The sequence below is a fragment of the Ipomoea triloba genome, chromosome 8, assembly GCF_003576645.1.
Source record: "Ipomoea triloba cultivar NCNSP0323 chromosome 8, ASM357664v1".
In the NCBI taxonomy this organism is placed as follows: domain Eukaryota; kingdom Viridiplantae; phylum Streptophyta; class Magnoliopsida; order Solanales; family Convolvulaceae; genus Ipomoea; species Ipomoea triloba.
Window position 1 is genome coordinate 2667016 of NC_044923.1, and position 107493 is coordinate 2774508.

A 107493-nucleotide genomic window follows, 5' to 3' on the forward strand; every position below is an offset into this window, starting at 1 on the left:
ACAATAGTGGGGTTTGACATGGAAAATAATAAATCTTGCATGACAAAGACCATATATAGGATCTTTCAAAAAAAAAAGACCATATATAGGAATTATATTACATTATTTATTTTTATATACACAATATATATATAATTAAAATTAAAATCTAAAAATATTAATTCAAATTTAAAAATTAGATTACCAATAAAATAGAGTGATATCTCTTTTTTTTTAATTAAGAAATAAAATTTTAATTAAATGGATAATCAAATCTCATTCCTAGTCTGTATTCCTAGTCTGTATCAAAAATGTATCTCAAGACTCTTATTAAAGAAACTTCATTTTCATCCCTAGATTATATACATATCTCAAAACTCTAAAACAAACTTCGTTGCCACAGATTTAATGTTATTTTTGTGTTGTCAACACATGACATGTTGACATGTTCACATGTTAAGTTAATGGGAGTTAGTGAAGTGCAGGCATCACCATCCACCCCCTTTGACACATATTTTTTTTTTTGTTTACATTATCCAAATGATTAACATCATCATCATCTCAATTATTATTATTATTAAAATTAAAATTAAATTATTTTTAGCGATTCCCCTTTGTCCATCAAATATTTTTTATTTCTCCCCAAGTGGCTTATTTGTTCATGGCAACAAATGAAATTGAGAAAGACACATGAGAATACAGACAAATTTAAAAGAGATAATAATAATAATTCTTTCATTATTAGAATGATATCATAATTTACACAGCATGTTCTAAACCTACCAAATGAATATCCCCTCTAAATCCCAATCTTAATAATACAATATTTAAAAATAAAAAATAATACCAAACTAAATAATCTCTCTCTTTCTATCCTAAGCCTGATTTGGTTTGGGTGTGCCTAATCTGGTTAGGGGTTCAACATTAATAATAATAATAATAATAATAATAATAATAATAATAATAATAATAATAATAGCTCGAGATTTCACTAACAATAAATAATATATTGTATGAATATCGCTCGAGATTTTCTAATAATAAATCGGTGGGTGTAGGTGACGCGTCAAGCTTTTAGTGACTCAGTTCCGAGTCACATGGGCCGGGTGACGAGGCCCATGGAAAAGGCATGTGGTCCACACGTGACATAACACCAAAAGTCCGACAAGTTATATGGGCCGGATCTTGACGGTAGTGGGCCGCGGGGGTTAAAAAAGGTTAAAAGAGACGTTAGCATAGCTGACACAACTGCCACATTGCCGTTACGATAGCGACGGCACCGGCAACGGCATGAGACCCCAACACGTGGGCGCACGTGACTGAATATGCGCTGCTCACGTCCAATGCTCCGTCGTACACCATCGTGCTGTCGATTCCCGGCGGCGTTCCGCTCCCGCCGCCGTTGTCGCCGGCCCCGGAATTCGACGATTTTTGGCTGCAATATATTTATGATCGTCAGTAACGTCGAAAACGATATTTTTTTTACCAAAATAAAATTGTTTTCTCGAAAACGACGAAAATAGGTATGGACAGAAAATGCAGATTTCACGCAGTTTTAGACGGTCTCGAAATCATCGCCGACCGTTTTGCCTAACGGAATAGAGGCGCCGTTAAGCTTTAATTAATGCAGTTTTGGCAGGGAAAAGCGTAGCCCGCAATTCCATGGTGGGCGGTGGAACGGCCTACAATATAGCATTGCTATTTTCATTGCCCACACCATGCAAAATCAAACTCTTATATCTACTCGAATTATAGAGGAGTAAATTATATTGATTTACACCAAATTTCATAATACTTAATCTTTTGATTTTACAATTATATTATTACTGGTTAATTGTTCTAAACGGTTAGATTATTTCTCTATATTTTTTAATCAGACCATAAAATGTCCTCATCAGACTCTAACTGTAAGAGATATCTTTAAATTTGTACCATACTCACACTATTAGTCGGTGGAGAATGGGCAATTTAACACGCTAAAATGGAGGGGCTAAATATGGAAGAGTGGGGACTATATTTGGATTGGTGTTGAAAAGAGAGAGATGCCAACTAGAAACAGGTTGGTTGCGAGTTGATGAAGGAATATAGGTGGTGGTGCACTCATGGTGGATGGCCAAGATTCCCATACTATCTGACTTTCACTCCATGACCTTCCAACAACCATAGAGATTTTTTTTCTTTTTCTATTCTCACAATTATTTTAACACGGACTCCGGCCTCACCTCATATTTAAACGACTTAAATTACTATTCACTTGGTAATCACAAGTATTCCGTTCAGAACAGATTTCGATCTCATACTTAAACAACTTAAATCGCAAGGATTCCATTCTGAACATAGCTTGACCTCATACTTAAACGACTTAAATTACTATCCACATAGTAATCATAAGTATTTTATTTTGAGCAGAACTAATCAGCTATGAGCAACTGAGACTGTCTTACTAGAAGCGGGATTATAAAATATTGTTTGGTTTGTAGTTATAAAATATGGATGGACGAAACTGCCCTTGTTGATGAGAAGAGAAATATAGAAGAAAGGGTTAAGATAAGGGAATTGGAGAAAGGATTGTACCTGGTGTTGGGTGATGGGCAGAAGGTGATAGTATAGTCGGCGCCGGCGCAGGTGAAGGTGCTGGTCTGATCATCATAGGCGTAGCTATAGGCGCTGGGGCAGGCGGATTTGAACATCTGCGAGTAAGACGAGGGCTTGCAGGTGTCGGGTGTGCCGTACGCGCCGCTGCAGCAGTACTGCGGGTCACCAAATGCCTCGCACGCGCTCTTGCAGGCGACGCTCTCCCCGGCGGAGCTCGTCACCTTCAACGCCGACGGGCAGAGCCCGTTCACGTCCACCCTGCACCCCGTGCTGGTGCAGTTATCTCCCGTCCCGCCCTGCGGCACCACCAGCATTGGGAGGTTATAACCGTCCACCAAGCTCACGTCGTAGAAATCCAGCCCGCCGTGCCCGTCCAGCGTGAACTCCGCCAGCGTTGCCGGCGGCGCCGCGTTCCCGCCGGCGCATTCCACCTGGCCGGAGCCGCAATCGCCGGTTACGCACGTGAATTTCCCCGTGGAGTCCTGTGAACAGTGCGTCCTCCCCCAGAATCGTCCTCCCCAACTCGATGGCACATTAATCGTCCTCGACTCCCCCGCCTGTAAAGCAAACCCGGTCGTATCTAACGGCGCAACTCCGGCGTTCGACAAAATGCCCGGCCAAATCGTTTGCTCACACTTGTTTATCATCGTGAAAGTCGCCGACGAATTCACCCCTACAATCAATCAAAAACACCAAACAACATTCAGCAAACACATAAATTCACCTACTAGGCCAATTCAAGTCAAATTACTCATGCTTTTAACTCAGAAACCACAAAATTGCAAATCCAATTCTCAACTAAAACGGTTTATTAGCTTCCATAGTTTGAATAAATCATATTAAGATCACAAGATCGATTTGCGCAATGTCGCTAATTCTCGTTGCCGGAATTCAACAATCAATATCAACATTAAGGCTAATTTCAAGCAAAATGTCGCTTAATTCTCGATTCGGGTTCAAATCCTCACCTGAAATCAACAGATCTCCGGACGCTAGAAACAGAGCAAGAATCCAGAACCGCATCTGTGCCATTTTCAGAGAAGAAGAAGAAGAAATGAGCAGAGAAACACGAAATTGATCTTCTTCTCCTCAATGCCGAAAATGTGAATTGAGAGAGAGGTAAGGTTTTTTGGGGTATAAGGAAGTGGGAATTGTTTATATAGGCGGAAAGTTGATCGCAGTAACGTTCATACTTGCGTAGGATGGGGGGCCCAATCGCCCAGAGAACAAAGCTCTGTAAAAGGCTAGCCGGCGCTTTTGCCTTTTTTTTTTTAATTTTTATTTTTTTACAGTATCTTGTAGAGGGAGAGAAAGTGCAAGTGGGAGAGTTGCATCTCTCTCTCTATATGCATCTTTCATTGCAGTAATGGCGGTCGGGTCAGATTCGGCAACGCTAAAATTAAAAAAATCTGTTTTGTTGTAGAAACAATGCATTCACTTCCCTTGATTCTTCAATGATTGATTGAAGATTTTTTCAGACACCTGATTGATATTATATATATAATAATTTATTAATTACCAAAAAAAAAAAACAAGAACAATTTTATAGATAATACAAAAAATTTATAATAATTATTAAAATAAGACCATTTTTTCTCAGTCTTTCATATTTTTCAATTATTGATCAATGCAATGATATTTTTGTAATTATTGTGATTTTAATCGGACAAACTTGTGAAAATACTAAAGTTATCCTTAACCAAAGTTATATTTGTTATAGGATTGTTTTTTTAATTCCGTGCATGGTCACTTCATATTCCATTAGTGTGCACTTAATTTCGTATAGATTCGTGAGCATTTGTAAATGTGTGCATATAGAGGGCTAAGGTATGTGGTATGTGCGCACTGAATTATAGTGTTATGTGCATTCTATGGTTGTGTTTGCGATTCTATTTCAGTGTACACATTTAATCCAACTATGTTGGTTGTAGTGTATACTAATTATTTGTTAGTGTGCATGTTGTCATCTACGCCAAGTCGTTATATATTGTTCTTTTCTTTGGGTTTATATGTGCACAAATATGCTATTGTGTATGCACTTACGTATTGTGTGGGGTTCTAAAAGTGTGAATTCGTGTTGATTTTGTTTGTGCAACATTGTTGGGTGGTTGTAATTGGATTCTGAGTATGGTGTTAGTGCATCCTATTAGTAAGTTGTACATGCAAATCTAATATTGTGCAACTGGTGTGAGTGTATTCCGACTAACAAGTAACAACTCCAAATCTTTTCAAATGTGATAAATGCTCTTTTGAAATATTGCAGTAATTAATTTAGGCACCGCAAATTATTTGGCTCTTTGCGGTGACATGTTAGTTATGTTTAATACTTTGTATGTCAAATTCATTGACTTATATGTTCCAAAAGATTTTTTGGATTTACTATTTATTGCTTTGTAGATTTTGCTAGATTAACAAAAAATAAATCAAATGGTGTGTTTGGTTCATGAGTGGAAATTGAAATCATAGTCTCTGTTACAATGTAGTTGATTACCCCGTTCTTTTTGTTACATACGATATAGTATATAAGGGTCAATGCTCGAACTCATGACCTCTCATTTGAGAAAGACACTTCGTGTCATTAGACTACAAGGCCATTGACACCTTTAATTTTTAGTACAATTTATTTCTCATGATATATGATTTATAAGCTATTAAATAGGTGTAGGGTTTACTTAGTAGATATTTTTGAACAACGTCAAAATAAATAGATGAATAAATAAATATGCAAACCACTTGACTAATATAGACAAGATCAAGAGAAAACATTGATTATTATGAAAAGTTCACGTGACAATACTAATTGTGATGCTCTAACACATCTACTAAGGGGGGTGCAACAAGAAAGTTCGAGATAGTTAAAATTTGGATTTTTAAAAATTGTTCTCTTTTCAAATGTACCAAACATAAAAAGCATTATTGTATTTTCAAAAAAATAAAATAAAATAAAAAGCATTATTGTTAATATATTATACAATTGAGTACGTACATTCATAAATTAATCTAACTACATTGTCCTTTAAGACTTACATCCTAATATTTACTTATGAACGTGAAATTATTATATACATTTTTTTTGTATTTAACTATTATATGTTTATCTTTTCATGACAATAAACACGTTATGAAATTCTTCATTTTACAAAAGTGAAAAACTAATGAACATTTATTTAAGTATTATGAACGCATACTATTTGACATAGTAATTGTCACATCGATTAGAAAAGAAATACCCAGGAATAATTTATTGCAAAAATTAGCATCTTTTCCCTAATTTATTACGAGTAGGTAGTTGTTTTGTAATTATTAGTTGTTAGAAGTCTCAAATGCAAATTGCAACCCTATCTAGCTAGACCAACTCTATAATTGATTGAATAATACATTCCTAATTCTTTTTTATTTTTTAATAACAGTATATCTCAATTTCACCAGACTAATTCCTAAACTGAACGAACTTGCCTCTAATGTTCATGAGAAGGAAAATCAAACATGTCCAGCCTCAAGACCCAACATTAAATTGTACACTTTTATATATTATAGATATATTAGAAATGTCCAATGGGCCTTGGAGCCTCGAGATCTAGCCCAATGCTCGACCCCCGCTGCCAAAGGCCAAGCTCAGCACTCGGCCTTGGCCATCAAAGACGAGCTCAATGCTCGCCCTGGGTTGGCTACAACTCTTTCACAAGGCCGGGTGGGGCACAGAGGTAACTACTCGCCCTTTTCTCGTGAAATGATTATATCTTTCCTATTTGGGGAGCAAATTAGTATAAATTTGACCACAATTGTCTGTTTGAGAGATGATATTCACCTTGTAATCTCATGTCATTACACAAGTCCTAATACAAATCTTTATCTTTTCTATTCAACATTTTGTCTTTATTATTTATTCCTTTAACTACTAGTTCTATTAATTCCAGTCACCCGCATTAATTTATTCCATCAATATATAAAGAGCCCAATCCAACTCCAATCCAATTTTATGAATCCCAATTCTACCTTACCGCTAGAAACGAGTTTTAAATGAAACTTTTTAGTTGCTGAACCATTGCCGTGGCTAGTCATAGTACTAGGTTAGTGTCATCCCTCATGCAAAACCTTTTTCATCAGCATTCCAAATTGCAACTATCATCAAAGATTGATACCTTTCAACTCCAACATGACTACACTTCGCTTTATCCACGGTTTTGGCGATAAGAGATAACACCCAGATTCACATAACCTTTTGGGCTAGCTGTCTTTGCTTCAACATGAATCCTACGGTACATGAATCCTACGGTTCATAGTACATCCTAATGTCACACTAGCTAGCTTGCTTTTTATAAAGACAAAAGAAAGAAATAAATCTGTCTCAAAACATTGAAACTAGACAAGGAAATATCTCGAAGAGAAAATTTTATTTAAAATTGAGTTATATCTGTATTTGGTAAAATTTAGGTATTTAAGATCGAATCCAGCTAATTGCATTTTTAGTTACTTAATTATTTTGTAAATTTAAATTTGACCTCTATAATTTTATTTTTTTTATAACTCAAAATTTTCAGCTTTATTGGATTATACATCTATACTCTGGAACCCATGAACCTGCCCCGGGTTTTAATCCGTGAGACAGGTCGGGTCAACATAGTTTTGGCTATAATTAGTATTACGAGTTAGTCTTTAATTGATTTTTATAATCCAAATTATGATGATTCGATCTGTCTCATGGATATAGACCCGTGAGACCGTCTCACACAAATGTGACCCAAAGTATATTGAGTAAACTCACTATTATGTAATAATGCAGGTAAATTATAATATAAAGACCTTATTAATATCTTAAAAGAATAGTAGTGTGATTTTTCAAACATTTAATACTCTTGGTCGTAGGATGTTACTTTTTTAGTAGCAAGCGATATTGACGCAAATGATTTTGATATTAGAAAAAAAGCGAAATAAATATCTTACACTTTAGCGTGTTGATGTTGGGTTTCTTGTTCTTAAGGTTCCAATGTTTGGTTAGATATTTGTTTCATTATCTTCACAATTCCTGAAATTGATAATGATCGAATGAATTTTTGCCGAAGTTATACGGCATTCCTGTCTTCACTTATAATTGGCTGTTGAACTAATCCAGCGTTGTCCAATTCTGACGAGTGCAAAGAGCTAACAAACCTAACATGAAACAACGTTTTTACTTGTCCGTCGTTTAAAAAAATGGGGCAAGAAAGAGTGACGAAGGTTGCAACGGAGGAGACAGTCTTTTCTCGTAATCTTTATATTAAATGTAGGCACAGGACATATTAACTGAAGGTGAAGAATTTTGATACCGAAATTCAAAATGCAATATGAACTATAGTCCATAGTATAACACTATAACAATTGCTTTTCGATGGGCCAGGCTCTCCGGTGGCCGTCGGGTCGGTGTAGAATTTTGATATCGAAATTCACAATACAATATGTACTATAGTCCATACTATAACAATTGCTTTTCGATGGGCCAGGCTCTCCGGTGGCAGTGCAAAATTTTGATATCGAAATTCACAATGCAATATGAACCATAGTCCATACTATAACAATTGCTTTCCGATGGGCCAGGCTTTCCAGTTGCTGCCGGGTTGGTGCAGAATTTTGATATCGAAATTTACAATGCAATATGAACCATAGTCCTTACGATAACAATTGCTTTCCGATGGGTTAGGCTCTCCAGTTGCTGTCGGGTTGGTGCAGAATTTTGATATCGAAATTCACAATGCAATATGAACCATAGTCCTTACTATAACAATTGCTTTCCGATGAGCCAGGCTCTCCAGTTGGTGCAGAAATCGAAATTCTCAATGCAATATGAACCATAGTCCATACTATAACAATTGCTTTTCCGATAGGTCAGGCTCTCCAATTGCTACCGAGTTGGTGCAGAATTTTGATATCGAAATTTTCAATGCAATATGAACCATAGTCCATACTATAACAGTTGTTTTTCAGTGGGCCAGGCTCTCTAGTGACTATCGGGTTAGTGCAAAATTTTGATATCAAAATTCACAATATAATATAAACCTATTCCTAGTATAACAATTGCTTTCTGATTTGCCTGGCTCTCCGGTGGCCGCCGGGTCGGTGGAGCCCCCGACATAGTTGAGTAAAACACGTTAAAATTAATACAAACGCCACACGAAAACCAAGTTGTAGTTTTGGACCTCAGTCAATATAATGTATTTTTTTTAGTTTAATTTTGCTATATAATAATATGGTGTAGACTACATTATCCATATAGTTTTGACCCAGCAGCCACTTGGTAAATTAAAGTTGATCATTCTTCCACTTGCGTTGAGCTTCTGGAAACTGTGTTTCACCTGGCTGGATGGGCTGGTCAACACCTTATCTTATACGAAGATCATACGAAGGTACGATGTTGTAATATATTTATGTTTTGAATCACATTCAAAACGTGGTTAATTGACTTCAATGGATAAACAGATCGACATAGGTATACTATAAAGTATAAATTCAGTTGGTCGAGTCCCATAGTATATATTGGACAACGTATATAGTAACATATGGTGATATGGCGTTGAGTTTCATTGGATATTTGTATCTTATTAGGTCTAGTTCAATTCAAGAAGTTTTGACTCAATTATTAATTGTTAGATTTTGTTGCTAGGGATCAGATGAATAATTGAATATCTCTGATATTAAAAAGGATTCCCATTTTAATACATTTGAGTTCATCATTATTAATTTCATGCAATTACGTCATAGTTTTAATTAGAACATCACAACAATGATAGAAATGAGATTTTTCTTTGATTTTTGAAAGAAGTGGAAGAGAGAGAAGATATAAGAGAGGACATATGATATCTTGCAAATAGTGTCCATTGGACACATACATTATAGCGGTAGCGGGACACGTTAAGGTGGCTGCGCTTTGACTTTTGTTTGCTTCTTTTTTTTTTTTCTTTTTTAATTATTCTTATTATTGGAAAGAGGAAAAAAAAATCAAAATGGGTTTAAAGTGTTGGTGATGCTCTTTCAATTTTTGATTTGTGTTCTTATTATCTAATTGTTGGTGGTAGAACTACTTGACATATAAACAATAAATATATAACATTTGCTATAGCCTTAAAAGTAGTGGCCTAGTGAGTATATGGAGCATAATTCTGGTACATAAAAGTCACAAATTTAAAACTATTACATAGAAATGGATTTATCTAGTACATACTCTCGAACAATCGTTGCAGGTTTCCCTCCTCACCCAATATATATATACACAATTCATAACCCAGTGGGTAGCTCAAGTGGCAAGTGAGCTCTCTTTGTGGGCGGCCAGCTCCTGTGTCTCCCGGAGCGAACGTGGGTGGACCCGCACCGTTAAATTTATCAAAAAAAAAAATATATACACAATTCATGCATGCTATTGTGGCAAGAATACATTTGAGATTCCTGGCAAGACCAATCTCCTTTCATGATTCCAATCTTTCTGGGTCCGAGCTGTTTCATCGGTCTTTATTCTTTCTCCACAATGGTGGATCAAAGTGGTTCAAGATTGCAGCAATAGCCACCTAATGTACAGTAAGCTGAAAGCTAGAAGTGTCAAAAGTTTAATTTGGTTCTGTCAAATCTTTATCGGTCCATATTTGACCAACTAACAACGATTTCCCTGCGCAAAAGACACTGAACAACGCCACATCTCTATGTCTGTTCTTCCCCCTTTGGCCCTTTTCATCACCTGCCCATACCCTTATCCCTTTGTCCCGGCCCTCTCCAAACCCCAACTACCATCATGTCTCTCCAGTTTTCAGTATGGGTCTTCATTTAGCCCGTGTGGCTCGCTCAAATGGTCGACCATCAGAACTAAACTCAGTATTTTATGAGGTGTTTAGTAGGATGGAATTGTAATTCTATTCCTATCAAACTCCATGGAATTGCAATTTCATGATTTGGTTGGAGGGAATTACAATTCCATGGACAATTTGTCGAAGATGGAATTGCAATTCGACTTGTAATTTCATGATTAATTACCAATTTATCCTTCTTATGATTATTATATTATTATTATACAAAGATATTTTAGTCTTTATTCACTTCTTACCTTTCAATTTCCCACTATTCTATTTCCCCTCATGTAATTTAAAATTCTCACTTTACTCTTTTCCCACGAAATTACAATTCCCTCGCCCCTAATTCCCTCCTTCCAACCAAAGTTACTAAAAGCCCGTAGAGTGAGGTTCAAGTCTCAGCAATAATATCTTAGAGCTAGGACTTCTCATGTTAGATCAGAGTTTGAGTCCTTGGGTTCCTAAATTGGTGGAAGTGAAGAAATGGATCTCTTGGGCATAGATTCAACAATAATGACTGGTCTGGAGGCCGATTGGATAACTCATAATTTATCTCCTCAAAAAAATTTAAATTTAATCTGACTTAAGTTATGAAATTTAATGTATGGTGATGATCTTCATTCTCCCATTTTCCAGCATCAACAGTGGCAACTCACAATTTATCTCATTCAAGGAACTTAAGATTAATTAGTCTGACTTAAGTTATGAAAGATTTGTATGGTGTTGATCTTCATTCTCCCATTTTCCAGCATGAACAGTGCAATCTCCCTCCCAACTGCATCATATCCACAGATCACAGAAAAACAAACTGGGAAATTAAAAGGAATTCATCAATTCAACCTTGCTGACACAGCAGATAAGAAATTCTGCATTTATTTAATTTAATGCCCAGAAAAGTTGCTTGTCCAGATAATGGTCGCACTTATACAGCTGGCCTAACTATTCTCCAGAGTTTTCAAAAAAAAAAAAAAACTATTCTCCAGATAATGACATCTGACAAGACTCCATTGATCCATTTAGCCAACACTAACTCTCTGGGTTTTTGTTTTTTTTTTTCACAGGAAAAAACTAACAAAAGTTTACATTATCCAACGTAAACGTGAAAACAACCTCTGATCTTAGTCAGGAACGTGGTAATAAGTTGATTCCGTCGCAGAATACGACGCGGCCGATGAAGAGATCGAAAAAAGTCCAACATTATATTTTTAAAAGTAAAATCCAGCATGGTTGTTTAGCCGTTAATGTTGAAACCCGACCAAGAAAATGGCACCATCGTGCTAATGCTGACTCATATGACTGTGAAAAAGATGCATGGCTGTGGGTTTTTTTGTCGATTACAGAAAATTTTCTTGACGGTAAGCATCAGCAAAACTGGAAACGTATGAAACGCATGCCATGGCTCCTTTTTGCTTTTTCACATTCACCTATTTCATTCGGTGCATGAATGAGTGTTTTGGTGTTTATGTAACATTTTCCTATGTATCATTATCATAGGTTAAGTTATGGTAATATTAGGAGTTTGATAAGTGGTGTAACAATATCTACCTGATAGACTTTTGGAGTCAGGATTTAGGAGATCTATTGTTATACGAGAATTACAATGATAGCCGGTGGTTATATGAGGTCATAGTCCTCTCACCGCTCACACTTCATACCCCATACACCATCTAGAGAGAGTTGAACATTGTGAGAAACAAAACACTCACGTGAACTCTGCAGTAGTCCAGGACATACATTCAACCACCTTCGTCAACTCAGAGCTATGGCTGGAGGTGAATACGATCCTAATCAACTATCCTAATCAACTAAGAGCTATAGCGGGAGGTGATAAATTAAGTCTAACAGTTTATTCATAACCATAACAAATTAACTAACATGGTTGGCGTAGTGGTTCAGTACCTCGTCCCCTAAGCATGAAGTTGGGGGTTTCATCCCCACCCATGTGAATGGAGCAACAAACTATTTTGCCATAAGTCCTCTACCACGTATTTAGTGTGCTAAATTCAGGTGTTGTTGTAAATCTCACTCAAAGAAATCACTTATGTTAGGATCTTGAGTTTAATAACATCACTAGTAGTGTCCTACACTGCAAGCAACAATAATGTATTTGCATGATTCTTATTAAAACACATTGACATTGAATTTCAAGCAATTTCTATTGTTAGTTTTCGGCCAAGACAAAAGAGTTCATGTCCCATGGGCCATGCCTTTCATCAGCTCTCTGTTGCAAAGAATTGAGTCCAATGGCCAATGCACACACATACAAAAAAACTAATGGAGAGAACCAAATGTCACCCCACAATCCTTGTCTCTTAGAGAACAAACACTTGAAAATAAATGACAAGAGGAAGAGAACAACACTCTATAATCAACATAGAGATTCAAAATTTGATACGGTTTTAGTAGGAGCGAGATTAAAAGTGATACGTCACATACCTAGAATTTTCAAAGCCACCGCCTTAGCTTTACAATTCAACCCTAAACAAAAATAAATAAATAAAATGAATAAATTGATAAATGTCAATTGTGTCTACATCTGGTTCTAAGATGTGGTATGAGACTGGCCAAATGGTTTTCTCTATTTGGGAATCAAACCCCCAACCTTTGTTGATGTTTGGAATGTAATTGGACCACCAAAACCAATTTGGCAAATTATTAAGCTGCAATATACAAAAAATGAATTTTTATACCATGAATTAATTTTTCATTTACTCATTCTCCGTTTTGAGTGTATAATATATTAAATTAAACATTTTACTTATGAGAACCCGAATATGTTCTAACTTGATCCAAATTGAAATGAATCCTACCCAAAACATTACCTCAAAATGATCACTTAAATGTTATTATTAACTAATTTTTCCAAGACCAACTAAGAGCTTTTCGAATAGCAAGTGCTTTAGGTCCCCTCAAAGAGGGCAAATTATGCTGTGGACCCAGGTCCACCTTGCAAGGTGGACCTGGGTCCAAAACTATGTCGTTTTTGTCTCTTTTTTTTTTTTTAGTAAACATATTGCTAAATATAGAGTTGTCCAAAAATGTGAGAATGTAGAGGTTTCAAAGTGTGAATGTAGAGTATAGGAATCGTGAATGTACATTTATGATTGTGTGAATGTAGAGTTGCCCAGAAATGTGTGAATGTGGACGTTTCAAATTGTGAATATAGAGTATAGAAATCGTGAATGTAGAGTTATGCATGTGTGAATCTGTAATAGAGTTCTAGCAACTTGTAGCCCTGTAATGTGTGAATGTGAAGTTATCAAGTTGTGAATATAGAGTATAGGACTTGTGAATATAGAGTTTTGAATGTGTGAATGCATAACAGTGGTAATATAGTTACTAAACATATAATCTTGTAATGTGTGAATGTGGAGTTTACAAAGTGTGAATGTAGAGTATCATATAATCCTATAATGTGTGAATGTGGAGTTTACAAAGTGTGAATATGGAGTATAGTGTATGTGAATGTGGAGTTTACAAAGTGTGAATGTAGAATATGATGCATGTGAATGTAAAGTATAGTGTATGTGAATATAGACCCAGGTCCACCTTGCAAGGTGGACCTGGGTCCACGGCATAACAATTGCTCAAAGAGTCAAAGGGATCACTGACAACACAACCAAAGCCCATTTTACCAATCTCGTTTTTCTTATGCTTATATGGTAATTATTACAGAGTTTATCTGGGCTGGAGAGATGACGTTGGGCTTCACATTTGGGTTATTGCTTGGCTTGAGGCCCAGTTTGTTTAGATATCACGTAGCAACCCAATAAGGGTGGGTCTCAAAATTGGGTGTATAGCATGATTGGAGCCCCAATTTGATTATATCATAGCTTAGCAACTTATTACTAATGGACCAAGATTCACAATGCACTATATCCTGGTGTATGTGTATGTGCATTTTTTGTGTCTTTATGTTATGAAATTATGTATCGAGTATGAATTTAGTACCTAAAATATATCAATAAGTATTTTGTGTCTTGTGTTATGAAATTCTATACCATAAGAGTATGAATTTTGTACTTGAAACAAATTAGTAATTGTATTTTATGTTATGAATTTCTTGGTAACTTTGAAAAATAAGTAAATATGTAACATATGCATGTGCTTTGTGTTGTAATTTTTTATATTTGTATTGTGATTTTTTGTCTTACGAATATAAATCATCTACTTTTGTCTTGATTTGATCAACTTAAGATAGCACACGCAATGAATGGTCATACATAGTGAACATGGGCTTGGGATCGATTAGAGTGAAGCTTTGTCACTCATTCAAACAAAGTTTGTCAACTGCAATGAAAATTGTCACTCTTATAGCGTGCAAAGAATGTTATCGCTGTTTTTCATGACCAGTCTCAATTCTGACTATTAACTGAAGAAATCTCAACTTTGGTATGCTCATTTTAAAAGAGTTATAAAACTTTAAATCAAAAAAATGCAGCGTGACCCGGAAGAGGTGCCAAACGTTACAGAAGTCTGATTTTGTTGATTATCCAATTAGTTCTAGACAAGTGTTTGAATTTCTGTGAAGTCAAATATTGTTGTGCCGTTTCAGATTATTACGCAGTTTAAAAGTCAAAACAATCCGCAGAAATTAGAAACTTCTTTTCTTTCATTCATGATATGGATTCAGACTTCAAAAATAGGCGTCTGAATAAATCACAATGAACTTTAGCATCAACCTAGCTATAAACTCGAATCTCAAATTCGAGTCGATTCTGTACAAAGTATTGAGATCTATCACTAAGATCTGCACCTAATCAAAGAATAACATGATTTTCTGCGATCTGCGGAGTCGCCGGAGCTACCAGCATTGATCTGTCTCCCATTTCCTAAGCGCAGATCTGCGGACGGAATATCCTCTCACCGAGGCAGCAACAGGATGCCGAGATCGGAGTAGCGAGCGGTCGTAATTGGCGCGCTTTTCCGGATCAGAGAGAGTCGAGTACGCCGCGTGAACTCTGATGAAATCCTCCGCCGGCGACGACGACGACTCCTGAATCACGCTGCCGGACGCAACGTCCGGATGCAAAACCCTAGCCAATCTCCGGTACGCCGCTTTGATTTCCTGGCCGGACGCGCCCGTCCGAATCCCTAGAACGTCGTAAAGCGAACTCTGCGGAGTCTGGACAGTCGTCCTCTCCGCCGTTGCGCAGGAGGCGGAGACGGAAACCGGCCGTCGGAAACTGACGCACCTTGGCCGAGCAACCTCCGCCGCGGAAATCGCGGAGCCGACGAACGGAGAAGAGAGAAGAAACGAAGCAGACGTGGAAGCCATTGATTGAATGATTGAGGAATTGGATCGTTGAAATTTCGCTTTGTGGATAAAAGTGTAATCTGGATAGGGGACGGATCAACTAATGGGGAGTATTTATAGTTGCGGAGAGACAGTTGGATGTGATGCGGTGTACGCGTGGAATTGGATCTAGAAGGCTATTTCCAATGGGCCTAGTTTGGACTTATCCGTTTGAGTGGGCCCACGTGTCCCAAACTTATGGATAAGGGATGCTTGCTGAGTCACATTCTTAATTTACTCTTCTCATCCACTGCCAGCTGGACAGCTGGAATCATTTTGTCGCTGTCTCTTAGTTATTAGACTAGGACTACTATAATTGCATGTCTAGTACAAATTTTTTTATTTAATTGCAAAAATTTATGTGAGACCGTAAATCGTGAGACAGTTCAGGTCTTTGATTAATGAGGTCAAAAATTTGACTCATTAATCAAAGATTAAACACGTCTCACGGACTGAAACTCGTGAAGCAGTCTCACACAATTGTTATCCTTACTTAATTATTTAATTAGGACATCTCCAATAGTTTAAAATTTTTGTGTTTTTTAGGTGACACTAGAAGAGAGAAGAGGGAATAAAAATTGAAAGAAAATTAAAAGGAAAAAAAACTGACATGGGAAGGGGAAAAAAAAAAGAAAAAAAAAGTAACCATTGGTCTTCGGAGTGGCACCAGCTGGCGGCCACTCCGAAACACCCCATTGAGGGCGTGTAACACACGCGCCTACTAGTTGGTCAATGAGATGCAACTGCGTCTCACTATTTTTTTTAATTCTGATAAAAACCTCCAAAAATCATTGCTCCACATTCTTTAAAACCCCAACTTTGTAATTTTTAATATACCAAAAACCACAAACAATCTCCTATTGGGGATGCCCTTACTATATTTGTAGTTTATAGACATTTTCACAAAAAAAAAAAATAATAACTTTGATTGATAGAAAAGTTTATTTTTACACAATTATTGATATGTTAGAGAGTTGACTAAAAATGAATATAGGTTATGTTATAAAAATAGGGTCAAGGTTAACTAGTGGAGGAGGCCTAGTATAGAATCGTTAAGGGAAATGAATTATTGATTTCCCAATTAAAATCGAACTGAGAGATCAAATGGCATCACGGCATAACTTTACGGCCTAAGGGGGCTCATTTAACCAAGAATCCAGGTTTCATGAATATGTGAAACTAAAACTAAATTCAGCATGTGTGGTAAATGCGGTCTGGAGAGATCAATTCTAGAGAAGAAGTCAAAACTCTATTACTAAATTGAAAAAATATTTTATCACATATTAGTATTTCATATGTTACCCAAAATTTGAAGAATATAACAAATGTATTGATCTGATGACAAACTTGGGATAGACTATTGATATATCGGTGACCGGAGAAATATAATGTTGGATCAACCTCCAGATGACTTATAATTAGATGCAGCAATTGTTCAATCCAAAAGGCGAAGATGTAACGGAATTATGGGGACTCATTTCTCACTAAAATAAAACAAAAATACTATGATATAATTCAATTTGACTTCAGAAAACATAACAAATCACTACATAAATTATAACCAACTATCATTCTTAAACTAATTTTTATTATAAAATTAAAGTCTCCACTTAAAAAGTGTATGGCCTACACAACTAAGCTTTGGGGTCTACGCCCACGGTTTTCATTAATGAAGTAGAAGGGCGAATAGGGGTTTGCATTATGATAATAGTAAAGTATATAGAAGAATGATAGGTGCAACGTACCTTAGCCCATGGAAACCGTTGGTCCAACTGCAAGCAATCAGTGCACATGGGCGTCGGCGGTTTGGTTGCCTTATCAAGGAAAAAAGATGCCGCTGATTGTCAGAAAGCCGGTGATTCCCTACATTAATGTTGGTACCAGGTTTGTTAATGTTAACGTAAACATGATTAAGTGATTAATTAATGTCAAATGTTCCTTTATGCGTGTACACTCGACCTAAAAGATTCTTAAGTAAATTTTCACAATAACTCAAAGTGTTGAACTCAAATTAAATATTTATATTTAACCAGCTTTGTTGGCGTGAGCGGCTGTGCACTCTTATCAAAGTGTTCGAAGTCCCTCTCGTGCGGACGTGGATTAGTATGAGTATGGTACGGACTTAAAGTACCTCCTACCGTTACAGCTCAGGATACCCGTGGTCTGACAAAAAAAATTAAATATTTATATGTGGGGATTAGTTTGAGTATGATACCGGCTTAAAGGTGTCTCGTTAGTGTATGCTAATTCTGCTCATTCATAATAGCTCGTAAATTACACATGATAGATAAATCACATTAAGAAGGCTATGACATTACTACAAAAATAATAAGTTTTTTCTTTTCTAATTTTACTTTCTAGCATGATAATAAAATTTTTTATATTTATTAGATACTTATGACTTAATTGTTTCTATTATGAATTATATAAAAAAAATAAAAATTTTATTTTAAAATTTAAACTAGGTATTGTTGCCTTGTTGGATAAATGTCAAAGAATATAATGAGTGAAAGTCAACATAGCTAGCTTTTCTTTATCTACCACTTGTCCTCTTGTGTTATTTGTGCCACACACTTCTCTTACGTTATTCTCAACCAGACAATGGTAATATGGTTGAGATTGGTTCTTACCTTTTACTACCTCCGTCCCATTTTGGATGTCTAGTTCGTTTAACGAGACTTGACTGAAGTTATTTTTAATCCAATTTTTCATAATATTAAATTTAGCATTAATATATAAAATTTATACATTTAGAAACTACATTAAAAATACTATTAAACACAAAAAATTAAAATTAAAAATTAAAAAAAAAATTACTAAAGAAAATAAGTAATGAAGAATGTGTTGGTTTGACCAATGAATAGTAAATAGGACAGGTAAAATGGAACAGAGGGAGTAATTTTTTATTATCGATTTGACAAAATTTAATCATTTAAACATCCAAACGGAACTTCAGCCTTGTAAATTAATGACTTGAAGTAGTATGATAAAAATCCACTCCCACAACATTAATTTCACACAAATCATGTATAGATAGGTAAGTATAAACCCCACAAGATATACAATTAGGGATGTCAAGATGGCCAAAACGCGTGAGCCAGTCCTGAGCCACGGAGTAGCCAAAACCCGTGAACCAGTCCTAAACTACAACCGCGACGGGGTACATACAATTGATCTGTGCAACCTAAACACAATACACCTTCTGTATGAGGCTGATCAAAACTGCTATGGTTCTAAGTAAACACCAAAATCATCCTAAAGCACAGAATTCAATGAAAAAATCAATGCTTGATTTCTCTATGTCATCAAAGAACTCAATACCTTGAATGTATCCCATCAAGAATATCCAATGCATTTGCATTTGCATTAGCATTCGCGTTTGGGCATTCCATCTTTGCGCGAGGAGAGCTGCCAGCGCTTCTGCTCAGCGCCCGAGCCTGTTGATTCCTTCCCTTCTCGGGGACCGAGAATTCTTGGCTCTTGCTTCTCCCGGGAGCCAGCATTCTCCTTCTCGTGACTTCTTCCAGCAGGTTTATATCGTCCAGAGAAAGCTGAGCCGCATTGGGCGTTTCAATGTGCAGGGCGAGGCCTTTGTGTGTAGGTGATCTCGCTGGCAGAGCCCTCGACTCGTTGTGTTTCACGAGGGTGATGAGACGATGAAGAAATGCCACGAGTTCGAGGATTAGAGAGTCCATTTTGGTTTTGTCTGCATGGTAAAGCGTCTGCAAATTGATGAAGCTGTTCTTGATTCCTCCCTTCTTCCCGAGAAGCTCGTTTCTGCAATAAAGAACGAAAACACTGTTAAGTTCCTCTAAGAAGTTGTAAAACGCGAAAGGAGAAGAAGGAAGTCGTTTCGTCTACTAACCCGTTGTTTGCCCACTCTCCAACCCATCCAAATCCTTGATGTGCTCTGTGTTGGCCAGCAAAAGAAGCAAAATTTGTTTAAATAAGCAAAATTTGAATTTGCAGAACAGAAAGAATGAATTTTTAGCTGTTTGGGTACAAAGAAACACGCGTTTTACATACTTTGTTGTATCAGTAGCTACTGGAACAAGCCACTCGAGCGTCCTCTCCATTTCAGCTTTGATTTGAGCGACTGTGAGCTGCAAAAGGAAGATTGTACAGCACAGATTCGATGTTACATTGTTACATATCGTTTATTGATGAAGAAAATCGTGTCTCAAAGTCTCAAACAGCTCCCAATGATTCGATTTTGTTGTGTGTGTAGCAAAACGGACCAAATCTGAAAGACAAACCTTCTTCTTCATATCTGGTGCTTGTAGCCGAGAACGAAGGGCTGTTTTCACAGCGGGTGGTAAAGCGTTATACAACGCATCCCTCGTGCCCGGAGGAAGAGAAGTAGGGCGTAAGGCCTGACAATAATATATTTAGTTGCATTAAGCAAAACGCGTTTAGACTAAGAGGCGCCCTAGTACCAAACCAATAAAGTCGTTTTCATACTCACAATATTATCTATTTTAGTGATTAGGTTAGCGTAATGTAAAGCAAGACCAGCCATGCCTAATCTTTCTCGTTTCTTTGCAGGCTCCTTGCCCATACGCATCAATCCTGGTCAAAAAAAGGAATTTTACTTCGAGGATTATCGCAATCTGAAGCTGAAAAGCGTGGCATCACAAGAAAGGGAACTTTATACTCGCGGGAAAATAACAGACTATGCAATGTTCTTAAAGAGAATATAGATGAGAGAAAGTGTTAGTTAAGCTATTATACCGCCATCTCCAAATGCTTCCAAGATCTCTTGATGAATGAAGATCACGATATCAACAAGCTTCTCAACAACCTATATAAGTATTGGAGAAGAACAAGAATGAGCAATTTATGCTTTCCTATTTCCACGAATAGAACATTAGGTTTCAAGACGAGCAAAATATTTTCGACAAGTACCTCTTCCAGACTTTTCGACCAAAGGGATTTCTTCTTCAATCCCCTCACGAGTTTTCTTTGATGTTTTACGTCACTGTGAAACATCATGAGACTCTCCCCTATAACGAGAAGGAAAAGGTTTGGCCAATCAAGAAATGACAATCTGCCATATAGTATTAATAGTTCTCAATTATCTGCAACAAACCTTTTCGAGGTAGGCTTAAAGAGTCTAATTCCACAATTTTCTTCCGATACTCTTGTTCAAATCGGTCCAAAGAATGGAACTCGTGATACAATTCCTGCAGATTCAGCACGATTAGTCATACCCCATATAAAAAGAATGCAAAATATCGAGCAGAAAGACAATCTTACAGAAGTATGCTGAGCGAGAGTCACCAATTCTTGCATTGTCATATCAGCCTCCTCTCTGAATTGTTCATGACTTACAGGGTTAGAATCCAACCTGAAATACGCAAAAACATAAGCAAATGACCAGACTGCCTCGGCTAATTCATGGTATGAACTATGAAGTATCTGCCTTACGTTGAGAAATACCGATCAAGGTTGTGCCATTGCGGGTCTTTACACATATTTCCAAATCTTACTACTTCTTGGGAGAAAACTTTAAATTCCGTCCTACAAATATTACCCCAAAAAATGGTCAATGCATTTCTAATAACATCATTTTTTGCAGAAAAGTTCTTCATTTTCCCCTTCGGGGCTAACCTTTTGTCAGCAGCAGCTATACTGAGCAGCTCCTCCTTATCGGTAGAGACCAACTCTCGTACAGATTTGGAACATAAGATTTCATCTTTCAAGTACTCGACGTTTTCTTTAGATAGAGACTGCAATAAGTTTACGGCTTTGGTGATGGTATTAGCAACCTCAAATGCCAGTATAGATATTCCATTCCCTTTTGATCCCATAACGAAAATAAACCCACTGTTGTTCAAATTCGCCACGCTGCAGCCTAATGTGTCTATAACTTCTACCGCCTTCTCTAGGCCAACTATGCTCGCTTTCCCAAGAAACGAGCTTGCTTGAGAAGCCTGTCACAACAAGAATAGGTTACCCCAGTAACGAGAAATGCAAAAAATAAACTTCTTCATGTTTTCCCTTCTAATTAATCGTTCATTATTGTCAGAGCCGGATAAAATCAGACGAGATATGTCAGATAAAGGTCTATGGACACAATTGAACTGCATCCTGGCACTATGCCCAGCCCAAAACCTCAACTCACACAAAAACTTATTCAAGAATCGACCAAATGGAAAGCCTTCACCCTGCCAGCTTTCGATTTTCATATGATCATCCAATCAATGATTTACATGATCAAGCACCAGGATTATACATACATACAAAATGATAGACTATAGTGTAACCACATTGAACAGACAATGACTAAGAAACCAGATTATACATACATACAAAATGATAGACTATAGAGAGTAATCACATTGAACAAACAATGACTAAGAAACCAGCACTCTACAGTCTACAACAAACTTAAATTGTGTATGCATACAGGGACAACCCAGCCAAGTTGGTCAACTATAGGCTAGGAAAACACAAGATACCAAATTCGACTCCCAGGGTGAGCAAACTAATTAGCCTTCTTGGTTTGAACAAATGGACAATCTAAATTGTTTTCCCTCATTGTGGTCATTTGACATATAAGGGCATAATGTGGGGCTTATCCAATATGCCTATTAGGCTTCTTGATTTGAGGCGATCATCTATGAATCGCCTAGGTTTTTTTACCTATGTGATCATTTGTCGAATCATAAGAGAGAGTATACCTGTGCACACTTTCGAGTAATGGATGCAGTTTCCCTCGTCATAAAAAAAGTAAAAAAATAAAAATAAAAAAAATGTGTGTGCATACCATGTTAGCAGCCCCAAACCTTGCAGGAGTGGAGGGCTTCAACTCCCCAGAGAAGCTCAATTCACCAGAATCATAAAGATTCTGCATTTTCCCAGAGCCATCCATATCATAAGAAGAACCTTTAGTCTCTTCCTCATAATTCTTCATCCCCTTACTCTTCCTCGGCCGCCCTGAGCTTCTCTCATGATGAACCACGGATCTACTCCGCGCCGTTCCTCCTGGACACACTGCCCCCATGCTTCTACCAATCCAATCTAAAATTTTACAACAAAAAAAAGAAGCAAACCCAAGGCCCCAAAACTTCTGCAACTTCTCCACCTATCAATCACAAAACAATTTCTAAACAATCAAAAAAACGAACCCGTCAAAGCTTACACGTAAAGATCAAAACTTTGAAGAAAAATGTGATGACTGATTGGAAAGATGGAAAGGGTGAGGGGATTTATGGGTTTGATGGATGGGCATGCATTTAATACCTTCACAATCCGAGGAGGGGAATTTATAAATCTCTTCTGGATTTCAGGATACGTTTAGAATTGAATTCTCAGATTGCCTCAACAAAGACTTGACCCAGACTCTACTCTTTGTTCTTCTTCTTTTCTTTTGGGTTTGTTTGACTGATCAGAAAAAAGAGAGAATTGAAGAAAATAAGTGAAAAAATAAGTGGGAAAAAACAGTGTGAGACTGAAAGGAAAGGAAAGCAGGCGGGAACGCCCGAAAGGATGTGTGAACTGGGAAATCAGTCAACGCCCATTGTTCCGCGGGTTCGATTTTATATCACTTGACGCCTTCAGATGGTTGATTTTCCAGTCTTACCCTTTGGGTTCCCATCACCCAAAAAAAAAAACAAAAAAAAAAAACAAAAACAAAAAAAAAAAAAAAAAAAAAAAAAAAAAAAAAAAAAAAAAAAAAAAAAAAAAAAAACAAACGAAAAAAAAAAAACAAAAATTTGTGTAAAACCATGAGGATTCTTATCCGTGTGATAAGTCGATTCAAATGAAAATGTAATATTTATATTATAAAATGTAATATTAATCAAGAATAAAGTGTTATACTTTTTTTTAAAAAAAAATGTATTCTCTCGATCTCATTTTATGTGTCGGATGACTTTACTAAAGTTATTTATAATTTAAATTTTCATAATATTAAGTTTAGAATTAGAAAATAATTTATATATTTAGGAACTACATTAAAAGTATTATTAAACACAACAAATTAAATTTATAAATTATTATAAGAAAAATGATAATAGAAATAAGCAAAGAATAAAAAATTTATTTAATCAATGAGTAGTAAGTATAGCAGATAAAATATGACAAAGGGAGTAGTACATTTACATAAACACATTCTTCTTTATTAATATTGTATTTTTTTTTTACATGTCTCATGGATACATTTACATAAACACATTATTCTTTATTAACATTGTATTTTTTTCATGTCTCATGGATAAGGATTCGTGAAACGATCTTACAGCACATTCAGTCAAAAACATTGTGTAATTTGATTCTTAGTTACAAGTTGAATTAACAATCAAATCTTTATCCTATTAGGATATTTATTAAATGGTATGAGAATAATTTTAAAGGGCAGTAAGGTCAATTTGTCCAAGGAAGCATTAACAACAGTCCGACTAATGGGACCCACTGGCTGTGCTACTTTTTTGGTGCAATTTGAATTGAAATGGTCATACCCTACTTTATTACGGAGTATTTATTTATTTAATATAAAAGAAATGATGTATTTGTCCAAGTCAGCAGTCACCGGCTTACTTGGAAAATTTAGCATGCCGTGAAGACTGAAGAAGATTTGTTGTCTACGTGGGAGGTTGCCATTGGCTAGTTTCTATACAAAGACAGTGTCACAAGTTCAGGTATCTTAACATTCACACCTATTGCAAGCTGCTCCTTGAATTTTTTGTTTTTTACACATTTTGTCAAACTAACTCATAAATAAATCTAGCAAATAGTGCGATTGAAGACCGCTCAAGCTACCACATGACATTACCACATGTTAGGCTATTTTTATCTATGAAATACTCAGCTCTAGCACTTTTAATCGGACCAAACACAAATAACCAAACACAAATAAAACTTGATCACAGAACTTTCTTCAGATTTTTAATCGGACCAAACACAAATAACTTACCTTGTGTGCGTGAGGCAAACCAGAAGCGCCCAACCAAACCTACACGTGACACACTCACAAAAATTTGGATCCTAAAAATTGTGACACACTCACAAAAATTTGGATCTGTTATAAATAATATTTGTGGCCATTATTGTTTGCATTGTAACGGTTGTAACCTATAATGGTCACTATTTATGTTGGTTTTATTACTAGCATTATATATGTATTCCTATGATGTAATGGCTACAATGAGTGAATGAGAATGCTCTCCTTCTTCTTGTCTCTATTCTTTCTATGTTAGTTTAGCTTGTTCATAAGTTTGCAACTCACCATTCACGGTTAGGAGCTAAAGACCAACGGGCACAACAAAATCTCAACACGTTATCAGCACGCTCAAATACATCGTGGTGAACGGTAATTTTATAAAGTTTTTATGTAAAAATGCATATGTTTGCATTTCTGTATATGTGAATTTGATAATATGCTTATATGCTTTCTGGTAATATACATATTTGAACTAGCATATTTTTTTTCCTATGCATTTTGTTTATCTACATGAATTCAATGTATATGAATATATTTTACAGTATGTTATACATGTAATATGTACATTCTGTATATATCTTGCAAAATCAACAGTATCCAGGCATTTCCAGAATATGGATATTCAGGAACATTCAAAAAAATTTACTGCATATTTATATACCAACGATATATGTTTTTTTTTTTTTTTAAATTCCGAATACAGAGATGTATTTAGAAAAGCAAACTCTAATTTTGATATATATGCTATTGTATTCGAAAAATAATTATTCGAATGTATATACATTCATACATACCGTAATATATGTATATTCTTCCTCAAAGAAAAACAATTCCAAACCTGTTATTGAGAGCTTTTTCCGATTTGTTTTCATTCTGATGGTCATTTACTGGTGTTGACACTGATTGCCTTTACTCGGAGTCTGATCAGGATCCCGGAAGTTCGCAGTCCCCCGACCCTCCGGAAGAGGGTTGCGGTTCTCGACTGCCCGGCGCTCCGAATAAGTGAGCGGCGGTAGCGGCGCCTGTGCGACCGCCGTTTTGGCTGCCGCGTCCGATGGAGATGGCGGCGGACGGTGGGGTCTGCCTCCGATCAGCAGCATCGATCGGCGGTGCTGGGTAACGATCGGCGTGACAATCTCTCTGCCTTGAGAGTGGCGGCGGCGGAGTCCACGCTTCTCTTCCTCTCCGCCCGATCGTCGCTACTGCCCATTTTTTTCAGATCGTTTTTGTATCTCTCTCACCGTTGTCTTTGTTTTTGGTTGATTACACTCCGGCGGTACCTTGGCGCTCTGGAGGAGGTGACGGTGGCTGGTTGTCGCTGGTTGTCGCTGGCTGTACTGTGCCCTAGTGGTGGTCGACATTCCGGCGCAAATAATTAGTATGGCAGCTAGGTTTAATTTGATTCAGAGATGTAGATGACGGAATTGGTCATTGGGTTTTGGGCTTAAAATATGACATTATTTCTTGATATTATGGGCTTCTTTTAAAATTTTAAATAAGCTTACTTGGTATATTGTGGCATTTGCATATAAGTATGTTTTTTTTTGGGTCATCATAGACTGCGAGACCCAATGTCACACAATGATCCAGTTAGAACATCTGGAGTCTAATATACTTCAAATGCGCCCAATTTTTTTTACAAGGTGGAGAATTGAAAAATATAATCCTATTTGTTTATATTTGATATTTGGAGTAGCCTTTTCCATCTAGGCCTGCTCATATATTAAACTATTAAATCTACCATTATTTTGGTATATCAATTACGGAGCACGGCTGGAATTGATTATGAAGAATTATCGGAGATTTTGACCATACTCCGATGAGGTTAGTCCATTCATATTTTAATATGATAAAATATTATTTCATGCCATGTACATTCATGTGATAATTATTATGTGCAAACTAATTATTTATGCACTAATTATTCATCATATTTTCCTTAAATTGCTATTACTGTGCAATTTAATATGTTTTTATATACATATTATGTCCTATTCAGCATGAATAGCTTTTCATTAAGCAGACTATATGTTATGTTTTAGAAGTGGACCATCATAGTATTTCTCGTTGGTAATACTTATTTGCTATAGGCCATGAAGTGAGCTTCTAGAATATATTAACAAAAGTTGGTATCTTATTCTTAGGTTTGCATACCACAAAACGTGACATGGTTTTGCTTGGTTGCTCTTGTTGTTGCTAAACCTTAATTTATCCCTTGTGATAACAATTATAGAAATCCCTGAATGATCCCTTTTCTAAAGACACAATTTGACTGACTTCAAGCTTTAAAGATTTTAAGTCAGTGACTAAATCTAAATCTGCTATTCACACAATTGTGTCGCAATCTTAAGTTATCCAACTAGTCGAGAGCCACCTCATTCATATATAACTTTGGCCCAGCAGCAAAGATGCTTCATGTGTGGTATCAAAGGCACTGATCACGTGCGTGCCACACTCCGAAGTATTTTGTTGAAACATAACAGAATATCACAATGTTGAATCCAACCAAATAACTTGCATGAAGCAAATGCTCTTGTTGGTAATATTGATAAACCTACCTTTTCATTCAACATCGTTTTAGTGATATTCCCTATTGGTATAATTTTTATATACAAACCTCTACAATTCTTTTTACCATTATCGATAAGGTTCCTTTTGTGAGCTCCGGTCGAGCCTCACTTTTACTCTACCAGTTTAAAGTGACATTATGTCAAATAACAAATGCGTGAAAACACCTTATCATAACCCCAAATTTATATCTATCCCAGAAGTAATAGGTTCTTCCTCTATAAATTACAACAGTAATTCTGTTGCAAATATTTTGAACGGGTTCATAATCTATGAAAATCACTATCCCTCAATGGTGATAGTTCATCCCGATATGACTGATCATTAGTAAGATCATTCTAGTAATAAGAAGAGGAATAAGAAATTAAAATACATTTTCTCTCGATGTTGTATGCATCTACGTCAAACCAAATTATCCACGTCAACTTATACGACACTCATTGCTTTAATTTTCTTAAAGCTATTTTGGCACTTTTGAGAGATCATACCATACTTATGAGTATCATTTGGTTTGCCAAAATGTCGTGATAAGACCCAACCAGGTATTGATGATTTTGGGACATCATACTTGATATATTTTCAAATCTAGCTCACTGCATATCAGTATCAATCCCCCATCAACCTAGTACGTGTAAACATTTCCCACTCTGCGTTCCTATTCTTAGTGTGTAGTCCAATTGCTATATCACCACCATTTGCGTATCTTTATGGGCTATACAACTCCATCTATTTACATAAAGCTCATGATAAGGAATCGAAGATCAGTTTCACGGCATTAGGGGGAGATATACCCAAATTTAAATGCCGAGAAATCCATGAAATGGAATGATCTTCATTATAATCCACGTACTAGTAAAACTGAACTAGAAGTTTAGAAGATAATCTATTTGCAATATTAGCAAATAATCTGCCAAATATATATACAAATAACGTATATATACACTGATTATGTTGATCAAAAAAGAGTGACAAGGTCCCATATATAATCCCCAAATTGGACCAAATAATATATATCTCGATACTCCTTAGCTTGACGCTAGTAGTGTAAGGAGATCTATTGTTTTAAGAGATATAGAACATAATACTAGATCTAGTATAGAAACATTGTCACTCTTGTCCTAAAAAGAATTATGTCCTGAAGACATGTGTCCAGAAGACGAAAATCCTAGTAAAGTGCACCAAACAAACTTAATACTAGGGATGCGGAACAATCAGATCTTAATATTTGGGAAATGTCAACGATCTGATTAAAAATTGTCAAGATATTGGGAGAAAATTTTAAGCTGTCGACAACATAATCACCTATATAGTTGCTCATTTAAATAAACTGGATCCAGGTGAGGTGCCAGAAGCATCCTCATTATTTAATATTTAAAGGAGCAATTAAAGGCATATCTCAACTCGCTAAAACAGATTCTCTTGATAAAGCGTACACCATTGAATGTTAACCCTGTTGGTTACAAATGGGTGTTTGTACGAAAGAGAAATGAAAACAATAAGGTGGTATAATAGCGAGTGTTTGTAACACATGGGTTCACGCAGATACCCTTGATTAATTTTAACCAAATCTCCCATGTACAATGACATTAAGTTCCACTATACAAGATAATTGGCATAATAAACTTAGATATGCAGCTAATAAACGTCATGACCATATGACAATAAGGTCTTTGGACGATATGATCTTTATTATATGATCTTAGCACAGATCATAATTGACTGAGTAATTCTCCTTTTGAAGAATGAATTATGTGTCATTATGAATTCGTTAAAGGATTACGAATGGAGTTATTACCCTCATTTAGTAAAGCAATTAACTAAGTAATTTCCTCTTGAAGTAGGAAAATGTAAAAATCAAAATATATCGTAGTACTTATTGAATCATAAAGAGCTTAATGGTATTAGTTCCAAAAACGAATTTTAGAAATTAAAGGACTTGGAAAACCAAGTATTATCTCGACCTGCAGATCGAGTATTCCCTTGAAAGTTATATACATCAATCAGTCTATTTTTGTTTAGAAAGATGTCTTTAACGCATTTCATATTGACTCATCACACTAACTTTTATATCTCTTGAATAAGATAACGAACTGTTTAGACTCAAAAATGATACTGAGGACACTTTAGGACCTGAAGTCCATTTCTTCATTATTATTGGAACACTTCGGAAGAACAAGAAGTTCTATGATCATATTTTAACATTCCAATTTAAAATTTATGCGATAAACCAACGTGTGTTTTTCTCATAAATCACTTGGTAATAACTGCCTTTGATCTCCATTCCAAGTTAGTTATGTGTGTTCTACCTCCACTGACTTATGGGAGGACAATAAAAGTGTGTTTTCAAGTAGGTATGGTTAAGGAATATTTGCTATATTCAACGTACATAGGCTCCAGAAGAGTCACGAGATCATTGTATAAAATGTTAACTTATAGTGACAATCATGAAGATTGCCATATCATCTCCTCTATGCTCCTTTTGAAACAATTATTCTACTTTCAGCAATGTAGAAATCGAAGATTATTATCTTCAGGGGGAGATGTTGGACTACATTTACTTAAATCAATCCTGAAAATTGGGTGGTTCCTAAAAGGACCAACAATTGTACTCTTTTGCAACCTATATACCATGTACTCTTTTCCTCACTAGATTTTTCCTATTGGGTTTTTCTAGTGTGGTTTTTAACGAGGCATGAGTATGATACGATATGATATACGGGGAGAAAGTTGCAAATAAATACTTAAATAGACGAACCCCGAAATCATGAAGATTATGCCCTGAAGGCTTATGATTGTACTCTTTTTCCCTTAACTAAGTTTTTCCCACCGGGTTTTCTTAGTGTAAGGTTTTTAACGAGGCAATCAGGAAAGTTGTTGTCTTCAGGGGGAGCAACAACATACACATAAATTATTGGTCCAGAAGACCAACTCTTGCAAATCCTGAAGATTAAACACAAAACGTTAAACACAAAACGTTATGGTTGTACTCTTTGGATATACTCTTTTCCTTTAACTAAGTTTTTTCCCCACGGGGTTTTCTTAAGGTTTTTAATGAGGCAACCAGGAATATATATGAGTTTATAAATATCATGTACTCTTTTCTTCAACTAGGTTTTTCCCACGTGGTTTTCCTAGTGAAGTTTTTAACGAGGCATGAAAGTATTTGAATATACCATTCATATACCTTGTACTCTTTTTGTCTAGGTTTTTCCCACATGGTTTTCCTAGTAAGTTTTAATGAGACAAGATCGTTGTCAAATAATGTCCAAGGGGGAGTATTATAAATAATATTTGTGGCCATTATTGTTAGCATTGTAACGGTTGTAACCTATAACGGTCACTATTTATGTTGGTTTTATTACTAGCATTATATATGTATTCCTATGATGTAATGGCTACAATGAGTGAATGAGAATGCTCTCCTTCTTCTTGTCTCTATTCTTTCTATGTTAGTTTAGCTTGTTCATAAGTTTGCAACTCACCATTCACGGTTAGGAGCTAAAGACCAACGGGCACAACAAAATCTCAACAAGATCCTAAAAATTTGTGCAAATTTTACCAATCTTTTTTAATATTACTGACTATTATATTTCTCAGTCTATTGAAGCAAGTACTCCACTAGCAAGCACTCCATTGAATTTCGAACGTGAGTAACTTAATGTCACTAAATCACAAGGTCAAGCAACTTGATGTCACTGAATCACAAGGTCTTTAGCATATATAGCGCTTTGTCTTTTTTAAATCCTAGCTCCTGCATTGTTTTGTTTTTGGGTTCCCCCTCCTCCAGTTCACACAAAAAAACAAAAAAAAAGACGTATGATCCCTCCATCACCAAAAAAATGAAAGGGTTAGCTTCATAGTTCTTAGTATCTCTCTTTTCTTTTTCTATTTTTTCAATTAGATTATCAAATTGCACTATTTATTACAGATAAGAAATTAATTTAACACATTCTTGTCAACAATATAACTAACACTAACAGTGATTAACTATAAAATAATATGCACAATTATACTCTTTATTTTTCTGCTTGTTTTCTTAAGATTAACTTGAGAGTTAAGAGTATGGTGATTTTTCATTAATTCGTTTTTGAATTGAGAAAGTTATTATATTTATTCTTTAAAGTAACATAATCTAAAGTTTAAAAAAAGTTATGCATTAGTTAAAAAAGTTCCTCCTGGAGTGATGCAAAATTTCCTCACCATCCAAAAAAATTATTTTCTATTTCAAAAATTAAGGTGGTTTTTAAATTTAAGTAATTCTACAAATTAATTATTATCAGCAACGCCATGAAGAGAGAAAAATACTTATTTTTAGATGCAAAAAAAAAAAAAAAACACCGCCATTAACATAATTCTGGAAATTATTATCCATGCATCATTAGCATGTCCCATTAGGCTTTGGTGCAATTACTAATTAAAGAAAATAAAAATGAAGATTGGAAGCAAGCATTCAGAATGAGTAGGAGGTTTGGTATTCCATTCATGCCAGTAATCGGAATAACTTGTGTTCTTCATCACCATGCTCGCCTCCCAAACAACCAAAATCATAATAATAATTCATACATTAAACATAACACGCAAGCAAAACAACAATTTCCGATCAAACAACCGTCAGGTATTTTGGATCATTGCATCACAGCACCCGGAGGTGTATCGGACGACCGTCGTGAGTAATTGAATCCAAATTCATCACACGGGACGGAGAATCGGGTTCTCCGTCGGATCGGATCGTTGGTAAATGCTATAATTAATTCTATCTAAACCAAACCAACAAAGAAGATGAAGAATAAGAAGAAGATATGAAATAGGAACAGGACTACAGGATCGACTCCGTGGAGATATGAGGGATGGATTTTTCTCATTTTCAGATTAAATAGGGGAATGAAGGAGGAGCTTTAGCTAGGGTTTATCTGACAATGATCTACTGTTTTGAGCTCCACGGGCCTTGCCTCATTTCTTCTTCGGCCCAATGCCCCGTTACGAAGCCCAACTTTGAAATGTTTAAGGCAATAGTGGAGGCAAATTATGCTATATACCAAGACTCAACTTACAAGGTGGACCCAAGTTCATTTTCACAATTTAAAAAATTTTGTTCATAATTTTAGAACTTTATGTTCACAATTTTAGAATTCTATATTCATAATTTTGAATCTCAATATACAAAATTAAATTACTCTATATTCACAATTTTGTTATATAGATTCAAAAATTGGGTTATATTATTGAATATATAGTTATGAAATTGTGAATATAGAGTTACACTGAACACACAAAAAATATTAATCAAATTATTGAAGTATTATAGACTCTGTTACATTGAATACTCAAAAAAGAATTGTAGTATCTGTTTATATTTAAAACAAAATAACTATTGAGTTTCTTTATAACTTTGTATTGTCCCATATTAATTATGGCTCGTGAACTCTAAAAATATTAATCAAATTTAATCTTCTATAAGAAATTGAAGAGTAATTATTCAAAATTACATCAATATCATTAACCAAATATACAAAATATAATTGTTCCGAAATAAGTACCTGAGTAGATGGATCGTGATTTTTATACTAAAATGCGATAAGTATTATGACTAAAAACATTTGCAATTGACCTGCCATCTAACCCCGCAACTATATTCGGCTCCAACGGGGAACACATAACCACCAACTCATCCTCCACAACAATCATAGGGGCCATCCTTGCTGGCAGCAGTCATGCAAACTTGCATGCACTCCTAACTTAAACTTTGAGTAATTTGTTTGCAAATTACACCTTTTTAAATTAAAGATGATATATAGACACTAAATCTCAATTATTGCTACACTACTTCACAATTTAATTAATTAATATTTTAAACTTTATGTCACAACTTTTGAAATAAATAATGTATAATATATATAATATAATTCAAATTATATAAATCAAACTCAATTGTGAATTAATTAGTAATCCAATTATGATATTTATGTGTAGATTATAAAGATACTTTTTTTTAGTGATGATACTGCCACTCTGAATTTGATTTTCAATACGAATACAAATCGTGGAAGCGTAATGTATTGACTGTGCACGTCATAAGGTGTATAATGTGCCACAGTTATCTTTAAAAATCTAGAAGACCAAGTGTCGAGAAGTAGATAAAATGGATTCGTAACTTTAAAAAAGATTAACTTTGAGGAAAAGGCACGACAGTTCTGGTCTTGAACTCATTAAGATTTGATTCTGTGACTTTCTCTCAAGGAGAGACACAAATATGTTATCCGAGTCCAATGTGTTTGGCTAATTGTTAATTAATTATATGGCAATGCATTAAGATTTTGATAGTTAATAATATCTATCATTTTTATTAGTGTATGCAATGTAATAATGTGCATAGATTGATACCCCACGTGGGGGCCACATCCGCTTTCCACTCTCGATCGGTTATGCTGTCTGTTTTCCCGCTTGTCTTTCGAACGCTGAAATCGTTGGTATATAAATATTCTCTTCTCTTCATCCAATTTCCTTCATCGCCCTTCCAAGTTTCCATTTCATTTCAATTCGAGAAAGACATACAGAGGGGATTAATCATGAGAGAGATCTTACACATTCAGGGAGGCCAATGCGGCAATCAAATTGGCTCCAAATTCTGGGAGGTTATCTGCGACGAGCACGGCATTGACTCCACCGGCCGTTACAAGGGCGGCGACGGCAGCGGTGCCGGCGATCTGCAGCTCGAGCGCATCAATGTGTATTTCAATGAGGCTTCCGGTGGCCGGTACGTGCCGCGTGCCGTCCTTATGGATCTCGAGCCTGGTACGATGGATAGCATTCGATCGGGACCGTTTGGCCAGATCTTCAGACCGGATAACTTTGTGTTCGGACAGAACGGTGCGGGGAATAACTGGGCCAAGGGACATTACACCGAAGGCGCTGAGCTGATCGATTCCGTTCTCGACGTTGTGCGTAAGGAGGCTGAGAATTGTGACTGTTTGCAAGGTTATTTTCCATAATTTCTTCTTAATTTGTTTTCACTCTCAATGCTCATGTAATGCGCATGGTTATACATGATGCATATATTCATACTCGTGATGCTTGCGGTCATGCCTGTTTTTGATGTTTAGATTATTTTGTGGTTAAATTTTTGTTAAGAGTTTTCAATTTTAATTTGCAATTGAATTGGCTTCTGTTTGAATTTTCAGCATTTGTTTGTGATTTGTCTAAACTAACATTTCCACTTCTGAATTGATTTGGTTCTGTAGATTCTGATGAGCTTTAATGATTCGTCCAATGAGATTCATGATATTAATGATCAATTAGCTGGATAAACTGTCACTATTAATTTCTCATATACTGGCTACTTCTTGCACTTCTAATTTAGAGTCAGTTGAAGATTAATGGACATGTTTAATGCTTTCCTTTTGTAGAGCATAAACAATATTGAATATTCAAAGAAGCAGACTATTGTTTGCTTTATTTATCAGGAATATGGAAAAACTTCAATTCACAATCACTGTAAATGTGATTATGCACTGAAACTGAGAAAACAGGTAGATGGAAAAGAAGCAGAGTGTTGTTTGTTTTTGTATGATGTTCCTCCTTTTGATTTTATCTGCAGGTTTCCAGGTTTGTCACTCACTTGGAGGAGGCACTGGTTCTGGGATGGGAACTCTATTGATTTCAAAGATAAGGGAGGATTATCCTGATAGAATGATGCTCACCTTCTCTGTTTTCCCATCACCCAAAGTCTCTGACACTGTTGTTGAGCCATACAATGCCACACTCTCAGTTCATCAGTTGGTGGAGAATGCAGATGAGTGCATGGTCCTTGATAATGAAGCTCTCTATGATATCTGTTTCAGAACTTTGAAGCTCAGCACTCCAAGCTGTGAGTAACAATAACTACTACATCATCTTATTTTATGTCGTATACCTACTTTAATCAAACCAGACAAATAAAGATGTCAATTGGACCAATCCATTTAATTCCGCACTAGCCCTATCGAGCTATCAAGAAATCTCTAGCCAACCTTCCTGCAAGAGATCTTTTCTTAACATCAAACCTGTTGAGATTAGATAGAAATGATAAGAAAACCTCAACAATTTCTTTGTTTTCAACGCCTCCTAATTTCCGGGAATTAGTCACTTCAACAGCCTTCGATGGTTATACAGGTATCCACAGTACGAACGAGATGGATGNCAAGAAATCTCTAGCCAACCTTCCTGCAAGAGATCTTTTCTTAACATCAAACCTGTTGAGATTAGATAGAAATGATAAGAAAACCTCAACAATTTCTTTGTTTTCATCGCCTCCTAATTTCCGGGAATTAGTCACTTCAACAGCCTTCGATGGTTATACAGGCATCCACAGTAGGAACGAGATGGATGAGTTTAATGGTTCTGCCTTATCGAGTTTAATATTCATGGCCCTAACTCTAAAATCTCGAGTTTTTGAATTTTGATTTGCAGTTGGTGACCTGAACCATTTGATTTCTGCAACAATGAGCGGAGTAACCTGCTGCTTGAGGTTCCCAGGACAATTAAACTCAGACCTCCGGAAGCTGGCAGTGAATTTGATCCCATTCCCACGCCTCCATTTCTTCATGGTTGGATTTGCCCCACTGACCTCCCGCGGATCCCAGCAATACATCTCTCTCACGGTCCCGGAACTGACCCAGCAAATGTGGGACGCCAAGAACATGATGTGCGCCGCCGACCCTCGCCACGGCCGCTACCTCACCGCCTCCGCCATGTTCCGAGGGAAAATGAGCACCAAAGAGGTGGACGAACAGATGATCAATGTGCAGAACAAGAACTCGTCCTACTTCGTGGAATGGATCCCCAATAATGTGAAGTCCAGCGTGTGTGACATTCCCCCCACTGGGCTCAAACTCGCGTCCACTTTCGTCGGCAACTCCACCTCCATCCAGGAGATGTTTAGAAGGGTTAGCGAGCAGTTCACCGCCATGTTTAGGCGCAAGGCTTTCTTGCATTGGTATACTGGGGAAGGAATGGATGAGATGGAGTTTACAGAGGCTGAGAGTAATATGAATGATTTGGTTGCGGAGTATCAGCAGTACCAAGACGCCACCGTGGATGACGAAGACTATGACGACGGCGCCGATGACCATGACGACCTCTGAGGCTCTCAACATCCATCCATTATTATTATTACTATTATTGTTGTTGTTTTTATCATATCCTTGTTTTCTGTAATGTCAACTCTGTTTCTTCATTCTCCTTTTATTTTCATTAACGTGCATGTGAACTCGTTTTAATTTGTTATTGTCTCATCAAATTGCAATTTATTTCATCCCTTTATTTCTGTTTTGTTCTAAACTTGATGGAAATTGTCTAATTGGTTAATGTTGCAATCAGTGTTGCAAAAATCTCAGGCACAGATTGTGTTAGGCATTGGCCAGCCGCCTAGATCAGGTATTTGTGATAGATCAAGTATTTGTTGTCTTGTCGGCTGATTAGCTTTGTCGACATCAATTGTTCAAATTTTAGATTTTAGATGTTTTTTAAGTTAACATTCAAAAAATTACACATGTTCCTGATTAATCGCAGTCTAAACACTAGACACTCAAGGAGCACCTAGCGAAGATTACACAATTAAACTGAACTGGACACAAAATTTATAGTCTCCTCAATATAATAATGAATGATTTTCATTTCTAAGTCCAATGATACAACATTGTAGCATCAACTTCTGCAAAAATTTTGAACAAAAAATCTCGTAAAATCCTCCAAAAACCTCATATGATTTACACTTAGATAAGGCAAACTACCCTATGAAAAAGATAAATTGAAAAAAAAAAATGCAATTATCATGTTCGGCATGGAAATGATGGAAGGGTTGTGGAACGGGGCCCACCCTTAATCTTCGACTTATTCCTAACCATTCTGTATCTCCGAGCCTCCGCGTATCTGGTCTTCTTATCACCACCCTCCATTCTCTGAACATCAAACGGCTGCGAAGAACCCATCACCAGAGTCTCCTCCACAGAAACGTTCAGATCCGGAATCCCAATTGGGCCTAAAAGGTAGCCCATCCCATTTTGGGCTGAGACCAAACCCTGATATTGATATCTTTGGCCCAATTGATCGATAATGATTGGGCTTTCATATTGCGGATACCCTTGTCCTGCCCTTGTATCAGGCCCACTAGGCTCTTCAACTTTTTGCGATGTACTCAGTATCTGTAAGCCATAAGTAAACAAAAAAAATTAAAAAAAAAATAAATAAATAAAATACAGCTCAATAGCTCATCCCAATAAATACCCAAAAAATATTTTTTAAAAATATATTAAAGAAAAAAACAGAGACAACAGAAATCATTATTATCATAAAAAAAAAGCCATACCTCTTGTCTCATTGCTTTCAGCTTGAGATTGTAAGCCAGTTGGTTGTTGTAATATGCCCTCACATTCTCCAATTGCTATTCAATTCAATCACCCAAAAAAAAAAAATTAATAAATAAATAACTAAATAATAGATTTGTATCACCAAAATTCAAAAAATTAAAAAAAAAAAATTGTTGTGATGAGGAAATTACAACTCACCCCAATAAGCACCTCTTTGCACTGGGTTAATTCATCAACATTCTTCATCCATTCCTCTCTAGTCTGCAAGTCCAAAACCAAACAGAGAAAACATCGCATTAATTATAATTTCTCCGACGAAATCGTAAAAGAAAGAGAAAACAGAGCTAAGGATTTGTCAGTCAATGGTTTCAAATTTAAAGAATTTTTTTTTTTCTAAAAATGTATAATTTCATGGAGGAGAAAAGAGAAAAGAGAAAAGAGAAGTGTTAGTGATATATATAAACAGAGATCACGAAATTCACCCTTTTCTTGGAGTGTTTGCGGGAAGAGATGACAGGTTTCTCGTCGGATTCACTTGGCGAAAAGGAGAGCGGCGTGGCGGGGCTTAAGACCTCAGTTTTAAATCTGAGACCCGCCGGAATTTCCGGTTCGGAGCGAGAATCCTTCGGCGGCGGCGGCGGCGAAGGGGACCGTGACTTGACGGCGGCCGTGGTAGGCGGAGGAGATACGGCGGCGCTCCGGTTAATCTTAGATCTCCGCCGCTTACACCCCCAACTTAACGATAAACCGCGCAATTTCACGCGAAAATCGGACTGTCGGATTAGTTTCCGGAGATCGAGCAAGATGTTTGCAACTTCAATCTCCTCATCATCGTACAACAACGTAGGCGAAACATTACTTCCTTTCATCTTCATTCTCTCTCTCTCTCTCTCTCTCTCTCTATCTCTATATCTCTATATCTCTCTCGCTATCTCTATCTCGCTGTGTATTTCTCTCGAAAGGGGAATTGCTGAGGAAAGAGATTTGGTTAGGAGGGGGAGAGGGAGGGATGTTTGGGTATAAGAGGGAAATCCATAGACGGGGCGGGGCGATTGACACGTGGCGCTCTATTAGAGATAGAGCACTGCCTAGGGTTTATGCCACACTTTTCGATCATAAAAACATAGGTTTATTGGGTCTTTACGTTTTCTTTTTTTTTTCTTTTTGTTTTTTTTTTTTAAAGGCTCCCGCCTCGCCGCGGCGGTGATGATTGGTGTTGGGCTGAGAAGGTCACGTGCGCACACAACGACTTGCAGTTATTGTATCAGTTGTATGATTCCTTGTTTCAGTAGGAAAATTTCCTAATTTGAATCATTATAGGAATAATACCATTTTTTTTTATCGTGTAGCCTAAAGTTTTTACCGTCGAACACAGTGATTAATATCCTTGTTGTGTTATAGGCACCTCTATTGAGTGGGATAGTGGACCTGAAGATTTAAGACTACTTCATTCTCAAAGTTAAGGATCAAACCATTAACTTTTGGTTAAGGATGAGAGAGTCATTTCTACTCAGTTACACCCAGGTTATAGGAATCATACTTATGTGGCCTGAAGTAATTACATAGTCACAAATTTGTATATAAAGTAATGGAAGTATCATTTGAGAACAGAGATCGAGAGAATTTAGGGAAGGATGAACTATAATTTAACATCTTGTCTCTCATTTTTAACTGATTTTTTGTAGGGGTGGGCACTTCGGTTCCGAACCAAACCGAACCGTACTGAAGTAGTTCGGTTCGGTTCGGTATAAACCGAAAGAACCGAACGGTACTTAATATAGAGAAATCGAACGGTTCGGTTTGGGTTTTTACCGAACCAAACCGAAAACCGTTCGGTTTTTTAAATATATATAATAAATAATAATAATGAATATTGATCCGTGATGAGGGGATGATGGATGTACAAGATATTACTTTACAATTTGGATTGCTATGTTAATTTTGTGTTTGAATTGTTTTGTTTTTATGTAATATTTATATTTTAGACTTTGGATTATGCGAATATGTATTGTTTGGCAGTGTGTTATTTGAAAAATTAGTAAATGTTAAAAATTGAACATCCTAAACCGAACCAAATCCCGATCCGAAATAATTCCGAACCGAAACCGAACCGTTTCACACCGAACCGAACTTTATTGTAAAATCGAATGGTATCATTTTTTGTAATACCGAAATACCGATACCGAAATCGAAACCGAAAAAACCGTACCGAATCCCGAAGTGCCCACCCCTAATTTTTTGAACTAAACTATCTTAAATTAAATTTGAGGAAAAAAAATTTTATCGTTAAAAATTTTTAAATGAAAATAGGCGCGAAACTTAAGTTATTTTCACATTTTGTCCTACAAGTATAGAATCATTTCAACATTTATCCCCGCCCCCTCCTCCCCCCCCTCACTATTAAAATTTTCAAATTTGGTCATACGACTTTTAAATTTTCTTACCACATTTAAATAAGAACCATTTCAACATTTATCCCCGCCCCCTCCTCCCCCCCTCACTATTAAAATTTTCAAATTTGGTCATACGACTTTTAAATTTTCTTACCACATTTAAATAAGAACTAAAAAATGTCTGTTTAATTATTTGATGGAATTTTGATTTTAGCATTTTTTTAAAATGTTTTCTACTTTATCCTCTATTTTATTTTTTTCCTTAAATAACCATGCATTACATTAGTATAAACTTTAGCCTATTTATTATTGGTTGTTGAGTAATAATTTTTTGCCTAAATTTAGTTGTTTGTCTTTGAGAAATTTTACATATGTGGCCCTGAAGTAATTACAAGTTCACATATTTTTATAAAGTATTGGAACTATCATTGTATGCATTTGAGAATTGAGAAAAGAGATCCAGGGAATTTAGGGAAGGATGAACTATAATTTTAACATGGGATAATATTCAAATTAGCCATTGAACGTAACTTCAAAGTGCAATTAGACCATTAAACGAAAAAAAAAGTGCAATTAGACCACTCAACACTCCAAATGCATGCAATTTTACCTGATAGCAGGTTACCTTCTGTTTCATCAGGTTGCCTACCTACATGGATGGTAAGTTGACATTTTAAAATATTTTTTTAATACTAAACTTTAAAAATAAAAATAAAATAAAATAAATAAAAAATTTAAAAATTTAATTTAAAAAAAAAAACAAACAAGAAGGCATTTTATTTTTAATTTTTTAATTATTTTTTTTTAAAAAAACAAGGAAGCAGGCATTTAGGTTTTATTTTTAATGTTATTATTTTTTAAAAATTATTTTAAAATGCCAATTCACCATCCACATAAAGCAGGCAACCTGATGAAATGAAAGATAACCTGCTATCGGGTGAAATTGCATGTATTTGGAATGTTCATTGACCTAATTGCACCTTTTTTTCGTTCAGTGACCTAATTGCACTTTCAGGTTACGTTCAGTGGCCAATTTGAACCTTATTCCTTTTAACATCCCTACTCCTTATATGCAATCATTTTTAGCTGATTTTTTGAACTAGAATATCTTAAATTAAATTATATATATCTGTGTGTGTGTAAAAATACAATGATGCAACATTTAAATCATTTTTAACTTTATCTTTACATATAAAAACAAGTCAAAACATTGAAGTGTTTTTTTTTTTTTTTGCAAGTTTGAATGATATAATTACATTTTTTTTTTCAAATAATTCAAGGGTCTATTTGACCTTTATTCTAATTTTAACAACAAATGAGCAAATGATCATACACAAATATATAGGTGAGAGACTAAGAAAAAAATTTTGTTTTTTTTTTCTCTTGAAATTACTAATCATTAAAAAAAATGTACTCCGTAATTAGCTATTAGATTTTCTTTTTTTTGGTGTTGAGAGAAATTAAACTAAGGAAGACCCGTGCGAATGACTCAACGTAAAATGTGTTGACAGAAATTAAATTTATGACATTTGAATACAAGAATTATGTTTCATTCATTCTGTCTCGAACCCGACAGAAAATTTGGGAGGATGTAAATTATGGTAACTCAGTTGAACACAGAGGCTAGACCCCATGTGACCAACCGAGTTGTCCATGCTGAGAAATGTTTATTTATTTGTTGAGCCAATATAGCGTAGCTAAACGCCCAATTAAATGTTTGAGCAAGTAATTACAGCAACAATAATGATTCATGAAACGGTAATTGATCTAGTAAGTACATTGCAGGGTGTTACATTGAACAACCTTTTTTTATAACTAAAATCTAACCTTTTTTTTTTTTTGAGTACTAAAAAAAAAAAAAAAAAAGAAGTTAAATTTTCTTATTTGTAGTATTTGACTATTTGCTTAACATTATTCTGCCAACATCTTTAATTGGGATGAAACTCGAACCTGTAACATTTCATTTGGAATAGCTACAGTGATGCCATCAAATCCATAAGGTCCTTTTGGGGTCATAATATAATCTCATACAAAAATCACGACAGTGATGCCATCAAATCCATAAGGTCCTTTTGGGGTCATAATATAATCTCTTACAAAAATCACGATTGACGTGTTATTATTTTGTTGAATGTATATATTTTTTTCTTTTTTAAAAATTAATGTCACATCAAGTAGTGATTTTAATTAATAAAAAAAATTACTGATGATTTTTAATTGACTAGACTCACAATAGATTAGGTATTTATGAAAAACAAGGGCAGGATATTAATAAGGCTTTGGGTCTTGGCAAATTTTTGTGGTCTATATAGTTACGTGGATCAAAAATACAAAGTACATTTTTAATATACTAAAAGTACTTAAGTCATAGTCATGGTGCATGATGATTCATTTTCAATGGAGAAAAAGAAGTTTAGCTAGTGACATTAATCAAACTAGGTTTAGAGATTGCACAAGCATATATAATTGCAGTATTGGTTGAAGAAACAGGGGAATACTGTTAACATTTTAATATTTAAAAGAATCCAGTTTTAACAAAATTAGTTAGAAAATGGTGCCCAGAAGTAGCTGCAGAAGCAGAAATGAGCATCCCGCTCTCTCTCTCTCTCTCTCTCTCTCTCTCTCTAAATTAGATTAGGAAAACCAAGATTCACTAATGAAAAAGAATCTAGGATGTCTTCTGTTTCTTTGGGTTTCTTGGAGCCAGAACAAAGTCATCATCTGATCCATCATCAGAGTCATCATCCTCCTTCTTGCGCTTGTTTGACTGTTTTGGTTTGGCTTCAGACCCTGCAGCTTTCTTTCTCTGTGTAGACACAGCCGGAGAAGGCGTCTGCGTCTTCTTAGCGGGCACAGGAGAAGCAGCGGTGGTTTTCTTGACAGATTTCTTTGGCGAAATGTGCTTCTGCTGCTGTGCCTTTTTCTTAATCGTCTCGAAAACTTCCTTCGCCTTGTCCTTGGATAGCAAACCAGACTCCATCATCCTGCCAGAAACATACATATGAAGTGTATATATTGAGTCGGGATTGGCTACAACACGTGTAAATGAAACATATATATTCTGAATCCATCGAGCAAGCAAAGCTTTTGAAATCCATAACAGCAATGATTAGCCTTAAGCCGTTCAACTCATTTGCAGATATATATCCTAAAAAAAAGAAGCTGGGGTATAGCAACTATGAAGAGAATGGATGCAATGAATCAAATAAAATATAGCTGTGCATTAAATGATCAACAATAATTTATTATCATTTCCCTTTTCCTTTCTCGTATAGCCAAATTATAAGTCTTGGTTGACTTAGATGATGGAATTCATGTGGCGGTGAGAGGAATTTACCCAAGGAAACAATCACAGTGGTTAAGTAGCTTGTATTTCAACGCAAAATGATTTTATTATAACTTATAAGCATCAAGTAAACAGAGGAAAAACAGATAAAAGAAGGTGGCATCCATCAGAAGTCAAAGTGCCACCAGTACCATAAAAAATTGGCAGCTAGGGAAAGCACTTCTCAAATGTAGTTGCCCAGAAGACATTTTCGAGTTATTTGGGGTTTAAATCTGACATTTTGGAAAACCCACAAAGCTCTAATAGCATTGCAATGGAAAGCATAGATGAAAAAAATGTCAAAATGGCATACAAACACAGCAATGGGCAACACATTTTTAACCCATTCACTAATATGCCCTTGACAATCATTCGTGTATGATTATATTCCTGGGCTAAGTTTCAAATTTGATTTTAAGTTATGAGAATCTAAAACAAGTTCCATGCTGATAAAAAAAACGTCTTAACTTTTACTCTAACGCAATTATTCTTTGATCTTAGACCAAACATTCACCAACATCCCTTTTCCCGTGAATCCTATATTGTAAACCAAGTTAGAGAATACCATCATTGAAGTAGCTTGAGAACCATATAAATCAAAGATGATGGCAAGGCATAGCAAACTAGACAGATAATGAGCTCCAAAGCATAATCACTAGATACTTACCAGATTGCAGCCATGTTACTTTCTGGCAATTGGTTGTACAAAGATTCATAAAAAAGCCTCGATGGGTCTCTCTGCAACCAAAAACAAAACAAAAGAATACTCCATTAGCTGCAAACATTCCCAGAGAACACAGTGCAATTGGGTGAAGTATGCAATCAAAACATCAAACAAGCAATTGAAACATTTTTTTTATTTCTTTTAATGCAATTTAAGTTGAAAACATTTCAATCTTTCCTCCCAACTAGTAAGGAAGAGGATAGTGTGAGTCTTAGTAGCAAGCAAATTGATCAGTTCCAATTGCACATATTTTGCTTGTTTTCACTCAATTGCACGAAAACGATAAGTTTATTGCTCGATTTGACATTTTTTCCTATTTGCAAAAGCATACCTCCTCTGGAGGGTCTCTCTTCTGGCCAGGCAAATCATAAACCTTCTTCTCACGCTTCTTCCCATTCTGCTCTGCTTCTTTAGTTGCCTTCTTCGCCTTTTTCTGCACCTTAAACCAAAAACACAAGCACAAATCATACAATCAATTCCGAAACCTAATTGAATAAAACATTTACGACATAAAACAAACCTTTTCAGTTTTATTAGCCGCATTTTTGGATTTAGGTTCTTCAAAATCGTCATCGTCCTCTTCTTTCTTCGCTTTAGCTTTACTATCAGGAGCCTTGCTCGAGCTTTTTCTCGGAGCGGGCTTTTCAGCACCGTCTTCCTCCTTCACTTTAGCGGGCGGTTTCTTGGCCTTGGACTGTTTCGGGGCGGCATTGCCGCCGGAACCTTCTTTCTTCCGGTTCTTCAGCATTGAGCCAAGGCATTCCTCCTCATCCTCTTCCTCATCTTCGACGGATTCCTTCTTCAACGCCTTTGAATCTTCAGAAGGCATTTCAATTGCGAAATGGACCCAAATTTGGGGAGTTGAAGAGAGGAAAACAAGGGTTTCTCCGGTTCTCAGTTCTGATTTGCTGAAAACATCGTCTTCAAGATTTGGGCCTCAGACATACAATAAATGGTAAGGCGACGCGATGTAAAAGTTTAAGCCCGCATTGTAATTTGTAAGGAGCGTTATTGCCCAGGATTGAAAATACACTGTGAATTTTGTGTCTTTTTTTGAAGGTGTGAATTTTGTGTCTTATTTTGTGAAATTTTGTATATATGATTATATGAACACAAATTATGTACCTAAATTATATTTAAAAATATATATAATATGTATATGTGTTTTATGTTATGATTTTTTTGTGTCTTGTATTATTAAATTATGTATCTTTACGATTATGAATTATATACCTTATCGGTTCGATTCATGGTTCATAATACTATGTGGACTCTGGTATATGATATAAAATTTCATTGCACGGACCGTGGTCCAAAACTACGTCGTCCCCTGAGATGACGTCGTTATTATTATTATTTTTTTCACGCAACCTGCGTTTTCTTCTCTATTGCATCTTCCTTAACTACACATTGGTCGCCTTCTCCAACTCCATGCCTCTTTGATGGTGACGAGTGACCAGTCACTGATCACTTTTTGCCTGAAATTTTATCCAAATCTCGCTGGTGGGTTACCAGAATTTTAATTACATGTAATAGCATGTCATTAATTCATTTTTGAGCTTTATTACATCAAAATCAATTGTTTTTTTTTTTTTGAATACTATTGACTCTGTTACAATGTAATATCTGTTCATACATACTTTCTCAACCTACTGAAGTACAAAGAGGCAACGCCCCCCATTGAGGATCGAACTTGTGACCTCATCAATTGTTAAAGACTGTAATTGCACTTTTAAAAAGTGTAGAGAGTAATTGACTTTTCAACTAAAATTTGAAGGTCTATTTTACCATATTGTTGTTTAATAGCTAGTAAATAGTAAATACACATGTGAGATAGTATTCTTTATTTTTTTTCTAAAGAAATTAAGACTAGAAATTTCTTATTGGAATGGACATGATTGGGGCTTCAAGCCTTCAATGACACACGCACACAGAACCAAGATTCCTTAGCATCAACTATATATCAACGTTTTCCAAAAAAAAAAAAAAAAAAAAAAAAAAAAAAAAANAAATCATAAACCTTCTTCTCACGCTTCTTCCCATTCTGCTCTGCTTCTTTAGTTGCCTTCTTCGCCTTTTTCTGCACCTTAAACCAAAAACACAAGCACAAATCATACAATCAATTCCGAAACCTAATTGAATAAAACATTTACGACATAAAACAAACCTTTTCAGTTTTATTAGCCGCATTTTTGGATTTAGGTTCTTCAAAATCGTCATCGTCCTCTTCTTTCTTCGCTTTAGCTTTACTATCAGGAGCCTTGCTCGAGCTTTTTCTCGGAGCGGGCTTTTCAGCACCGTCTTCCTCCTTCACTTTAGCGGGCGGTTTCTTGGCCTTGGACTGTTTCGGGGCGGCATTGCCGCCGGAACCTTCTTTCTTCCGGTTCTTCAGCATTGAGCCAAGGCATTCCTCCTCATCCTCTTCCTCATCTTCGACGGATTCCTTCTTCAACGCCTTTGAATCTTCAGAAGGCATTTCAATTGCGAAATGGACCCAAATTTGGGGAGTTGAAGAGAGGAAAACAAGGGTTTCTCCGGTTCTCAGTTCTGATTTGCTGAAAACATCGTCTTCAAGATTTGGGCCTCAGACATACAATAAATGGTAAGGCGACGCGATGTAAAAGTTTAAGCCCGCATTGTAATTTGTAAGGAGCGTTATTGCCCAGGATTGAAAATACACTGTGAATTTTGTGTCTTTTTTTGAAGGTGTGAATTTTGTGTCTTATTTTGTGAAATTTTGTATATATGATTATATGAACACAAATTATGTACCTAAATTATATTTAAAAATATATATAATATGTATATGTGTTTTATGTTATGATTTTTTTGTGTCTTGTATTATTAAATTATGTATCTTTACGATTATGAATTATATACCTTATCGGTTCGATTCATGGTTCATAATACTATGTGGACTCTGGTATATGATATAAAATTTCATTGCACGGACCGTGGTCCAAAACTACGTCGTCCCCTGAGATGACGTCGTTATTATTATTATTTTTTTCACGCAACCTGCGTTTTCTTCTCTATTGCATCTTCCTTAACTACACATTGGTCGCCTTCTCCAACTCCATGCCTCTTTGATGGTGACGAGTGACCAGTCACTGATCACTTTTTGCCTGAAATTTTATCCAAATCTCGCTGGTGGGTTACCAGAATTTTAATTACATGTAATAGCATGTCATTAATTCATTTTTGAGCTTTATTACATCAAAATCAATTGTTTTTTTTTTTTTGAATACTATTGACTCTGTTACAATGTAATATCTGTTCATACATACTTTCTCAACCTACTGAAGTACAAAGAGGCAACGCCCCCCATTGAGGATCGAACTTGTGACCTCATCAATTGTTAAAGACTGTAATTGCACTTTTAAAAAGTGTAGAGAGTAATTGACTTTTCAACTAAAATTTGAAGGTCTATTTTACCATATTGTTGTTTAATAGCTAGTAAATAGTAAATACACATGTGAGATAGTATTCTTTATTTTTTTTCTAAAGAAATTAAGACTAGAAATTTCTTATTGGAATGGACATGATTGGGGCTTCAAGCCTTCAATGACACACGCACACAGAACCAAGATTCCTTAGCATCAACTATATATCAACGTTTTCCAAAAAAAAAAAAAAAAAAAAAAAAAAAAAAAAGAACTATATATCAACGAAGAATAAGAAAGGATATGACAGAACAAAACCCCCACTAAGCAACGAATATATCCTCCCTTTCTTTAAATATCCTACCTGCAATTTGGGTATCCACAAAAGTTAACCAAAATGCCCAAACTTTCCAGTTTCCACCCAAAAAGCCAACCCATATATATATTACACTCCCCAAACCAACTCCACAGACACCCAAAAACACCAAAGAAAACCCCAAAAAAAAAATTAAAAAAATGGGGTGGTTATGGGGAGGCAGAAGAGGGGTGAGCTGGAGAGATCAGACGGTGGACTCAATCACAGCGCCGCCGCTGCCATTAATGGTGCTTTTCGGGCTGGTGGCGTTTTTCATGTGTTTATCTACGTATTTGGACTTTAAGGCGCAGGTGGCGAGGACGAAGAGCAGTTTAAGGATGTTTCTGTTTTTGGTGCCTTTGTTGGTGGTCTTGTTGGTGTATATCAGGCTGGTTAGCTACCGGTTTTTCTATCCGTATGGGCGGCCGGTGTACCGGTCCGGCGGGGGCGGTGACGGCGGGATTGCGCCGTGGGGGTTGGCGGTGCTGGTGGTTTTGCTTCTTGTCATGGTTCATTACCAGGTTTCTATTCAGTCTAGCTGGTTTCCACTCATGTAACTTTTGGTTAAGGCTTTTGCATGCATATATGAAGTGCTTCTATATGGAAAATGATATATATATATATATATACACTCTAATGGAGTATGACTTATGTTACGTGTACAAATTTTATTGGATAAAAAAAGTGAAATAATAAAAACAGTGATCCACTACTTTTTGGATTAATCAGAACGTGACACCTTAACAAGAGTGCGTTGTACTATATAATAGAGTGCGTTGTATGTACTAATTAAAAGTGAAATAATAAAAACAGTGATCCACTACTTTAAAATGCTAGCTAAGAGTGCGTTGTACTATATAATAGAAAAAAATGTTTCAATAAAGAATATGTATGTACTAATTAACATGTCACTTTATTCGAGTATCCGTCTAGATGTTTAGTCGATTTAAGCGGTCCGCTGTCTTTTTATATATGTTGTCGATCTAATCAAGGAGAGGTTTTCATTGCAAGGGTCAAGGAGTTAACCAGTTAGATTCTAAATAACTTGACTATTAAATGACTAACCAAATTAAAGACAGACTAGTTAATTTTTTTTTTCTTTGAGTACTATACATAATGGAGAAGCCATCAGAGAACTCGTTCAAAGACAATATAAACAATGCAATTAAACATTTTTTCAAGGAGACACATTTTTGTGGGAACGTGCTGATTAGCAATTCAAATCAACCCAAATTTTCTCACCCTAAACTTACAATCATTGAGTATCCATTGAAGGCATGAAGTAGTCGATCGTTTGTAAAAATTGATATTGTTGGTGTTGCTAATAAGCATAAATTTGATTTTCAAAAAAAAAAAGGAAAAAAAAAACATAGGTTTGTGTAATCTTATTCTACTTTTTTGTTTGTTCTTACTTAATTTAAAATGTATTCACAAAACAAATGGTGCGAAGATCACACAACTCATGAAAACGAGTTAAACGACTCTTTATTTTATTCTTTCATTCAATTTAATTTAATTCGTGAGTGTAATATAATGGAAAATGGATCTTAAAATGTAATATTTATATTGAAAAATGTAATACTAATTAGAAATAAAGTTTTTGTTATTTATAAGGGGAAGTGTAATATTTTTGAAAAAGAAAATGTAATATTTTTACATGTTGATTTAAAAATACCATTTTTTTTTCAAATGAATTCCATTATAAGTAAAAATAAATAAATTATAGTATTACATTTTCATCTTGACTCGATCCGTATCATGAATAAAGATCAATGGGGCAGTCTTACAGGAGAGCCACTCATTATAGCAATTTGTATCATGAACCATGGTTCAAAACGACGTCGATTTGATATTTAAGCTTTAACAAATTTTGTAGTTTCATGTTTATCATGTTTCAACATAAATTTTATAATTTATTATAGGTACAAAATCAATATTCTAAAGGTACATAATTTCATAACACGAGACACAAAAACTCACAACACAAGACACATACACATGTTATATATTTATTTATTCTCAAATATGATTTCTGTAGATAATTTATGTCCTATAATCACACAATTTCATAATACAATACATCAATTCGTAAAATAAGACACACAATATGTTGCGTGTTGCACATAAATGCATATCACAAGACACAAAAACGTATGTTATATTTACTTTATTTCAGATACAGAGTCCATATGCTTAAACTACAGAATTACATAACATGAGATACAGAAACACATAACACAAGGCACGTACACATATTTTACAGTTATTAAAAAAAAAAAAACTATACAACGTGAACTGAACAACAAACGATCGTCGTTAAAATTAAAATTCAAAACAATGTCGTATAGGACCAGAATTCACAATCCAGTGCGAATCCTAGTCGATGATATAAAAATGGACTCATTAGTGTGTTATAGAGATTTTCAATATTTGTTATAAGAAATGGATCTTTGATTATTTAAACCGCACCTTACATAGTATCAAAAAAAAATAAAAAATGAAGTACTTGTGGTAGTCCTAGTACTCCGTACTTGGCACGAGAACTACGTGAAATGGACGATCGGATGCGGGCTAAAGCTTTGGACAACGAATCCTGACAGTCCACGTAAGCAACATGCATGGACCGTGACGCTTGCCGCGTTTTCATTTCATTTGCTCGCGGCTACCAAAAGCCCAGTCCTACGTGGCAACCTCCCTGACACGTGAGATTCCTTCATCACCGATCCAACGGCTGACATTCCCAACCGATCCTGAGCTGTCAGATCGCGCGACGTCTTCAGAATATATTTCTGAACAAAAGATATGGAGAGAGAGAGAGAGAGAGTGACGGTTTTGCAGAAGGCGAACGAAAGCTTCGTTTTTTCCGTCTGTCTGTTGAGTAATTATTATCAGTTTTCTTCTGGAGAGAGTGAAGGAGAGGAAAAAAGTTAGCTCAGAGTCGGTTATCACTCCGTTAAAACAAATTCTGTGTTGATTTCTTCTTCTTTCTTATATTCTTCTTTGTTGTTGTTGTTGTTGAAGATTGCAATCAGTTTCCAAGCTGAATATATTCTTCTGGAGACTCTGTAGTGTTCATGTTTTGATGATCATCGCCTGATCGGGAATAGGTCGGTATTTGTGTGAACACTTCTTTTAAAACTGAAATTTTCTCAAGAAATCCAACGAAGAAGCTCAAAGAAATGCTTTTTCCGTTGATCGAATGTTGCTTCGCATTTTCTCGAGCAACTTGTGTGATGGCTCTACAATGATATCTGGATTTTAGCCTCTTTTTTCGTTGGAAAATGCGTGAATTTTATGTACGAAATGGAGATTTGAATGTTTGTAGATCACTACTCTGTAATTATATGCAGAATCATAATGAGTTTTATGGTCATTAATTCGCTTGAAGATCATTCTTAATTTCTCATTCTGTCAAATTCCTGGTTTGTAGATATTTGTATTTTACTCTTTTTTTTTTAAATTAATAATTTGAGCTCCCTTCCCATTTCTCAGTGGTTTTGTTAGGTGAAGAATCAGATTCTCTTTTCATAAAGGACTTCATATTTCACTTTTCTTTCTCCAAGCTTTAAGTTTTAACCTTATGTCAATTCTTTACCCAATCAATTATTTTCTATTTAATGTTTATTAACAGTAAATTCTTTTCTTTTCTTTTTTTTTTAATACTGTAATTTTTTTAAATTATTAGTTTATTAATCAGTATTTTGCTTTTTTAGTTAGATAAGGCTAAAGGGAGCGACTAAAGAAAGATCTGGGGATGGGTTGGTGTTTGGGTGCATTGATTGAGGTTTGGGTTGGGATCAAATTTGGGCCTTGAAAGAAGCTGTCAGTTGATGTCATTATGATATTTTTCCTTTGCAAGTGGACAAATGGGTGCACAGTAGCGATGGAGTTTCTAGGCGGTTGTTTTTTTTTTGAAAAAAGAAAATAATTTATGATAATTATCATTGTTCAAGTTGCTCTCTTTGTTTCTTTCATCGAAATAACGGTTGCTAAACAACAAAAGATCATCATCATCCTGTTGTTGTGTGTTCTGTGTTGTGTTGTCCTTATCTGAAAATATTCTTATTCAAATTGCTTGTTTGGATCTTCCTGGTTGTGAGTAATGCATGTCTTTATTGTACATTAAGTAACTTCTGGGTTTTTTGTTGTTTTTTTTTTGTTGAAGAAAGTACTTCTGGAGTGGTTTTCTTAGATTAGGTGGATTCTTTATTTTGCTATTGTGTTCTCTTCCTACATATCCAGTCTGGAATTGATTAGTGTTCTGGTGAAGAGGTCTTACTTTTGGATAAATTGCAGAAAAATGGAAGAATGAAGAGTGACTGTTGTTGAGGAGTTGAGTTTGAGTGAGCAAAATGGGCTGCTTTGAGTCTGGAGGTGAAGATGAGCTTCAGAATGGAGATGGTAATCATAGTAAGAGATTAAAGCTTCCCAGAAAGGTACTATGAGACATCTGCACAAGTTAACAGTGAAGTATTGGGAAAACCCCAACCAAGTTGGTCGTTGGCTTGATAACTACAAAGTTACAAGTTTGACTCCCAGTTGGAATTGCCTATTGGCTTTCTTGGTTTGAGCCGGTCAGGGCAACCTAGGCTGATTTTACCTCCTTGTGGTCCCTTGCCGGTTAGGGTCACAAGGTGAGTTTAACCAATGCTCACTCTTGGATAGTGACTGCGGATTTTCCTCGTCGCCCAAAAAACAGTGAAGTATTTATATTATGCTTTATAATTGCTGATTTGGTATGAACTAATCCAGTTTCAGTTTGAAATTTGGCAGTTTTCTGGTGGATGTAATACAGTAAACCATGCCCCTGTTCCTCGAAAATTGCGTTCAGGTGTGACATTTTAGATTTTTCATTACTGGAATGGTTGATTGTTAATTTGTTGTTGGCCTGGAGATTTGTTTTTTAAGATAGATTTGTTTGGAGCCCACAGTTTTAGATGTATTGCTTATATGGAAACTTCCTCATGCCCAAGGCTTTGTTACTAATTATATGATCTTTCCTATCTGCTTTTTCTTTCTCTAAAGCGACAGAGCAAGGAAAAAAGATTCTATGTAAAACTTTCCTTTCTTCTGCTGAAAATTTTAGTCTCATTGACCTTTGCAAACATTTGTATTTCCTTTGCAAAATGAACCTTCAGCTTGCAGTTTATAAGTAGATTTGCTCTACTTCAAAGTTTTGATATGATAAAAATATGTTTTTGTTGGACATATTTGAAAAGTTGAACTATGCTTCAAGTTGTTGAGAAACTAAAGCAAGGTTTTTCTTTGGAATAGCAGCCATCAAGAAGAGAAATCACGAATCCATTTCATCGCCTTTTCTTGGGAACCCGAAGTTGAACCAAGTGTCTAATGGAGTTGGAAGGCTTAAGAAAGATGAGAAGAGATCCAAAATGAATTTGGTACACTCTTAGATTCAAAATATTATATTTCCACCCTGCTTCCAATCCCATTTACCTCCTTATTTATTTCTTGAAATTGGGAGAACCCCAAAAAAATTATTAAAAAAAAAAAGTTAGTGAAACTAATGTAGTTTCCACATTTGAAATTCCTGTAGGATACAACTCAGGATGTCCTAGATAGGTGTATAAACAAGGAGGTTTTGGGATCAATCACCGAAGATGAGCAAGAAGTGGCTGAAACTTTGTATGCTCTGGCTGCTATGCTTCCAGACACAAGTGTATGTAAAACTGAATGCAATAATGAACTTCCAGAAGGAAAATCATCACCATCACCTGAAGTGGAGAGTTCTGTGCCTTCAATTAATGGTGTGTTTCTCAATTCATAGCTTCCTTCTATGTTATCGGGCTATTGTTTCCTCATTTAACCTGAATTTATTGCATTGACAATGTAGTTTTGGAAATGGGAACAGAGATTAGGACAACAAGCCCCCAATTAACTGATGAGGCTTCAAAACAGCCATCAAATGCTGAAGAAACAATCAAGTCCCAATCATCATCAGGCAATCAGCTCGATAGACCTGTCAGCATGGAGTTACCAATTGATTTAAATACAGATATTTGTGAAGTGAACTTGACCCCAGCTGCTTTCTGTAAACATGAACAAACAACTGAACGAATATCAGAAAACAATGGCATTTCCACTGCTTGGTCTAATTTACATCTGCCACACCGGTATAAACCTCTTTCTGTTTTCCCTATAAAAGTCTTTCTATTATTTTATCCTCTTAATGTGTATTTGATCTTTTTTTAGGATATCACAATGGTCTGAACTTGAGAGAAGTCCAGCTGGTAGAGAGAAACTGGAGATTGGACTGAATCCAGTATGCTTTAATCTCAATGTTTGTATAGAACTACTGTATGTTTTAGTAATAAATGGGACCGATATGATTCTTTTTTCTTTTCATACTTTGTAGGCTGCAACCTTTGGAATACAAACCGAGGTTGAGAACAAATCCAAGGAGAAAGAAACCAATGCTACTAGCGGTACTTCAATGGAACTTTTTTCTAAGGATTGCTTCTTAACATGTCAAACACGGTGCAATTTATACTTAAAGACCCTGCTTCTAACATTATGAGTGATGTGACTAATGTGTTTTCTTTGTTAGGTTCATTATGGCCAGGCTTGACTCTAGCAAGCTCGTGTTCTTCTGATATGCTTAGTCCTGCATTGGAGTAATTCTCTTTTCGCCTCACTCTTGTTTTGTTGTAAACTACTATTCTTTGGTTTCTAATATATTGAGGTAATTTAGGTTATATGATGTCAAATGCCCTGAATGGTTTGGAAACAATTCTTTCATTGCTCGAACTCAAACCCCAGAGCCTTTTGCTGAAAAGGTGCCATAGCAAAGATTTAGATCATTTGACATTCTCTGATAAATTTATTCTGCTGTGTGCCCCTACAGTATGATGTGTTCTCAGTTCAGTTTAACTAATGCAGAATGGTCGAGTTCCTGCTGTTTTGAAGAACTCGTGGAAGAGATGTTGTACTCATGTTTATGTATGCCACCTCATTAAAGTCTTGCAGATATCTGAGAGGGCTGACAAATTGCTCTTGCAGTCTGCTCAATCGACTCAAACTAATAGATCAAAGCAAGGGATTCGCGTAACTGATGACAGCTTAATTGGCACGATAAATGATTCACACAAAGTTTTCTCTAGTGGTAGTGCTGCCTGTTCTGTGGTGGAGAAAACTACCAATGAGGTGAGGAATGCCATCTTTTTACACAAGAAGCTTCTTCAAGACCAGAGACAAGGTTTATCAAAGCAGGTTGGTTTCATACTCAACACGATTGCTGTATCGTTCATTTAGTCATATTGTCTGCTGTGATAGTGTGATGGACTCTTTTCGTGTATACCTGCAGAACCCAGATTTCGTGTCGTTTCCACCTCAAGGAATGATTAATGGAAGTAGTAATGCTACTAGAGCTGGAGAAACCATTGAAGCCTCAAAACAACTACATGTTCCTCACATAGCATCAGAGAACCCGCAACTATCTTTCCTGCTTCCCCAGAATCGTTATTCATCTGCTTCTTTTGGCCCGCTTTCTTCGACAGGTGCAGCTCAGCAGGTGACTTGCTTGTTCCCACTTTCCCCATGTTATTAAAATACCATCTGTGTTGAAAACTTCAATTTCATTGTTCTGTTATGATGGCTTTCATGAACTTGTCAACTAGGTAAATGAGTTTGGTTTCTGATATCACACCCTGCCCTGCATTAGGCAAGATATAATAGTCTCTGTTTTAGGGAAACTGGCACTCACTATTTAATAGTGTGCATTGAGTAAACCTCGCCTTGTGAGTTGTGATCCTAACTTGCAAAGGACCACAAGGAGGTAAACCAGCCTAGATTGCCCATAGCTGACCGGCTCAAACCAAGAAAGCCGATAGGTTGTCCCTACTGGAATTCGAACTTGTAACCTTATGGTTACCAAACCAACAGTCTGACCAACTTGGTTAGAGTTGCCCCAAACACATAATTACTACTAATACCTAGCCTGATTTAGAAGTGTTCTTGAAGCTGAAAGGAGTGTTCTTATGGTGACTATAGGTTCTATTGCCACCACAGTTTGGGAGTGCAGTAGCAGACGCCACAGTTCCACCAAGACTACAACTCCACAGGCAAGAAATACAAATTTGGCCTACCCAGCTCACACCTGCATACAAGCATGGTGAAGTTGTCAGTGCCTCCCATATACCGGAGTGGCAAAATGGAGGACAAAACGCGCATTCCCTTCTCCAATCTGCTCAAACCATGTTCCCGGGCTCTCGTTCTTCCTTGGACACGCTTGCCTCCAAGAACGCTCCCATCTCACTTGAACAGCAGCAGCGGCTTATGCCCATTTCCTCATCACTATAAGGCTCAAGGGTAAGAGGACAGTACTATCATTTACCTGATGGCTTCGAAGGGAATGCCCGGGGACTCTACCCGAACAGCATGCCAGCGTTGCAAATGCTCTGCAATAGTCGCCATTAGAACGAACAACAACGCCACATCACATCAGAAGCCATGCCCGATCACCATTGATTTATTCTTTTCTTTTTGTACATGCATATTGAGCAAGAACTAATGCTAGTAGCCAGTTGAGCGCGCGCACACATATATATATTGAAAAATTCTGATGGTATCTGTTTTTTGCAATTGAATGATCAGAAAAAAAAACCCTTTGGGGCATGTATGTTGTAGAGGCAAATAGTAAATGTTAATCCTGGAACATGGGTGAGCTTCTTTACATGTGAACAAACTGCATTATTCATCACAGAGGAACCAATTGTTCATTATTTTCAGACTGCATTATACAATAAGAAAAACTGAGTCTTTCATGGCAGAAGTGTAGCTATTTCAAGAATCACAACTTTTCTTGCAGTAAAATTATGGTTTAACTGTCATGTTCATACTTACAGTTTGCAGCAGCTATGAGAGCAGCCCCAATCCCAGAACCATCTTTTGAGTGCTGTATGACTAAATTTCTCGAAATTTCTGAACCCAGAAGCTCGACGATAGCTTCTTGGAGGTAGCTTCTGTACTGTGGATAATGCTCATACAAGCCTCCATCTACCGCTACTACTCTCCTCTTCCCGAATATAAGACCTCGAGAATCCTCCTCCATCTTCTGCAGAATCCCGACAATTCCTGCGCCAGCCAGTTGTCCACCGCGTTTTGCAATAGCCTCACAAACATCCACAGTTACCCTTCTCGCGCACAAATCAGAATTCACCTGAGATCAGCAGAAGAGATAATGTGCATAAAAATCGAAGTAATAAAAGGAAAACTAGTTTGCAAGTTCACCGAAATGAATCAAAATTTTCTAACGAGGACAAGAACTTAAGCTGATCATGAAGACTGGAAATCGGAAAGCTTTATACATTTGAATTATCAATTCATACCCCAAGAACATCATAGAGGATTGACCCAACACCTTCAAGATCCCGGGAAGTATCCCGCTGCATTGCACACATATCTGGTGTACTGTTTATCACAGAGATTGACATCAGCGATTATACCATTTATGAATTACAACATCCTAGTTAAAACAGTCAACACGTTAAATTAGCCTCGACATTCAAGTCAGATGTTTTTTTTTTTTCCCCCACACATTTGTTATCAACATGTTACGATGAAAATACCTGAGAGCAAAGGGCATGAATAATTTCTCTCGATGAAAATACCTGAGAGCAAAGGGCATGAATAATTTCTCTGGGAGAGAGCCTCCGAATAAGCCAACCTCGCTCATTTTGACCAGTACCCTTCTAACAATTTCTCCAAGGTACATGCCTGAAATTGTCTTCTCGAATATCTATGTGATGAAACATGCACGTTTGGAAGTCCAAGAACTCTATAGTTAGAGCGTTTCAACTTTCAAGGTCTATTGGTTAAACGGAGGACAGTAATTTACAATGAAAATACTCGCCTGCTCACAAGGATTAATGCTCTCTGCATCCATTTCTCTATCAAACTCGGTCAAAGGAAGGCAACTCGTAAATGCTCCCCACTCGGTGCTCACAATCTGAAAGTATACTCATTTATCAATAGAACCTTAGCTTGTAACCTAATCACAATCCATATACACTGTGAAGTAAGTATTTTTCTTATATGGACTTAAAAGATTTTATCAACCATTATCCCAGATGTTGACGTCAGTTCTGACAGTTTAGGAATAGCATCCACGCGTTCAACGTAGCAAGCATTGGTTCCGGTTCCAAGAATAACAGCAACCACGACATCTTCATCCCAGTATCGCGCTGCAGCCAGTGTTGCCACGGCATCGTTGACCTAACTTGATTATGGAAACACAAAAAATAAGGAATTAACTAACTTCGGGGAATGCAATATGGCCTTCTGAGAAATATGAAGCTTCAAAAGGAAAGTACCAGAGCAGACACGCGCATATCTAATCCCACCCTCTCCATAGCTGCATTTAAACAAGCAACCACATCTTTCCCCGCCTGTTCAATAAATGCCATCAGATATGCTTACCGAGGAACTAGCTAATGAGTTGTACATCTCCCGATGCCTCAAATGCTTGAAAATCTAAGGGTGTGTTTGGAAAGCAGGAAAATGACTTCTGGAAAATGAGTCATTTTTCGGAAAACAGTTTCATTTCCCGTGTTTGGTTGCATTCTGGAAAACTGTCTTTTTGTGTTTGGTTCATTTTCTGGAAAAATGTATTAAATTGTATAATTTTACATTTTAATTATTTTTTTTAAATATAAAAAATTATAATAATATATAAAATAATAATATTTCTTTTAAAAAACTACAGATGTGGCCATTTTGGCCAAAAATTTGTTGAAGCCAACTCCGGGAAAAAAAATCTGGAAGTCATTTTCCGGAAAAATGGCCTCATTTTCCTTGGCCAACGGAAGTTGTTTTCCGTTGACCGCATTTTCCAGGTGCTGCCAAACACCAAAAGCCCGGAATTTCCGGGCTACCAAACACACCCTAAATTCTTAACTATATGCATATCTACTTGCATCTCCTAATGATAAAAATATCCACATTTTCACATCAAAGCAATTTCAAGACCACAGTATATAGATATATTATTATTCATCTTCGTAAGAAGGCTACTGATCATCTTCACTGAACTATATAGCAGCATGGAAAAGTTTGCCAGTGAGAAACGAGTGAAGAAATACTAACGGTTCCAGAGACAGCAAAACCCTTAGTCCATTTGATTAGAACACCGGAGTTAATAGAAGTCTGCCTCACGGGGAAGGAAAACGCAAATCCTATTTCCCTCGCCCTTCTAAGTGGCAAATGGAACTTTCCTCCCTCTTCTACAAATTTCGCCAGTGCAGAGGCAATGAAATCAAAAAGCTCCTGGAACAAATTGTGCATACTTTCAACCAATGCAAATGTAAAGACTATAGAAGAACATTCAGACCAAACAATGAAACAAACAAACCTCGGAAGTTCCACACATCAATTCCGGTGGTATAGCCACTTGCTCAAACTTGGTGGCGATTATGCCCTCTGCTTTCCCTCCCAATTGCAGCCTCAACACCCGGAAATTAGTGCCACCAAGATCCAATGCATAAAATAGTCCTCTCTCATTCCTTAAAAAGTGGAAAACTCAAACCCTATCAATGGATATCAAAAGACAGGTAAATACTCAAAACAAGTAATACTGGAAGCAAAAAGCACAAATCTTTTCCTATGAAAACATCATGGCAGTGTTAAAAGTCATGATTCATGAACCATTGTCCCGAGAAAACCCCGCCTTGTAACCCTAATCAAGAAAGCCAATAGGCTGCTCCTGCTGGGAGTAGATATTCTATTTGGTAAAATAGTTAGCTTATAAGCCAATTTTAGCTTATTTGACCACTATTAGCTGCTTGACTTGATTTAAAAATCAATATAAGTGGTTGGTTAATCAGCTTTTTGTAACTCCAAAATTCAAAAAACTGCTCAAAGCAACTCTTTCAATTAGCTTTTTGAGAATAGAAATTATACCAAACAGCTATCGTCTAACAGCTAATTTACAAAACACCTTTCTACAATAAGCTAATATTATAAACTAGTCACACCCTCTAACTCAATCAGCTAACACAGCTAACATCCATTTACCAAACAGGACCATTGTAAACTTGTGGTTACGGAGCTAACTCCTAACCAATTTGGCTAAAATTGCCCAACTATTTACTTCTTGAATCTTGCGAGTCCAAATTATAAATTCATACAATAGATTAAACAAGCTTTAACACAAGAAAAAAAGCAAACATTTTTATCAAACTGTAAATCAATAACACAAATGAAAAGCAACCTCAGAGCCAGTGCAGAAAACCCAACAAGAAAAAACAGTAATTTTTAACGTTACCCAGTTGGTAGAGTGTCGACATAGCTGGGAATCATCTTCAGGTCACTGCCGCCGTCGACGGCAATCCCGGCTCGCATATCGGCGGCCATGGCATCAGCCACGTGGCGCAAGACTGGGAGAGGAGTGGCACAGTCCTTCTGCAGCTTAGTCAGGATTGCAGCCACGCCATAGTTGAGACTACATCGTACGGCCACTATCTCCCGCGGCCGAGAGACCAATTTAGGAAATGGCCGTCCGACGTTAGAAGCTCCGACGGGCGTGATCCCGGCGGTGAGGGACATTTTGGGTATTCTTGTGAGATCAGATAAAAGGAAATTAAAAAGAAACAAAATATGACATTAGATAGAGGTAGTGAGGTGTAAAATGTAAAGGTGACGTGGAAATTGAAACAAGGAGCATATATTATAATGGAAAATCAAATAGGTAACACTTCAATTCAAGCCCGTCACAAGAAGAAAATAACATATCAGCGTCTGCCATGTCAGGGCATATACAAGAAGAGATGTCCGGTAAATCAAGCTATTAACGGGACTAGTTCGATCTTTCATAAAGTAGATATTAAAATTAAACAGGCTTAAGGTCATCTACATTAGTAGATTTTGGATAAGTTTTTTAGGAAAGATGGGTGAGGTGGAGGAGAGAGCTGAGAGTGAGGCGAGAGGGGAAAAATGAGATTTTTGGTCAAAAATATGGGTCCCGCATGATTTTTGATCTGCATTGTTTCAACACGTTGTGAGCAACTTGTGCGCGCAGTGAGCGTGTGATGCTTTAAGCAGTTTCCGTTTTCTCTTTCCTAATCAGACTTGTAAAAATCATAAAAAATCTATCACTATTGAGGATGGCATGATACCCTAACAAAATAATTAAGTATAAGAATTATGTTGCACCCAATCACTCGTCCTTCGAGACTGGTTTGTTTTTACTTTTGTTTGGTCGTTGAGTGACGAGGTTGAAATGAAATTGAGTCTGTTTGATCTGTACATATATATGGCAGCACGACCACAAAAATACTTCATAACCAATTAAGAAAGTAATATTCGGAGAGATGGAGAATACTTGTGAAGTGGATGTGAAGAAACGTAGTCCTTCCATCGCACTCTTTTGAGCACACCCAAACAGCTCCCTACACATACATATGTGATTACGTGTATATATATATAGCTCCATTATTGATGTAAAATGCTGAATGATATATTGATTTAATCTCTCACAAATTAAACACTGCACATACTACGTGATATGATGCTGAAAGCTATGGAAGGACAAGGCGGCTGCGCGAGGTCGGTGAGGATGACGAGGAAGGCGGAGATCGACACAAGTCCGCCGTTCCGGTCGGTGAAGGAGGCTGTCATGATGTTCGGCGACACTCTTCTCGCCGGCGAACTCTATGCCACCAAACTCAAACAGGTAATTAACACTTTAATTCATAACCAAATAATACACATTTTAGAACATGCTAGTGACGGTTGTGAGCTGATCAATTTTTCTCTGTCACCTATAAAAATAATGGTCATTTTTGTTAAATGATTTTTTTTTTTTTCAATTTGGTTGATATTATTACTTATGTTTAGAAATTAAAATAAAATGCATCATAAACAAATTAATTTTGATTTTTTTTATTGAGAGAATTACACTGCTAATTTGATGTTTTAGTTATACGATAATAGTAAATTTAATATTATTTATGTTACAAGTGTAATTACTTTTAGACCCCAACAAGTGCGTTATAAAGTGTCACAAGTTTTGTTAAAATTTATCGTTACGTTACATCACCAATAAATTTTATATTGCATTTCTCTTATTCTTTTCCATCTGCACTTGAACTCGACAACTTAGTAACCATCACTAATACAAAACATCTAATCCGCTACTGTAGATGGCTAATAACATTTATTCTTTCTCTTAATTTGCACTCGAACTCTACAACTTAATAACTAGAATTGTAGATTTCTAACCTTTATTATTCTTTCCCTAAATTTGCACTCAAACTCCACTAACTTAAATAACTATATATATAGACCACTAACCTTTGTTCTTTTCCTCAATTTGCACTCAAACTTAATAACAACTTAAGTACCTATATATATAGACCACTAAACTTTGTTCTTTTCCTCAATTTGCACTAAAACTTAATAACAGTAACAAAAATGATAAGCATGCATATAGCTAATAACCTTTATTTGATCAAAACTAAATCATCAGTCAAGACCCAATTAACCCTACCTTTATTTGATCGAAACTATTCAAGACCCGATTAGCCCTAACTTCAAAAATGAGCTCAATGTTAATGGTAACTGGTAACTGAACTTGAGGAATGTTATTTAATGATTTGAGTATTTAATTTGTTGAGTGTTGATTAAAAATAAATAAATAAATAAAAAATGGTGGCAGATGAATGATGAGTTTGGATCGGGCAAAAACGGCGGCGTTCCAATGGCGGAGCTGGGAAACGTAACGGCGGAGCTGGAGGAGACAAAGCAAACCCTAGAAAAAGCTCAAGAAGAAAGCCTGATAATGGCGACATGTCTCTCCTCTTTACAAGACGAGCTGGAGCGGACCAAGAAGGAGCTCCGCCAACTCAAGGCGGAGCAAAAGAAATCCGACCAATCAGCGCCGCCGCCGCCGGCGGAAGAAGAAAACCTCAAATCCATCGAGGTCTCCTCCGAATTCGATCTCAAATCCGCAGATCCGACAAAACCGGAAAACAATAATAATAACATAGAGTTTCAGAAGAAGAGATACGTGACTTTCGCGAACCCGCCGTCCGTCGTCGCTCGCGTCATGGTGCCGGAAAGTGACGACGCCCGGCTCGAGAGGCTCCCGTCGATGAAGAAGAAGAAGAAGAGATCGTCCATCCCGCTCATCGGAGGGCTTCTCTCCAGGATCAAGGGTGCTGCAACAGCAAGAGCTTGAGCGCATTTATGCATGCATGGAAACTATGGAAGTCATGAAATTATCATATCATATATATAATGTCTTTTTCATAGTTAATAATCATGTCGGTCGTTTAATTTTGATTATTAATAATATAAGTAAACCTCGTACCAAAGACATGTATTGTTGCTTGAATAATGTGGATGAGTATATTGTATTCCATTATCTCTTTCCAAGTTTAATTTATATATGAGTTCTAATTTTTCTACCTCCTCAATTATAATTTTTTTCACTATATATTATTAGCTTATTTGTAAATTGTAATCATCCCAACAAGTTTTTTTGATTAAATTATGTACGATGGTTTCGGACATTAGTTTTATGTGAAAAAATTACCAAAATAATTAAAAATGTTAAGAACTCTACAGTTCCAATTGAAAGTCTAATGCGAGTCACTCTCTTTTAGGGGGGAGGGGGGAAGGCCCTAATGAGTATTAAGGCGAGTTGTTTAAAGGAAGTTTTTTCGAACTTCAAGAACATAAGAGATGACAACTTTCAACCTATGTTCCCAATCAAAAGCCAAAAGGTGACACCCTTCTTCCATTTGCCCAGCCATCTATTAACTTATTAAAATCAAGCTAGCAATGTCTTGAGACATTCATGTCACTAGACAAAATATAATGAATCTAAGTAACTATAGTTCAAAAAACCTTTAATTTTCAAATAAAGTTTAATAGTAACTCGATGGACACATACGAAATTGTTCGAAAACCAATGTAATTACAATATAAACCTCATCGTAGTACCGTACCCCAAAAAAAGTAGTAAAATTGATCAACATGACACAAATAAGACATACATACATGATTTTCAAAAAAAAAAAAAAGAAGACATACATACATACATCATACATATATGGAAGTGAAGAATGTTGAAAAGTGAAAACAAAATCAATTAACCTCGAAATCACACCACAGCATCAGATCGCCGGCCGGCAAACGCCGCCCCCTCTTGCGACGACGACGACTTGTTAAAGAACTCGATGCAATCAGCGATGGCCTCGTGGTAGTGCGAATTGGAAGAGTAATAATAGGAGGAGCTGCACGACGATTTGGGCGTCTCCGGCCGATCACACGACCTCCGCCGCTGCGCCGCCGCCGCCCGATTACCACCCCGCCTATCAGAAGAAGGGACAGAAAACAAAAGCCGCATAACAATCTTCCGAAATCGATCAAAAAACTTCATGCTCGAAAAATTCAGCCTGTTATTGTTATTAACCTGCTGCACTTGCCGGGAACTACTAGTACTAGGTTTAGCTGTATTGGTTGTTGTTCCTATTTCAATGCTAACGAACGCTGTCTGGTCGCCGCGGCAACGACCACTGCGGCGATCTTTCTGTTGCTTGTAATGATCGGTGTACATTCTCTCCACCACTGCCAGAAAAGTCTCCGGGAAGTGCAGTGCTATCATGTCGGTCTTACGTTGTCGTTTAAAAAGATTCTTGAGGGTTCAATTCTGATGATGATTCTCCACCCCGGTCTAGATTTATATATTCTTGCCGGAAAAAGGCGAAATTCCCTCACCCCACCCTCAATCCTCATATACCTAACCTGACAAGATTAGTGAATAATAAATTAGGGTGGTTATGTTAGATCTAAATATAGTCTAATGATACTGAATAATAATTTACTAGGCGGAAGTAGTATTGACCGAAGCCGTATTGATTTAATTTCCACGGCTCTTGGACAGTAGAACGGTAGAACGTCAAGCTATTTTTGTCTCCAATATATAGGGAGTAATATATTATTAGGAAAAATTTTACAGATTCAGTTGTCTATTAGGTGGAAGGATAAATGTCTCGTGTCCATAAAGAACCCATAACATTAAGTTTAAATTATATATTACGATTATTAAGGTTTGATCATGTGTTTTTGTCCACAATATAATCTTTAACACCTGCCGGGGCCTGGATTTATATATTATGGGTGTTGGTGAGGATAGGATGCATGATAATCGATGGGAATATTTAGGAAAGAAAGATTGATGTCGCAGTAGTAGCCATGTGATCAAATCATTTGCTTGGGTTTCTGCTGTCCGTGCCAGACTGCAATTGTTTATTCAGGTTCTTGAATTAAGGCCCGGTTTTGTGTGTATTTAAAATCTTTAACTAATAATGTAAGTTTGCCTAAAAAGTGGGTTGGTATTGTAACTATATTCTAGAAAATTTGGTCAAGTTTGATACGCTATATATGCCTATGATGTGATGGGGTAGTGGGTTGATTGAGGGTCGGATATAGTGGATAATTGAGTACGTTCATGTTAACGGGGTGGTGTTTGGCCATTGTTATATCTGGATTAAGGTTTATATTGTATTATGAATCCTGATACAAAAATTTTATACTTCCAATTAACACATTCTGTACCTACGGTTGAATTTCTGTACATGTAAATAAATAATTCGACAATTGGTGACACATAATATGATAACTACGTGTACATAAACTGTCAACTACAGGTACAAAATGTTAAGTGTCGAATATACATAAAGAATAATTGTTGAAACATAATATGATAGCTACAAATACAGAAACTGTCAACAACAGGTACATAATCAGTCCAAAAGCGGAGGGTGAGGGGATGCACTTACTCCCCTAATTAAGAGAGAATTACAAGGTTTCCCCGAGGGGAAAACATAGCAAGGGGGAAACGAGTTAAGGCTTCCGTAGGAAGTCCGATATATATACCCTCCCCTCGAAGGGGGATAACGTTCCTTCCCTGCTGCTTTTGTGCTAAGTCTAAGTCCTCGGCGTTTGAGAATACAAATGTAGGTAAGCTAGCTCCAGGTGGAGCTAACTTGCCGGCTAAACCCTCGGCGATAATTACAAATACAGAATCTGAAGGTTATTTTATGATGAATTTATAACATATGCAACTGAATCGGTCCGATGAGCACTTTTACACCCCAACATTGAACCAAAAATATCTTATTCATATGCACAACCTTAACCATAATCCTATTGCATTAGTTGGTAATTATAATTGGCAAGCTGGAAAACAAAACACCATATCGAAGTGGTAATGATTTGGTGAAAGCTTTATAATCTTCATGTAACGACAAATCTTAAAGCAATGACTTGTTCATACCAAGATTAATGAAAAAGGTGTTTTAAAAAAATCATACTTTAGAGGAAATGCATGAATGAGATAAAGCTGCTACATCTTAATTAACCAAATTAATATTGAAATGCTATAAATATGTTTTTTAGCATTTTGATTGACTGGCTTAGTTTCTTAAAGCAAGGGCTTAATTAAGTAGCTCTGATGATGAGTGGCACATTTTGTTCCCCAAACGTTTCGCTCGCCTATGTGTCCGCCACACCCGCGGGGCCTATCCATATACTATATTTATTGGCGCACCCTCCCTCGGTCACGAGTGGATGAAATATAATTTTCGTACTAAAAATCACAAATTTAATTATTATTAACAAATTTTAGTCGACATGGTCATACAAATTTGACAAAAGTTCAGTCACGAGTGAATGAGATATAATTTTCGTACTAAAAATCACAAATTTAATTATTATTAACTAACTTTAGTCGAGATGGTCATACAAATTTGACAAAAGCCTTGTTGAAAACAAATGTCGAGAATAGGTGCAAAGGATGTCACAAATTTAATTATTATTAACAAACTTTAGTCGAGATGGTTTGAGAACTAAGGTAAAGAACGTTGTCAAGTACCTTATGATCTTATTACGATGCAGTATCGTCTCGATTGAGGTTCAAACCCACCCCCTTCTATATAAGAGTGCAACCAGGTGCCATTAGACCACGAAGTTAAAGTATAATTATGTTATGAATAATTATTTATGTTTATTTGGGTTAAAAAAAAAACATAATCCACGGATCAAGTATATGGATCAGATTAAGGTTTGAATTTGGAAATATGTAAACTTGGAGCCCACTACAGGCCCATTTAAGGTGAGTTGGGCCCAAAACCTGTCAAAGGAGTCGAGGAGAGAGAGAAGGAGCGGAGGCGGGGCAAATTCTGATTCGAACTCACCGCTTCCCCAATCCCGCCCTCCACCCCTCCGTCATTCCCGCTGTTTTGAAGTTACAACTCTCTATTTTGCTTCCTTCTCTTTCTCTCTCTAAATCAATTTGTATCTATCTTCAAAGATACATACACATTGAAGGTTTGCTTTTCGTCGGTTACTCTTCACTCTGCAATGGCGGCTTCTGGAGAAGACCTCGACCTTGACCTCAATCTCACGCTCTCCCAAGTTCATCTGGATTCCAAAGCTCCGCGCCTCGTTCCTTCGTCTTGTCGGCCTCACCATTTCGCTCGCATTCCTCCTCCTCACCCTGTCACAGTCTCCGACTTTCGCACGGACTCTCCGCCTCTAGCCTCTGCTCAGCGGCATTCCGCTCCTCTCGGCGTTTTTGTTCCTGTCAGTATTTACATCACTTGTATATATGCATCTCTCATTTTTTGTTTTGTTTTGTTTTGTCTTCAGTGCATGATTGGAAACTAATCAAGCTATATTAGTTGCTTTTAGAATTTCTGAAATTCACTTCTAGGTTAATTTGAGGTTGTTATTTTGGTAATTCTATCTCTGCGTTGTGTTGTTGAGCCTTAACTTTGCTAGGTTGTTTGCGGCAAATTGTTCTTCAATTGCTTTTTACTCTTGTAGTGCTAGCTTTTGGTTCTTTGATGATAGCTATTGCTGCTTGCATGCTCTTGAGTTGCAAGTTTTGGTTCATCATTTTATGATCTCACTTGCAGTTGTATATGATGATGTGTCATGTGTGGATTATTAACCTTGGTTTACTAGTCTGTACAAATTATAGCTGTGTTGAGGAGATTGCTAGTGATCAGAATTCATATTCTTGCCTCATTTAGTTTTATGTTGTGTGGAAATGCACAGTATATTTATATTATGTTTTCTTGACTGTATCTTTGGATAAAGTTAGGATTTATTGCGGCTATGAGGTAGCCAGACGGTGGGCCAACAGCCCAACACAACCGTAAAACAAAGGAAATAATAAAAAGAAATGCTGAAAACAATGAGACAGAATAATTGCCCTCAAATTAAAATCTGAACCACTTACAATGTGATCCGAGGGGTATTACTGCCAAAACCGCCATAAATGCTACCTAAAATAGAATAGGAAGGTATCCTGCCAAATCCGGAAAAGATCCTTAGGGAATCTCGCCTCCCTTGAGTGCTGCACCCGGTCGGGCACCATGACCAGACTGCTTACGTCAGGCAGACCGGCTGGATACCGGCCCGGCCCATGTACTGGTAATGACGATCGGTTGGTGGGCTCCAGATACCAGGGTAACTGCTAGATAGAATTGCATGAATCCGCTTATAGAGTTCTAGGTGGAATTCTATAAAGTATAAACCACCATCATGATATGGTGGAAAGGGGGGATGTTTAGTACTTTTAGAAATGTGGTTTCAAGATTACTGCTATAGGCATATTTATATTATGATTTCTGTGCATTGATTTGATTCGATTTTGGTTCTTTTTTTTCTATTTGGATTCTGTTGTAAGAACAAATATAAATTTGCTTCAAGTCTCATATTTATATCTTAGCTTACAAATCTTTTGTTGTCTAATTAAGAAAAATGTGACTGGCTGCTCCGAGGCTGATAATATTAAAACTCTGACAATTCAAGTTCAAAAGACTGCTGAGACTGCCAATAATTCTCTGCTTCAACAAGCAACTTTTGCTGCTGAATGCCGTAAAGCAAGGGCTACAAAGCGTGCCAAGTATGGCACTCAGGGAATAAACTCAGGTAGTCAGGTTACATGAAGCAGAATGCACTGCATTTTGAGTTGATGCTGCATTGTTTTTGAGGACACTGACTTTGTTCATTTGTTATTTGCCTGTGTACCAGATCCTCTTGATAGCCTTACTGTAGCTGGCAGTTGTCGTTATGACAATTCCTTGGGTAAGTCAACCGTAGTAAATGCTAGATGTCTAAAATGCGTGGTTGATCTATTCATTATTTTCATGGAAAATATGCTACTGACAGCAAGATTTAACTACGTGCATATGATGATTTTTGACAGGCTTGTTGACCAAAAAATTTATTCAGTTGATCCAGGAAGCTGAAGATGGCACCCTTGATCTGAACCGTTCTGCAGATATTTTGGAGGTGAAGCATTTCATAAATTATAAGCTACAAAGCAAACTCGTAACTGGGTTTTGACTAGTGATCCTCAGTTAAAATTCTCTCTGTTCTCTTCTATTTTTGTTTCTCTTCCCTTCTTTTGAGTACACTTTTCTATGCAGGTGCAGAAGAGGAGAATTTATGATATTACAAATGTGCTTGAAGGAGTGGGAGTAATAGAGAAAACTAAAAAGAATCACATGCGTTGGAAGTAAAATAGCTGATTTTTTCTCATGTTTTTTTGATATTGTTATATGCTTTTGAGTTATGACCTCTAGATTGATCTTCACAGAGGATTTGAGACAACTGAATCAAGAGAGTTACATGATCAAGTCTATCGACTGAAGGTGGTCTCTTCAAATTTATAAAATCTCTTTGCTTGTAATTTGTTAATATTTTAAACTTTATACAAATGCTTCATTCATGGAAATGTATTTGATTGCACAGTGATGTATATATAAATTGCAATGCACTCACAGTAAACATAATGACAATGTGTAATCTTTGCATGTGAAGTATTCTAAGTGCAAAAGATGAAAGACCGTTAGTGCTATAGTTTCTATATATTCTACAATAATCCAATTTCTGAAAGCCATCCCCCCAGCCCCCGTAAAAAAGCTGTCTCTTATGTTGTTTTTCCATTTTGAACCAACTCTATCTGCTGACCATATATATAGCTAAAATGTATCAAAAACCCTATGCAACAAATAATACCTCCATCCCAATCAACCTTTACTTTTTCAGTGAATTGCATGATTTAAAACTTTGAAGTCTTATTGCTGCGATTTGCTGGTGATAGAAAAGATAAGTGCAATGGCATACTGGTTACCAGTTTTGTCTTACTGTTGAATAAAATGTTAAGAATGAAGCACTATTCTTTAAAAGTGTTCTACTTGTATTTGTATAAATTTGCTGCAAGTGAAGCACTATTCTTTAAAAGTTTGGAATGACTATTCCATAAAGGCTTTAAGTTTTAGGAATGAAATAAGGACTGTATTTCTTTGGGGCAGAGGGTTTGAATCTGCCTTTTGAGTTATTCACTTATTCCATTGTTTTTTTCCAACAAATTAGTTTTGTATTTATAATTTTTAACTTAAAAGGAAACATATACGGAGTATTATTCTAATCCCCATGTGCTCACAGCTTTTAGCTTCATGACAGGCTGAAGTTGAACACTTGTATACTGAAGATCAACAGCTTGATTATTGCATAAGGTTTGCCAGCCATCAGAGTACAGGAGAGATATTTTTGAATTATCAGTTTTAGAATACAGGGCTAATGTCTTTTATATACTCTTCAGGAAAAAGCTAGAGCAATTAAGGGCCCTTGAATCTGATTTAAATTGTCAGAAGTATGCTCTTTGTCCCCTTTTCATGTCTGCAATTTACTATTCATCTTACTAATTCCTAGACATCCATTTTGACTCTTTTCCAGGAACCTCTTTTTGACAGAGGATGATATCATGAGCCTACCACGCTTCAGGGTTGGTAACTCTTGTGCTAATGTGCCCATTTACATGTACATTATTTGGTTTCTAGTTCTAAAAGCACATACTGTTCCACAGGATCAAACTATTATAGCTGTAAAAGCCCCATATGCAAGTTCAGTTAAAGTTCCTGATCCTTCTGAGGTATGTAACTGAGCTTTTAGCATTATGAAATCATGTATACTGTGTTTCACTCTGATAGGTATCTGTGTGAGTAGGATGGTGTTTTCCCTGAGAAGCATTACAGGCTTATTGTTCGAAGCACAACCGGGCCAATAGACTTGTACCTCTTGAGGTATTCATTATAACATATTGGAAGTCTAGCCTGTGGATAGATAATCCCATCCCCTTTCTCTCTCTTGCCCTCTTTGTTGACTTGTACTTAGATTTGGTGTATAGAATCAGATCAATCAATCCTCAGAAAACATTAAAAATCCACTGATAAACTACAGACGTGCTTACTAATCACTTTCTGCTGACTATCTTTGGTGCACATGTAGCAAAAAAGATGGGCAACATGAGGATGTTACCGTCAAGCACGCAATACCCTCAGATTCATTGACTGGGAATGGTAGCAGAGACAACAAAATGGACATCACAATGTCTTCTGTTTCTTCAGATACTTCGACCCTGAACGCCAAAAAGCTATCCCAGATTCAGAAGATAATGCCCTCTCATGCCAGTGTAAGTACACACCATAGCAGTACTATATTTGTATTTCCCGTATATCTACTCCATTAGTCCTCAAGATGAAATGACGTTACAATTAAAACTCGGGGTTTCCTCAATCTGCAGATTGACGATGACTACTGGTTGTGCTCAGATCAGGTGGTGAGCGCAACAGAACTATGGGGACGTGAAGATTCTTAACAACAGATAACAAGTTCCGGTAGCCTAGATATGATGTGGAACAGCAGAAGAAACAAGGAAAAGTAGCCTATAGCAGACACTGTATATACTCTAATTATACACCTTTTTGTTTTCTCAGAGCAGTTGAAGGTTGGACTGACTTGCAATAGAAAGCATATTTAGTTTAGTCAGCAATAAATCGGAGCTGGAGATTTGCTGGAAGGCCTTACTACAAATATTGAAATAAAATAATGAATACAAAAATATAATGTAGCCATTTTATAATGGAAAAAGTTGTGTTCCTTTCTTATTACTATCTTTCTCTATTATTAAGTGGCCCTTTTTTTACTCTCCTTGTCTTCTTTCTTTCAGTAAACAATGGCATTATATTATGTTGACCTCAACAGCTTGGCTTTTGATATTGCAATATGCTGCATATGGAGTCTGAACTACTGAAATGTCATTGGCTTCACTTTTTTTTTTTTTTTTTTTTTTTTTTTTTTTAATAATTGTAATTTAAGCAAATAGACTTAACTTGACAATCACACTGTCAAAATAAGAAACTTTGGCCTTGTTTCGTTATTACACAAAGTTTGACAGATTTAATCGTATTTCAAATTGTTGAAATTTGAATGAGTAGTACTTTAAAATGATTTTTTTGCTCCTTAACAAAAAACGAAAATTGCACATTGAGGAGCAGTGAGCTCTCCTCTTCCCTCTTCAAATTTCCTCGATGTGGGACAAATAGGCATATGGGGAACCACAATTAAGGCTGAACCAGTAAAAACATATTATCGTCGACAGCAGGGTTCGAACCTGCGCGGGCGTAGCCCAACAGATTTCAAGTCTGTCTCCTTAACCACTCGGACATATCGACGCTATGGGACAAATAGGCATATGGAGATCCATAATTAAGGCAGAACCAGTAAAAACAAAAGATCGTCGACGGCAGGGTTCGAACCTGCGCGGGCAAAGCCCAACAGATTTCAAGTGTGTCCCCTTAACCACTCGGACATATCGACGCTGTGGGATATATAGGCATATGGGGAAACATAATCAAGGATGAACCAGTAAAAAAATATGATCGTCGACAGCAGGGTTCGAACCTGCGCGGGCGAAGCCCAACAGATTTCAAGTCTGTCTCCTTAACCACTCGGACATATCGACGCGCGGTTGTTGTGTCGAGATTTTAAATGGCTAGCACATATAATAAATTTTATTTCAGGAAATTATTTGAATGGAAACTCACCTCTCTCTCTCTCACTTCAATCTGTCATTCTCTCCATAACCTTCAAACCCCCCCCCCCCCCCCCAAAACACTTTATTATTATATTATTATCATCCAGAGTAAAATGAAATTGTAAATATGTAACAAAAAATAGTGATGATGAAACTACAAATGCTCATATAACAATATAATCAATTTTTAAAAATAATAAACTACTACATACATAAATATATCATAACCATTTTGCACAATTTTTTTAACCCATTTGTTAAAGTAGTTTAATTCCAAGTCATTTGGCTTTTCTATATAAAATGGACTCGTAATCTGTATGTTAATAGTCTTGCAGTGTTTGAATCTTATTACGGAACAAAATAAGAGTTTTGTTGTGAGTATTAGTGTATGAATCATACCAATGACAAAAAAAAAAGTATGAATTTGATCTTGTTGTGAACACTAGCGTACAAATATTTGAAGACTTAAATGCAAAATTCTAATTTAGCCAATGATAACAAAAAAGAGAATGGATGTGACATTCTTGTGTGTATGGTTCTAGTTTACAATAATTCAAATTCAATTGGTCGAGTGAAGTTTGGGAAGAAAGACTAGAGATTGAGTCTCACTCGGGACCGTGTGAGAATAACCTTTTAATGTGCGCACTAAACAAATGTCTAGTGCATGTGTCCAACTGAGTTACCATGCTTTACATCATTCCAAATGCTCTGTCGTCCTGTCGGGCTGGGGCGTGAGGTGCATTAAGGTTGGAGATTCAACATTTTAGGAAGAGAGAATTCAAAATATGGAGTAACATTTTTGTTAATAAATGTTTTATTTACTATAATTTATTGAGAAATAAAAATGTTTGACCAAAAATAATGGAGTAATTAATACCAAAATGATTGAATTAGTAAAGAATAGGCCATGGACTATGGCGAAATGTTTGTACCCACGAATCTCGCAGTCAATTACACCACCAAATACAAGATCCCATACAAATAATTGCAGGGCATTCTCGTAATTCCCACCCTGACTGGCAAAACCTGAACTTGAAGCAATACATTTGATGTTTGATCCAACCATCATCGTCAGCAGGTAACTGTCGGTGCTGTGTTGCATCAGCAACGCCCCATTTTTACAGACTCACCAACCGTTTTCTTTGCCCTTTCAACCATACATCTCTTCACTCCTCTCACCGACATTTCCATTCTCAACATTCAAGCTCAAAAGAAGAAGAAAAAAGGAGAAGAAAGAAGAAAGATTTGATTTTTGTGGAAAAAAGTTGCTGTATAAGGTACTGAACTCTTGTACTCTTAAACTCTGGTACTTAATGGTGATATATTTTGCTGATTTTTGGGTAAAGATTGGAGCTTTTTGCCAAGTGAGTGTAGATCTGAGTGGTGGGTCGTTTTTGTTGGGAATGCAGGTGGGAGAAAATGGGGGATAAGTCGAGGTCGAAAGGGGGTTGGTGCGGGTGGCTGCTGGTGTTGATAGTTGCGGCGGCAATTGGGGTTTCCATTTTCGTGCTTGTGAAGAAGAAACATGGCGGCGGGTCTTCGGAGCCCGATGCCGCCCCTGTTCCCGGGCCTCCTGGCGCCGTTACTCAGAAATATGGCGATGCCCTCAAGATCGCAATGCAGTTCTTTGATGTGCAGAAGTGTAAAACCTCTCAGGCTCTCTTTATATATTTCTTGAGTTTCTTTGTTTTTGGATCTTATTTTGGGTAAATCTCACATTGCGACCTAGCCTTCAATAGATCATTCTCACGGGGAGTTGAACTTGTAGCCGTGTTGTTACGAAGGCCACAGCCTAACCAACTGTCAGCCATTACCCGATAGTGTGTACTGTGTAGGGTAAATCCCACATTGTGAACTTAGTCAGCATGATTGCCTCAAATCAAGAAGGCTAATAGTCTACTCCACTTGGAGTCGAACTGGTAGCCTTGTGGTTACGAAGTTAACAGTCTCACCAACTTGGCTGGGTTGTCCCGTCTCTTAGTTTTACTTGATGAGTTGCAGTGTGATTTAGTTTATTGTTTGGGTTTATGTTGATTGTATAGTTTGTGTGATTTATTTGCTGTTAGATAGAGTGGAACTTGAGCATAGACACTCTGGAAATGATTTATAAAACTGCTAGTAATTCAATGTTTTACCTTCTAGGACTATGGCTTAATAGATTTGACTATTGATTAGTAGATCACAGATTCATAAGCTATTAAGAGTTCAACTTGATATTCAAATATTCCAACAAAACTAGGACCACGAGAAGGTAGACCAGCCTAGGTTGTCCATAGTTAGCCGGCTCAAACCAAGAAGGCCAATAGATCGCTCCTGCCGGGACCTGGGAGTCGAACTTGTAACCTTATAGTTATCAAGTTAATAGTTTGACCAGCTTGGCTAAGGTTGCCCCCTAGTTGTGTGTTTTTCGTTTGCTGTAAATGTGTATCCAAAGGCTTGAAAAGCGACTTGATGTTGCAGCTGGAAAGTTGGTAGACAACAAAATATCATGGCGAGGGGATTCTGGTCTCAAAGATGGCAAATCAGCAAGTCTAGATCTGAGTAAAGGAATGTATGATGCTGGGGACCTTATGAAATTCGGGTTCCCGATGGCTTATACTGCGACAGTATTGGCATGGACGATCCTCGAGTATGGTGATCAGATGGCGGTAGTGAAACAGTTAGAACCTGCCAAAGGTTCGCTCAAATGGATAACTGACTACCTTGTCAACGCGCATCCTGAGGATAATGTCCTTTACATTCAGGTTGCTCTGATCTTCCCATTTATGTACTTTTGTTTCTTATTGGTTCGTATTATTAATCATGACTCCAGTTATAATGTTCTATTTCGTTTTTGTTAAGAGTCACATTGAAAATAAGACAGAAACATATGAGTTTATAAGGCTATGGCTAGACTAGCTAATTGATTGTATTCAGTCTTTTAGTGTGGTTTCTTAGATTCTAACATGGTATCAGAGCTTGTTCGGTCCACTTTGTGTCTGCCTGTGGTAATCAACTATACTGGCATTTTTTCATTGTTTGAACTCTTTGCCAGGTGGGTGATCCCGACATAGACCATAAATGCTGGCAAAGGCCTGAAGAGATGACTGAATCGAGGCCTCTTACCCAAATCAACGCTTCTGTCCCGGGAACCGAAGTTGCAGCTGAAACTGCAGCAGCTATGGCAGCAGCATCCCTTGTGTTTAAATCCTCCAACTCTGAATACTCGAGCTCGCTTCTGAATCACGCTAAACAGTTGTTTACTTTTGCTGACAAACACAGAGGATCTTACAGTGAAAACATTCCTAAAGTTGCCACATATTATAACTCAACGGGATACGGTGATGAACTCTTGTGGGCAGCAACCTGGCTCTATCACGCAACAGGAGATCAATCGTATCATGATTATGTGACCGGGGACAGCGCGGATGAATTTGCTAGTTTTGGAAATCCAACCTGGTTTAGCTGGGATAACAAACTCGCGGGAGTGCAGGTATTTGTCTATTTCCTCTTTTTTTTTTTTTCAGTAATTATACCAGGTTAGGCTAATAATGGATTTTGTTAAGAGTCCCACATTGAAAAATAAGAGAGAAACATATGAGTTTATAAGGCCCATGGATTAAACTAGGTAATTGATTGGATTGAGTCTTTTAGTGCCATGGGTTAAACTAACTAATTGATTGGATTCAGACCGGGTCACGGTTCTTTTTGATACAAATATCTTTATATCATTGAGATAGATGTGCTTCTTTGGAAAATGTTCTAATCTTGAACAATGCAGAATGCTCGTTCTTAATTAGGTGAATGACTCTAATCGAATTGCAGGTTCTCTTGTCCCGGGTAAGTTTATTTAGGTCAAAGGATTTATCAAACTCGAACGTTCTGATGAAGTATAGGAGCACTGCAGAAGCAGTTATGTGTGGCCTCTTACCGAAATCTCCTACAGCCACATCCAGCAGAACCGATTGTAATCTTCTGTCTTTTACGTTTTCCCTCACATATACGTGACCATTCCATTCTCGTATTAGCATAAACCTTTAGTGTGTTCACTGCTTACTCTGACCGTTTTGCTGTGCAGCTGGTTTAGTATGGATAAGCCAATGGAACGCTTTGCAGCATCCCGTAGCCTCGGCCTTCTTAGCTGTAGTCTACAGCGATTACATGCTTTCGTCTCGCACTGCAAAGATAACGTGCGATGGAAAATATTATACCCCATCTGATCTGCGGAAGTTTGCCATGTCACAGGTGCCATTTTCTTTACGTTCCGAAATTTTCACTCATATTGATAACGAATGAACTATATGTATATTCAAGTGTGCTCGGGACTTAGACAAACATGTTTTCCTCTTGTCTAGGCTGATTATGTTTTGGGCGACAATCCAATGAAGATGAGTTATCTCGTTGGGTATGGAGACAACTACCCGAAATATGTTCACCATCGAGGAGCCTCGATACCCACCGATGCAACAACCGGGTGCAAAGATGGCTTCAAGTGGCTCGAATCCACCCAGCCTAACCCCAACGTTGCAGTTGGGGGACTCGTCGGTGGGCCATTTCTGAACGAGACGTATATTGATTCAAGGAACAACTCGATGCAAGCGGAGCCCACGACCTACAACAGTGCAATCATCGTCGGCCTTCTTTCGGGCTTGGTTACAACCTCTTCAGTTGTTCGCTCTTTCACTTGAGGTAGGCTTCACACGCAATCCACCATTATCTTGCCTCGTGTCGTATATATAGCTGTGTGCACACATCTCTGATATTGCATTATTTGGATCAACTAGTATGTTGTACCACTATTAGTTTGTGTCAAAGCAAAATGAGTTTTGTAGTGTGTAAAAACATATAATCTATGTTTAAGAAAAAAGGCTTTTATGATCTGCCAGTTCTGCTCCTATTCATTTCTATGATGTTAAACATACTTTTGCAGGCTTAAATGCTTAATCTTGTTCATTATGAGACATTAATCATAGAATTAGAGTAAAATGAAAACAAGGTTACAGGTTTCAGGTTTGACTCCCAGCGGGAGTGGCCTATTGAATTTCTTGGTTTGAGCCGATCACAGCTATATAGAAATGTCAACGGGGCGGGGGCATACCCCCCATCTCCGCTGGGAATGGGAAAAATCTCCCCATCCCCATCCCATCCCAGTTTCCGTCCTCGCCGGGGAATTAAATATTCTCCCCATCCCTGTTCTCCTATTTTTGATCTCATCCTCGTCCCCAGTAGGGCAGGGAGTCAGGTTCCCCGTCGGGTACGGGTACATTTGACATCCTTACAACTATAGACAACCTAGGCTGATTTACCTCTTTGTGGTCTTTTGCCAGCTAAGGTCACAAGACATGGTTTACCCAACGCACACCCTTGGGTAGTGACTGCGGGTTTCCCTCGTCAACCAGAATAGAATGAACACAAAAGTCCAATCATTAAACATTCCTTTGACAGACAGATTCTTGCCTATTACTCAGGTTTGGTTAGCACTAATTGAGATAATCCTAACTAAGAAAGACATTAATCATAGAATTAGGGCAGAATGGTACACAAAAATCCAATCATTAAACATTCCTTTGACAAACAAACTATTGCTGATTACTCAGGTTTGGTTAGCACTACTTGACAAAGTGAATCAAACAGTTACAAACTGACTGATAAATTACTTGCTCACCCAATGGTAAAAACCGAAAAAAAAAAAGAAGAAAAAATCCACAGGAAGCTAAAAGAACTGTGGAACTACAATTCCATTGAACTTTGCATCTAAACTTTGCCTGTGTGATAGAAATTATCTGCCTTCCAAGAATTGTGGAACATGTGTTTTCCCTGTACAAAGTTTCCCAGATCTCAACGGGCGATTTCTGACTTGGTCGTTGTGTAGCCCAGCTGTTGCTCCATCTCCCAGCTTAACTTTGGGGCAACCCCATTGTGTTTTGGGACATAATCCTACACAACATACATAGGAATAGTTTAAGATAAACAACATTGTTCATGAGTTCTTGTTTGACCTAAGAACATTGGTCCTAGTCCTACAAAAACTCTTGATGCCCTATGATGCAAGAATTCTTTGTTGATTCACACATGCTATAGATGAATCAATGATGGGTATGTACCTCAAGCTTGGACATGAGTTCTTGGGCAGTCGGGGCAGATACGACGATGTGGCGGGCAGACGGTGTGATGAATCCTTCATTGACAGCTTTGTCTATGAAACACAGAAGTGAGTTGTAGTATCCATCTACATTCAGCAGACCAACCTGTATATACACCACAAGTAATAATATCTACATGGTTACAGTCCATAAGAACAAGCTCTCTTACTGTCAATCTATCTGTAATTTAATTTATAGTGTTCGAATTTAAACTCATTTTTTTTATACAGTATATGTTATTTTCACTATTGTGAGACTAATATGGATTTGGCCTGCGTCGTGCTCGTGGCATGCGAAGTTTGACTCTTCCTGATGCACACATACTAGAGTTGATCATCTGATCTTAAATCTAGACTTTGTTTAAGGAGAAATGAGCTCCTCCTACTTGAGTTACAATATATGGTATTTTCACTGTTGCGAGACTAATTTGGATTTGGCTTGGGTCATGGCTTGCAGAGTTTGACTCTTATTCATAGGAAAGTTTGGTCCTAATGCACACATACCAAAGTTGATCCTCTGACCTTAAATCTAGACTTTGTTAAGGAGAAACGAGCTCCTCCTTCTCAAGTTACACTATATGGTATTTTCACTATTGCGAGACTAATATGGATTTTGCCCGGATCATGCTTGTGGCCTGCAGAGCGACTCTTATACATAGAAAAGTTTGGTCTTGATGTGCACATACCAGAGTTGAACATCTGACCTTAAGTTTAGACTCTATTCAACGAGAAATGACTAAACAAGCTCCTTTTACTCGAGCCACACGTGTGTAGTTGTAGACTAACTTGTTTACGATATATTTACTGAATGAAAGACGAAAAGACATTCATACCGGTTTGTCATGAATGCCTAACTGAGCCCAAGTTATGACCTCCAGGAGCTCCTCTAAAGTTCCATACCCACCTGCAGGTCATTATCATCCCAAACACAAGATGGGATTAGGACAAAACTAAGCACAGTTAATTGCCAGATTAAATCTCAAATCAAGAACCAAACAAGATGGGATTAGGACAAAACTAAGCACAGTTAATTGCCAGATTAAATCTCAAATGACAAAACTAAGCACAGTTAATTGCCAGATTAAATCTCAAATCAAGAACCAAACAAGATGGGATTAGGACAAAACTAAGCACAGTTAATTGCCAACAAGATGGGATTAGGACAAAACTAAGCACAGTTAATTGCCAGATTAAATCTCAAATGACAAAACTAAGCACAGTTAATTGCCAGATTAAATCTCAAATCAAGAACCAAACAAGATGGGATTAGGACAAAACTAAGCACAGTTAATTGCCAGATCAAATCTCAAATCAAGAACCAGGCCAGGCTAATACTGTATGCAAGCAAACAGGATGTGACAGCAACAACATTAATCATGTTTCTCAGACAAAAACAAGTTAATCATAGTTTTTGAACCTAAAACACAGAATAATGTAATAAAAGTAAATAGTACCTGGCAAAGCTATGAAAGCATCAGATTGCTTGGCCATTTCTGCCTTCCTTTGGTGCATACCAGACACAGCTCTCACTTCCCCCACTGTCTCTCCAGTGATCTGTGGGTAACATTAGGGACACATCTTCATCAACTTTCAACTTTTAAATCATCCCATCGACTTTAAACGGTCAATAATTGCGTAAATATACATTAAATCTACCCCTCAAGGCCTTAACATACCGAGATAAAATAGTTAAAAGTATATACTTCTAAAAATTCTGACTTTACATGATAAAATCGATTCGGGTCGAAACAAAATGATGCGTTTAAGTATATACTTCTAAAGATTTTGACTTTACATGGTAAAATCAATTAGGAACACAAGTTAGTTACATTATTAAAGAAACATATAAATTACCTCTCTTGGCATCAGAGTTTTAGGAATCACCCTGTCAGAAAACACAAAGGAAAGGGAGACAAAACAACATCAACAAATGGGGAGAAGAAAATAGATTAAAATTTCAAGAAAAAAACAGAAAAGAATTAAAAAAAAAAAGAAAAAAGAAAAAAGATACCCTAAAACATGTCTTCCACCATTATAAACAGCTTGGGAAACTAGACCCATCAAGCCTATGCTCCCACCTCCATAAACCAGGTCTATGTTCCTTTCAACCTGTCAATTTTCAAAAAATAATTTTTTATATGATTAGAAAAATGCCATTGCTTCCATTAGCACGCAATTTAATTACAACTTGAATCAATTAAAAAAAAGTTACACGCAAATCTTTCTTGACATTACTTGCTAATAAACAAAACATTAGCATTCCAATCATGTTTGCAAAAAACAGGACAACCAGTCAAGTTGGTCAGATTGTTTGCCTATTGGCTTTCTTGGTCTGATCCTGTCATAACAATCTAAGCTGGTTTACTTCTTGTAATATTTTGTCGGCTAAGATTACAAAGTGGGATTCAACCCGTGCAAACCATCGAGCAGTGACTACAAGATTTTCTAGTACCAAACCCCTTTCTAGTTAGATCACAAAAAGGCTATATATCTTCAGGTTCTTGCATGAACATGACAAAAAGAACAATTGTGTGAAGGGGGGAAAAACTAAAAAGACTTCAACTTTACATGGTATAAACCATCATCTTTGCAGGGAACATGGTAAAAACACTCATCTCTGCAGGGAAAAAAAAGACCTCAACTTTATGACATACCAGTTGGTTTGCAAGCTGGATAGCTGCAAGCTGGTAACTAGGGTTCTTGCCAGGGCTGCTGCCACAGAAAACACAGACCCTCTTGAATCTTGATGGCTGAGAAGGGGGAGATGGGGATTGGAACTGGTGGGTATTGTCCATAGCTGGGAAAAAAAGCAATTTTGGGTAGTACCCTTTGTTCTTGGTGGTTTTTGGTAGTAACCCAAGGAGAGAAACAGAGAGATGGAGAGAGATAGAGGGAGAGAGAGATGGATTGGTAATAGGTGTGGATGAGTTTAGAGGTGGGTCAGCAAGTTTTTTCTGCACTTCTCTGAAATTTGTATGGCAAGAAAGAATTTAATTGATAAAGAGGGAGTGTTATTACTAGGTAGAGGAGGGAGGGAGGGAATGATGTGTGTTAGTTGTTTGGCCTTATTGGCCCCTTCTTTTATATCCAAATATCAAATGCCACTTCTCCACTACACACACTTGGCAATTTCTCTCCATCATTATTGCACTAAATAAACTCTTTTTTTTTTTTTGGAAAGCCACTAAATAAACTCTTATCTTAACTAAGTTACACATCTTTTCAACCAATAAACCATATTCAAATTAAAAAAAAAAAAGATTTATGAATTTCTTACTTACACAGTTACACTACCTCAAACAATCTGGGGATAGGCTCTACCAATTTAGTTTAGAGTGAGTTGGAGTTAGGCTCTTTCTTAGCAGAAGGGTGTAATTAGTGTAGAATTGACGCACCTTAAGTATAGAATTTACGCACCTTAAGTGTTAACTTGTGCGCCTTGAATGTTAACTGATGCACAAGATTCAAAACTGATACACCTTAAACTTTAAAAATACACACTTTAAGTGTTAAAATGATGCACCTTAAACTATAAAACGACGCATCTTAAATTTTAGACTTAAACGCCTTAAACTGTAAACTTATGCACCTAACGCTACAAACTCACGCACCTTAAACTTTGCGAAAACATACCTTAAGCTTTGAGAGAACGCACATTAAGCTTTACAATTAAGTACCTTAAGTTTTCAAGTGTAGAACTGATGATGAACCTTAAGTACTGAAATGACGCACATAAAGTTCTCAACAAATATGTAAAATTGCAATAATGTCACCATGCTCTTTTTTTTTTTTTTTTTATTTATAAATTTATGTTATTTTGGGTTGTTGATTTTGATAAGATTTATGATTAAGATTAAACCTCATCTTTCACCTGAAGAATACAACCGCACCTGATCATATATATATATATATATATATATATATATATATATATAAAATACAACCGTAATTGGATAAAATGATAAATTGCTAAATTTGGACGGTAGAAATTTTTCTTTCTTTTCCTTTCTCCAAATGGTGTCATTTTCTGCATAAAGCTTATAGAGCTGGTACGAAGGAAGGTTGTGTCGCCAAGTGGGGCCCAAGACCTGCCGTCAAACTGGCGCGTGGGAGGGAGCAATCAGAACCGTTGATCCGGCATCTAACAACAATCAGTCAGATCGACCGCTCCGGGTCTGCCCTCCCAATGTGGGGCACACTGAAACTGCAGGGCGCCACGTGTTGCGATTGATAAGGTGGGTCCCACAGCAGTCCACTTGGCAAACCTGGCATGGGTCACATGATTTTTTTAATTATATTTTTATAATTAAATTTCTCATTTCATCTGTCTATATTTTAAATCATATAAACAGGTCACTACTCCTTTAGGAGGTAAATTTTGATACCTATTATTATGTTATTATGTTTGTTTTTACTTTTATTAGAATTAAATTTTTTAATAAATACTTTTAAACAATGAAATAGAAAATAAGAAAAAAAATATGAAAAATAAAAAGATCACTGTTCATCAGTCCATGCATTAAATATCAATTTTTAATATATATACTGTATACACATATATGTATTATATATTTATTTTAATTAATTAATTATTTATTTATTTTGATTACAATTTATATTAACTACTTCACAACCGTTTATCAATTAAGCTCTTCTAATAATTTTTCAGGTTACTAATAAAATTCAAACTCTACCCTGATTTATATTATAAGTTAAAAATGTTAAATATTAGGACTGTAATTTATGAATTTATTATGAAGAACGTGCACCACTGTGCTGGTCCTACTGGATATCCTTATCCTTATCCTTATGACATTCTGGTTTTTCCTCCTCGTTTCCCCCAATTCTACTTTTGTCAAACAACACTTGTGTCCTAACTTGAACTTTGAGGTTGCATTTATTATTTGCTTTGTTGTGTTGCCAAACCAACGATGTTGTTTTACAGAATGTTACGTTTTTAGTCAACTTATAGAATATTAAGAAATAATATGTAGACAGTAAATATCAACACTCTATTGATTCAGCCTGTCATACATGACTTTTCTAATGTTATATATCTCTCTTATGTAGTTTGAGAGCTATTACACTGACATAAATTTTATTCAATGTATATCCTCAAATATTAACTATGATTAATTTTCTCTGGTCACTCAAAACATGCCAGAACTAATAATTCGATCATTTTTTTCTGCTTTTTGTCAACTCGAAGAAACTAGCTTAGTGGATGGGTCCTCCAATATTCAACCATCCAATAATTATATTTAATTTATACCATGTAAATTTTCGTATTTATTAGTTGACTAAAGAAAAGATTCATTAATTAGGTTTAAACTCGTGTTGTTTTTGAGGTGAATTGAGAAATTTACATAAATTTGTAGTTTGTTTCCTTTCATTGAACATTTGAAATGAAAGGGTCAATGGCAGCACACCACAATAATAATATTTTTTAGATACTTAATTATGATTATATAATTTTTTTGAGGAATTTATGATTATATAATATTATATCAGTAATCATCATTATACCATGGATCAGAGTTCACATTGCACTATGAACCCTGGTTCATGTGTTTGTGTTTTGTGTTATGACTTTTTGTATCTTGCGTTTTGTAATTCTATATTTTATGAATATGGTATAAATTCTGTACTTGAAATAAATTAGTAATTGTATCTTATGCTATGAATTTTTGTGTTTTGTGTTGTGAAATTTTGTGCCTATAAACACAAATTATGTACCTAAATTAGATTTGAAAAACAAGTATATATGTATGTGTGTTGCTTTAGTCTTTATTTTTCCTTGTATTAGAAAAAGAAAAGAAAGGAAAACTAAATATTTTGAAACCGACCTTTTTTATTATTTTTTTTCTTTCTCACTGAGGCTCGCACACACCCCTCTCATATGGGGGTGCAACCGGGTGCCACTAGACCACAAGATCTTTGGCTGAAACTGACTTTTTAATCTCATGTTAAAAATTTTAATGTTACTGACTTGAATATTAATATTATTATCAATAGAATAATATTAATATTATTATTATATGGCCATACAAATAGTTTAATACAAGTGTGTAGATATCAAATTATATTTACAAAATGTACATATATACATTCCTTTAAAAAAATATAATTGAACCAAAAAGTTCGAAAAATTACATGAATCATGTCAAGTGGCTTCGACAAAGTCACCATGGAGATGAGGTTGAATTCCTCTTAATTAGTTGAGAGCTAAACGTACTAAAGCACATCATCAATAAATTGAAAGAGATTGAACTAAAATGTCATCCCTCCGATCCAATAAGTCAACATGGAGATAAGAATAGGACATCTGCATCGCTGCAATTAGAGCGCTTACAAGATGACGTGACAATTTAAAAAAAAAGTCATGTTATATTATTTTGCAAAGCATGTATATTATTATTTCATCAGTGAATAATAATAATAATAATAATAATAATAATAATAATAATTATTGATACTTTTATCGTTGAACTTTAGGAAATTAACACTTTCTGTTTTTAAATTAACTCTAAATTATATATATTGCCATTACTTCTCGTACCTTAATTATTCTCAAATTAAAGTGACTTTTCATCGTTCAACTATTATACTAAAGTGATTAATCTACTTAGTAATCTAAAATTTGTGATTAGGCCTAATTAAACATCAATCCATAATTCAAATGAAGTCATAATTACGAGGACCTAATTAATTAAACAACTATTGAAGCAACTGTAGTGTGTCGTCAAAGGTTGTTGTGTGTACTAGAATTGAATTATTCTCATTGCCCCCAAATTCAACCCCAACTTTTAGCAAAATTGTGTGCAAAAAATTCAAAGAAGAACCTCTCAACTGTTGAAATGTGTGCTGCAGCCACCAATCGGAAAGCTAGGAAAGTGTTGTTTCCTACTTAGCCGCTTCATTATATTATATTTTGCCTTTCAATTCCTTTCCATAAAGTAGTACTCCCTATTAATTATGCTTTTGTGACGATTTCTTGAGTTTCTTTTCCAATTGGGTCGTTGGGATATTCCAAATGAAAACTCCCTTTTTCCATGTTGATGAGGTTTGCATTCATTCCTTTTGACTGTTGAAACAACAAAAGAATCCTTAAATTCCTTGTGGTGGGTGTAAAAGGGGCACTACAAGAAAATAATAAAAAATTTAAATATACATATATATATGTACTTGTTTTTGAAAAGGATAATAACGTGGGTGAAACATAATTTCCGTACTTAAGGTAATTATAAATTCGATTTTGCCAGTACGCTCTTAATCGAGTTTATCGTGTAGAGTCTTCTTAATGTAGTTTACTTCTTTTGTGTAGTCTTCTTAATGCAATTTACTTCTTCTGTGTAGTTTACCCATTTAAAATGATCAAAAAGGCGGTAGCATTTTCGTAATTTTGACGATGCATTTAGAAACACTTGATCTATAATAATAAAAAACGTTTTCAAATGTACTAGTCGTAATTACTAAAATTTCACTGTACTTTTCTCAGTTTTTCCTCAATTGGTGTGGCCAATCACATGGCTAGATTGGCTCTTTCAATTCAAAGAAGAATGGAGTCATCGTGTTCATTCCCGGATTTTCCCGCTGATCCAAAAAAAAATATTTATAAAATTTATTCATATTATTTATATTAAAACCTTGAGTCATTGATGAATCCATATGAACAGATAAGATTAATGTGCACCTTTCTAAATTTTTAACCTTATCTGTCATATCATCCCGAATGGATCATATCAATCTACAAATTTTTACTTAAATGGCTTATTCTCATTTGTTCCTAATTTTATACTACGTATATCCCTTCACTTGACTTTCCTTTAAAAATTTTGCTTTCATAATTAGGCTCAATTGCGTCTCCAATAATGAAGCAATTTATTATGTGTGGCTCAAAAGTCATGGAGCTTACATAATGCAGTTTGCATAAACTTTCTTCCTATCTATTTATTAATTATTTTTGCAAATTTGAAGCACTCACAAGTCACAAGTGGCAATGAAGCAATATATAATTATATATCGGTTGAGTCTTTGACCAATGCTTGTTTTTTTTAATCCCTATTTTATACGTTAATTAACATAATGATTAAGATATATTTGATGTGATTATTATGAAAATTAATATTTCATCTCATATTCTCATCATACACACAAAAAACGAGTTAGGTTTAATTTCTTTCATCTTCTTGGAAGGTAGCAGAAAAAGATAAAGGAAGAATACATGAATCTAACCACACCCTTGGCCCTAGGGAAAAGGGTAATGAATTTTGGACCTATTCACCCTTTCAATCACTATTGAAAAATTCATAATAAATAGATAAAAAAAATTTACAATCTCAATTGAGATTAGTATATATCGATCAATAGTATCGGGTTTAATTGTGTGCATTATTAATTATTTGCGGATGCATTATTAAACGTTTTCAAACGCAACGTTGTAATTATAAAAGAATTAATATATTTTACCTATTTTTTTTCTTAATTTCTAACCCTTGATCATCCTATATTGACGGACGAGATTAGTCTACTCATTCCCATGAGCTACTAATTTTCATACTGTTTATATATAATGTGTGTGTGTGTGTGTGAACTTGCATTCATATGAGAACCATTTCTTAGTTGAGTACTTGCGAACTACTGTATGAGTGCGCACAATTTACTCTCAGACATGCCTGGAAGATCGTGGAGACTCTAGAATAATTGTGTGTGCATTTGTGTAGTAAATTGTGTGTAATCATGCAGTTCTCACGTTCTCATCTCTTATTACTTGATGATGTGCAAAATAAGCTTAACTACGAAATTCTTACATTGTTCCAAAAACGATAATTAGCCTACCGTGTCCATGGTGAGCTTCTATGTATTCATCCATCAAGAAATATAGACTAAGGAAAATGTGTTGAAATTAAAGCACCCATTAAAGAGATAGAGAATGCGTAGAGAAGTGTCCTACTCCCTTAACATAATACTATATTATAACAAAGTCAGTAGTACTAGAAAAAAAAGAATGTGGTGTCGTACAAGTGGAGACTCGGATATGCAATGGTGTCATGTTGACGTTTCCTACTACTTGAGGATGAAGTTTGTCGTGAAAAATGAGAGAAACGTATTTGTCTGCCAACCATTATTAAATTATTAAACCTATTTTTAATCAATTTTTTAATTAACATTATTATACCATATATTAACTATTGAGATGAAATTTCGTAGGTGACCTTTATACCTCAGCCGCCCAACTTTGCTCTTAAGCTTACTTCGTATTCTCCACTTCAGGGTAGAGTCAAAAATTTTATTTAGTAAGAGTGAAAAATAAAAAAATTTATGATAAAATATAAAATTATTAAAATAATTATATATGCTCTCAATTAATATGATATTCATAAATAATTTTTATTTTAATTAGATCAACTTTAAGTATTTCTAGAATGATTTAAATATGATTAGGTGTATTTAAAACTTTTATATTACATTGATAAATAGTTCATAAAAAGTAAAATTTTTATCATATAAATTGTATATTTTTTAAAAATAATTTTCATAATTAAATTACAAAACATATTTCATATTAATTAATTACTTTAAATAATTTTGGTCACATGTAACACATTATAACTTTCGCAATTAATATATAATTAGAATTATGAATAAATCTCGCAAATCACAATTTTAATTCTAATGAGAAGATAAAATTAAAAATATAAATAGATATTTGGGATTGCGCAAACTATGTAATTAGTAAGGATAGTTTGATCTCTAGACTTTTCATAAAAAACAATCACTCCATTCTATATATCTAGCTAAACTATGCCTACATAGGCAGCTCAACTGGTCACAAGGTGAAGCAGAGAACAAGGTATACTTATTAGGGTGTTGTTAGTTGTACATAATGAAAAAATATGCAAATACTTTTTTTCTTAAGTGAAATGAATATTTCTCTAGGAAATTACTATTTCGTATTTGTAATAAAATTATTTGTATCAACTTGTGAGTCGTTAAATTGTTAAATGTTACTATACATTTTTTATATTCAAATTTTTATATAGATTTTTAGTAATGAATGAAATATTTTATTATTATTTATTATTGTTATTAATATTTTTTTTGAAATATATTATTATTTATTATTATTTTTACCATAATAGTTGAAAATGCGTCACCAATGACTTCACATATATATATGGTTTAATTAATTAACTAACTAACTTCATATAAGGTCTCTTTCAATTCTTATCTTGGTATGTGTGCATATATTGTATTTATTTATTTATTTATTCCAGTTTCTAATAGTCATGGGTAATAAAAATATATTTAATTATTTAATTATAAAATTATATGAGTGGATAAATTGAAGCAAAATTAGGTCAAGATGTGTTCATATATACATCATCACACTTAAATTATTCATGAAAGGAGGCTTTAAAGTACATTAAGTAGATCCGTAGGCAACATATGAAAGAAATCCTATCCATCAATTCAAGATTCAAAGCTCATTGTTCTCAAAAAAAAAAAAAAGATTCAAAGCTCATACTATCTTTATTTCCTCTAATACTTTTACATCATCAAATTTATAATTCATTAGCTATTTTATTTACATCTCTACATACAGTTTCAACTTACTTTCAAATGTGAGTCTCACTATCACATCATTATAATTTCAATTCGATTTTAATAGTCATTCTGTCATATTTTATCTGTCATGTTTACTATTCATTCGTCAAACCAATTCTTTATTCTTTCACTTTGTGGAGAAATTTTTATTTATTTATTTTACAAAAAAATTGTGTCAATTTGCAAGAAGAAAATTGGCAGGGATTGGGCAGCCTTAGAACCCTCCCAGGCTGTGGGAAAGTAGACTGCCTACCTAAAATCTAATAAACAATACTCACTATTCTTGAACTTGTCAAATGTCAATTAATATATTACCTTGCTTTGCACATGATCTTAGTTTAGTAAAATATCCATTACAATTGTACTCAAGGAGATTTGGTTCATATATGAAATCAGAATTAAATATTTAGTAATCGGATTAAATTTTAGTAAAAATAATATGATTATTTGTTTGGTAATAAGTTAGAATCAGAATTAGTTTTGATATAAAAAAAATGTTGACAAACAATGATGAAAAAAATATGGGGTTTTATCTAAAATCTCAGCTGATAAGTTGGATGTGAGGTTAAGCATAAAAGAAAAATGATTAGGTTCTAAATTTGATGTGTTTATAGTGAGTAACCCTATTTGGTGGTAGCTATTTGAGATTTATTAAATAGAATGAAATTATTCAATTGAACTTTTTTTTTTTTGTTTTGAAAGCAAAGAAGCAATTATATTAAACCAGTAATTCCAGTAAAGAGTTTAAGAACAGGGGAAGGACATCATTCCACTCCATGAAAATCGATTTTGCCTCCTCAGCTTTAGCTAACACATGAGCATCTTTGTTTCTATCCCTTCTAATGAATTGAACCTTACACCCCCTATAGAATCAATAAGGAGAGAACAATCATAGGCTATCACACCAACATATGAGCGGAAAAAAAAGAGTTTGAAAGACAAAAACAAAAACTCAGAGTCTGATTCCACATGAACATTTTCTAGGCCGCAACCCTTGATCCATGATAGAGCTTCCTGTATCGCCATAGCTTCCACTAGGGTAGGGTCGTGAGTACAGCGAAATGGACCATTTGCGCTTTGAAGCTGCCATCGCCGGAGAAAATGACAAAGCCAAAAATACGTAGCCGCACCTTGCACATGCACCAAGTTCATTTTTTTAATGTAAAAATAAACATGTAATACACTAAAACTGAATCTTCAATACATTAAAAATAAACTTGTATGTTAGTCATCTACTTTACAATGTAAATCATGATCCACAACGTAATGGTTAATTTTTGACAAACCCTCTAAGGAAATCTAGCCATTGCCGACCGTAACCTAAATTTATATAGTTGTATTCTTAGTCCCTGGTATAAAAACAACGAATAAACCCACCCGTTAGGCGTTACATGTTTGAAACCCTGCCTAATGGATTAAGCTTGTTGTTTTGGACAAACATAACTAGAGTGTTTGACATAGATTCCTAAGAATTTTGTTTGGAATGAAATGAGTATGTTTTAATGTTTTATTTGACTTTTTAAGGATCCGACAAGGCCCAATTCGTATATAGTGTTATGCACCTGAGGTATGGGCCACTCTACAGAGAAAATGGACTTAAAATTATTTATATATGCATGATCACATCATGGCAAAAAGGTTCCATTATATTAGTAACAGTCTAGCAGAGAGTCAGAAATCCATAGCCAAACAGCAAAGTACGCAGCGACGGTGGCTTTCGGCGGGGCACAATGGGGCCGCCACCGCGCAATTTCGCTCTCCGTTACATTCATACCCTTATTGCTCATCGAACAACCTTAGTCGCAGAACATGGGATATAATGATATATGGCCTCCACTACTCTCATTATATTTCCTTTTCTCTCCAATTCTTTGTCAAGAAACAGACGCTTCAACTCTGTGTCGGGTTGATATTCTAGGATTTAGATTGCTGTGTTCAGAACGACTTCGCCTTTATCGGTGCAGGTATAAAAGCCATGTCGTCTTCTGTCTTATGAGTTTGAACATGGCCCTCATCGTCTCAGTGAGGTAAATCGTAAAATGTGTTTCAACTGAATTATATGACTTATATGCTCCTACAATGATACCTTAACAAAATTAAAGAATTAAATTGACTCAGTGGCCCGTATTGAATAATCCGATTAATTAATGAACAAATGGATATGGTAAATAACAATAGAGACAATGAATGTATGCTACGGAGACAAAATTGTATTGATGTGTTATGTAATGTTATTACAATAGATAGGATAACCAATGGGATAACTCAAGTGGCAAGTGAGCTCTCTTTGTGGGAAATAATTTCGGGATAAGTCAGGTTCGATTCCCACAAGCGACGATTCCTCCTGGGCCAACTCTTGTGCCTCTCGGAACGAACGTGGGTGGACCCGGACCGTTACACGGACGGAGAAAGATCCCGTGAATTTACCAAAAAAAATTACAAATAGATTGGATGATTCTAAGACAAGATAATAAAGATGATAATGTCTTAATTAAGACAACTACACTAGTATTTATACTCAAGAGCCTTCTAACCCTCTCCCTAAAAAGGAGGAGTTAGTTGCAACTACTTACCGCGCCCAACCCCGTGGTCGGGCCAGGGCCGGGACCCAAGCCGAGGTCGAGGCCAAGGCATAGGTTCCCCCTTTAAATAAAATTATTAGTAGGATTCAAACCCTATACTCTGTAGTTACTAGCAAAACAAAGCCTATATATATAATTATACGCGCTATGAAATTGTATACATGGTTCAAATCAAATTTATCATTTACAACTAAATTAAATTATGAATATCTCGAATCCTAGTGTATATAGGAGACATATATATAGACATGCCACAACAAGGTAGAGTGAACTACCATGTAATGGTAGCAATTTAGTTTGGAACGAAACAAAACTTAATAAATTGAATGTGGACAGGACATCAGCATAAGGCGACAGGAAAGACCGGACACAGCCGTACCAAGATAACGTGGTACCAAGCTACTATCATTAAATTGCTTCGTTTGGTTGTTTTAGCCATAGCAGCCTGCAGCTTATTAGCTATAGCTTGGGTGGTACCAACATAAAATTGCATCTTAATTTCGATGATGTTTATTGCACCTACTCTGAAGTTTTGGTGGATAAATTAATTTGTGAGATATGTTAGATGAAAATAAGTATAAAGAAGAGTTGTCTTGATTAATTTAAGATAATGACATGAATGAGACCGTGTAACAAAATAAGAAAATGTTTGTTTCTTTCTATTCATTGCTCGTTGATAATTGATGACACATAATATGATATGACAAGTACAGAAATTGTCAACGACAGTCCACAGGTACATAATGTGTCAACTACAGATACAGATCAGAATTTGAAAGTTATTTTTGGACCAGGGTCTACAATGCAAGATAGACCCTGGTCCATGGTATAATTTGTCTGTCCGATCCAAGTCCACCTAGATTTGTCAGTTTAATTGGGCTTAACGAAGACACATAATATGATATGACAAGTACAAAAATTGTTAACGACAGGTACATAATGTGTCAACTACAGATACACAGATCATCTGAAGGTTATTTTTGGACTAGGGTTTACAATGCAAGATAGACCCTGGTCCATGGTATAATTTGTCTGCCCGATCCAAGCCCGCCTAGATTTGTCATTTTAATTGGGCTTAATAAAGACGCAACTTTATTTCTTTATACATGCATAACAACTCGTCAACTCAGTACCACATTTTGTTTAGAGACATGCTGCTGAATTTGGCCTTTCAAACTTCCGCATAATAATTTCCTAACCAGTAACCACTTAGTGTTGGACTTGACCTTTCAGACCTCCATCTAACAATCTCCATCAATGTCTTAATGATTGTTTTAAAGATGCTTATACATTGATGCCAACAATCAAACAAAATGACTACCGACGAAGCTAAGCAAAGGTTGTGGTACGTACGGATAACATGTTGATTGTTGTGTGCTTATAAATTTCTCATCTCACTATCTGAGCCATGGAACATGGGTTGTGGTGCCTTTAAATTTTGGGGCTGGCTGGTGATAATGAAACCTGTGGTTTCTAGTTACTATACATTTCTAGTACTGATGGGATTTATTTCTTTGGTCATCACTCTTCGATCTGGTTCCTTCAATTCCCATTTCATGGACCACTCTACTAAATTTAAGGCCTTACTTAATTGGTTCACAATTTTTGGGGGAATTTATCATAAAAGATAATTCTAGATGAAATTGGTGAAAAATGTTTGGTTCATATATGATCTCTTATAATTAATTATAACTCTGTAAGAAGTTATGAAGTGGTATATATGATACTTAAATTTGTGGATGAGGTCTTCCCTTTTCTGGTAAGAAACTAAGTAAGCATTTTCATATCTCCCATAGTCTTTTGGATGGATTTTTCTTTCAATTTAAATGTCAATAGTTAAGAAACTAATTCAGTATTATTGTTTTGAGAGACGAGAAAAATTCATAATCACTACTTGATAGTGTGTGATAGAGGAAATTATTTTGGATTCGGATAAATGCTACCTGGAAGTCTATTATAGGTGAAATGATATATGGTCGGGAAGATTAATAGAGGTCGTTAGTGTGACCGGAAAAGTAATTAAAGACCCGATCAGGTTAGGTTGGGAGGCTCCGAGTAAGTGATGTAGATTAATTTGGAGTACTAAAGTCCCCCTCTCCCCACCCCGGCCCGCCCCCCAATGCAATAAATGTTCTATATATAGAAGGGAAGAGGGGACACATGCCGCGTGCTCAGCATGCTCTCCATGTGTCCTAGGTAGATTCGATTGTGAGGTTATGCTTGCCAAGTGTCCTTAGAGATTTGACACGTGATGAGTACTTGGAGACCGGGAAGGTCTACTAATAATGAGACTGGGAATGTCTAATGATAACGAGATCGGGAAGGTCTACTAATAATGAGATCGGGAAGTAGGTAGCTCGGGAAGTGCGTTATGCATGGTCGCCAAATGCATTATGCTCGAGAAGTGCACTATTGAGGTTGCAAAAATAAACTAGTGAGCTCCGTAGGTCAAGTCGGTTGCCCTATAACCCTATTATGTGTTTGGGCAAACTCTCCTTATATACGATAACCTACATACCAAAGAAAAGTAAATCACACTAAAAAAAATCTTATGTTACAAACTTGACCAAAATAATATTTACAAAAATCAAACTCCTAACCTTTTGATACAACAATCATATGTCGCTCAGACATCAAACACCATTTTCATCCCTCCTAAAGGGCTATACTACAATTGACTATCCGCCGACTAATTAAATAAACCAATTAATTATTAGTATGAAAATGAATCACTACTTGACACTCGAGATTTTTAATTTCCACAGAAAAATCATGTAGTATTTTAATTACTATTATTTATTAGTGGTGCCCCTTAATCCTAGCTAGCTAGGATAAGATATGAGATATATAAGCTAAGGATATTGAATTCATGACCCTATATAGAGTGGGTGTATGTGTCTCATTTTCACAAGTTTGGTCTTAAATTATACAGTTCATAAGACAGCTGCTAATTAATAAATGTCTACAAAAACTTTGAAATTGTGAAAGGCATGAGGTAAGGAATTCAATGAAACTCAATAATGCATGAGGTAAGGAATTGATATTTTACGTAGTAGAGGCAGTAATTCAAAGAGTAATTAATGTTTTATTTGATGTGAGGAATTGATATTTTACATAGAGGCCGGCAGTAATTCAAAGTGTAATTAATGTTTTATTTTTAGATATTATGTATTTATATTTATTTTAATAGTTATACACTTTTTTTTTCTAGTATTACTGACTTCGTGGTTGGAAGGGGCAATTCGCAGCTGATTTTTGCAATCGTGACTGACTCTATCACAATGTAGTATTTGTTGGGGGTTAAACTTGTGACCTCCCATTTTGGAGAGCTACAAAGATACCATTGAGATACAAGTTACTTGGCAATAGTTATACACTTATATACATCTTATCCTATTGATTTTGGGGGGGGGGTATATATGGTAATTTTTTAAACCTTAATATTACGCTTCTCGACTTTGGAGGTTGGTAAGTGAACTTATTTAGACAAAAAAGTAACAAGAGAAGCATCCTCGCTCTCGATCGTCACATTCGTCTGATTCAGTTCAGCACCAACACTACGTGACGAGACTGACCTAAATGGCCTGGATTGTAGGCGAGTGTCATGTACCCTCTCATCAACATGAATTTTGGCATGTGTTTCATCCCCAATGCTATAAAAGCTAGCTTGTTCCCTTGAGTAGGAGAGTCCACATTGAAAACATCTTTAATATGTACTTCCCGTCCTATTGAGAGCCTTGCACAATAAATTAAAAGATAAAATATCGAGTTAATATTCAACTTAAAGGTGGATGAAAATTTGTGTCCAGGCCACCTTTCGATCATTGTCAAGATACATCTAAATTTACGTCAACCATAATAGTGGACAGAAAATTCTATACACCTCAAATTGGTGGGCGAAAATTACTACTCACTCCTCAAAAATCTCAAATTAGTAATCATCACATGTTGCATCAACTAAAAGGTGCACGAAATAAACCGACAATCATAGTGGACAAAAAATTTCATCCACCTTAAATTTGTGGGCAAAAATTACCATCCACCACTCAAAAATCTCGAATTAGTATTAATCACCTATTGTGTCAACTAAAAGGTAGATGAACATTTACATCCATTTTCCCATCAATATCACTTTGTTTCTAAATTTACTTGACAATAACAGTGGATAGAGATCTGTCCACTTTAAGACGGATAGAAATTACCATCATCTATCACTAAAAAAAATCTCAAATTAGTATTCACCTGTTGCGTCAACTGAAAGGCAAATAAAAACTTTACATTTACTTTTCGACCACTACCACAATATGTTCAAATTTACATCGATTGTAACAGTAGTCATAATTTTCGTTCAACTCTTATCTTAATTTAGTAGACAAAAACTACCCTCCATTTTCAACGAGGAGAAGAATATATATCAATAAATTTCTAGCTGATGTAGGGAAGTTAGTTGCGTTTGGGATGGGTAGTATAACTACACAAACAATGATGACACACAAATCAAGAAATGTAAGCAAACTACATATCCTTTACTCTTTGCTATATATGTAACAAGAGAATTGCTGATGATTTAATATTCTTTATGGTGTTGTTTCCTTGCTGCTCTTCAAGCACACAACAACGTTGATCTAGAACATGTCAGCTGGTCGAAATCATCATGTCCCATTCAGAATTATAAGCAAATAAGGTTTCCCCACACATTATGTAGCAGACAATAGTATTTAGCATGAAACGGACATAACATAAACTCAGGCCGGCAAAAAATTGTTAGGAATCTTAACATCTTACCTCTGTGATTGTTAGATCTTTCTCGTAGAATGGTTCCCAATCTTTCGGCGCTAGCTGCAGCCCTAATCTTTAACCGCCCACCTATCTTCACCAAATCCAAAACCCTTTGCCAAATTTGAAGCCACAATTTTGATTGACAAGATAGCTCCATGTTTAATTAACTATATTGGATATGATAGAAATCTGAGGTTAAATTGATTGGACAATTGATTGGTTAATCATAAGATTTTAAGTTTAACTAATATTTTGTTAGCGTTGTCTATAGACATTCTTAGTTTGAGGCTATGAAGAACGACCTAAATTGGTTTATCTCCTTATGGTCTTTTGTCAGTTAGGATTACTAGACGAACTTCATTCATCTTAGTTTATCTTTTTATGGTCTTTTGTCAATTACAATTATAAGACGGGTTTTACTTAGAGCATACATTTGGATAGTAGTTACGGACTTTCTCATAAATCAAAGAAAATATTGTATTTTATAGAATTTTACTTTAACACACCATTTGAATATTGTGAAAATTTCATATTGGTTGATCGTATATTATTAAACTAGTTTAAAGACGCCCAATCAAATGAATAGGAGCGCAGCATAGATTGAGGGGCGGCTCAGGGACATTGGCCAATACTTGGACTAAAGTCAATGGGTATGACCTACTAACATGAGCGACTACACCCACTCCACATATGGGACCAAACATATATGGATGGGAGGTAATAAGTGCTAAATTCTTTTATGGATCATGATCTACATAGCTATAAAAAGTTACTCAGTACATATAAAAGGTACTCTGTATATTTTGAGAGGCTAATGTGATGGATATTTTATCCCCAAATATGGAACAATTTCTTAAGTCAATAACCATGTGCATTTTTCCCAAATATGGAACAATATCGTAAGTATGTAGCCATATGCATTTTAAAATTTATTGCAAAGAAATTCTACCATACATTTAGTTCAAAGTAAGATATTCTAAAATTTGGTCATTTTTAGGTAATTGTATCAAAATAAATGCATATAGTACCAATTAAAAATATCTACCAATATGGGAAGAAAAATATTCCAAAATTTTGTTTAACAGTTTTAGGCCAGGTAATTGTAACAAAATAAATGCATATATACCAATTAAAAATATCTACCATAAATATCAAGAAGTTGCAGTAATAGGAGCTTATTTAAAAACTTATAACTTATTTTAAGCTATTAATAAACTATAAGTTCTGTTTGGCAATTTTATCAAAATAAGCTATTAGCTTAAATAAGAGCTTATTTTTAAACACTAAAAAATAAGCTAGTAGCTTTTTAACTTTTTTTTTTCCATCTTTATCCTTGTTATTTTAAATAAATGACATTATTTTCCCCTCCCAATTAAAATCGTCTTTTTTCTCTTCTCTTATATTTTTATTCATCATCTTCCGTAAATAATATTGCTACTTCATTATGCTATGCTAGATCAGGATTATGCTAATAGTTTCATTTCAAAATGTTAAATTTTAATATGTAAACAAACCTATTTAAATTTAAAACTATTTAAATTTTACGAAGAAGTCCTTTTGTTTATCAAAAAAACTAATTTTACCAAACATTTTTAAACATAAGCATAATCAGATAGCTTAACAACTCTTCAGTTTTCAACTTCTAGCTTATAACTTTTCAGCTTTCAACTATTTGTCAGCTTTAGACTACATTTTTTGCTATGTTTGCCGAAGTATTATTATATATCACCATTTAGGTAGTAACTTTGACTTTTCCCGTAAATCAAAAGAAATTTGAAGTGTAAAGTGTAATACATTATAAATTTGAAAAAATAATTTTATATTAAGAAAAACTAACTATGTGAATATGTGAAGAATAAACTCTGCACATTTGTTTATTTTTATATAATGTAAAATACATATCTTTATTTATTTATTTATTTATTTTTTGTGAACAAGAGGGGACTGAAAGCCCCGAGATATTAGCGGTGTCTACCAGAAGTTAAATTTGAAGCGTCCCGCAGCAGGTGGTCATTTAAACCCTCATGAGGATAGTCCAGGACAGTGGTGCCCCATTGAGAGTGTTGCCCCATATTAGCTAAGAAGTCCGCACACTGGTTACCTTCCCAGAAGTCCGCACACTGGTTACCTTCCCAGAAGACATGGACAATCTTGAACGTTTGAAAGTGGCTCATGAGAAGGGTACATTCCGCAGCAAGCGTGTTGTATCTTAACGCATGTTCTGTTTCCTTGCGTAAAATCTGAATCATGGCTTCCGAGTCTGTTTATGCAATTATATTAGTGAATCCCCGGTCTCTTGCAATGATAAGACCTTCCCAGAGACCCCAGAACTCTGCCATAAGATGATCTTTTCTTATTATCTTTTCAATTCTCTCTATCTTTTGTCTAATGCATACACATCTCTCTCTTTCCGCATAATAAATACAAGCTACGCATGTTATGAGAGTAGTACATACTCTTAATTAAGGGAATGTTTAATTTACTTCAAGTTATATAGCATTAGTAATTTAGTATGATATTGAATTTAAGTATAATTATCTTATACAATCTTGTTTGGTTCAAGTTATGTGATAAAATATGGTATTATAACATTTTTTTTTGAAAGGTATTATAACATTTATGTCACATAAGAAAACGAGATATAATGAAGATAATGTTATTACTTACCTTTTCTTAAATATTGTAATATTAGTTTTAAATATCTCAATAATTTTGTCTTTTATACATCTCATATAATTATGGGAAAAGGGTCAAATAGGCCCTCGAACATTTCATAAGAAGTCAATTAGGTCCACGAACTTTTAAAACGTGCAATTAGACCCTAAAACATGTCAAAATAAGGCAATGAAGCCCATGAACAGGTAATTGACCTGTTATTACCGGTCATTTGGATTTTCCGGCGACCGGCGACACTTTCCGGCCACCGACGACACAGTCCGGCGACCGGCGACGACCGAATCGTCGCTGGTCGCCGTCTCCGGCGAATGGCCGCCTTCTCCGTGAAGAAGGCAACCAGAAATGGCCGCCTTCTTCACGGAGAAGGCCACCAGAACTTTAATTGATAGACTCAACCAAGAAAGTGTTAGCAAGAATTGAACTCATAATTATTCAAATATAAAAATTATAATCTACCTACTCGACCATCTTTTTTAATAATCCTTACAATTTTAACTAAACAAACTAAGTTATTTATTTTTAGTCCTAAATTTATAAGTAGCATTTCACTTTTAATCTTTTTTTAAGAGCAAAACTGACTATAGGGGTCCTCTTAATTTCAGTCCATGACTTTCAAAAGTGTTAATTGCATACCATGACTTTTCAATTTGTATCAATTTTGGTCACTCCGGCCAAATTGCCAGCCAAATTTCGCCGGAAAATTTTAAAAGTTAAAATAATGAGAGTATTTTAGTCATTTCACATTATTTTCTTCTTCTCCGGCGAATTCTTCTTCTTCTCCGGTGACTTCAACTCTGCCTCTCCGTTCCCCTCTCTTTCTTTCGTCCAAAGGCAGCCATAACAATGGAGACCTCCTTCGTCAATGTACCAAGCAACCATAGGTCTCGAACTGCACCATCCTCTCTTCGTATCTCTCCCGTCGGCGGCAAGCAACACGATGGTCAGTGCAACGGCAATAAGAATTTCGGCGGCAATGGCACGCCCATCTCCTACTCGCTCACCCTCCTCTCTCGACCCCAAAGCTGTGAACCTTCTCCTCCGGTGAAGCTCCGACAATAGCATGGTGCTCGGCGATCGGCGACGTGAACAAGCTCCTCGTCTCCTTACTTCGGCGTACAGTAGAAACACCCTTGTTCTCCCCTGTTTTTCCGGCGAGCTGGTGACGGCAGTGGAAGCAGCAAGCGGCAATGGCGATCCTTCCTTCCTGTTCGGAGTATGTAAAGAGCATTCGTCGGCAGCGACGGCGGCGCGATGCAGAGCAACAATGGCGGAGAAGAAGAATAACCAAAATTAAAAAAAAACCTAAGTTTGCATCGTCGGAGAAGAAGAAGAATTCGCCGGAGAAGAAGAAAAAAATGTGAAATGACTAAAATACCCTCGTTATTTTAACTTTTAAAATTTTCCGGCGAAATTTGGCCGGTAATTTGGCAGGAGTGACCAAAATTGATACAAATTGAAAAGTCATGGTATGCAATTAACACTTTTAAAAGTCGTGGACTGAAATTAAGAGGACCCCTATAGTCAGTGGACCAAAATGACAATTTGCTCTTTTTTTTATTTGCAAAGTAATCGTACATATTGTGAACCGAATGTCCTTTAAAAAGTACAGCAACCGTTTTCTTTCCTTTGCATTTAATGAAGTAAACTTAATTAATTTTTTTTTGTGTAATTAAATTAAATATACATAACATTATCTTTTTCGAAAAATGAGATAAATGGTCTATTTTTGTCATAGATAGAGGCCAACAAATGGCAATAAGCCCAATGTCATTGCCTCCCACCATTTCCTTTTAGCCTTTGCTCTCCCCCCAAAAACACCCTTCTTGTCTCTTCTTTGCCCCCACACCCTCACATGCCCTCTCTTTTTTTACTTTCTTTGTAAATATTTTAATTTCTTCAACAATAATTAGTGTATGTGTTCAATTAGTATTGAGTAAGATTTTTGTCACTCATTTTAATTTTATCAAAAAAGAAAAAAAATTAAAAATCATGCCCTCGTATTTTACTAAATCAATAAGTATATAGTAGACAAGTTATTTAAATAATTAGTTTGATAAACGCAAGATTCAACGTTCAACTCTCCGTGAAAACTGATCATAGCTATTTTCTCAACCAAATGAAGCACAAAGAGCCAATATCGCTTCCACTGAGGCTCGAACCCACCCCTTCTCATGTTGGGTGCAATCAGGTGCCACTAGACCACATCTTTAACAGTTAGTGGCATTCATCAACTATGAATAACCTAAACTGACTTACCTTCTTGTGGTCTTTTTATGCTAAGGCCACAATGCGAGCTTCACCTAGCTAGATGTGCAACTTCAGATAATAACTGTAACTCTTCTGACTAGAATCACAAAACGAATTTCACTCACAATACCCATTTAATTAGCCATATGATTACAAATTTTACTGTAATTCAAAAAGTCAAAAATAAAATAAAAAGTAAGAATAAGTATGATATTACTCATTATCCCTAGAAAGTAATTAATAATAGCAATCCCCAACTCCCAATTTAAATACCCCTTTCACTCCTCTCATTCCCACCACACTTTCCTTTTCTTTCTTCTTCTTCTCCAACACATTTATTCCCAAGAGAGAACAAAAAGTGTTCTCTCTACTCTTTAGTCTCCACCTTTTTTGTCAATTGCTCCTCCCAAAAATGGGCGTGACGAAATCCAACAAATCGTCGCAAAAGGCAATGATCAAGCAGATGGTCAAACGCTGCTCCAGCTTGGGAAAGAAACATCATGGCTACGTCGACGATGAAGACGAGGTTGTCGGGCTCCCCCTCGACGTTCCCAAGGGACACTTCGTCGTCTACGTCGGAGCTAACCGGACCCGCTACATTGTCCCCATCTCTTTCTTGACCCGGCCGGAGTTTCAGGGCCTTCTCCGGCGAGCCGAGGAAGAATTCGGCTTCGATCACGATATGGGTCTCACTATCCCTTGCGACGAACACGTTTTCGAATCTCTAACGTCAATGCTTAGGTAAAAAAACCCAAGAAAACAGCCGGAATTAGTATCGGAAAATTGGGTTATTTTCGTCGCTAAAAAATGACGGTTTTTACCTTTTTGTTCCCCCTATATATTGTGTTGTTATTATTATTAACTAGCTAACTCAAAAATATGGGGTATGAAGCAATGGAGTCCTATGGTAATTTATTTTTAATTTTTTTTAAAGAAATATTTATTGTAATATGTAAAGTTGATGATGATGAAAAGTTTGTGTTTTTCCTCACGGCGGTTTTGGACGACTTTCGTCACTTTGTACCCTGTGGGAGAGAGGCTTTCAATCACAGACTTCAATGGTTAATATAATTATATTAATGCACTTTTTTGCTTTGTTTATTTCAAAATTTTCATTGCATTATCTTTAGTTATTGCATATTGTTTGTTTAATTTTATACTCCCAAAATGAGGACCCCACGCCCAAACAGAGCATAGACTCAATCCCAAGTCGTTTGTGACAAATTTCACTTTTGTTGATTTTATAGGCCTATATAGTTGATAGTTGTTCAACACAATTGATTAAAAATTGGAATAGCTGTGAAAAAAAATTTAAGGAAAACATATTGCTTTGGGGATAAAAGATTCCAAACGGTTTATAAGTCCTCTTTTAGGGTAATTATACATTTCAATTGACTAATTAAAATATTCAGCCTAAAATAGGAAGTAACTCTCACAAATTATGGACGTTAATTACAAATTAATCTCTAAAAACATAAAGAACTTAATCTTCTAAATCATTAAGAAAGTGATCTTTTAAAATCAGACCAAAATCTTCCATGATGTACTTTCCATGAATGAAATGAACCACCAATGTTCAACTCATCACATTTATTTTTGTTTCTTTATCTATTGTGTTTTAGTGAAAATTATTATGATGAGCAACTATTGGTAGATAACATTAATGAAAAGTTTTTAAAAATTAAAAAAAAAATATTATTTATAGATAACATTAATGAAAAGTTTTTTAAAATTAAAAAAATATTATTTATATTTTTTAAAAGTAGGTTGACACTTGGTCGGATTGACTATATCAATCACCCGACCCGGCCACTAATATATTTTTTCTACCTACCCTTATCTTGACGAATCCTTATACCATGGACCAGGGTATACAGTAATAAGTACGGAGTATTAATTATAGAACCTAACAATAAGGTATAACGTTGTAAAATACCGTTAAAACTTAGTAGGAATGTATGTATAGTAGAGCTACAAAAATAAGTTGGGGGGTTTACTTGAGTAGTACGCAATATAATGCAGCTAGAATTGGAAGTTAGTTCACTAGACAAATAGACATGCATGATTGATACGTAGTACATTTTTAGCTGCCGGGAAATTAGATTTTGTGTTTGTAGAGTGGCTTAGCATAGAGTAATATATTAATGACCCGAGGACATGTCAGACGATCGGCATGTGTCCCTTCTTCCCTCTTTATATAAAGGACATTTATTGTATTTGGGAGGAGACTTTACTCTCGCAACCTACACTACTCCAATCGGAGCCTCCCGACCTCGCGTGGCCGGGCCTTTAATTAACTTCTCGGTCACATCAATCACCTTTGTTTATCTTCCCGATCTCATGTGGTGGAACCTTTATTTAACTTCCCGACCATATTATTTCACCTATAATTGAATTTCCGGTCACATTTACCTGACCCAAAAGAATATACTTTATTGCACACAATGTACGTGTAAAAACTAGTCTAACTAATAAGTATTGATGATAGAACCTAGCTAATTAACAATAAGGTATAACTTCGTAAAATACGGTTAAAATTTCATAGGAATGTATGTAGGGCAACAAAAATAAGTAAAGTTGGGGTTTTACTTGAGTAGTACGCAATATAATGCAGCTAGAATTGGAAGTTAGTTCACTAGAAAAATAGACATGCATGATCGATACGTAGTACATTTTTAGCTGCCGGGAAATTAGATTTTGTGTTTGTAGAGTGGCTTAGCTTAGAGTAATATTAGTGAACACAAATTCATTTTCTCCGGCTGAATTGTAGACACCTCTATTAGGTCCGAAAGATTTAAGATTGGTCCATATTCAATGCCAAGGATATAGAACCCTTACCTTTAATTATAAGGATGGATGAGTCTCTTGCCGCTCAATCACACCCTAGGTTTGAACGCAAATTCTATCTAAACATCAAATATTTTAATTGAATAAGGTTATGAGGTCAAATACACCTCCGAACATTAAACAAGAAGTTAATTAGATCTACGAACTTTTAAAAGTTACAATTAATCTTATAAACATGTCAATTTAGCGCATCAAACCCTAAAAATCATATAGTGACTTGTAATAGCAGGTCGATCACTAGGGTTCCAACGATATTCCAACAACCTCTAGAAAAGACGACTCATTAATGTTATTAGTGAGTTAATATGTCAAGACATTGTCAAACATTGTCACTTTACATGGATTGATTGTCTTGTCTCCAAATCACCTAAATCAAATCAAATAAAACATTAGTTGAAAATCATAGTTAACGTGGAAGATCTATATATGCTATATTTGGGGGGGTAAATAATTGAGGACTAAGAGATCCATTATCATCTCTGATCTGATTCTCTGTTATCTTTCACATCACACTTACCCATGCAAATCAAAATCTTACAATTATACTCACACATGTATGCGATCCAGTTATATATATTTGGGATCCAAATTGTGCTCAACTGCCATGGCCGGCGCCACTAAATGGGGAGGAGATGCTACCTTTTCGATATTGGGGTGGTGGTTGGTGGTGGTCCTGAGATAATCCACACCCCACACTATATATATATATGGCCTCCCTTCTTAATTAATGCAGCCCTACACCTACCATATATGTATGTTTAGGATGTATGAGTCGCATCGGGTGAGAATACGCGTTCAAGTGTACATATGCGAACGTAAAAATGCACCATGTAAATTATAATAGTGTGGACTAGTCATCGTTATATAATTAGCATTTAGAAGCGGTTTAACCACATTTGACGAGTCTTCCACAAATTGCAAACCAAATTGTCCCCTAGCCTCTTCAATTCAATGAATTCATGTGTGTTGCCATTTAGTCCACATGAAAATTTGTCTCTTGATGAATATATCACATATAGCAATTTCAGTCCCTCCTTGACCACTCACAAACCACATTAATTATATAATATTTGTATGCATACCACTCCATATATATATGTGGGGGGAGGGGGGAGGGGGGGGGGGTTCGAGAGGGTATGACCCAAATAATAATTAAGAGGTGGGCTTGACCAAGGAGATCCAATTAGGAAAGTGGAAGTGGATCTTTTTCTGGAAAGAGGGCTAAGGGTGCTTTTGGCAGCGCGATATGGAGCACAATTCAAGAAAACAAGCAGTGGGGATACGCGGTTGGCCTAGGCGAGGGAGTGTCGACCGGTGACCCCAACGCCAGATCTTTGTTCACCGGTGAGTGGTGGACCCGTGTGGTCAAGCAGACCGAATTGAAGCAGACTAGGCCACTAGAGAGTGGTCGACGGACCACCACCGCGTCCGCGGCCTTAGCGCCTTTTGGTTCGTTGTAGGAGTGCATTGGCCATCCATTGGCGGTTGGAGAGCCTCAACTTCGTTCACCCAGCTATGACAAGTCACCCAAGTAAGTGGCGGGCCGTCCAGTGGAGGGGAGAACCCTATTAAATACCCACTTAATACCCAATCTTATATGATTTTACCTAACTGAGTCCTCGACTGTTAGAATTAATGACTAAATTGTGAAAAATTACTATAGTTGAGAATTAAATTGAACGTCTAACACTATAGTCGAGGACTAATTTTGGTAAAATCACTAATCGAAGACTAAATTGACTATTAATAGATGAGAAATTACCAAACTACTGTTACAGAGGACCCAATTAGTTTAAATCATCGAAGTTGAGGACCCGATTAAGTACAAAAATAAAACATTTAGAACTAAATCGAGAAAAATCACAATAGTCGATGACTAGATTTGTATTAACTCAATTAAAAATTATCCTATTGAAAATATTTCAATCATTTTTCTATCAAATTGTACTTCTCTCATGCCTAAATCCTGATTAGATGTATAAACAATTATGTAATAGACAAGATAATCTGATCTTGTTAAAACATGTTGGATGTATAAAAGATTTTAGTGGATCCATTATGTTCTTCCTTATGGTGCTACTCAAGTGGTCCATGCAATATAATGCTACTTCAATTTACTTCTCCACCTGGCCCAGTCTACTTTTGCTCTAATATTTCATTCAGATCCAAGTTGTTTTGGGTAATATTTGACTTTTGTTTTACAAATTAAAAAAAAAATTGAATAATATTTTTGAAGCATAATATCTTAATTAAATAAGAATTAATATATGTACTTCATGTGAAAATTAAAAATTCTAATCTAGACATGGCAATAGGGGGGTGGGGGTAGAGTAGGGTCCCTATCCGCGCCCCTAGTTACTAACCCCTATCCTCGACCAGCCTCGTTCCTTGATTGAGATTTTAACTATCCAATTAATTCAACACTCATAAAAATTATATTAATTTCGTAATTAGTAAGAAATAGGAATTTAAGATAAACAGCAACGATACTTAAAATATTCAATTTCTCAAATACAGTATTACGATATTATATACCTAACCAAAACAATTAAACGAGTAGTACAAAATTAAATACTTAAAAACATTAAATATTACTCAAATACTCAAAACGTTCAAATCCTTAACCAAATAGTGCGTCCAAACATTTTGATAACATGTCCAAATTTTTAGTTAACATAATTACAAATGGTTTACAAAAAGGCCAGCGAGTTAGTATGTTTTGGTAAGTATAATGTTTTAATTTAATATTCAATGTATTAAATTTGTAAGTCTTTTTAGATTAGTGACACGGTCTTTTCAGTTTATTCCTAGATTAGTGACAAAGTTGCTTATGCTTTGGCAAGGGCGGCTCGTTCTTAACCTGGTCTTCTTTGTTGGTTGTTTTTTATTCCGTCTTGTATTGAAAATTTAATCTGAATATATATATATATATATATATATATATATATATATATATATATATATATATATATATATATATATATATATATATATTTTTTTTTATATA

At 36.0% G+C, this 107493-nt stretch overlaps 16 protein-coding genes and 4 non-coding genes across 31 annotated transcripts; 7 read left to right on the forward strand and 13 right to left on the reverse strand.

The window, feature by feature from the left end:
* Window positions 1-686: 686 nt before the first annotated feature.
* LOC116027460 (thaumatin-like protein 1b) lies at window positions 687-3723 on the reverse strand. The gene is made up of 3 exons (XM_031269104.1): window positions 3543-3723; window positions 2554-3247; window positions 687-1414 (listed from the first exon to the last, which is right to left on the reverse strand). Exons 1-3 carry the CDS (start codon window positions 3604-3606, stop codon window positions 1210-1212), a joined length of 963 nt encoding a protein of 320 aa, XP_031124964.1. The 5' UTR covers window positions 3607-3723; the 3' UTR covers window positions 687-1209.
* An 11254-nt stretch (window positions 3724-14977) lies between these two features.
* Window positions 14978-15722, reverse strand: LOC116026797 (chaperone protein dnaJ 11, chloroplastic-like). The gene has a single exon (XM_031268194.1). It carries the CDS (start codon window positions 15661-15663, stop codon window positions 15190-15192), a length of 474 nt encoding a protein of 157 aa, XP_031124054.1. The 5' UTR covers window positions 15664-15722; the 3' UTR covers window positions 14978-15189.
* Window positions 15723-18660: 2938 nt separating this feature from the next.
* On the reverse strand, window positions 18661-23209 carry LOC116026742. Of its 3 annotated transcripts, none has more exons than XM_031268119.1 (13): window positions 22927-23209; window positions 22451-22768; window positions 21292-21614; window positions 21109-21201; window positions 20938-21028; window positions 20771-20864; window positions 20587-20684; window positions 20413-20482; window positions 20147-20250; window positions 19941-20054; window positions 19708-19784; window positions 19547-19591; window positions 18661-19458 (listed from the first exon to the last, which is right to left on the reverse strand). In XM_031268119.1, exons 2-13 carry the CDS (start codon window positions 22685-22687, stop codon window positions 18996-18998), a joined length of 1809 nt encoding a protein of 602 aa, XP_031123979.1. In that variant the 5' UTR covers window positions 22688-22768; window positions 22927-23209; the 3' UTR covers window positions 18661-18995. The 3 variants fall into 3 exon arrangements, with proteins under 3 accessions (XP_031123979.1, XP_031123977.1, XP_031123978.1); XM_031268117.1 differs by having other exon boundaries at window positions 19938-20054; window positions 22927-23208; XM_031268118.1 differs by having other exon boundaries at window positions 19938-20054; window positions 22451-22789; window positions 22927-23208.
* Window positions 23210-31799: 8590 nt separating this feature from the next.
* LOC116028151 lies at window positions 31800-31893 on the reverse strand. The gene has a single exon (XR_004100096.1). It is a non-coding gene; the product is annotated as a small nucleolar RNA Z161/Z228 (small nucleolar RNA).
* Window positions 31894-33707: 1814 nt separating this feature from the next.
* On the forward strand, window positions 33708-36494 carry LOC116027489 (tubulin beta chain-like). Its single transcript, XM_031269153.1, has 3 exons — window positions 33708-34168; window positions 34788-35057; window positions 35639-36494. The coding sequence occupies exons 1-3, from the start codon at window positions 33760-33762 to the stop codon at window positions 36310-36312; spliced, it is 1353 nt and encodes a 450-aa protein (XP_031125013.1). The 5' UTR covers window positions 33708-33759; the 3' UTR covers window positions 36313-36494.
* A 301-nt stretch (window positions 36495-36795) lies between these two features.
* LOC116027731 lies at window positions 36796-38503 on the reverse strand. The gene is made up of 4 exons (XM_031269465.1): window positions 38019-38503; window positions 37735-37797; window positions 37536-37610; window positions 36796-37371 (listed from the first exon to the last, which is right to left on the reverse strand). The coding sequence occupies exons 1-4, from the start codon at window positions 38409-38411 to the stop codon at window positions 37000-37002; spliced, it is 903 nt and encodes a 300-aa protein (XP_031125325.1). The 5' UTR covers window positions 38412-38503; the 3' UTR covers window positions 36796-36999.
* A 3900-nt stretch (window positions 38504-42403) lies between these two features.
* LOC116026686 (HMG1/2-like protein) lies at window positions 42404-44913 on the reverse strand. The gene is made up of 4 exons (XM_031268041.1): window positions 44499-44913; window positions 44310-44417; window positions 43922-43992; window positions 42404-42913 (listed from the first exon to the last, which is right to left on the reverse strand). Exons 1-4 carry the CDS (start codon window positions 44805-44807, stop codon window positions 42598-42600), a joined length of 804 nt encoding a protein of 267 aa, XP_031123901.1. The 5' UTR covers window positions 44808-44913; the 3' UTR covers window positions 42404-42597.
* A 971-nt stretch (window positions 44914-45884) lies between these two features.
* On the reverse strand, window positions 45885-46454 carry LOC116027567 (histone H1-gamma, late-like). Its single transcript, XM_031269269.1, has 3 exons — window positions 46146-46454; window positions 45999-46064; window positions 45885-45890 (listed from the first exon to the last, which is right to left on the reverse strand). Exons 1-3 carry the CDS (start codon window positions 46452-46454, stop codon window positions 45885-45887), a joined length of 381 nt encoding a protein of 126 aa, XP_031125129.1.
* A 1309-nt stretch (window positions 46455-47763) lies between these two features.
* LOC116027886 lies at window positions 47764-48444 on the forward strand. Its single transcript, XM_031269653.1, has one exon. It carries the CDS (start codon window positions 47878-47880, stop codon window positions 48271-48273), a length of 396 nt encoding a protein of 131 aa, XP_031125513.1. The 5' UTR covers window positions 47764-47877; the 3' UTR covers window positions 48274-48444.
* Window positions 48445-50546: 2102 nt separating this feature from the next.
* LOC116027233 lies at window positions 50547-56387 on the forward strand. 8 transcript variants are annotated; one of them, XM_031268735.1, is made up of 13 exons: window positions 50547-50823; window positions 52013-52152; window positions 52475-52547; window positions 52991-53115; window positions 53271-53481; window positions 53568-53847; window positions 53927-53996; window positions 54090-54159; window positions 54282-54348; window positions 54426-54510; window positions 54614-54943; window positions 55038-55244; window positions 55724-56387. In XM_031268735.1, the coding sequence occupies exons 2-13, from the start codon at window positions 52069-52071 to the stop codon at window positions 56030-56032; spliced, it is 1911 nt and encodes a 636-aa protein (XP_031124595.1). In that variant the 5' UTR covers window positions 50547-50823; window positions 52013-52068; the 3' UTR covers window positions 56033-56387. The 8 variants fall into 8 exon arrangements, with proteins under 8 accessions (XP_031124595.1, XP_031124598.1, XP_031124597.1 ...); XM_031268738.1 differs by lacking the exon at window positions 50547-50823 and adding an exon at window positions 51497-51615; XM_031268737.1 differs by lacking the exon at window positions 50547-50823 and adding an exon at window positions 51691-51811.
* LOC116027234 (hexokinase-2, chloroplastic-like) lies at window positions 56383-60314 on the reverse strand. Of its 2 annotated transcripts, none has more exons than XM_031268744.1 (9): window positions 59994-60314; window positions 59082-59232; window positions 58817-58996; window positions 58045-58119; window positions 57791-57946; window positions 57585-57680; window positions 57301-57470; window positions 57061-57142; window positions 56383-56891 (listed from the first exon to the last, which is right to left on the reverse strand). In XM_031268744.1, the coding sequence occupies exons 1-9, from the start codon at window positions 60272-60274 to the stop codon at window positions 56553-56555; spliced, it is 1530 nt and encodes a 509-aa protein (XP_031124604.1). In that variant the 5' UTR covers window positions 60275-60314; the 3' UTR covers window positions 56383-56552. The 2 variants fall into 2 exon arrangements, with proteins under 2 accessions (XP_031124604.1, XP_031124605.1); XM_031268745.1 differs by having other exon boundaries at window positions 57343-57470; window positions 59994-60313.
* An 866-nt stretch (window positions 60315-61180) lies between these two features.
* Window positions 61181-63144, forward strand: LOC116027235 (WEB family protein At1g75720-like). The gene is made up of 2 exons (XM_031268746.1): window positions 61181-61400; window positions 62385-63144. The coding sequence occupies exons 1-2, from the start codon at window positions 61233-61235 to the stop codon at window positions 62904-62906; spliced, it is 690 nt and encodes a 229-aa protein (XP_031124606.1). The 5' UTR covers window positions 61181-61232; the 3' UTR covers window positions 62907-63144.
* Window positions 63145-63806: 662 nt separating this feature from the next.
* On the reverse strand, window positions 63807-64364 carry LOC116027236. The gene has a single exon (XM_031268747.1). It carries the CDS (start codon window positions 64335-64337, stop codon window positions 63834-63836), a length of 504 nt encoding a protein of 167 aa, XP_031124607.1. The 5' UTR covers window positions 64338-64364; the 3' UTR covers window positions 63807-63833.
* A 2549-nt stretch (window positions 64365-66913) lies between these two features.
* Window positions 66914-71684, forward strand: LOC116027863 (transcription factor E2FC-like). Of its 2 annotated transcripts, none has more exons than XM_031269635.1 (13): window positions 66914-67318; window positions 68500-68674; window positions 68777-68830; window positions 68952-69037; window positions 69175-69263; window positions 69345-69399; window positions 70214-70266; window positions 70353-70403; window positions 70487-70535; window positions 70617-70682; window positions 70757-70833; window positions 71039-71222; window positions 71334-71684. In XM_031269635.1, exons 1-13 carry the CDS (start codon window positions 67097-67099, stop codon window positions 71406-71408), a joined length of 1236 nt encoding a protein of 411 aa, XP_031125495.1. In that variant the 5' UTR covers window positions 66914-67096; the 3' UTR covers window positions 71409-71684. The 2 variants fall into 2 exon arrangements, with proteins under 2 accessions (XP_031125495.1, XP_031125496.1); XM_031269636.1 differs by having other exon boundaries at window positions 69181-69263.
* Window positions 71685-72182: 498 nt separating this feature from the next.
* Window positions 72183-72264, reverse strand: TRNAS-UGA. Its single transcript has one exon. It is a non-coding gene; the product is annotated as a tRNA-Ser (tRNA).
* A 63-nt stretch (window positions 72265-72327) lies between these two features.
* On the reverse strand, window positions 72328-72409 carry TRNAS-UGA. Its single transcript has one exon. It is a non-coding gene; the product is annotated as a tRNA-Ser (tRNA).
* Window positions 72410-72472: 63 nt separating this feature from the next.
* TRNAS-UGA lies at window positions 72473-72554 on the reverse strand. The gene has a single exon. It is a non-coding gene; the product is annotated as a tRNA-Ser (tRNA).
* Window positions 72555-73678: 1124 nt separating this feature from the next.
* On the forward strand, window positions 73679-77500 carry LOC116028058 (endoglucanase 10-like). The gene is made up of 7 exons (XM_031269852.1): window positions 73679-73903; window positions 74036-74268; window positions 75087-75370; window positions 75661-76098; window positions 76431-76572; window positions 76684-76850; window positions 76961-77500. Exons 2-7 carry the CDS (start codon window positions 74046-74048, stop codon window positions 77291-77293), a joined length of 1587 nt encoding a protein of 528 aa, XP_031125712.1. The 5' UTR covers window positions 73679-73903; window positions 74036-74045; the 3' UTR covers window positions 77294-77500.
* Window positions 77501-78139: 639 nt separating this feature from the next.
* On the reverse strand, window positions 78140-81788 carry LOC116026543 (cytokinin riboside 5'-monophosphate phosphoribohydrolase LOG1-like). Its single transcript, XM_031267858.1, has 7 exons — window positions 81402-81788; window positions 80759-80856; window positions 80602-80632; window positions 80202-80301; window positions 79581-79651; window positions 78710-78853; window positions 78140-78542 (listed from the first exon to the last, which is right to left on the reverse strand). Exons 1-7 carry the CDS (start codon window positions 81540-81542, stop codon window positions 78444-78446), a joined length of 684 nt encoding a protein of 227 aa, XP_031123718.1. The 5' UTR covers window positions 81543-81788; the 3' UTR covers window positions 78140-78443.
* A 20170-nt stretch (window positions 81789-101958) lies between these two features.
* Window positions 101959-102748, forward strand: LOC116027811 (auxin-responsive protein SAUR50-like). Its single transcript, XM_031269567.1, has one exon. The coding sequence runs from the start codon at window positions 102052-102054 to the stop codon at window positions 102382-102384; it is 333 nt and encodes a 110-aa protein (XP_031125427.1). The 5' UTR covers window positions 101959-102051; the 3' UTR covers window positions 102385-102748.
* Window positions 102749-107493: the final 4745 nt, after the last annotated feature.

Bases quoted from the DNA above. Each gene is read 5' to 3' on its own strand.
- LOC116027460 (XM_031269104.1), bottom strand. From the start codon at position 3,606: ATGGCACAGATGCGGTTCTGGATTCTTGCTCTGTTTCTAGCGTCCGGA. The intron at 3,248-3,542 runs GTGAGGATTTGA...GATTGATTGTAG, and splicing joins CGGAGATCTGTTGATTTCAG to GGGTGAATTCGTCGGCGACT. The intron at 1,415-2,553 runs GTACAATCCTTT...AATATATTGCAG, and splicing joins TGCCCATCACCCAACACCAG to CCAAAAATCGTCGAATTCCG.
- LOC116026797 (XM_031268194.1), bottom strand. From the start codon at position 15,663: ATGGCTTCCACGTCTGCTTCGTTTCTTCTCTCTTCTCCGTTCGTCGGC.
- LOC116026742 (XM_031268117.1), bottom strand. From the start codon at position 22,687: ATGGGGGCAGTGTGTCCAGGAGGAACGGCGCGGAGTAGATCCGTGGTT. The intron at 21,615-22,450 runs GTATGCACACAC...TTGTTGTGACAG, and splicing joins GGTTTGGGGCTGCTAACATG to GCTTCTCAAGCAAGCTCGTT. The intron at 19,592-19,707 runs GTATGTAAAACG...TGGCCAACACAG, and splicing joins GTAGCTACTGATACAACAAA to AGCACATCAAGGATTTGGAT.
- LOC116027489 (XM_031269153.1), top strand. From the start codon at position 33,760: ATGAGAGAGATCTTACACATTCAGGGAGGCCAATGCGGCAATCAAATT. The intron at 34,169-34,787 runs GTTATTTTCCAT...TTTTATCTGCAG, and splicing joins GAATTGTGACTGTTTGCAAG to GTTTCCAGGTTTGTCACTCA. The intron at 35,058-35,638 runs GTGAGTAACAAT...TTTGATTTGCAG, and splicing joins GAAGCTCAGCACTCCAAGCT to TTGGTGACCTGAACCATTTG.
- LOC116027731 (XM_031269465.1), bottom strand. From the start codon at position 38,411: ATGAAGATGAAAGGAAGTAATGTTTCGCCTACGTTGTTGTACGATGAT. The intron at 37,798-38,018 runs GTGAATTTCGTG...TTGGACTTGCAG, and splicing joins GCAAACACTCCAAGAAAAGG to ACTAGAGAGGAATGGATGAA. The intron at 37,372-37,535 runs GTATGGCTTTTT...TATGGCTTACAG, and splicing joins TGAAAGCAATGAGACAAGAG to ATACTGAGTACATCGCAAAA.
- LOC116026686 (XM_031268041.1), bottom strand. From the start codon at position 44,807: ATGCCTTCTGAAGATTCAAAGGCGTTGAAGAAGGAATCCGTCGAAGAT. The intron at 43,993-44,309 runs GTATGCTTTTGC...TTTTGGTTGCAG, and splicing joins AGAGAGACCCTCCAGAGGAG to AGAGACCCATCGAGGCTTTT. The intron at 42,914-43,921 runs GTAAGTATCTAG...TGTTTCTGGCAG, and splicing joins AGTAACATGGCTGCAATCTG to GATGATGGAGTCTGGTTTGC.
- LOC116027567 (XM_031269269.1), bottom strand. From the start codon at position 46,454: ATGCCTTCTGAAGATTCAAAGGCGTTGAAGAAGGAATCCGTCGAAGAT. The intron at 46,065-46,145 runs GTTTGTTTTATG...TTTTGGTTTAAG, and splicing joins CGGCTAATAAAACTGAAAAG to GTGCAGAAAAAGGCGAAGAA.
- LOC116027886 (XM_031269653.1), top strand. From the start codon at position 47,878: ATGGGGTGGTTATGGGGAGGCAGAAGAGGGGTGAGCTGGAGAGATCAG.
- LOC116027233 (XM_031268735.1), top strand. From the start codon at position 52,069: ATGGGCTGCTTTGAGTCTGGAGGTGAAGATGAGCTTCAGAATGGAGAT. The intron at 52,548-52,990 runs GTGTGACATTTT...TCTTTGGAATAG, and splicing joins TCCTCGAAAATTGCGTTCAG to CAGCCATCAAGAAGAGAAAT. The intron at 54,160-54,281 runs GTACTTCAATGG...TTTCTTTGTTAG, and splicing joins AGAAACCAATGCTACTAGCG to GTTCATTATGGCCAGGCTTG.
- LOC116027234 (XM_031268744.1), bottom strand. From the start codon at position 60,274: ATGTCCCTCACCGCCGGGATCACGCCCGTCGGAGCTTCTAACGTCGGA. The intron at 59,233-59,993 runs GTAACGTTAAAA...CCACTTTTTAAG, and splicing joins GTCGACACTCTACCAACTGG to GAATGAGAGAGGACTATTTT. The intron at 57,143-57,300 runs GTATTTTCATCG...TGTGATAAACAG, and splicing joins TTCATGCCCTTTGCTCTCAG to TACACCAGATATGTGTGCAA.
- LOC116027235 (XM_031268746.1), top strand. From the start codon at position 61,233: ATGATGCTGAAAGCTATGGAAGGACAAGGCGGCTGCGCGAGGTCGGTG. The intron at 61,401-62,384 runs GTAATTAACACT...AAATGGTGGCAG, and splicing joins ATGCCACCAAACTCAAACAG to ATGAATGATGAGTTTGGATC.
- LOC116027236 (XM_031268747.1), bottom strand. From the start codon at position 64,337: ATGATAGCACTGCACTTCCCGGAGACTTTTCTGGCAGTGGTGGAGAGA.
- LOC116027863 (XM_031269635.1), top strand. From the start codon at position 67,097: ATGGCGGCTTCTGGAGAAGACCTCGACCTTGACCTCAATCTCACGCTC. The intron at 67,319-68,499 runs GTCAGTATTTAC...TGTCTAATTAAG, and splicing joins CTCTCGGCGTTTTTGTTCCT to AAAAATGTGACTGGCTGCTC. The intron at 70,404-70,486 runs GTATGCTCTTTG...ACTCTTTTCCAG, and splicing joins TCTGATTTAAATTGTCAGAA to GAACCTCTTTTTGACAGAGG.
- LOC116028058 (XM_031269852.1), top strand. From the start codon at position 74,046: ATGGGGGATAAGTCGAGGTCGAAAGGGGGTTGGTGCGGGTGGCTGCTG. The intron at 74,269-75,086 runs GTAAAACCTCTC...TTGATGTTGCAG, and splicing joins GTTCTTTGATGTGCAGAAGT to CTGGAAAGTTGGTAGACAAC. The intron at 76,573-76,683 runs GTAATCTTCTGT...TTTGCTGTGCAG, and splicing joins CACATCCAGCAGAACCGATT to CTGGTTTAGTATGGATAAGC.
- LOC116026543 (XM_031267858.1), bottom strand. From the start codon at position 81,542: ATGGACAATACCCACCAGTTCCAATCCCCATCTCCCCCTTCTCAGCCA. The intron at 80,633-80,758 runs GTATCTTTTTTC...GTTTTCTGACAG, and splicing joins GGTGGAAGACATGTTTTAGG to GGTGATTCCTAAAACTCTGA. The intron at 79,652-80,201 runs GTACTATTTACT...AATGACCTGCAG, and splicing joins TGCTTTCATAGCTTTGCCAG to GTGGGTATGGAACTTTAGAG.
- LOC116027811 (XM_031269567.1), top strand. From the start codon at position 102,052: ATGGGCGTGACGAAATCCAACAAATCGTCGCAAAAGGCAATGATCAAG.